The sequence below is a fragment of the Stylophora pistillata genome, chromosome 1 (genome assembly GCF_964205215.1).
Source record: "Stylophora pistillata chromosome 1, jaStyPist1.2, whole genome shotgun sequence".
Lineage (NCBI taxonomy): Eukaryota > Metazoa > Cnidaria > Anthozoa > Scleractinia > Pocilloporidae > Stylophora > Stylophora pistillata.
The window spans coordinates 7,402,302-7,530,445 of NC_142519.1; the positions used below are offsets into that span (position 1 = coordinate 7,402,302).

Below are 128,144 nucleotides of genomic sequence, written 5' to 3' on the forward strand. Positions count from 1 at the left end.
GTTTAGGATGGCTGATTATTATGATCGTCAATTACGTCGTACATGCATGAAGAGTATAAAGGCAAGGCGATAACAAAAATATAATTAAGTCTTAGATCGGTAGTTTTACAGGTGACTCAATCCTACTGCATGACTTGTGGTGGAAGAAGTTTGAAAATATTAACTGACAGTGCTTTGAATGGGAATTTATTATACGTTTTATTACCATAAGGCCTGCATTTAAATTTTGTGAGGTCGATAAATATTTTCGAAAAGAAAGTACGAACTGTTTCTTTGATTTCAAGAACTTGCCTTCCTCTGTGTGTAAGGGAACCAATTTTGGCTTCCTCTTTCCAGTTATCAAAGGGTATTTTGTGTGGCATTGATATGTGCCTTCAACTTCCATCTTCTCGTTTATAAACTTTATGCTTTGTATGCTATTGCATTCTGTAGCATCTGAAGTTACGATGGCCTTTAACCTTGGATTATTCTTAATCCATGTCATATTTGGCTTTGAATGAGCAGTGGCATTGCAGCTGAAAATTGCAGTGGCACCAGCTGAATGGCTTTTGTTTTTTGGGTCTTCCAGCTTTTCTGTAATTTGTATAAAAAAGTACAATAGTAATTTCAAGGGTTAGAGGAAATTGATATTATCTTAAGATGGGATTTTTAAAAACAAGGCAAGCGGAGCAAATGTAAAACTCTCTACTCGCGAAGACTTAGGGGCACAACCTAAGTAGTAGTCATAGTTCTTGTTTCCAAGGGACTACTTTAGCGATTAGCGCAAAGAATGAGCCAAACTAATTCGCCCTATTTGACAAAGCATGCCCTTGACCTTTAAAACAATTTTTTGTCGATCATCCAAATGAATGAAGTTAGGTCGTAAGCATAACCTAAACCGAGTCGCCATATTAGCTTATCATGTAAATCTGACCTAAATTCTTTGGAATTAGGAAGGCAACTCCTGATTCTTTTACACCAACGACGTTCTCTGCAATGCACTGATATCTTCCATTCTTCTGTGCTTTTGTTATTTCAAGGCTGCTATTGTTTATGTCGTCTTGAACAGCACGTGCTACATGTGTATGGTTGGATTGTATGTGATGCGACTTATTGTCCTTTATCCAGTGGATTGTTGGCAGTGGGAGACCCTTAGCAGCGCAGTGAAAAGTTGCAGTGGAATTGATCGTGACACTTTGGTTCATTGGAGCCTCCACGAATTCTGGTGCAGACCCTGAAAGGAAAGTGGGAACTGATATAAACACAGTCAACTCTCTCGTAAGCAGACGCCCTCGGGAAATGGATATTAGTTTCCATTCTTAGAACTGTCCGCCTCCGACGGCCTGCTTTCCCGCGGACAAATAGAGAATTGACAAAACCAATCCCCACTCTTCTGTTTCTCTGTCAAAAGGTATATTTTTCTTGATTTGCAAAGTCAAGATAAATTTTATCGCCACTGGTCAACTTTTATCCATGGGGTGTCGGCTTACTAGAGAGTGTAAACAAAAGAAAAACAAAATTTTCAATTTCAAGCGTCCGTGTCTGTCTGCGAGAAAGTGTTCGCTCACATGGATGTTTAAATACAGAGTATGACTGGAGGTCAACAATGTTCAAAACTAAAGTGAAACCACTAGGTACAACGTTAACCGAGTGGTTCACAGCAAAGTTTTCAACATTTCCGGCGTCGTTTCTTTGGTCAATAAGGTTATAAAAAATGGAAAAATCAGTGGTCAATTTGTTTTTTACAACCACATTTAAATTTTTGTGCCCTTGCTTCGGCGCCGATAAGTATGGGCTTATCCGCCTTTCGAAACCGGATTTCTATTTCTGAAGATGTTTCCCCTGGTTTTTCTTCCATCTCGACAGGTTCTTCTCCAAAAATTTCCCGTGCACAATTTCTCTTAAAATTTGGCAGCTTGTTACCGTTGATATCTCAGAAATTTGTAACTGTTTTAAAACAATTTTTTCTCCGACTGGTAAGGATTTCCGAGCATTGCTTTACATGTAATTTGCACTCGTGCTTTAACTTTGCGCTCTTGTTACATGAAAAATGCACTCGTTTTCATCCAATCACACGTAGGTAATTTGTTTATGTATACCATTATTTCATCAACAAAGCGCTTTATCTGTTCATTACTTTAGCTATAAAAAGGAAAAAAAATACCCACCTTTCCCAAACAAGAAACGTAGCATGTTTACCGTAATGCGTACGCGTAGGTATGATGAAAATACTTACCTATCGCAAATAATTGCCTTGTGCAGTGATTCTTATAAGGATTGCCCGCTTGGCAAGTGTAGATGCCAAATTCGTCAACTGTCAGATTTCTAGGTACCAATGGGCAGCTTAGTCTACGTTTATATTGATGTATACTTGAAGGCTGCTGACACTTTGCTCCGACTTCTCTATCCTGTGGGTCGTACCACTGAATATACTTCTCGGTTCCGCTGTACATGTCAGGGTTACAGAGGCACCAACGGCTAGACTGTAATTTTCCGAATTTGAAGTGATGTCGACAACGGGTCTTGCTGTGCAAGATATAAAATTAGTGGGTAAAACAAATTTAATAGATCTCTACCCCAACTGAGGAGGTCAAATTTTAAGCCAAAAATAAAGTTCAAAAGAATAGGCCATACTCTTCGTGCCAGAAAGTTTCACTACTTACTTTTTAAGTTGGAATTGCAAGCTTCGCTTCTGACAAAAGGAAGATTCCACAAATTCCCGGCAATAGTTAATAGTAATACCCACTTTGTTGCTTTTCCTAACCAAGAATCACCCACCATCATGAAATGTCAAGAAATGTGTGCTATGGTGTATCCGGAGCCTGCAAATGAAACCGTCCATTGGATAAAAGGTATTGACGGAAATCAACAAAGAGCAGGATTACTTTTAAAAGGGAAGGAAAAGTCATCTTAAGAAAATGCTTTTCTAAATACATTTCAAATTTCTTTTTTAGACGAGATCTTACATATAAATAAAGAGAATAACCGCTTTAGATTTTTCACTCGTTGAGACGAGGGCGAATCAGTAGGGGAAGAACCTGAAACTAGGAGCTACATTAAAAATATGACGAAACTCATCATTGTGCGGTTGCTATTGACAGCGATGAGTTGATGATCTATCTCAGACATGTATTAGTTTTTTTTTTTTTGTTTGTTTGTTTGTTTTTTTTTTTTGTTTGTTTGTTTTTTTTTTTTCTATAATATCCTCTGGTACCCCTTTGTATTTATTTGTTATTTGACTGCACCAGATACCAATAAAATCTAAACTTCCCTTGGTTTAACCAGTTGCATTATGGTAAACAAGTATATTCTTAAATGTAATTTGGTAATATCAACTAAGTTGAAATTGTAAATTGGCCACCGTGAAGAGTTGAAAAGCAGCGTTTCGAGCGTTAGCCTTTCGTCAGAGCAAATGGACGAATTGTGGGTTGTGTGTGGGTTTATATGCAGAAACTGAATCTACGCTATTGGTTGCGGCATGGCCGGACGAGAAAAACACGAATAAATTATTGGAATGAAAAGCGTTCGTTGATACCTGTGGGATTAAGAGTGCCGATTTGGAAGATGACCTTTTGTTCGAGAGTTTTGCGGCTTTCCGAGCTACCTAAATTTAAGGAAAGACCGCAGATTGCCATATGCTGCTTAGAATGATAAGGTAGATTAAAGTGTCTAGCGACTGGTTTTGAAGCGTTCTTGTCATATCTTTCTACGTCGCGAAGGTGTTCTTGGAATCGGTCACCTACTCGTCTTCCTGTTTCGCCAAGGAATGGCTTTTTGCAATAAGTGCAAGTTAGACAATGGTCATCCATTATGATATTCAACTCTGGCATCTACATCTTGATGGCAAAACTCCCATATTATGTCGTCTTAATATTCTAAGCAGTCAAGCTTAAGGCTTTATCTAGCTGATCTACGCCGGGATAGCTGAAGACTAATTTTGAATACAAATGTTATTCCCACCGTCATGTCAACGATCTGCCCAAACCCTCATTAATGTCCATCAAAGGCGCAATTTTGCGTACGCTTTGAAACTGGATAGATTTGAAGAACACTTGACATTTAGTGACACTGATGATGTTCTTGTCTTGTTCCAGTCGCTCTCGCACTTTTAGTGGGCGCAATAGTATCTGGAAAACTTTAACTAAATTCAAATGTATGTTTTGAAGTTGTGTCTCTTTGTTTATTTGCTGCAATGACGTGTGTGAATCTTGTCGTTCTTTCACAGAAAAATGTTAACTGTAGTTAAATGAGACACTTTTTCTTGCTCGAAACCAAGAGATTTAATGCGCTTTTCCGTTTTGAACTTAACGGTGGAAATGTTCAAATTCAAGGGACTTGCGAAAGTGTATTTGTAGTAGAATTCGTAAAGTTCAATTCAAAACGCCGAACTTCACGGTTTTACAACGAACAAATTGCATTAGAGAATTCAGATATGAAATGAATGAACGAATGTTACATCGATTGTTGTAAATTTTTATTGCATAAACCTCTCGTTTTGATTTGTAGAGTTACTTTTTGTGAAAAATTAACAAATTGCAAGCGGTTTTTAGGCTGCGTGACAATCCATCACAAAAAAAAAAAACATATTTAGTACCAGAAAAATCATTTCGAAATCATTTTGTTCGGAAAACTTAAGTGAATTGAGGGGAGGGGGAAAGAAAGAGTACATTTTGATCATTACAGTCGTGTGTGTTTGTTTGGTGGGGCAACTTGTCATTTAGACAGTTTTTGGGCTCTCAGATTTCATATTCAAAGACCTCTTTTTCTTTCTTTTTTTTTTTAACGTCCAGGAGAAAACAAAAACACCACATATTTAGTATCTTACTCGATATTTACAAAAAAGATGAATGCCTGCATGTCGCGGAACTGTTCGATTAAAAGTGCTATCTTATCCACCTGAATTTTATCGATTGAGGACGCACCTGATGTGAAGCGATGTTGATAACGATGCATTTTCGCCGTTCTTTTGTTCTCGCCATTTCATTTTTGCCATCTGAGGCATATGTTAAGCAGTAGTAAAGAAAAGGATATGATACAAGACATATTCAACCTGGGTTTAGGGGTGAAACAAGCCATGGCGTAAATAGACAGCTGAGGCACGACGAAAGACAAATCCAGAAATAGTGGTTAAAGCAGAACTGTTGCAATAGTGAAGAAAAATAATCTCCATATATAACGAACCAGGAGTGAGGTTGTGGCAAATACCAGAGTCGATAAGGCGACAGAGATTGGGGGTAGGGATATGGAATGCAGCAGCAGCGATAAGAAACATTTAGCTGCCTTGTTTGGAATGTAACAGTGAGCTAAGGAATTTTCATTAAAATTCGAAGTAGTGAGAAAAAATGCTTGTATGAGAAACAAGAGCAGTTTAGCGTGATTTGACGTTTGGTGTTACTGAGTCAGACGGTTAGTATGAGGAAATATGGTGTAGAAGCGCTGAAGCAGTACTCCTAAATAATAATGAAAATAAATTCGTGCTGACTTGATGATTGTAGTTACTCGAGAAGAAAAATGAAAAAGTTAAAACCTTCTTTGAAGACGACCTGCAGCAATGACGGCAAAAGGACAGATTGCCAGAGGGAAGCCTGTAGTTGAAGCCACTTTGATCGCGCTGATGATGAGGGAGACGCTTTTGACTACAACATTACTCCTTTTATATCAGGTCCCAAAAGTCCTCGTTCAAAAAAAAAAAAAAAAAAATTATCAGTCTTAGCAAGTCTATCCGTCCTCAGACAAGGATATCCAATTGTTGCCGCAATGTCGAGTTTTAAGTTAGCGGAAACTTATGCACGAACACCTCTACCTGTCTACAATTATCCTGTCTTTAAAATCTATACTTCTACATATGTACAAATAGGCTCGGTCCTTCAGATTATTTGTTATTACGAAAATACAGAAAATAAAGCTTATTGCCATTGTCATTTTGGCCCGAGCGGCTTTAGGAATGTTTTTGCAAGTAGAGATATGAGCGCACTTATCCAAGAAAAGGATATTGGTCAACCCCTCTTAACGACTAAGACGGCTTTGAGTATACTAGGACGATGAAAGACGGTTTCGCAAACTTGAAAACAACGGTTCAAGTAAAATTCCTGACAAAGCGCTTTCTAGAAATGAGGCCGAGTTTTATTTCTGTTCTTGAAAGGGATCGAAGATTGGATTTGAGAGGGAGACAGAATTGATTCAGCTTGGATTATTTCGTCTCAGACGTTGAAAAAAGGTCAGCCTAATTTCATCCGTCTCAAGTATATCCAATTTTTGCCAAAATCCGGAGATTTGCTCTTAATTTGATTTTCCACTCTCCATCTTTAAACTTTATTCGTCTATTTCAACTAGTTCATAGCCAAGTGCGTTTACAGTTCACTTTAATTGTTATTACAAACCATCAATCGGTAAGTTTCCAGTTAGAAATTTGCAGTACTGAGATATGAACACACCTCTGCTGTTGTCGCGTTAAAAGGAAAGGAACGTTTTCTCCATGTTTCTAGAATTAGAACATATGAAAGGATTCCATACATTTCGCTGTTCAGCTTTTCGCAAAAACTTCCTTAATATCCTCTTGCCTGTTGAAAAGTAAATGAATAAACACTTAATAAAGTATGAAGTTTTAACCACTTCATTAGCCTCTACTTTATCAGCTTTGCATGGTTTTAACCGAGCTTGCCCGAAGAAAAGAAATTTGGAAGATTCTCGAAAAAAAAGGATCGATTAATTGTGATTTCAAGGGTTTGCTTGCAATCGCTTTCTGCAATTGTAAACGAATTCGTTTTAAAATCGGTTTTAGTGTTGATAATGATATGAACCAGATACTGCTATTTTTATTCATTCGAGACTAAATCGGATTAGAGCTTTAATCAGATTATAATTGTAACGTTAGAATGTGCCAATCTTTATACCTTAAAGAATTCGGAAGTGCTAAGAAGACTTTATTTAAAACACGCTTGTCCCAGCAACAGAACTGATTTCCACAGAAACTAAATTTAAAATCTAGATTAGTATGTTTTAAAAAGTAGATGAAAATATTAAGATAAATGATACCGAGAATCTAAGAAAATAAGGTGTGACCTTTAATTTTCAAATTTGAATATGTAATGATAACTCTTCGCCGCAGAATCGAATGTCTTCAGGAAGTGAGTTCCATGGTGGGAGTATATGCTACCACCACTATAATAAAATCTGTTTTTTACGTGTTAGAACTTAGGTAAGAGAAACCTCAGTGAGGCAGGGGAGCCCTTGAGATTGCATAGAAGGGTGTCCCTTTTTTTATGAATAGGTCAGCGAGACAACTTGGGACCGAGCCGTTAAGCACATTGGACATTTCCTTAGCTTTGGAAAGGTTTGGAAAGGTTTCCCACGGCATCTGCTAGAGGAATAAACAAAATGTCGAAAATTTTTATCCCCACTCGCATTTTTAAAACTGTCTCCAACTAAGCCGCGACAGCTGAAAATAATTCCGTAAATGTTTTAACGTTTGTATAACGGTTCTGGAGTCACCACATTTCGACTGATATACTATACTGTTAATCTTCATAAAGTTCGTTAATCATCTTTCCCATCTTAATCAAGGAAACTTATCATTGTTTAGTAATAGCGGGGAAGATTTGGATAATCGAATTAACTAGATACTTAATTCCATTACAGTAAATCGCAAGTTCAAAAGCTGCACGTTCGAAAGTCATTTTGGCTGAGACTGTACTATTAAGAAATAAACTACTCTTGCTATCGGTTTACCGGCTGATGAACGCCGCGGGATGTTAGAGGAATACGAGAAAAATTTGTAAACCCCGAGGCGCAAAGAGAATGATAAATCCAATCTTATTTTGTGATAAAGTCAATGATTCTCATGAAAACCGTCAAAAATCAATTAGTAGAGACTTTAAGATTGAGGTTTTCGACTAAGAACGTCAAACCACAAAAGTCTAGGTTTGACGTTTTCAACGCACGTTTTCGACGGCAACAGGTAGGCTTTCAAGTTTGGAATTTTCCTCGGGGATTCTTTGCTTTTTATCTTTAATTATCTCCCGTAGTGATGCTATAAATATGTGAAGTAGTTATTTTGTCAGGATACAGAGAAGAAATTAAGTCGAAAGAGTGCATGTTGAGCGTTTTGTCGATACTGTACGTGTGTTTTAACCCTTTGATGGGCATTAAGTGTTTAGATATTTTTCTCTCTTCCGTTTAGACCCCAGCAGTATCATGGCTTTTATGTGGCCCAGCGTGAAGGATGATATCGCCCTCGCAACTGAGGTTACCAGAGAAGGCCTGCAAAGCCCAGCGAGTGGGACAAGATTGCAGAGTCGTTAAGTAAACTGTTCTCAGATGATGAGAAAAAAGGTGTTCCTAAAGGGAAGAGGGTGCCGCGAAAGGGTGGAGAGGATACTAACGCAAAGTACAAGGAAGAAGATGCCAAATCTCTAAAGAGGTAGGAACTAGGAACTATTTTTAATTCAAATTAGTCATTGAAAACACTGTTAAAATCTGATGCCTGTGGTGAGTGGATTTATGCCGTGGCTTGTGAAATGCAAAGTTGCAACCGTTGATTTATTAGAACAACTAGAATACCCTGTCGCTTGTCATTAGCAGGTCAGGCAGCGAGGAAGAGTACAGTGAATTAGAGCAGCTATGTGAAGATATAGAAATCTTTTGAGAATTTAACGAATCAATTTAAACCAATCTAAAACATCCCGATTTATGTAGCAATAGCGATTTCCGGCGCATCATATTCAAAAGGAAAAATACAAAAATTACGACTGGTTCGATTTCGCTTCTGAAACCGCTGATTTCTATCTTTGAATTTTTGACGACTGACATTGACTAGCCTCTAAATTGATTAGCTTTATGGCTCATTACTTTTATGAATTGGTGGCGAACGAATTTGGTGGATGAATTTGTTGGCATGCCATTTGCGAGAAATTAAAAATATCAGCACAATGTGGCAGACGTTAAGTTAGCCAAATCTACAGTTAGGCAAGGTTTTTCGTTGATTCATAGATCTGTGTGCCTGTAACATGTATAAATTTGTTTCGAGAATGAGAGGTTACAGTTTTTAGAAACTAATTTTAAACTTGAACAGCCGAAACCGCTGCGACATACGATATCAAGACCATTGACCGCGTTGCCATGGAAGCTACAAGCAGCTGCAAAATGAGTTGAGAAATGTTACTATCACCAGAGATAATTGTTCACCATATGATCCAACATAATGTATCCCCCCATTCCCCCCTTTGTAATGCTGGTAGCTAAGGAGTATCATGTAAAAAAAACTTCGATGAACAATACTGAATCGGGGAGGGTGGGTAGTATTCGGGTTTTTTGCTCAAAACCACTTCTTGACCATCTGATGAAGTAGGGAAATGCTATTTTTTTTTTCTCAAGGTGTCTCAACATTTTTGCTATTGTACTATTGGTTGTCTGGTTTCTGTTAGGGTAAAAAGAAATCCTCTTCCTTTACTTGTGAGATGAAAAGCGCTAGGAAAGATGTCTACAAACATGATTGATTTTGGAAATGGAGATGTCAGTAGGATACTTTTGTTGAAGCATGCAATTCTATTGAGCAACCTTCCAAATATCACCCAAGAAAGCATTTACATATCATATCAAACTCACGGGGTACAAATAGTCTCTTACTGAATTTCGTCACCACGCCCACTTCATCGGCCCACTCAAATCGAGTGCGATTTTTGGATGTTATATCATTTTGCCGACTCTCTGTATAAAAAGTTAACAATGTACCACCGAAATATTGTACTATGATATCATGGCTTTCCATTTTGTGTATTTTCGTACTACAAAGTAAAGTTTTTCCTTCGTCATTTTCACCTTTTCCCGAGCGGGTCTGTCAAAATTAAGAAGGCGTTCGTGGTCAAAACAAGACCGAGCAATACAGTGTAGACTTGACTACTTCTTTATTTCAAAACAGTTAAAAGATCGCGTAAAAGAGTGCAAAATAGTTCCAAACATTTATTCAGATCACTCCGCCGTCGATCTTTCCGTGTCTTTTAGTGAAAGTGAGCTCCCTCGAGGACCAGGGTTCTGGAAGTTTAACAACTCTTTGCTGTCAGATACTAATTACGTGGAACTGTTGACATTTAAAATTCCCATGTTTGCAAAAAAACATGAACAAGTCAACGACAAAGGGTTGTATTGGGAAATGATTAAAATGGAAATTCGTGCCTTTACAATAGCTTTTTCAAAGAAGAAAGCTAAACGAAAACGTGACGAAGAATCAATTCTTTTGTCGGAAATGATAAAATTGCAGACCAAACTCCGGACGTCATACAGTGATTCCCTTAAGGCCGAGCTGGAGAGAAGAAAATTCAAGGTTTCTAAAATTGCGGGTATCAAGACACGAGGAACAATCGTGCGCAGTAGAGCGCGTTGGTATGAGCATGGTGAGAGAAATAGTAAATATTTCTATAACTTAGTTAAAAGGAACCAAAAAAAGAAGCATATAACGTCCTTAGTTAACAACGTTGGTGACAAAATCACAAACCCGAAGGACATCCTGGAGGAAGAAGAACGTTTCTTTAAGGAGGTTTATTCATCAAGAAATATGGACCCCAACTGTCCAACTTTCAATGAGTTCTTTGAAACAGAAAATGCATTATCAGAAGAAATCGCGAAAACGTGCGAAGGTGTCATGTCTATCAAGGAGTGTGAAATTGCGTTAAAAACTATGGAAAACAACAAAACTCCCGGCACGGATGGGCTAACGCCTGAATTCTACCGCTACTTTTGGAACTTGCTCGGTTTATTTATGGTAAATAGCTTTAATTACGCTTTTCGAAACGGTACTCTCTCCATCTCTCAGCGCCAAGGAATTATTTCCTTAATTCCGAAGAAGAAAAAGAATACCGAATATTTAAAAAATTGGCGACCTGTATCTTTATTGAATGTAGACTATAAAATCGCAACGAAGACCATCGCTCTGCGTTTGGAGAAGATCTTGCCGAATTTAATTCATCCTTGCCAATCTGGGTACGTTAAAGGAAGGTTCATTGGGGAAAGTATCAGGTTAATAGCAGATACAATGCATTTCACAAAAGAGAAGAATATTCCAGGGGTAGCCGTATTTTTAGATTTCGAGAAAGCGTTTGATTCGATTGAGTGGAATTTTATTCATAAATGCCTCGAAACGTTTAATTTCGGTCTTGATCTCCGACAGTGGATAAAAGTGTTCTATACAGATATCTCTAGTTGTGTCTTGAATAACGGGTACGCTTCAAAACATTTTCATCTAGAACGCGGAGTGCGTCAAGGTTGCCCACTTTCCGGCACATTATTCATTATTGCTATTGAGCTACTCGCGCAAAGTATTAGATGCTCAAAAGAAATAAAAGGTATCACAATAGATGAACATAAAGAGGTCAAACTTTCGCAATATGCAGACGACACAACTGTACTTCTGTCTGATGTTCAATCAGTGTCAAAGTTATTTGATTTATTATCACTTTTCGAAAGGTGCTCTGGTCTAAAACTAAATCAAACAAAATCTGAAATGCTATGGCTTGGCTCTGTAAGCCACAGAAAAGATTCTATACTTGATCTTCAAATGAGCGGTGAGCCAGTTTACGCGCTTGGAGTGCATTTTACATATGACCTAGAAGTGTCTGAAAAGAAAAATTTTTTGGACAAATTAGATTCTTTAAAGAAAACATTGAACATGTGGTCCCAAAGAGACCTCTCCATCGTTGGTAGGATAAATATAATTAAAACATTGGCACTTTCAAAACTTGTCTTTATCTGCAGCGTCATGAGCACCCCTAAAGACTTCAGTAAAGAAGTAAACAGGATCGTGTTCGACTTTATTTGGAATCACAAACCCGCCAAAATAAAAAAGACTACCCTTTTCAAGCAAAAAACAGCTGGTGGCTTGGACATGAGGGATTTTTCTCTCTTTGATAAAGCACTAAAGTTAAACTGGGTAAAACGGTTATGCTCTAACTCGGATGCTCCATGGCAGTACATACCAAAATCCCTCCTAGCCGATGTTGGCGGTACAGAACTGTTTAAATGCAACTATGATTATAATCTCCTTGACCTAGACAACCATCTTCCTCCTTTCTACAGAGAAATCATTTTTTACTGGCAGGACATTGCAACGACCACACCTAAAAATAAAACTGAGGTTCTCTCACAGCCAATCTGGAATAATCGATTTTTAACTGTGAATAAGAAAACGGTATTCTTTCCTCATTGGCATCAAGCTGGAATAAAACAAATCTCGGACCTTTTTGACTCCTGTGAGGGTCAATTCCTTTCATTTAATTCTTTTCGCAATAAATTCAATGTAAAATGTAACTTTTTGCAATATTATAGCATCCTTTCTTCTATTCCACAAAATTGGAAAAAACTATTGCAAGAAAATTCCCAAGACCCAGTTACGCCTCCTACCTCAACCTGTTCACTCTCATGTAAAGCAATATACAGTATCCTGCTTAACCTCGAAGATCTACCGCCACCAACTTCTGAGAAAAAAACTTTTAATGTCTGGCATCAAGAAAAGTGACTTGAACAAAATCTACCTCCTACCATTCAAAGCCACGAGAGAAATTAAATTGACAATGTTTCAATACAAAATTATTCACCGAATTTTACCAACGAATAGCTTGTTACATAAAATGAAAAAAGTTGCATCGCCCTCCTGTCCCTTTTGTCCATCTGAGTACCAGACAGTCTGGCATTTGTTTATAAACTGTAAGCAAGCAAGTTCTTTTTGGAATAGATTCCAGGAGTGGTACTCAACCTCTAGTAATATGAAACTGTCACTGTCAGAACTGGAGATTATGTTCGAAATTATTCGCTATCACACCTACTGTTTAGCCCTCAACCATCTCATTATTCTAGGCAAATATTTTTTATATGTTAACGCTTTAAATACCATAAATTGCCGTTTCGATGATTTCGTCTCACTTGTGCGCGACAAAATTTATCTAGAAAAATATATTGCTGTCACTTGTAATAACGAGAAGGAGTTCAGGAACAAAGGGAAATTTTTTCTGTCGTTATAAAATTGTATTGTCTTTTTTTTTTTTTTTTTTTTTTTTTTTCAACTTTGTATTTTGACCTCTTCGCTATCTTTTTTATTTAACAGTTTATTAATTTCTGGAAAATCAATTCCCTTGTAGTTTAAATAGCAAACACAATTCTCAGTAGTTACTCGACAATTAACATGCAAACAATAATGTGGTAAATAGATCAACTGTAATTGAATTTCACTAGTGTAACTGTATTGTTATATATGTATTGTAAGTAGTGTAAGTTAATGTAGTTTAAACATGGTGTAAAAAGCAATTATAGTGTAAGTACATGTGTAAGTGTAATAAACAATAAAAAAAAAAAAAAAAAAAAAAAAAAAAAAAAAAAAAAGACCGAGCAAGGAGTCTTGGGCGATTTCTCTCTTACGCAAGCGCAAATTGAAAATGTACCGCCAAAATCAAAGAGAGGAACAAATTTCCTTGTTTTGATATGTAAATTGTAGAACAAGGAGCAGATTGAACCTCGTCAAATGGCTAGTCAAAACAGCCACACCTTCCTCCTTTTGCTCGTTTCCTGTTTTATAAGCGTGAAAGCAGTGGGATAAGAATTGGGTAGCTCGGAAAGCGCTTCACCATCGTTTACTTACGAGATAATCAAGTAAGATTTGTAAAGTTATTTTCCGAAAGAGTCGGAATAAATACATTTTTTTCAGGTTACATTTCTGCTTTTACCCTAAACGTCGTCCAATAAATTTTTGTTGCAGCCTACTAATCTATACAATTTCGAAGGAAAATATTCAGATGCTTCACCGTCCCCGAAGGGGGTTCTGTCCTGGTGTACCGGTTCACAAGGGCATTACCATTGTTCTTTCTTTATTTAGGAGTTATCGGTTAGCTATTGTGTATTGTTTGGTCTTTTGTATTGGCTCTTGTGAACCGGTACACGAGGACAGAACCCCGAAGGGTCTCCACTCATCGAAGCGTGTACTGTAGCCAACGTAGTGAATTTTCAGTCTCTTGTTGTGTTTGTCAACCTCCGTGACTTCAACATCATACAATTTTGTATCTTTTCTCTGTGAAATGACCTTTTTAACAGGGGTGTATGCTGAGTATTCGTTGCGGAATCGCTTTGGTTCTCTTATCTCTCTCTTTAGCTTGTCCGCCATTTTGAAAATTTGCTCAGGAGGGCATCTGGGTTAGCGGCCGCGCCAAGCTGGAACCGACAAAAACAAATGTCCATCGCAGTGGGGAAACAGTTTGATATGAAAATGGTGTTTTTCGCGTACGCAGAATCAAGGAGGTAAGAATACCTCTCACTTTATTTTATTACAGAGCTCAGCCTTGTGGCCGATAACGCGCTTTCTGATTGGCTAAGAGCGAGATCAGAGCAGGGCATTATACAATGGTAATGCCCACGGGCCGATTCTGACGAATTATGCAAGTGAGAGTACACAGACTAGTGCCGTTGCGATTCTTTTCGCATTTTGAAAATTCGAGCGTATAAAAACGACGAGGGCTGATTAACAGTCAGAGAGAGTAGAATCAATTCAATACATGCAACTAAAATTTGTTTAGGAGATTAGTAAAGGTACAGACTTAAACTGTCTATGAGATTGTGCTGGAAGGAACGAGGTAAACAAACAAGAATGAATTAAAATAAATAAATAATCAGTTTATTTAACCTTTAGGTAGTTTTAAACACTAAATTAGAAGGGAAACAATAAAATTCATTCAATTCTACACAGAACACAATACACTTGGCATAACAAGCAAAAACAATCAAGCCCTATTATAACTGTGAGTAACGAACTTACTAAGGCGGTCTGTTCTGACGAAGCGGAATTGAGAACAGGAAAAACCGGATTTCAACCCGTACCCATGAGCGACATTCGTAGGCTCTGGCAGCAGGTGTGCAAGGAAGCCAAACTCTTTGATATTAGATATAAAACGCCTGCAAGCCTCATCACGGCGCGCCAACAGAGTAGGCAAGCCGCAGCTCACGAGTGCAGACTCATAAGAGCAATCTGGAAATATGATTCTCAGTGCAAACATCTGAACGCTTTACACCAAGTGAACCAGACCGGCGGGTAACGAGACCCCCACCGGAGATGCAAATTCTAAAATGGGCCGTACCAGGCTACAATAAACCTGAATAAGATCTGCTGGTGAGAGGCCTGATTTCCTTAAGACTCGTAACGCATGGAGTTGCTTGCGTGCTTTCTTCACAATATAGTCGCAGTGAATAGGCCATGACAAATTATGTGAAAGATGGACAATTTAAGCTCACATCTCAGATGAAAAACCGTAAAAATTTCGAATTGAAAAGCTGTCATTTTACACGATAAAATCAGGATTGTTCATGTTAGCACGCACCTTTGTTATTTTTTTTCATGGTGCTGTATAAACAAAGGAAGTATTTTTGTCATTCGTACCATCGGTCATGACGCTAAGAGGCCTCCTTGTCATTTTATCCATTGGTTATTAACGCGTCATGTGCAGTGCCGTGTCTTCAGTAGTACAATTTTTACCGTGAGGGTTCCAAATATTCAGAAGAAACAAAAAATCCCAGAGGCTGAATAGAATTATGCTTTAACACAACTCACTGAGTAAAAAATTTGAAACATTTGGCCACAAGTCTGAAGCCGAAGTGGAACGCAACGCAAAAAATAGTCTGGTTAAAAGCTACTAAAGTACTAATAGAAAAAGACTGGTATACTTACCCAGCGACAGCTTTTGACAACTCAACCAAACGATTTCAAAAGGTAAGCTTAACTGCTATGATGATCAAAAGAAGAATCCTCTGCTAAAGCAAGTCTACACAAAGGCTATAAAGATGTGGTTGATGAAAGTGTAGTAAGATCGTCCGGGTGAGTGCGTATATAGTCCTGTTAAGACTGACAGTTTCTAACGAAACTGTGGTGCTGCGTCGGTGGGGGTAACAAGGTAATTTGAATTGGCACCGTAACGGCTGATTTAAGTCATCATCAGAGTCAAGATGTGGTTTAAGTGGAACTTGAGCGATGTCATATTTGGTAATTGCAGGCCGCTTGCAGATATCTGCATTGACACTTTAATGGACAATTTTCCTGTTGATTGATTTATTTGCCGGAAGAGTTAAAATATTAGCAGTATTTAAATGTACATGTATTATTTTCCTGGCAGGGAACCTCATTTGGAAACCAAGGGGCTAATGATTATGAGCTCCCCCACAACTAAGACTAGAAATACAGTTCTCATGCGTGAACTGTTATCAACGAAACGTAGTTAAGATTACAATTAAAAAAAAAAGCATAAAAAGAGAGGCAGGAAGGCACAAAAACATTCTGCAAAAATTCAGCAAACTATATATACTTGAATAAAATTTGGAAAGGAGCAATGCTTATAGAAGAGAAATAGTAGGGATGTTTTGTACATTGTGATAAGAGAATTATTTGAACTAATAGCGCTATCAATCTTTTTGTCTAAATACTTCAGAAGTGCACTTGGATAAAACGAGTTCGTTTTTTTTCCGTGTATAGTATGACGATGCAAAAGTGAAACTCTTGAGCATTTTTTTTTTTTTTATCACTGGCTTTGTTTATATTTAATGGAAATAATGGATTAAACCATAATAATGCCTACCTTGGAGAGGTGTGACAAGTAAAACCATTTGAAATATGAAATAAATAGGTGCTCGTATTCAAGTAATGAAGGCTATTTTTCTTCGATGTATTGCACTGCTGTAATTTACTAAATTACGCCTTGTTTCATATAGGTCGGGTTTTAAAAAATTATCCTTCTAGGAGAGCATCCGTTCTACGAACTTGTTTTATAATCTTTTAATTCATCCTTTCCTTCGCTCAGTCAATAAATCAATGTCTACGCTATTCTATTTTTTATCGTTCTATGACAGAATCATCTCTAGCGATTTTTTAAGGCTACTTCCCACCTTGAGGCCTCCAATGAAGCGATACGTACTGCATTGTCTGCTTTTGGCATCGTCAAGTCTGTCCGTCATCAGTCTTGGTCGGGTAGACCCTCGGTCTTTACTGGGTCTAGAATTATTCAGATGGTGGTTCAGAAAGTTATTCCACCCTTCATTGGTATTAGAGGTATACGTTGTAGGGTTTGGTACAGGGGGCAACCCCTGCAGTGCACTGTGTGCCGTAAAATAGGCCATAAGGCTGCGAGTTGCCCTTCCAAGGGCAAGTGTTTTAGGTGTTCACAGCAAGGTCATTTTGCTAGAGATTGTAAGGCCACCGTCACAGACGATGTCGAGCCATCCTCTATGCCTGAAGAGCCGCCCGCTGACAATGCTGATGAAGCCTGCTCGCTCTCAACTGAGGCGAGTGAAGATCGCTTCACCTCTTTAAACGAGGGTGAAGAACCACTAAATGATTGTGTTCCGGCAACACAGGGTTTTGCTAACCCTGTTTCCGATATGGATGTCGGAGAGACGAGCTCTGCTTCTCGGAAGCGTTCAGCCTCCCCAGCTCCCACTTCTGCTAATAACACTGTCAAGAGGACCCAACAGGCCCCACCCACTGATTCTGCTGCTGCAGCCAAGCCTATTGCTGTTACTCCTTCAGAACTTTCCGCTGCTTTCTTAAAGGACCCGTTGCTTCGCACTTCTCCATCTGAGGAACGCGTTTTTTTGGCCGAGATTGCGGTGTTACATCACCTGCCTGCTCCTGCTGGTAAAGATATTTCCGTTTGGTACTCTGATCCGAGATATGTTTTTGAACAGCGTGAAGTTTCTACTGCCTTTAGGCTTTACCGGTCACTTAAAAAATCTAAAGAACTAAAATAAAATATAAAATTAACTTAGGCTTAATAAGAAAAACTAAAAGAAAAATTAGTTAAGTTTTGAGTGGGTGTGTTTAATTTCTGGGTGTGTGTGTGTTAATTTTTAAGTGAGGTGGGGTTCGATTCCCCAGCGAGTTTGGCGTCTGGTGACCCTCGTTTTTGGTGGTCCCCTTCCCTAAGGCATTTCACGTAAGCCAATGGGTTGGGATTAGACATGTAGGTCGGCGGGATTGCACCTCCCTTCATCGGGGCCCGGCCGTCCACCTTAAACATAAAAAAAAAAAAAACTGCACTGTCCGCTTGCTCAGAGTGTTCTCTCCTGGGTCCAGTCTTTGTTGTTCGTTTTCTCCCCTATGAGTCCTGTCATTCTTTTACGTCATGTTCTTTTCGGGTTTAAGACGAGTGAATTGATTTCTGTCCCTTGGGGTTTCGTCTACCTTCTTAATGTTTCTAAGTACTGTATTTGGTTGTGTAGGAACGATTACCGGTTCCGTAATGTTCGTCCTGGTGCCGTTGCGGTGATTGCGTCCATTAAAGCCCGCTTGAAGTTTTATCTACCTCTAGCCTTCAGGCGGTGCAAATCTAGCAGACGTCGTCGCTTCTTCCACAGACAGTGGTGCGCTCGTGGCGTTATTGCTTCTGTCTCAGGCAACTCTCTGGTCTTCAATCTTTAGTTCTCCCCCTTCTCCCCCGTGTGTTCCTGTGTCCGTCATGTTGCTTTTTGTGCTGGGTCTCCTTCATTGGTGTACTGCACAGGGGTTTTGTTACGTTTCAGTCCTGTTGTGTCTGTCATGTAGCCACTTGTGCTGGGTTTCCTTCATTGGTGTACTGCACAGTGGTTCTGTTCTATTCATGTTTTGTCCATGTTTTTGTTTGCTTTTGTCCCTACTGTGGTAGGTAAGTGTGTCAGCGGGTATGCGTGAGTGTGGCATTTTGGTGCTTTGACTAACCATTATCACTAATCTGAGCATGGGAGTTTAATCTTTGAAAGTGTGTGATTAACCTGGGAGGTGGGGTTCGATCCCCCAGCGAGTTTGGCGTCCTGGTGGGCCCTCCGTTTATGGCGGTCCCAACTCTCAAGCCCTTGCACTCTGGCGGCGGGTTTGGATTAGACATTTAGGTCGGCAGGCATTGCACCGCCCTCACGGGAGCCTGGCCGTCCGCCTTAAACATAAAAAAAACTGCACTGATGAGGCCCAGGATTTACTCCTTCACCTCCACAGTATTCACTCTACTTTGGGATTCTGCGCTGGATCACTCTTGGGGCACGGACTCTTGTGAGTATTTGTCTTTTGGTCGATTTTAGTCCTCTTTCGCCTTTTTATCTTTCGGCGTTTTTCGGACTTCTTCGGCAACCCTGCCGATTTCCGGCTTCGAGCCGATTTCGGAGGGTTTTTTCGGTCCTTTCTTCGGCCTTTCTCGACCGTGGTTTCCGGGAGTTCGGCGTTTTCCGATTTTTCCGGTGTGTTTTCGGCGAAACAAAATTTTTCGGTCGCCCATCCAGTTTTGGGCTGTGTTGCGTGGGGCCGAACTCACGTTTCTTGTTGAGTTCTGGGCACTACAAAATCTTAATTATGGTTGGTTTCCAAAGAACCATTGACATACGTTGTAATTTGTTCCCTAATGGGACAACTTCCACACAAATAATTAGTTATATAGATGCCCACTTCCAAGAGCAAACTGGGCATGTTGCTAAAGTTGTGTCTATCCAGCAGTGTCCCGGTTTTATTGCCAGGGTGACTTTTGATGATGAAAAGGGTGCGTTAGCTATGTTCCACTATCAGGAATGTGGGTCGGTGGTTCTTAATGGGGTCGAATGTGAGGTCATTTCTCCCCCCCCACCACCCCCTCAAGTTAGTATGGTCGTCGTACACTGGTTTCCTTATGAGGGCCCAGTGGAATCAGTTAAGAACGCGCTTTCAAGCTATGGTGAGATCAAGTCTGTCCGCCATCAAATGTGGCCTGGCAAGCCGTCAGTCTCTACTGGCTGCCGTCTTGTCAAAATGGTTGTCAAAAAGGAAATCCCTCGTTTCATTTCCATCGGGGGTATTCGCTGCAAGGTGTGGTACCGTGACCAGCCTTTGCGATGCGATATATGTAGACAAGTTGGACACGCGGCAAAACAGTGCCCTGATAAGGGTAAGTGCCGCCGCTGCCACAAGGCGGGGCATTTTGCTAGGGATCGTACATCTGCATGGATCCTTCCCCAGGCCCCCCCGGTGGCCCCTGGGGCCCCGGTTGGTAGCGCTGGTGGGGAGGAAGAGGCTGGCGATGATGGGGGTGACATTGATGAGGGCGATGCTGCTGAGGCGGCTGGTGATATCGAGTGCGAAGACGCTGTCGATGGTGATAGTGAAGCCGAACCCTTGGTGGGTGAAGCGGCCTCCCAGGTGTCAGGCATGGTATTGGGCACCCCTGTTTTGGACTCCAGCGGCCAACTGGTACAGGCACAGATTCCTGTCGTCCCCCCGGCCAGTGGTGACCCTGTGGCCGATGGAATAGCGGCTAGTACCCAGGCCTCGGTGTCGGGTGCTCCTCTCTTTGAGGATGAGGCTTATGCTACCCAGGCAGTCCAAATGCTGTCTGTTGCAGCTAATAGTTTTGTTAGACAACTTGCTGATAGTGCCCCACAAGAGGTTGAGCTCGCTGAGTATCTAACCAATGCCAGCGCTAATACTGATCTTTCTCCTCGGACTGGGTCAGAGAGTAATGTCAGTAATTGTAAAGGAAATAGTGAGGCTCCGAATGAGGAGCAAACTAGAGGGGCAGACGCCTCGGGTAAGACCCCTTCTGGGTCAACTGAAAATAATGATAGAGAACTAGTGTCTAGTAATGAAGTAAATGGTGGTACTGACAGTGCCCCTAATTCAATTAGTGTAGTTAACGTTAATAACGGTAGCGCTACTGATAATTTATCTAGTAAAGGGGAAACTGCAAGTGTGGTCCCTGCTAAAGTAAATAGTAAAGAGGATAAGAATGCCAAAAAAGGCTCTACTAGTGGTAAAGGTACCAGTAAGAATAATGTTAGCTCTTTGGCCCTGGCCGACGAGCTTTCCGAAATGGATACAGCTCCGGCCATGGCTACTCGTAAGAGGCCTGCATCGGACGCTGGTTCTGAGTCAACCCCCCGAGACCCGGATCCAGAACCTCCGGCTACGTCGGCTTTGTCCCGGCGTAAGAAGCTTGCAAAACCATCTGCAGCAGCATTGGGTAAGGCTGGCAAGAGGTCCTCGGGCGGTAAGAAGAAGACCTAAGCATGATGGGTTCCCTTTTGTGCGCAGTGATGGCTCTTTCCATCCTTACCTTAAACTGTAATGGTCTGCGTGCCCAGTCTAAAAGGTTTGGCTTTCTGCAGTGGTTGCGTTCCCTCCCCGTGAAGGTTGATGTTGTCTGCCTGCAAGAAACTCATTGTGTCACTCTGGCTGAGTGTTCTTTGTGGTTTTCATCGTCCGGCTTTTCGTCTGTGTTGGCTTCTGGTTCTGTTCACTCGTGTGGTTGTGTTATTCTCTATCGTTCTTCTTTATCTCTTCTAAACTCCTGGTCTGCCGATGGTCGTTATCTGCAATGTGAATTCTCTCTCTTTGGCAAAGTCTTCCGTGTGGTCTGTGTCTATGCCCCTAACTACAACCCTGCGCGCAATATATTCCTTGATGCCCTCCATTCAAAAGTCGATCCATCTGTCCCTACTGTGCTTACTGGGGATTTCAACGCCGTCTTTGACCGAGCCCTTGACCGGCGTGGTTCTGAACCTGCAAGTTCATACAGAGACAGTTCCTCTTCGCTGGCCCAGCTTTTCGAGGCATGTTGTGTTATGGATGTGTGGCGTTACCTCCATCCCTCCTCCTCGGGTTTCACCTGGACCAGGTGGGATGGCAGTTTGGCGTCGCGCATTGATCTGTTTGGGGTGCCCTTTGCCTGGCTCCCATCGGTGTCCTCTTGCGCTATGTACTGCTGCCCCTTTTCGGACCACAGTGCAGTAGTGCTGTCTGTCTCTGTTCCCGACGTCGTCCCACCTGGGCCAGGCTACTGGAAACTGAACATATCCATGATAGATGACCCGGAATATTGCCAGCTCGTTAGGGAAGAGTGGATTTCGTAGCGTCGTACCCTTCCTGGCTTCCCCTCTCTCGCCAAATGGTGGGACCGCGGGAAAGGTCGGATAAAAGGCCTTACCATTAGGTACTGTCGCAAAAAGTCATCTCAAACAACTGCATCGAGGGCTGCCCTCGTTCGCTTGATCGATCATCTTCGGGCCAAGCTGGATGCTGGCATGACCTCCTGCGCGGGCCCTTACCGATCTGCGCTGGCGGATCTGGCAGCTATGGACACCTACGTTGCCAAGGGTGCTCAAGTGCGATCAAGAGTTAAGTGGGTTGAGGAGGATGAGTCCTCCTCGGCCTATTTCCTCCGCCTGGAAAAGAAGCGGTCTGCCGACCGCCGCATCTCTGCGCTGAGAGAGCCCGGTGGCTCTATTGTTTCTTCTTCTGTTGCTTTGTGTGCTACTCTCGGCTCTTTCTATTCCGACTTATATACGGCTTCTCATACTGACACTTTGATCCAATCTTCTCTTTTGGGTAATCTGTCTTCTGTCCTTCCGCGAGATCGGGCTGATAGTTGTGAGGGCATCCTCACCCCCCTCGAGGTCTATGAGGCTCTCAAGGGCATGAAGCGGAACAAGGCTCCTGGACTGGATGGCCTTCCAGCGGAGTTCTATCTTCGTTTCTGGGACGTAGTCGGTGCTGATCTCGTAGCTGTTCTTAACGACTGTTTTTCCTCCGGTTCTTTGTCTCTCTCTCAGCGTAGAGGTGTGATCTCGTTGTCTTTTAAAAAGGGGGATCGTCTTGATCCAAAGAATTGGCGTCCCATTTCGCTGTTGAATGTCGACTATAAACTGGCATCACGAACCATTACTGGCCGGCTCCTCCGTGTCATTCACCTGGTCGTGCACCGGGACCAGACGTGTGGAGTGCCGGGTCGGTTTATAGGGGAGAATGTCACCTTTCTCCGTGATGTTGTGAGTTATGCTGAGTCTACGGGCACCGCGGTTGCAATCTTATCCCTCGACCAAGACAAGGCCTTCGACCGGGTGGATTGGGGCTTTTTGCGATCTACCCTTGTCACCATGGGTTTCGGCATCCAATTCATTGCTTGGGTAGACTTGTTCTACAGGCAGGTCCAAAGTGCCATTAATGTAAATGGTCATCTGACACCGTTTTTCGGTCTCTCGCGAGGTGTCCGGCAGGGGTGTCCCCTGTCTCCTCTGCTGTACGTTTTGGTTTCGGAGGTCCTTTCCAGTAGTATTCGCTCTAACCCCCGTATCGTTGGCCTTTCCCTCCCGGGGTGTCCCCCACTATCCCCCATATCTCAGTATGCTGACGACACGTCGTTAATTTTAACATCCGACGATGGGATCAAAGCTGCTCTGGAAGTTTATCATCAGTATGAGCGGGCGTCCGGGTCAAAGATCAACTTCGGAAAGTCCAAGGGCCTTTGGTTGGGCGGCTGGCGGGGCCGTACGGACTCCCCCATCCCTTTCGATTGGACACCTTCGAAACTCAAGGTCCTTGGAGTGTTTATCGGTCCTGGTAACCTGGAAGAGGATAATTGGCGCCCGCGCATTTCTGCGGTGGACCATGTTCTCAAATCCTGGCGTTCACGTGTTCTGACCTTTCGCGGCAAGGCTCTCGTTATTAATGCTCTCGCCCTCTCCCGGGTCTGGTATGTGGCGTCACTCATCCACATGCCGGCTTGGGTGGAGACGGAGCTTACTCGACTTGTGTTTCATTCTTTTGGTCTGGCAAGCGGGAGCTCGTCGCCCGCGCTGCAGTAGTACAGCCAGCTCTTTTTGGTGGTTTTTCAGTGGTCAGTGTTCGCTTCAAGGTGTGGGCTCTTCTGGGTCAATGGGTGAGGAGGTTTGCCTCCTCTCCCTCCAGTTGGGTCTCACTGATGTCGTTTTGGTTTCAGTCTGTCCTTGGTGTCTCTCCTCTCGTTGCGTTTTCCCGCCCTTTTTCTGTTGACTCTAGAGCCTTGCCACCATTCTACCAGTCTCTGATCCTAGCGTGGCGGAAACTTGATGGGTCTTTTGCCACGTCCAGGGATTGCCTTGTTTATGCTTCTTCGTCTCCTTTGGTCTGTTCCCCTGTTGTCAGCATGTCTTCTAAGTCATGCTATTTGTATCTCCTTTCTGAGAACATGGTCCAGCCCCGTTGTGTGTACAAGTATGAACTTCAATTCCCTAATCTTGATTGGCCTGCCACGTGGCGTACCCTGTCTATGTTCGACCTGGATCGTCGTGTCACCGACCTTAACTGGAAGATTGCGCATGGCGTTCTGTACACCGCTCGGCGTCTCTCTCTTTTTGGTTTGTCGGTTTCTCCGTTCTGTTTTTGCGGTCCCCAGGTTGAGTCACTTGAGCATCTGTTTTACTATTGTCCGCTTGCTCAGAGTGTTCTCTCCTGGGTCCAGTCTTTGTTGTTCGTTTTCTCCCCTATGAGTCCTGTCATTCTTTTACGTCATGTTCTTTTCGGGTTTAAGACGAGTGAATTGATTTCTGTCCCTTGGGGTTTCGTCTACTTTCTTAATGTTTCTAAGTACTGTATTTGGTTGTGTAGGAACGATTAGCGGTTCCGTAATGTTCGTCCTGGTGCCGTTGCGGTGATTGCGTCCATTAAAGCCCGCTTGAAGTTTTATCTACCTCTAGCCTTCAGGCGGTGCAAATCTAGCAGACGTCGTCGCTTCTTCCACAGACAGTGGTGCGCTCGTGGCGTTATTGCTTCTGTCTCAGGCAACTCTCTGGTCTTCAATCTTTAGTTCTCCCCCTTCTCCCCCGTGTGTTCCTGTGTCCGTCATGTTGCCTTTTGTGCTGGGTCTCCTTCATTGGTGAACTGCACAGGGGTTTTGTTCCGTCTCAGTCCTGTTGTGTCTGTCATGTAGCCACTTGTGCTGGGTCTCCTTCATTGGTGTACTGCACAGTGGTTCTGTTCTATTCATGTTTTGTCCATGTTTTTGTTTGCTTTTGTCCCTACTGTTGTAGGTAAGTGTGTCAGCGGGTATGCGTGAGTGTGGTATTTTGGTGCTTTGACTAACCATTATCACTAATCTGAGCATGGGAGTTTAATCTTTGAAAGTGTGTGATTAACCTGGGAGGTGGGGTTCGATCCCCCAGCGAGTTTGGCGTCCTGGTGGGCCCTCCGTTTATGGCGGTCCCAACCCTCAAGCCCTTGCACTCTGGCGGCGGGTTTGGATTAGACATTTAGGTCGGCAGGCATTGCACCGCCCTAACGGGAGCCTGGCCGTCCGCCTTAAACATAAAAAAACTGCACTGATGAGGCCCAGAAGGCCGAAACAGTACTGTCTGCAGTTAGTAGGTACTATGATTATATATATAATGAGCTAGCCTCCCTGTTAGCTCAATTGGTAGAGCGCCGGACTGTTGTGCTGGAGGTCGTGAGTTCAAATCCGGCCGGACCAAGACTCAGGGTCTTTAAATAACTGAGAAGAAAGTGCTGCCTTTGTTATAATATCTGCAAATGGTTAGACTTTCTAGTCTTCTCGGATAGGGACGATAAATGGAGGTCCCGTCTCACAAGCCCTTGTATGTGAGACGGGACCACAATGTTTTCATTCTCTTTAGACGGGAAGTTTTTTTGTTCGGTGTAAAGCAACTATTTTCGTTTCAAAGCTGCCAAATCAGGAGTTCAAGGATCTTTAAGTGACTGAAACTTAGAGACGTCCACCGGAAGGCCTAGCGAAGGTAATGAACAATTTTTGCCAGATATACGGACTTCTTAAAAACTAACCTAATCGTTTCCTTTTTCTTTTTCTATTTTTAGAAATGGGCGAAAACGACTCCTAAGAATTTCTACCTGCTTAATGCATTTGTTCATTTACAAAAAAAGCTTAAACAAAGTGGATAATTGATTCTGTGTGAGCAAAAGTCTGTTTTTACTCGTGAACTGAGGAAAAGTCACTTTTGGGTCTAAAAAGCAAAGTCGGATGTAAACAGGAGAAATCTAACTTCCCTTCTTGAATCTTTTTTTTTAATTCAGTTAACAATTTTGTCTTCACTTCAAGATTCCACTTATCTAAATTTAAAGATATCTTTTGTTTACGAAGTTGTTTATGTGGTGTTCACCATTCTTAAATAACGTCCGATATTCATCTCCCTCAATCTGACTTGGTTTACTAATGATTCCCTAAGAAGAACAAAAAAAAAATAAACAAAAAAACAAGGTTGCGATCTAATACCTGGTAGGTAATAATAACAAAATGGGATAAAATGAAGTATTTTATTTGTGGATACGAAACTGATGATCGTCAGAATCAAAGACAAATGAATAAAGGCTGATAGTTTCTAAAGAAACTGTTTGGGGCTGCGTTGGGGGGGTACCGAAATAATTTCGATATATAAACAAAGTTTAAATGGTAAATTGGCCACCGTTACGATTATAAAAGCTGACGTTTCGAGCGTTAGCCCTTCGTCGGAGCGAATAGAGGAATTGTGGGTTGTGTGTGCTTTTAAAGGCAGAAAATGGAGCTACGTGATTGGTGGGAACATGGCAACGAGAAAAACGCGAACAAACTAGTGGAATGAAAAGCGTTCGTTGATACCTGTGGGATTTAGACTGTCGGTTTGAAAGATGAGCTTTTGTTCAAGAGTTTTACGGCTTTCCGTGCTACCTAAGTGTAAGGAAAGACCGCAGATTGCCATATGTTGCTTAGAATGATTAGGTAAATTAAAATGTCAGGCGACTGATTTCAAAGAATCAACAACAGTCTGATAACAACTTGATATTTCCGTGAATCCAAAGTTTACAAAAAAGAGAATAGTTAATAGTCGTGCTATATAGTAACATCTTTGCGATTTTCCTTGTCACATTTTTATAGTTTTAATGAAAAGTAATTACACTTTTAGTTGTTGAAGCTGGTTACTGTGTTAACAATTCCATCCCTCTCGGATAAAGTTTGTGAGTACAACCTACACAGTAATATCAATGTAAAACTTCATGCTTTGAGCAGTCTTCTCTGATTATCTTTCCCGTTTTATCTTTTCTTGTTTAAACGATTAAAAACTTAGCTTAATCACTTTACCGTCTATGCGACTGTACAATGTCACAGTCCATTTCCGAATAAAGGACTTCGTCTTAACGGTTTAGTACCAGTCAAATTTAAAGTACAGACACGTTTTTCGGCAATTTCTTATTTGATATGCTTTGATTTATTTTCTCTTTTAAGAAATTTCTCTTTTTTTTTTCTCATTTATCAAATCATTGACTTTTTTGTCTATTCAAAAATTTATCATCATTTTTTTTGTATCGAGGAAGCACGAATGGATTAAGCATTGAGTCGAATGTGTAAAAACCATCACTGATTAAATAGAATAATGAAAGAAAGTTTTCATCATCTCAGCTGAGAAGTAAGAGATGTCTCATTTCGAAACGGGTAGGAAATGAAGCAGCAAAAATAAATTTTCTCCACGAAAAAAGAAAACAAAGCAAAAAACTACAGACCTTTTCTTGTCTGTCTGCGTGGGAGGCGATAAGCTGTAAATCCTGTACTAAAAGAACGTAAAAGGTTTCCTTATCTTTAATCGTGGGAGGCGTGCTTATTCCTTCTGAAAGGACAGATTAGTGCGGTAATTACTTGAAGGGATTTCACTGACTGATTTAAAGAGTAATTCTGCTCTAAGAACTATCTTTATGTTTACCCAGCGAAACAAGAGACAAGCACAGACGGTGAGTAATAGAGTCTACTCATACCGACATCATGTTTACCAAATTGTTATCAGAGTAATTATGGAATCAAAACTTCTTCAGAGGTCGCATAATTAAGCGGTACCGACATCAGATTCGAAAATATTACGTTTTACCACAAAAATGTCCCAATTAATTTTTTAGTGTCTCTAGGGAACTTTTAGACTTCCAGGAAGGATGTTTTACCGTGAGCAGGAAGTTGTCGATATGTTGCTGTCTTTTTCTTTCGTATTTTGTATCTGCTTCACGTAGAGTTCATTGTTGTTTCAGAAATTCGAGTGGTAAAGCTTTGTTGTTTGCTGATTTTGTTCATAATTAGTAGAGGGAGCTACTAACTATGTTTTATTGCAGATCTTTGTGATGTCTTCATTATTACTAATGACCAATCGAAGTTAATAAATCCTTGGATCCTTTTCCTTAGCCAAGGAAGTTTGTTCTCCACGGTGTATAATGTAAGTGCTTCCAAGCGGGGTGATGAGTTTCCTTAGGGAACAAGACAGTGGCTATCGTTGGAAAAGTAATATCGTCTCGCAGTTTGTTGTCAGCAAAGGAACGAAAAATAATAGGTTCTGGGCCAGGCCTTGGGACGTGTCGATTTTGCTTATAAATAAGTTATTTATCGACAGACGTAGCCAGACCACTCCACACGTGTCAACACGTAAGAAAAACCTATGAAAAGTGCGTAGATAAAGCACAGGATATTACAATTACAAGCAAGCAAAGCAAATTTACACAGCCATGCATTAGTTTACTACATGATTACAAGTTAAAAAATACTTACAGTTGTCATACAAATTAAATACAATAAAATTACTGGTGAGTTAAAACAAGACATAATAATCAAATACAGGCAGAACAGACTGGAAAGTAGAGAGGAGAGAATTGTGATATACGGATGTGAGCGAACTACTACAGTTATAATTTTCCATAATCATTGGTATTGAATTTCAATATTAGTGAATGGGCGTCAACATAATAGTCCTCAATCCCAAGTACAGTCAAAAGCAACTTATGAATTTTCCTTTTAAATGCTCTTTTCGTGAGCTTACGCAAGTCAGGGTTTAGACAGTTCCATAACCTCGCACCAAACGCAGAGAAAGACTTCAATTTCACATGCAATCTAGATTTCTGTACATAAAAAATTCTCTTTGGAAGAAAAACGCGTGGTATATGTATGGACGTCAGATGAATTAATAAAAAGCTCGCGAATAATCCTAGGTGTAGAGCTAGTAGAAACGACATGCATTATGGCAGAAATGGTTTCAAAATAGAGCATATTAATGGGTAGGATATTCGAAGTTATAAAAAGAGGGATAGCATGAGATATTTTGCTTGAGAAGAAAATCAATCGGAGTGCACGCTTTTGTAAGGTGAGAATCTTTTTTTAATCACTCTCCAAGCAGCTATACCGTAGAGCGTGTAGGGAAAAGTCAGCGAACGGTAAATTTGAAGAAGGGTATTTAAAGGTACATGATGTCTAAGCCTAACGATTATACCGACTATTTTGCTAATCTTCGAAGCAATATAATCAATATGATGCCTCCAGGTTAAGTTCTTGTCAATTAGTATACCCTGAAAATACAATTTTCAGACTAATCTGTTTTTTCTTTGTAAGACCTTCACGAGATACAACCTTTCTAACAAAAATCAGCCATCTGCTGCGAGGCGAGCTAATTTACTTCCAAACGGCACTTTTTCTTTCCGCATATCACTTTTTGCTCACTGATAATGAAAAACATCCGTCCTCTTTTCGTGTGCCTAGGTTTTCTTTAAGGAAGATTGGCGAACAGTGATGATATCGGTTCTTTTAATATCAAACTGATTTGGTTTATTTTGTTTATTTAGCTTCGCCAACCGGCAGGGACACCGCAACAGCTTGCACCAATTACTGCGGGCCCAGTAATCTCACCCATCCCACCCCAGGGGAGGACATCCATCACACAATAATCTCGTGCGTAGGAAATTAACGTCTCCGACCCCCAACCCTGCAGGAGACGGGACCTTCATTTATTCGTCCCTATCCGAGAAGACTAGAATATCTAACCATTTCATGATGTTATAGAAAGGTAGCAAATTCTTCTCAATTATTTTAAGACCTTGAGTGTTGGTCCGGTCGGGGCTCGAACCCTCGACCTCCCGCATAACAGTCCAGTGCAATATCCATTGGGCTAACTGGGCGGCGGTATCATTTCGGTAATGATGAACTACCTGAAGGTGGTAAAGGAGGCTATCAACTCGACGTCTTAATTAAGAATGCTTTTTCGCTTCTGCATATTGAGTTTATAGTAATATTAGCTTATCTGCTAAATTTGAAGATTGGAGAACGTCCCGTTTCCGAAATACACGCGATAGAAGTTGTGTTGCTATGGACGAATTTCGCGGCAAAATAGTGATACGATCATGGTCTCGGAGCGTTTCTGGTCGGGAGGTATTTCCTTTAGTTAGACATTTCTGACACATCCATTTCATACGAAACCACTTGTTTATGAATTACAAGCGCTCTTTTACCTGGGAGAGCTCTGGCCACTTTGGACGCTGGTTTTCAAGAACACGGGTAAATATAGTTTTTATGTTTTTGATTGGAGTTTTGAAACCACAACGCCTTCCACCTCAAGCTGAAAACAACGCTAGTGTAGTCGACCTCTCCACCTCTGTTCCATTATTAATTCGCGAATTGTGCGTGCGCAACACTAGCTCTCTTGGATAGTGGGAAAATGCGGTCGCTCGATCGCTCGTTGGGCTGTAAACATTATGCAAATGAGGTATGCTCGCTCCTTATTTTTAAATTGCTGTCCATCCTTAACTAGGATAAGTTGACTTAAAGGGCTAAATTAAAAGATATAAGTTGAGAAGACTCAGCCATCCAACTAATGATCGGCAACACTCTTCAAATCATGACAGTTGACACGATCTTTGAAAAGTTGTTGCTCAATGGGAAAATGCTGTCACTTGTTAGCTCTTTGGGCTGAAAACATTTTGCAAATGAGGTAAGCTCGCTACTTACTTTTAAATTGCTAACCATTCTTAATATAACTAAAATGTGTTGTTAATGTTTCTTAAAACAACGTAAAAAGGTCTACATAAGAGGATATAAGCTTGAAGAAAACTCGACCATTCAACAACTTGGATTGGCATCACTCTCCAAACCATGACAAATGACACGATCTTAAAAAAAGTCGCTGTTCTTGCATAATTTCACCTTTTATTACAAAAGCCAAAACAGTGTTAAACGTGTCGGAGTGTAGTAGAGAACTACTCGCGACAACTAAGTTTCTTGTCATTTTTGTTACAGTTTTTCTTGCATTGTTTTCACCACGTTTTAATTAAGGCTAGTTTTGCGTTGCTTACATAAATCCTGTAAAACACGTTCTCAGTGGGAAATATTTGTGTAGTAATCAATTACTCACGACAATTATAAACTTATGCGTGTTTATCGCTTTTCTACTTCTGTTGTAGTTTATTCTTGCATTGTTTCAGCTCGCTTACCGTTTTTCTGTCCCTTTCGTCGGTGTTCAAATAACAAATTCATGTAAAACAAGCTCTTAGTGCGAAATAAATATTGTTGAGTTTAAAATAGCTGATCCATTGACTTACTGTAAATCATTATACCTCAGTATTGGTTGATTCAAGATTTGAGTAGGTACCAACAGAATACCCTCCTCGTGTGGACTGGCAAGCTATTACATTGAATAGTTGATGATTAAAGAAACAATTTAATTTATCATATATCTTCAGCCAACAGAGTCACAACGAAAGCTAAACTACTGCTCGTACTCTAAGTCATCTGTCAATTTACGAGTTTGCTCACAGAACACTTTGATTTTTCATTGGTGATCAGCTGACCCTAACAAATAAAGAACAATTGATTCCTTGACAGATGTCAGTCATTTCTGAGTCATGTTGTCGCTCTTGTAAGAGCTGACTAGCCCTTCCATGATCACCGAGTAACTCATCCACGAGGTAAGTTTCTTAGACCTATCTCACAGGTTTCCCCAATGATCCACAAGCTGTGTTATAAAACCACAATCTCATTTTTCATTTTATTTCACTTTCATTACCTCATTCACGGTGATTTAAGGCCTTTTTTCCGTTATTCTTGTTTCATGTCGAGGATTTAAAATTAATTCCCAGGTATTAGTTTATATGGGTTTATGTTGTTGCATGTATCCATTTGTTCTTCGATGACCTCGTCGAAAAATAAAATTGGTTAAAATAGCCAGAGTTTGTCAAACGGCAGAGAGAATTTATTTCCTTTGAAGTACTTATTTCTCTCGCTCCTATCTATGCGTGCAGCTTAACTGTTAATACATTACCTGTATGCATGAACTAGGATTGTAAGTTTGGTAGAGTGGAAAAACCAGCACTCCTGAAGAATCAAAGCAAGAGAGATCCAATCCAAAAGATTGAGCAATTCATCACCAGACTAATTGGTGAGTTATGAGATAAGAGAGTTCTCTGGGTAAACAGTGAAGACCTTAGTGGAAAAAATACCTATAGCCGCTAGACGTGACATAGTCGAAGGAAGTTTTTTTTTTTTTACCTTAGCTTTGTTGAAGATAAAAAAACGCGTCTATTAATGATCGGTCCTGTAACACGGCTAATTGCAAGCCTTTCATTCCATAACAGATTTCAATTACAGCGCTTTACGAAAAAAAAAAAAAAAAAAGGCTTTAAACGTTACCTAAAAATGTGTTCATGGTACGTGAAGTTGTATACATGTGTAATTGGATTAATTTTATATCTTGTGATTAAAAAGCCACTCTTGTCGACTTTACAATGAAAGTCACGCTCGTTAAAATATCCTACATTCTTCCCTATAAGAAGTTCTAAAATAACACGTCTCAAAATAAGAACCTGTTGACACTCGTTGAGTTGTTCTTCTCGTTTACCACTTTGCTCTGTCTCTTAAAACAAAGGTTATTGGATTGTTTCTTCGAAAAGGAGTTTAGTCCCTCTCGAGGACAAAGAGGTTGAAGATTTGTTTCTAGTTCTCATCAATCATTGCTAGAAATCTGTGGGTCTGTTGGTAATGATTCTGATCATCGCAATTTACAAAAGATAGAATTTTATCGAATTTTTTAGGCCCGGGTCAAACGCTGAATTTCACATGTGCCGAACTTAATGCGAGAGTTAAATGCATGTGAAGTGCGGCGTTTGAATCAATAAAATTCGACTGTTTTAAATTAAATGCGACTTTTGGCGTATCTGCGACTAGTCGAAGGTTCGACTTAGGTGCGACTTTTGATTCAAACGTCGCATTTTACATGTACCGAACTTAATACATGAATTATAGGAAATTATTATGATTCATTTATTACCCACAACTCGCCAGGAATTCTGTAAATGCCATGCGCGAAAAAGCCAAAACAGCACAAAAATATGGTGGGAGACGAAGGAATTCGTAGTTTGATTCTTGCATTGCAAAGACAAAATAGAAATCTTTGACGTACTGTAATACTTTTGTATGAGGTGTTCGGTTATTGAAAACGAAGAGGGCACTCCTGAGTGGAAAATAGGAAAATATGTGGCATATTGTGGGTCGTGTTTTACTGAAACGATGGAACGTGAATCAAGTCAAAGTATCATGACGAAAAGCCAAGATGACGAAGCAAAAACAAACAGCAAAACAAAAGCATCAGTAAAGCAATTAAACAAACGCTCAATAGACATCTTCCTCTAGCAAATAAGTAGTGAACAGAGTTAAATTCGACAGAGTTAAATTCGACAGAGTTAAATTCGACAGAGTTAAATTCGACGTTTAAACCAAATGCCGTATTTAACTATTTTAGTCGACTAAATTAGGAGTTAAGTTCGGCACATGTGAAATTCGACGTTTGAACTGGCCCTTACGGGCCCCGCATTCTGCCTCATAGAAAGTCCTAAGCTAGCACGTCTAATTGAACAATATGCTGTCATTAAGTTAATTGCATGACGAGCTTTGCCCACCAAAAAAATTTATGCAAATTAGGCTAAGCCGGATCTGAGTTCCGCCTGGCAATTATTAACTGTAAGAGAAGATCTCAGTTCGCGCCCACAGCACGTTCAAGGTGTTGCGGATGAAGTTTCTGTAATTACTTTTTGGCACTTTTCGGCGTCAAAATTGCATAGTTTGGGTAACCCAAAACCCTTAAGCTGACCTTTCTTGTCATAACACGAATGTTTTCCAGAAAGGGACACGCGGTAATGTCGGTGTCTCTCGTGTGCAGGCATTTTTCCAGGTAAAACCCTCGCGTGGAATCAACTCATGTTTAATTTAACGCTCCTTTTATGCGCACAATGTAAGCCAAAGCAATTTTATAGTTAAACGTAAAGATCAGAATATTTTCTTCTAAGGATGATAAATGATCGACGCTGAACTAAATTATACGCTGAAGAAAATGCAAAACAGCATAACATGTAAAAGAGGAAATTTGGAAAAATACGAAGTTACGGAAACCATGAAAATCTTCGATTTTTAAGAAAGGAAATTTTTATAATTCCAAGCTAAGCAAGCTTTTCTAGTGTTTCATTCTTTAAGGTTTTGTGTAGAGCGGGGCCTTTGTTTTATAAACCGTAAAACTTAGTGACAAGTCGAAAGGGCTCGCTCTTGGTTATGATACCAAAGAGTAGAGGGACACCACGGTGATCTTCCAGGTGTTTGATCATCGTCGCCGCTCGTGGTGTACTTCGCTACTTAGGTGAGCGAGATCGACGTTCTTCCTCTCTTTAATTCTGACAGCTGTGTGAAAGGCCTGATCCTTACAATGAAAATCGGTCGATTGTGCTTTTTCAGTGGCGGCTTTAACGCTCGTCCATATTCAGCGCTTATCCTAAACATGCATGGCATCTCTAGCTATCTACAAGACACGCTGCGATGTATTATTCGTCCATGTTCCGCACAACAACTGCGCTAGTGAGATAGAGAATCGAAAGATCACCTTGTTGCGCTCGAGGCAGAGTGCGCTAAGTTTGCCAAGTTCTACGATGGACTACAGATCGTACGGCCTCCCGCAAGAATAAGGACAAGGTCTTTCAGTTACAAGCAATGGATAAGTGGAATTGTAAAAAGTTTTAATTCGTCCGTGCATCGAAAGGCCGATGGTATGTAATTTTGCTCTTTTCCGTTCTTCACACACTCGAATAGCTGTTAAAATTAAATTTAATTGCGGGTTGTGCAGTCAAAATGTAACGTCGCCCAACATGGTTTTAGTTAAACCAGTGTCTTCTGAGGCGCTTCCACCAAAATAATTTAGAAGGGAACAACAGCGCTAACCGATTTAATATCTTCTCAAGAACATGTCAAAGTCTATTAAAACGCAGAAATTAAAAATAGTAAGAATTGGTGGTTCACGTTAAAAATCATTAAAGAACAGTTCTCAGTTTGGCTCGATAGTGCTGTCACTTTGCACTAGTTGTTCATAGTGACTTACTCATTACTTTCAGTATTTGTTCGAGCTTTTCTTCGACGAAATAGGGGACATACAAGAAATCGCAATTCACCGCTAAAACAAAAACAATAAGCTCTTCTCCCAATTGGACACCAGATATGACTGCGTAGTAAGATATGACTGCGTTGTAAGATATGACTGCGTTGTACGCGAAGTTGCAGTGTGAGAAAAATGAGTGAGGAAAATAATTCTAAGTGCTGTACAGCGCGGTTTTTAACATAGATTACCTAGCTAAATGACCTGCTTGTCTTAGATATTTATGATAATATAGGAAGGTCCCCAAGGAATACTAATAACCCGGCGTGTAATTTTGTGATTGACAAAACCTGATAACTCAGGTTTATGTTTGAAAGGGCAAATCATTTAGTACATTTCACTCCAGAAGTAAATAATCTCTTAACTTTCGTAATTATTATTTTGGTTTCAGGCAAATGGTGTCGAGTTGAAAGATACTAAGTTCCTGAAACATACATCCAAGCTTTGTTAGCAGGTATGCCGAATGCTTTTATAAACGTGCGAGGGTTAAATACATTTGCGGCCCCCTGTATGGAGAGAAAAATCCAAAGTTTTTTATTACAGGGATGGTAGAGTGAATGATGTTATTTCTGGCCTGAGTCATCAAAGTTCTGTACCATTAGAGTTAAGAAAAGCTATCGGGGGAATATAGAGGTTGCTGCAAGTAGTAGCTGTTAAACTCTCAACAAGCTTTACAGGCGGCCAATTAAAGAGCATGGGGCAAGAAATCAAGCACGATTCTCACCCAGTAAACTAAAATGGTTGTTGGCAATTGAGATGGACGAGCAACCAGGGAATTTGAAGTAATCTGGTGGCCTGATCTTTTCTCAGGCACTAAAAATGGGAAACTAAAAATGCGATTTTATGTTCCTAAAGTGATACTTTGATTTCAATGATGTGTAGTACACAGTCTAGTTGACTTGTTCGTCATGTTTCCATAAATTTAGTAGCTGTTTCTTGGCAGTTTTTGTAAGTTTGTAAAATGTGTTTTGCATTTAGAGGAACAAACTTGTCTGTAGAAGGCTAAGATTAAACCCTGAATACAGCAAAATGACCCTGTAATATTAATGCAATTCATGTCTAGCTGGGCGCACAATACTCTGATGCCCTTCATTCTGTTGTAACCAAATTCAGAGGAAAAAAAAAACACCTGGAGAAACTCTTAGAGGGATAATATCTGTGGACTTTCACCACTTCTATGGTCATCAGGAATGACAGAATAAAGCAGTAACTGTTAACAAAGTCTTAATTCACTTAACTGAAAGAATAATGAGTTGGAGGGAACTATAGATCATTTTTTTCCAAGCATCTCTAATAATTCATGATGGAAATAATAATAACATTGATAACAATAATAATGATAATGATAATAATAACAGTGATAACAATAATAATGATAATAATAATAATAATAATAATGATAAAAATATTTACAATAGTTAGAGAAATAATGTTCATTATCCTGATGGTTATAATTCCTATGATTACTTCCATTAATCTAATCATTATTATTATCATTCATATTACTATTACGATTATTTCAATGTTTATCTATGAACAAAATAGTGTTATTGTTAGTCTAGCTGAATGAGTATCCAAGTGATTGAAACTGGGGCAAAAACAAATTAAGAAAAGACAGAAAAACCCCAAAAACTGTTCAGGACTGCAATTCTTGAGTTGGCTCATTGTGAAAGGTTTTGGGACTTCATTAAGCTAGTGCTGTCTGTAGTGGGCCCTGTGTCAAAGAGAGAAGAGTAGCAGCTGAATTAATAATAATAATACTAAGGACAATGATAGCATTGATTGACCAAAGTCACCCTATGACTAATAACAGATGATACGTGACAAACAGCATAAGCAACACACTTTTCAAAACAAAAAGAGCAAGCTAAAACTGCCATCAGATAAAAATAACTGTCCATAAAAGACTGACAGCATAGAGCTGAAAAAAAAAATAGGGACTGGTTCTGCCATCAGATAACAACAGTCCATAGACTGACCACCCAAGAGAAACAGAACAGATTGGTGGTTCTGCCATCAGATAACAACAGCCCATAATGGACTGACTACCCAGGAGAAACAGATCCACCTGTTAGTTCTGCCATCAGATAACAACAGTCCATGGACTAACTACCCAAGAGAAACAGAACTAGGCAGGTGGTTTTGAATCAGAAAACAACTATTTAAGACCTCTGTACAATGTGTCTTAGAAAATCTTCTGCATTCTAACAATCTATTAAAGAGACAAACTATCAGAAACACTTGAATTTCTATTTGGGGGGAGGGGGGAGGAATTAAATGAAAATCTACTTGCCTCTGCATGCCATCCTCACTGAACAGCCTAATTCAATTTGAAAATGATGATCACAATCATAAAGATAATGATAATGATAACAATAACAAATCATTATTATTATCATTTATATTACTATTATGATTATTTCAATGTTTATCTATGAACAAAATGGTGTTATTGTTAGTCTAGCTGAATGAGTATCCAAGTAATTGAAACTGAGACAAAATAATCTCAAGAAAAGCCGGGAAAACCCCAAAAACTGTTCAGGACTGCAATTCTTGAGTTGGCTCATTGTGAAAGGTTTTGGGACTTCATTAAGCTAGTGCTGTCTGTAGTGGGCCCTGTGGCAAAGAGAGAAGAGTAGCAGCTGAATTAACAATTATAATAATAATGAAGACAATGATAGCATTGATTGACGAAAGTGCCTCCGACTAATAACAGATGATACGTGACAAACAGCATAAGCAACACATTTTTCAAAACAAAAAGAGCAAGCTAAAACTTCCATCAGATAAAAATAACTGTCCATAAAAGACTGACAGCATAGAGCTGAAAAAAAATAGGGACTGGTTCTGCCATCAGATAACAACAGTCCATAGACTGACTACCCAAGAGAAACAGAACAGATTGGTGGTTCTGCCATCAGATAACAACAACCCATAATGGACTGACTACCCAAGAGAAACAGATCCACCTGTTAGTTCTGCCATCAGATAACAACAGTCCATGGACTAACTACCCAAGAGAAACAGAACTAGGCAGGTGGTTTTGAATCAGAAAACAACTACTTAAGACAAGCCCTCTGAACAATGTGTCTTAGAAAATCTTCTGCATTCTAACAATCTATTGAAGAGAAAAACTATCAGAAACACTTGAATTTCTACTTGGGAGGAGGGGGGTAAATAAATGAAAATCTACTTGCCTCAGCATGCCATCCTCATTGAGCAGCCTATTTCATTTTGAAAATGATTCAATCACAATCATAAAGATAATGATAACAATAACAAAATCATTAATAATAATGATAAGTATAATAATCATAACAATAACTACAATGACAAAGTCCGTGTTAGTCTGGCCTCTACCTTGCAGAAAATACAGCCCACCAACTGAAGCTGAATTCTTTAAAGGCATTGTATTGCAATTGGTCATTAAGGCACTCAAGCCACCTCACCACGACAAGGGACGAACATTGAGGTGGAAAAAAGGGTCTGTAAAATTGACTCCATGCTGATTCGAGATGAGAAATCTGTGTTCGAAGCTTCTTCAGTTCCACTCCAAGGGAATTTACTCTAGCTGATCTTTCGGTAAGTTAGGAAGCGAGCTCTTCGGAGTCGTGACTGAGTTTGGCGCCAAAAGAGAAATTTTTCGCGCCTTCGGGCTCAAAGTCTAGCGTGGGGGAGTTCACCAGATTTACGATAGTCATAAATCCCGCAGATTTAATAAGTTCGTCGGGGATTGTTTATTACGAAGAAGATAGACCAGCTATTAGACCGAACGTGAACACAACGTGAACGAGGTCGGGAATCCTGGCTAACCCCACTACTTCGAACGATGAGTTGGCCGGCTGAAGTTCCCGTGTCGCTACACTTTGGATTTCGTCGGGAAATATCTTAAATACATCGCATATGAAATATTTACGCAAATGAACGTCACATACCTCTTTCAAAAGTAGATACCAATGCTTGCAAGGGTCAAGTGTGGCACTTGTAATCCTGCAAAGACTCTGCGTGGTTAAGTTAGCCGGTGGAAACCCGCACGTCGAAAATCCGACTGCCTCTATGACTTCATTTCGAATGGTTTCGAAATCGAAAACATGATGCTTTTCGACATTTCGACATGAAAAATCTCGTCGAGGTTTAATATTATAATATTGGTAAGAATTTAACCAGGATACGAGGCCAAGTCGTGCGACCGCCACAGGTTTTGTACCAAAACAATAACATCGTGTACTACGATCGCAAAGCGTGAACACTGATCGATCCACCAAGTGACGCAATACTGGAAATTCGATACGGTTGTTATTCAGGTCGTACGGCACATGAAAATTGCGATATCTTTTGTTACTGTTTTATGGCAAACCAAGCGAAAGAATCATACCTAAATAATCGAAAGAGAGGCTTTTCGAATACGGCGCCTCGCCGGTATTGCCTCTTCTGTGAAAAGGAAGGATCTTTGAAAGACTACGTGATTAAAAATGTCGTTATAAGGAAACAGGCAGAAACAGAGAAAACGCAGTATTTTATGACCATTACGCGCACAACAAACTTCATTTCATTTCATGATTTTGATTTTCATCGCCAACAGATGACCCCGCGTTAACTCGCACGCAATCGCGTATCTCTCGTGGATTCGTGGACGCTAATCTTTTTAATTACATTGTGGTGTAATTAATGTGATGACATCCACCCAACGCCTTCTTCCCCAAACCTCGGCATCAGTTTACGATGCCTGCTGAGAATTTTTTTCTTGAGCAAAGCTCGTCATGTTTTCTGTATTTGCCAATCTTCGCTGCCTCGCTAACAAATGTTGATCAGGATTATTCTTCAATGAACGAGTTTAATCCAACCCAGAGGGCAAAAGAGGGTAAACGTTAGTTTCTGACGCATATCGTTTAGTTTTATCCATCTATTGAGGATTCTGTCTCGCAGTTTCAAATATATTCTTACCATATCCCACGTCCCTTGCATGTGATACTGACTTACTTCTGAAATTTGAAAGACAAGGGTGAGACATTGTTATTGATTACCAATCCATACGATATATTATGTCCTCATCGCCTCGTACTGAAAAGCATACTTGCAGTTTTATCAGGTGAGGGCAGATCATAATGACTTGTTGAATGGCTAAAGTGAATAAGTCAAAGACATCGCTGTTGAGGTTTCAAAGACGAGCGATTTTGATGCCTCGTAAACAATCCTGCCAATGAAATTTAAGATTTCTACGACTTACCAACTCATGCTTAAATTAGTAATAATTTTGTAATGGGAAACGGCTTCCTTCTAAAACTTGGACAAATAAAATCGCAGACTTGACGTTTTGATAAGATTGTCACAAAAAAACACCCATTAGATGTCCTGTATGTGACTTAAGTCATAGAAGACCTTTAGGTGTCCGCAATGACACAAAATTGAACGGATTGTATGAAGCTCGCCATCTTGAGACGATTAATCGAAGAACAGCGGCACTTCGTTTTCACCAGTATCCTGATTCTTAATTCACATGCACGAATCCCATTTAGTTATATATGGAAAAGAACGCAAAAGTGCTGTCCTACACTTATTTCTAGAACTTATCATTGTCTTAAATTTTCGTCTCTACTTATTGACTGAGAGGGAGGGAAAAATATTCGAAATTTACCGTCCGGCCTAAACTAACTTGGTTAGAAGTATTTAATCTTATTATCAAACTACACTCCGTAGAGTACGAATAACGCCATAGACGAGTACAAACATCACGCGGTATTTGTACTCCAAAGAACCGGTTAGAGAGGTTTTCTCGCATCGAGCAAGCGAATAATCGAATTGAAGTTACAAAAAAAAAAATGGCGGACAATTTGAATCATATTTCTGGCGACGAAGAGTCGGAATGGTTGGAAAATATAGATCCAAGTTTATTACATTAGTCGAACGAAGAAAAAAAGGTAAACGACCAGGAAGTTTCTTCATTAGACGACCAGGAAATTTCTTCATTTATTGAAGAAAATAGAAACAGCAACACGATAACGCGCCAATTCCGTCAGGCACTCCTTTTAAACAAACATCCGCGAAATTCGATCGGACTGAAATAACAATTTGGCATGTTGGATAATAAATAACTTATTAGACGTTTTGTTGTGTGGCATCGCTGAGTATTTTTACTCGTTATTTGTATTTTGACTCACTCTTTCCTTCTCTTTTTTGGTTATTTTAGCTCCCATCCCACAGGGTGGTAGTGCTTTTTCCTGCCCTGCTCATGCAATTATGTACGACCCTCATATGGGTACATTTCCTCTCCACCAACTGATTATCTCAGCAACACGTTTAGTTGATAAGGAGGAAACTCCTCGTTTTGCTTCACCACCAACGATATCGAGAAAATTCTTTAAAAAAAATTACATGAAGTAAGTCTGTGTGTGATGTCCGAACTCACTAAATCTGACTCTGAGCGTAAGTTTAATACTATATTTTTTAACAAGAAGTGGAACATAATCTAAATTTAGATGTATTTGACACAATTCTTCGCATTTTTTCACTTACGTCTCTGATATACAAAAATCGCGATTACTGATGCTCAAGCCTTGATGCACGCCCGTGCAGGAAGAACTGATCTTTTTTATACCTTTTTTTTCAGGTTTTTAATTTACGTTTGACGAAGTGTCATCAAGTGCCAAAAGGAATGTCCTTATGGAAACCAACAGAATAAAGGGAATAAAAGTAAATTAACAGTGAACTTTATAATCACGAAAAATTCAAGTTCTATGTTTGTCGTTATATATAATATAGAACACGCATGGAAACCGGGTAGTTATCAAATAATTTAATCTAGAAAGGTAAATAATTCTTACAGATGATAGAGCATTATCTCAGATATACAGAAGAAACTTTGATTACACTGGTACAAGTAGTAATGAAACATCAGCGTTGCTGGCAGGTAAGCCGGTTACTCCTAGTCTAGGAGCAGAGTCCATCTCAACTTATGTGCTGGTGCACCTGAGGCCCCGTCCACACAAAGACGATTGTAAACGCAAACCCTAGTAAACGCAAACTTTTTTATGCGTTTAGGCCTTCCGTCCACACGAAGACGATGAAAACGCTCACCGTAAACGCATAAATTCGAAAACACTCTCCAAAGTGGATAAATTTGAAAACGCCGTTTATGCGTCTTCGTGTGGACGGTCGTAACGTATATTTTCGAAAACGCTGTGAAAACGCTGACGTCAGATGTCAGCGCCAGTCTCTTTTATCGAGTGCGTTTCCAACATGGCGTACACACGAGTGTTGAGCTGTGTCGTGCATGCGTTTATTTCAAGCATAATTGCGAGCATTCAATATTGAATCATGCAATAATCGATATACAGGAAAACTACAAAAGAAGAAGACTAAACCTCTCAAGATTGTTATCCACAACTACAAGCAATTTTACTCGAGTAAAACGACTTAGATGCAGACGTAAGAGCAAAGAGAGAAGATTCTGGACCAGACCAGGTCGACATTTTTCTTCTCTCTCGATCACAACATACGCAAGTGGTGACTTTACAACACGGGCGCTAACACTTGATAACAAGGCGCTGAACCAAAGATGCGCGTTCGATGTATGACATCGTTTAATGCGTTTACGAGCGTATTGAAAATGTAAGGCAGTATTGTAAAAAGTGACGCAAAGCAGTATTCCCACATTTTATCTTCTTTTTTTTTTTATCGTTGTTTTTGCGCTAAGGAACTTTGCTGATTTTTAACACCGGAAATTCATAGTTTACTCGCAAGTTGGTCATGTTTCCAAAATATTTGCTGGAATTGGTTTAAATGTTCTTAAAGTAATAAGATTGAAGTATAGTTCGCTCTGTCAACAAAGTTGAAATGGTAAATTGGCCACCGTCATGATTACAAAAGCTGACATTTCGAGCGTTAGCCCTTCGTCGGAGCGAATAGAGGAATTGTGGGTTGTGTGTGCTTTTAAAGGCAGGAAATGGAGCTACGTTATTGGTGGGAGCATGGCAACGAGAAAAACATGAATAAATTAGTGGAATGAAAAGCGTTCGTTGATCCCTGTGGGATTTAGACTGCCGGTTTGAAAGATGAGCTTTTGTTCAAGATTTTTACGGCTTTGCGTGCCACCTAAGTGCAAGGAAAGACGGCAGATTGCCATATGTTGCTTAGAATGGTTAGGTAAATTAAAATGTCTAGCGACTGGTTTCGATGTGTCCTTGTCATTTCTTTCCACGTCTCGAAGGTGTTCTAGGAATCGGTCACCTAGTCTTCTGCCTGTTTCGCCGATGTATATCTTTTTGCAATAAGTGCAAGTTATGCAATAGATTACATTGGCGGAGGTGCACGTGAAGTGATCGTTGATCTTAATGGATCGTTTAGGTCCCGATATTTTATCAGTGTTGTGAATGAAATGACACGTTTTGCATCGTGCACGAGCGCATTTAAAAGTGCCTGGTTGGTCAATAGTCTGAAAAGAACTTCTGACCAAAAAATTTCCTATGTTTTTGTCGCGTTTGAATGAAATGAGCGGAGGCTGCGAAAATATAGTGCTTGTCTCTGGATCGTTTTGAAGTAATTTAAAGTTTTTAAGAATGATGGATTTAACTGAGTGGTTGTGAGGGTGAAACGTAAGAGTGAATGGAATGCGGTCGGAATCTTCCTTATGCGACGTTTGAAGTGCTGAATGTCGATCAATAAGTTGAGCGCGGTGGTAACCCGCTTGAACGACGGAAACAGGGTAACCACGTTTATCGAAGAACTGGCACATTGACTCTGATTTATGGTGGAAATCAGAGTCATCACTACATAAACGAGGAAGTCTTAGAAACTGAGAAAAAGGAATGGAATTCTTAACGTGAGATGGATGCGACAACGAATATAACAAGTAATTATGCGAGTCTGTAGGTTTGTAATACACACTAGTGCATAAACCGTTACCTTCAATTGAAACTTTGACGTCTAAAAAGTATAAAGAATTGTCAGAAATTTCCCAAGTATATTTCAGAGCCGGGTGAAAAGAATTGACTGCGGTTATGACTTGAGTGAGCTCCTCTCTGGTAGAGGAGGTAGCGCCGATACAATCGTCGATGTAGCGACCATAGAGTTCAGGTTTGGACCCGTTGTATTGGCTGAAAAATTGATGTTCGACAAAACCTACAAAAAGATTGGCATAGCTAGGTCCCATTTTAGTGCCCATGGCTACACTATTGGTTTGCTTGAAGAAGGTGTTTCCGAATGAAAAACAATTGAGTGTGAGCACTAGTTCGGCTAAGCGTGGTAGTGTTTCAAATTTAGGTTCCTTAACAGTACGTTGATCAAAAAAATGTTTAAGGACCAGAAGGCCTTCGCCAGTAGGAATTACAGTGTAAAGAGACGTAATATCCATGGTGAAAAGAAGTTTGTTTTGGCCAAGGAAATTAAAGTCTCGAAAAATTTGAAGAGCGTGTTGGCTGTCTTAAATATATGATGGCAAAGTTTTGACGATGGGAGCCATAATTTTGTCTAGATAGCTGGAGATAAGTTCGGTAGGACAACTGCAAGCCGAGACAATGGGCCGACCCGGGTTGTTAGGTTTGTGAATTTTAGGTAAAAAGTAAATACGAGAAGTTCTAGGAGTGGTTATGATGAGATTTTTTGCTGTGGCCGGAAATTCTTGTTTAGTTATGAGTTGGTTGATCGTATTCTTGACGGAGTTTTGATTGCTGGCAGTGAGGTCTTTGTCGATCTTTTGATTAAAAGAGGTGTCAGAAAGTTGCCGCAAAGCTTCTTTTTGGTAGAGGTCGGTGTGCCAAACAACGATTGAGGCGCCCTTACCGGCCGCTTTGATAACTATGTCTTTGCGTTTTCTAAGACTTTTTAGAGCCGACCACTCTTCAGAATAGAGATTAGAAAATTTGGTAATACGTTTAAAATTGAGTTTGTTGATATCGTGGCGGCATTTTTTGATAAAAAAGTCTAATGATGCGAATTATGCTTTTTAATTAGCCAAGGGAGTCCATGTGTCTGAGTGCAAATACCCCTGAAAGAGTGATGACATTTTTTAAATGTAATTTTGTTTTTTCCTTTATTTAAAAGTTGGAAGGTCATGATTCCTCCTCACGCAAGGATTCTTCTATCATTTTGTTTCTTGCCGGGGGCTTACGAAAATATTTGACATTTAATCAAACCTCGATGTAAAATGGAACAGTTTCCGCTAATCATTCCCTTTTGTATTTCCCTTTGAAGTTTGGTGTTGGCACATCTCTCCGCACGCACCTTACATTTGCAATTACTAATTTACCAAATGTCCAATTTTTCGTATTTAGGTAATTTGAGTTAATTTTAAATTCCCCCTCCAAAATATTGATGTTGAACTCATAAGTTCATATTTTTATCTCGATTACAAAAGTCTTAAGTTTGCTAAGTGGAAAAAAAAGGAAAACCTTAAACTCTTTTTAAAGGAGATCTGTTCTGCATTAAGCCACGCGATGAAACTGGTAGAGTTTTTAGAGTAAAAAAGGATCAAATAGATGTTGTCTTGTATGTATAGTATGTGCTTACCAACGGTAAGTTACGCTTCCTCAGCTAGCTTGTGTGTTTACGCTTACTAAAACCATGTAAAGACAAAAACAAGACTACATAAAGAACCAAAGTTTCAGTTTCAGCTCTTTTATAGGTAAATTCAAACCCATCCATCATAAATGAGTTAAATATGAAATTATCACGAAAATTCTAATAGATTTTGTCGTGCATACGCTGAAGTGGGGATTTCATCGCCTACTATGTTATCCCGATAAGAAAAATTGCGTCACGTTTCTTCTCCCTAAAAAGTCGAAAGGTCACTTTCCTTCGCACGCAGTTCCTTTTATTCATGTTCACTTGTCATTTCTTGATTCATTTTGTTTTGTTTTGTTTTGTTTTTTTTGGTTTTTTTTTTGGTTTTTTTTTTATTTCCTATCGAAGGAAATCTGCAAGGGATGTGATAAAGTGAAATCCCCTTCGAACGGAGAGGTTATTTGCAGGTTTAAAACGAGTTTTCTCTCTTTTTCTCCCTCTAAAAATCTGCGATTGGTTTCCTTGCCATGCAAACCTCCTTTAATGTTTATTTTCTCGTTTGTTTTGTTTCGTTACGGATTTTTTTGGTTCTATTTTTACTTATTTCCTTTCAACAGACATCTGTGAGGGATATAAAATACCTATCGAACAAAAAGGTGAGCGAAAGTGTAATTCGTCTCTTTTCTTTTCAGCATATCCACTCCCCCTTTACTCCTACGTCTCTTTGAAGTTGGAAGGTCACCCGTATCTGTGCACGCAATGCTCCTTTAATAATGTGATTTCTCATAACCGGATATCCGAGAGGGATGTAGCTTTCTTATGAGACATGAAGTTGTATCCCTATTTTGCCTCTAAGTCAGATTGTCAAGTAACTTTCCGCTCGTAAGGAACCTTAAAAGTTTTCAAATGCTAATATTTAATCGTTTGCTACATTAATATTCCGGTATAATTATGGTGGCATTATCATTGGAGAGAACTAGTATATCGTAATTAGATTAGCAGATCGAACACTTGCATACACTTCAGAGTGTATGTGGTGATACAGGTAACGCATTAAGTCTAGTCAGTAGTGTTAACGAGTGAATTAAGGGTTGAGGTCACTCTTGGCGTGGGAGGAGTGGTGGGGGATAGAGCGCTGCTGATTGCATCGATGAAAATCTGTCTACTTCAGCTTAGAACTTTTAGCCGCAACTTACAATTCCCGGCGAAGACATTTCCCGGATTAGCTTTTTAACATTCCTCGCATCCTTAAACGGGCTTCGCTGAAGCAAAATCAGGCAAAAAAAAAAAAAGCGTATCTATAACATGCAGTTTAACTACAATAAAATGTTCAAACCGTTGTAGAAAACATTATTTTCAAGGTCAATTTCGCACGTGAGGACTTAGCGGCCCCGGTCGCTTCTCCCCCTTTTGTCGCAAATACTTCGAGATTCACTTAAGTTGTTTGAATTGAGTTTCACTTTTTATACGCCAATTTTCATCTTAGAACTTCTTTTTAGAGTTTATGTCAAGCGTTGTTGAAAGAAAAACTAAATAGGTGAAATGGAGTTGAGTCTTTGAGGGACATGCCACCTCGAATTTGGGTTTTACCTGTTGAAAATGAAAAATAAACAAACAAACAAACAGAACGAACAAATATCTAACATTATAACTTCTGTTTTGATTGTCTGATAACCAGTGCCTGCGCAGAAACGCTGGAAGTGCCTTTTCTAAGGTAAGACGACGACCGTGACCAAATTTTATAAGTGGGCTTGTTACCGAAAATCTATACCTTTTATCTCCCCTTGACTCTTTTCAGAGCTCAATAATATTTTTTCTCCTTGCGTGGTTCATGACCTTAGACGAATGTTATTGAAGACGCTCATTCCGACCAATACTGCTTCTTTCGTTGCCTCAACCAGCTTTTGGATGATAACTTTTATATGACTTCCTCCTTAAGCCTACTCAAAGCCTATATTCCATTTTGACCCCATCAGTTAAAGAAGATAGAATTAAATGCAAACGAGATTTGACACGGGCGGTGATTGAGTAAAGGCATAGATTTTCGATGATTTTAAGGGAGCTATGTCACGCTATGAGTTTGCGCACTGATTTCGTCCAGTTTGACACTGATATTTGTCAAATCACTGTTGATCTCCGAAGCAATCTACTGTTGCCGGTCCAGTTAATAGCGATTCACTGTGCGGATAATTCTTGCTCCGATCGTTTCCTGAGAGCTTCTCAAACACGATCTGATAACAAACATGAAAGCTGGCACCAATATGACAGCTTTATTCCTAATAATCATAAATACCCAAATAAAACGTCAGTGATGAGAGAGATGAAGCAATAAAAAAAATTATGTGAGGAATACGATGTACATCAAACAAAGAGGGGAGGGAGGAAATGTAATACATTTGATACAACTGCTGGCAACAGGCCATTTCCTGATTACGTGTCTGTTTCCTAGGTACCTGGTACAGGGTGTGCTTATAGGCTGGAATGCGCTCTGCTCGTATAGAGTTTGAGTTCCTTCGATCTAACTGAAGGCGTGCTTGTGAACTCGCTGATCTTTCAGACAATTTCAATAACGCATTTGGAGGGCTGCTTCCCTTGCAAGTAAGAACCCCATTCCTCGCTGAAATATTTAATTTTTATTACTGTCTGATTTTTTCATCCGTTAATTTTTTAAATTTTTCCAGTCTGAAACTATATTGCAACCGATCATTGCAGCTTTTACTGAGTTGGATCAAACTTCACATCTCAGAATGTCTTCTGTTTTCCTAATTTCCGCTTTGCTGCTAGTGGCGCTTTTTGTTATGACGAACCGTTTTGCTTCGAAGCATGCAGCCCTGATACCTCGCCATAACGACACAGGAGGCTCCCTGAAAGAGACGCAAGAACAACTTGAACAGCTTCAATTGGAAATCAAAATTTCAAAGCAAAACAAGAGCGTAGGAATATGTAAGTAAGATTATTTCTCTCGTGTGTAGTCGGGTGATTCAAGTTTTACACGTTTTTTCGCAGTTTTGTGTAAGATGTTATAAAAAAATTTGAGTATTACTTTTAATACACTTTTTCGGAATGAAGTTAGGATGTCCTATTAGACAGATTTCAGAAATTGTATTAGCAGCACTGTATCCCCCACCAAGATAGAATTACTCCTGACTTTGACTTTCCCACACACAAAAAACAAAATTCACCTGTCTAAGCTACTGACTAGATTTAATGCGTTGCCAGCCTTTGATAGTAATGCATCTGCGGACCTGTGTCACCTCATACACTCCAAAGATGCAGCTGTCTTGATACCACAATTACCATATGCTAGTTCTCTTTGGTGATAATGTCATATTTTCTCGTACCAACCTATTAACTTAACAATGATTCAATCAGTATTTGAAAAGAAAAATAAGGTTACTTAGGCTGGCGTGAAGAAAATTGTGTGAACTTCAAACTAGAAAGCGAAATGGAGGTAGAGTATCGTGGCTTTATAGGAATATCTCATCCTTTGCGGATATGCGACAATGAAGAATCATATTATTGAGGGAGCCTTGCGTGCAGAAATATAGGTGACCTTACAACTTCAAAAATATATGAAAGTAAAGTGGAAATGGATACTGAAAGAAAAGAGACGACTAAACGTTCACATAATCGCTATTTTCCTAAGATAGATTTCATGACAGATATCGATTGATAAGAAATTAAAAAACTAAACAAAACAAAAAAACTTCATCCCGTGTTCAAGAGTCGCAAAATCTGTGAAGATCTCAGAGTACGTGAGCCTAAACCTCCAATAGTTAGCCAACAATGCGTTGTATATAATTATAAATGTGATCTGTGTGATGCAGAGTACGTCGGGTACACCAGCCGGCATTTACATCAACGTATTAATGAGCACCGTAATTCGGCCATCGGCAAACATCTAAAGAACGACCACGGCCTACAAACCATCGGCGACCTGACCAAGCATTTCAACGTACTTAAAAAGTGCACCGGGAAACTGGACTGTTTAGTTCATGAAATGCTTTTCATAAAGAAGATGAAGCCCTCTTTGAACAAACAATCGGATTCCATACGCGCGAAACTATTTATTTAATAGTTTACATTTATGAACTTAACACGCGCAATTATTTATTTAAATATTTTAAATATTTTAAACTTTTTACGTTTGCCACCTTCGTACAGTATAAATCAACTATTCATTTTTATTCTCTTCTCACTTGAGAATGATGACATGGAGTCATCGAAACGTTGTGTGTTTTTCTCGCTAGTGTTTATTCTTAAATGTCTAACAAAATCTAATGTCATTCGAAAACAAAAAAAGACAACAAAAAACAAAACAAAAGAAAAACAAGAAAAAAAATACTAAAGAAGCTTTGCGTGCGAAAGAATTTGAGTTTCCAGCTTTTTGTGGGAAGATAAAAGAAAATGCCCTTTCATTTAACCTCTATGTTCGATAGGAATCATTCATCACTCGCAAATGTTTGTTGATAAGATATAAAAAAACGGCGAAAAACAAAGCAAAAAACCAGAAAATAAAGAAGCTTCGCGTGCAAAGGAAACTGATCCATCAACTTTAAAGGGAGTAGAAACGTGAAGCTCATGTTTTTTTCGGAAAAATCAAGCAGGCGATGAAATCCACACCTTGGGATATACACGACATAATTAACTCAGAATGTCGTATTTTTTGGATCTGAGACGTTATGGAATCGATTGAACTAATATATACAAAAACTTAAGCAATCCTACAAATTATTATATTTTTTTTTTGGCTTTACGTGGTTTCGGTAAGCATAAATGCACAAGCTTGCTGAGGGGGTGTTTATTATATTTGTTACATCACCACTTTTAACAGGTCACCGCGTTTTCTCCTAGGAACCCTTGTAGTAATCGTACGACACAACGCTAAACAGGAATCGCCTCTTTTAATCAATCCACTCATTTTTTTACACTAATCATACCAAAGACATGTGTAAACGAGAAAACAAACCTGAGCTGTTGAGTTCAATATCAATTGCTTACGCCTAATAGATTATCCCAATAGTTGGTATCTTTCGATACCCATTGTGAGGTTTGTTGATTGAGGTGCTGGTTCATTGGAATGCCCAGATTTCAACGGCGACCGAAGAGAAATTTGAAATGTTGTTATCTATCCAAGATAGGGTATAAAAGTGTGTAAAATTTTTCCGTTTGTACAACTCCGTTGACAGAATTTAGATATTTCTCTTTCGTTAGCTAAGGACTGTGCTGACGTGTACAAGTCGGGTGGACGAATCAGCAATGTCTATACAATCGAGCCTCGTGATGGTTTAGGCGCCTTTGACGTATTTTGCGACCAGACCACTGCTGGTGGAGGATGGATAGTGTTTCAGAAGAGACTTAAAGGATCCATGAACTTCAATCGTACCTGGGAAGAGTACAAACATGGCTTCGGAAATTTCTTCACTCAGGAATTTTGGCTCGGACTGGAAAAGATCCACCGCTTGACAGGAAATGAAACGGCAAATAGACTTCGCATAGAACTGGGAGTAACTAATGAAGAGCCACTTTACGCTGAGTATGGTTGGTTTGGAATTGGAAACGAGAGCACTACCTACCGGCTGAAACTCAGCAATCGTTGGGGTAAGTCAATTTGCTTCGTTTAGCCTATCCTCCTCCACTTCCTCATCAATTATGGTTATTATTTGATCATCGTCCACATTTATCATGGCATTTCAAACGCTTCGTTCCCATGTAGCTAAATTAATATATCCCAATCAACGTCACTAAATAACAGTTTAGTGGCAAGTATGTACATGCTTTTGTCGAACTGATGAATTAAACAAATTATTAGTCTCATTGTAATCCATTTACTACTCGATGCCGAAGCATATGATCTACAATTTGAATAGTGAAGTTAAAAGAGTAAGTGGAACTCGTATTTCTCTTCATGCCTTTAGTTTTCTTCAGAAAACTTCCTTTTCTTTAACATGCAAAATATCTCCCAGTATTGTCATCATACTTACTAACCACAAACATAGAACTTAAAGCTTCATTAAATATGTCCAGTTTGTAAAGTTGATTCTTTTATTTATTTGTTTATTTTTTTTTCGATTTTTCGACAGATGGGACTGTCAAGAATGATTCGTTTGGTTTCCATAACAACTTCTCTTTTGCCACTTGGGATAGAGACCTTCCTTACGGCGAGTGCAACAAGGAACGTGGAGGAGGATGGTGGTACAGTAAAAATTGTGTGGTCTCGTCAAACCTCAACGGTCTTTACCCAAGCAGTGGAACTCCTCTCGGCAACATCCACTGGGATCATTTAGGAAGTACTCCTGAGGCAAGTGCTCCTGAAAACACTGAAATGAAAATCAGACCAGTGGACTTTAAATAGGTGTTCTCTTACCAATAATTCAGTAAAATATTACCTGATTTGAACTCCCATTTACAAAAAAAAACAAGTCCTAATAGAATGATACGTTGCATCGGGAAGAGGATTGCATTAGAATCGGCTGAGCTATGATTTGCTTTCTACATCAGTCGCACTGAATATGTAACTATATAATTGCCACAAAAAAATAAATAAATAAAAAGAGATTTTCATCAGGAATCGTTCCCTCAAGATTTCTCAAAGGGGAGAAGGGTGGCTGTCAGTGAGAAAAGATTGTAGTGACAACTTACGTGCAGTCTACCAGTGTTCTTCCATCTGCAATGGAGGGGGGGGGGAGGGTCGCATGCAGACGGCTCACGTACACGGGTTCGCACACAATGTAGCTACTCATAAAAAAAAAAAAAAAATAAAAAAAAAAAAAAAAAAAAAATTAATAGCTTTATCCTGCATAGATTGTAATCGCACGTTTGCAAAAACTTGACTTCGAAGAGCACCGGAAAAAGAAAATGGCTTGAGTATCATGAGCATTCCAGACACCCTTAACAAATGCCCTTTTCAAGGAGACGTAAAGCAAATATCAGTTTTTAGTGATATTTGATTTCAAAGCTTCATGTTCGAGAAGATTTCGTATCCATGATTTACTTGCACTAGAAAGTTCTTGACAGATTTCATTTAACAATTCTGCCTTCTGCCCAAAACTGAATGAACGTTCTTGCTTAAAAAGGGACAGGGGAAATGAATTATTTCCAAATAAAGTATTTCCTGCGACTAAAATAGCTTAATTGTCATCTATGGCTGAAGTCGTTGTTTATCATTTTCGACTCTTTTTGCCCGACTAGCTTCTAGATCCCTCGTCCTTAGGAGGGAGCATGGGTCCTGAAGCTTTATATAATATTATTTGTATTGGCTTTATAGAAATTGAGATTCTTCAAAAATATCATTGGTTTGGTTCTTCAGACGACGATTTAAATGCTGCAAGGAGGGAAGAGAGGGTCCAGGTCAGAAGCAGAGACACATCAATCTCTATTATTATTTTATCGGTTTTAACCGACGACGAATCTTCCACGAAATTATTCCTAAAGAGACTTTGCTCCGTATAATTTCGAGTGCTACTTTCTGTGTACCATAAATTGCGCTTGGAATGTGGAAATTGAGTTAAACTATAGCTACTGGTTTCCTATCCAAATCTAATATTCTCGGTGCCTGTTGCCTTCTTTGGGTATATAGGTCAAGGTTAGCCATAATGATTTCAGAAGTTGTTGTTTTTGTTGTTGTTGTTTTTTTTTTTGTAATAGCGTTAGGTAATTAAGTGACAAATAAACGGCAAAAGTTTGAATTATAAGCATATGTGAGCGTAAGAGCCAACTGACCTCGAAGGATCAAAATTCTTCGTTGAAACCCCAAAAACTTTCTCGTGCACGTGAATATCATTTTGGTTTATGTTTTTCTCTTAAAAAGCACTTTGGTGAAGGCTTAAAGAAAGGGCGGTAGAGGAAACCATAAGAAAGTCAACGATGACTGACAGAAGTTATTTTTGGAGAATCAAGCCCTGATGCCGTTCGAGGACAGAAACTTTAAGGTAAAAGCCTGACATGCGGCCCAGAGGGTTCTTCAATCTTATCACTCGTGTGCGGATTAAAAGAGACAATCGGATATATATCAATAACTAAAGAATTTCAAAAACATATCTCAAAAGTTTAAAACGTTAAAGAAAACAGTTTCAGGAATGGACATCAAGATGTGACAATCAAACACGGGAAATTTATTTTTAGAGAGAAACACTGAGACAGCCTCAACTATCATAAGCCATACGATGCCATTACATTAAATGTCGGTCAATGCCCTTTCGTTTTTAAGCATCGGACTCGAAAACTATGGAACCGGATAAATCACATGACTACTAGCATCGACATCAAAGGATAAATTATGGAGTTTTGCTTGTATTTTTTCAAATAGTTTTCGAGCCTGAGGCGATTAATTGTTTTAGTATAATTACTCAGGTGATTATAGAAATGAGCAAATGTATAATAAATTTTATTTGTCATTGTCACGCGTCAGTGAACAACTTATAGGCCCTGTTTACAAGCAAGGAGGGTAACCCTTGTGCTAGGGTTACCCTAGCAGGCGGGTCAAAGATAGCCCGGGTTTACAGGCAAAATTTCACAGGTAGGGTTATCCTACCACCCGGGACAACTTACCTATGCTTGGAAACCGCACGCATTGTTATCAATGTTCAAAGGGTCTGGAAACAAGTAAAAAGTTGTCCCGGGTAGGCGAGTTATCCCCACCAGAACGTTTACAAGGCAGCTAGGATTACCCTAGCGCTCAGCTAGGGTTACCCTAGTGGTAGGGTAACCCTAGCTGCCTTGTAAACACGTCGATGAAAAGAAGAAGAAATGTGGGAGCGTTAGGGTAATCCTCCTGCCAGAGTCACCCTAACACTAGGGTTACCCTACCTGCTTGTAAACAGGGCCTGTTTACATGAGTGAGGGTGCCCCTACATAGTAGGGTTACCCTAGCTAGTAGGGTGACCCTTCTCTATTGTAATTATACTGCGTGTTTACATGTGAGGTAGGATGACCCTAGAGGTAGGGTTACCCTACCTGAAAGGTAGGGTGACCCTACTGTGTAGGGACGAGTTTTGCCGCCATTAGCCCATGTAAACGCAAAACCTAGGGTTATCCCTAGGGGTAGAACTATGTCCAGTCACACCGCTGACACACAGCGCAGGCATCTCAGCGAAACAAAATGGCGGACAGTGGAACAGCATCCACAGCTAGTGTTAGCTACAAACCAGGTGAATATTTTCGCCGTTACCAGCTTACAAAACACGTTCCTGACTCGGAAGATAATGGAGAAGATGTTGATAGTCTTTTGGGAACCGAGAATTCTGCGGAGAACGTCGAAAATGTCCAGCAACTATCCAAAAAGAATCGAATTAACCGCCAAAACTTTATCTCCCGCCGTCATTTTGGTTGTTTTCCTTGCTGGGTGACCTGGCTATAGTGTCAGCCCTCGCCCCTAGGGTTTCAAATTACCATGTAAACGCTCGGTATCTTCAACCCTACCAAGTAGGGTAACCCTATCCCCTAGGGGCACCCTCTTCCCATGTAAACAGGGCCTTAGTGAGAGCCGCTCGCACGGACAACGGGTCATCCTCGGTGTAAAAACTGACGAGGTTTTCTTTCTTTCATGAGGTATTGTTTTGTTGTCTTTGTTTTACGTCACTTGTGAGCTTCGCGGGTTTTTATACCGAGGATGAGCTCTGAAAACAGACTATTTCTCTTGTAAAAAGCCCCGTCTTTCCTCCCGACTGACACGTAAAATTTTGACAAACGTTTATTCGTCTCGTTGACCTCCATTGCCTCAAAGTCAGTGGTAAATTCGGGTTCTGTCCTCGTGTACCGGTTCACAAGAGCCAATACAAAAGACCAAACAATACACAATAGCTAACCGATGACTCCTAAACAAAGAAAGAACAATGGTAATTCCCTTGTGAACCGTACATCAGGACAGAACCTAAATTCGGTTTGTTGTTAAAACCATTCTGTTAAGTAAATAAAGTTTGCGAAAATTTAATGTAGTTGTTTTGATTTATTCCTGCATGTCGACATAATCAAAATTTTCACGGGAATTTAAATGGTTTTTTTAACGTTTAGCACAATTTTCACACCTTACCTTTGAAGAGTGTCATTCCAAACTTTGTGGCGTGTTTGGTATTCCTGGGAATAGCATTTTCTTTCATTAAATTAATTTATTTCCTTTCCAATTTAGGAGAGGGACATAGCGTTTTGCGGTGTTGCGGTGTTTAACCCCCCTTTTTTTAAATGCAATTTGCGGTGACAACTCGCATTGCGATGTTGCGGTGTTCTAAAACCTTACTGAGTACGATGTTTACAATTTCAAGCTAACGGTGTTGGGTGAAATAAATCATTTTCAGTGTTGCACTTTATCCTTTAAACTTATATAAAACTAGATTTTGACTATCGTTGTTACCGGCGACCTTTCGCACGATAAGTAGTTCTAATTCGATACCGACAAATATTCACTAAGACACTGCTAGCAGAATTACAACTTCTCTTAATATCCTCAGCAGGTTACAGAAAGAAGCGTAAAACTAGAAAGTAATACATGAAAAAGAAACTGATGAGAAAATGGAACCGTTTTTGCGAATCGGCTTGTTTCGAAATCTTACCAAGGCACGATAAACAGAACGAAAATAAGATATTACCTTTGTCCAGCAACATCTCTTGAACAAAAGCTCATCTTTCAAACCGGCAGACTAAATCCAACAGGGATCAACGAACGCTTTTCATTCCACTAATTTCTTCGTGTTTTTCTCGTTGCCATGTTCCCACCAATAACGTAACTCCCTTTTCTGCCTTTAAAAACACACACAACCCACAATTCCACTATTCGCTCCGACAAAGGGCTAACGCTCGAAACGTCAGCTTGTGTAATCGTTACGGTGGCCAAATTACCATTTCAACTTTGTTGATAGATCCAAACAAAAGTAGTATTCCGACTGCTGGTGGATTCCCTTTTTTAATATCATATTTTAGCCGCAGAGAATTAATAAAACAGATAAAACCACTACTCTCATTTTGCAATTCGAGTTGGGTTTATTTAGTTTACTCACCAAATAGGACACAAGTAAGCTGGGTCCGGCTGCAGGACGAAGGAATCAGGATGGTAACCGACTTGAGCCATGCTTACTTTCTGTTAAAAAAAAAAAAAAAAAAAAAAAAATACTGCCCGATAGACCAACAAATAGAGGTAAAAGGAAGGAATAGAATATCCTGAATATCGACTGATTTTCCGCGTGGTTCTGCCTTCCGCTTTGTCCCCAGTCTCTCGCTATCACTGGGAGATATTTAGTTATTAATTAAGGAAAACCTTTACCTTCCCATCACTCCCCGCTCGCGCTCTACTCCTTTAAAGCTAAATTAAAGTATCCCTCTCTCGCGCTTTCCGCTTGTCTCGCTTGCTCTAAGTTTCCCAATTCCCACCCAGCCTTGGGAAAGTCTGAGGAGGAGGCAGGCTTAATTTTGCCGCTCCAATCGCAGTTTGTTTATGTTGTTCATCTCCCGTTGTGCTCTAGGTGGTGATGGATTGTCACCAGATCTGCAACTGGGCGTAGGTGATTATTGGTCAGGGTGTACCTACCCCTCCCTCGTTTACAAATATTACAATAAGGCGATATAGGGCCGATAGCGTTCCATGTTACTGATAATCCCACTAGAGAAAATTCTTTCTTCTCGTGACTCCGTTCGTAAGACCAGGGAGTCGCATTTGATAGATAAGGCTTTCTATGACTCTTGAATCTCGTGGCCTACACCGCCGTGAGGAATTAATATAATCCATAGCCTTTAGAATTTTTCCTTTTCTACTTTTTATGTTCTACTTCATTTCCGCCTCCCTTTTTTTAACAATTTCTATTGCTACATTCTCCATCTATATAATATTGTGATCCCTATATAGTTCAGTAACATCTGTAAACCTGATCGAAGCTAGAAGGCTGGTATGGCCAGCCCGGCGAGATATTGTTATACACATTGTTCTCAATTAGCTTTGCTCAAGCAGTAGTCTTTTGACTTCTCGTTCGAGGTTCATTTAATTTTTTGGCTCATTAGATCTCCTTTCTAGAGAGATCGGCAATGTTCACAACCAACAGGATCTTCGTCCACCGTTTTTGCAGTTAATTTAATCTGTTTCAAAGAAGAGGAAAGGCGAAGATAAGAGGGGGATATAGGTGCGATAACTTTCCATGTTATCTAAAAAAGGTTACAAAAAAGACTTAACTGTGAGTAGGGATATCGTGCGAAAATGGCGTTTATAGAAGACATTTTTTTCTTGTGGTGGTAACCAATAAAAAAAATCCTGGCTACGCCCTTAATTTGTTTTATGGCAATAAAACAACAAAAAATTAGTCTTTATTAACACTATCTTTAGAGAAACGTTATCGAAAACTCCTCTCAAAGCCTTTCTTAGTAAAGTACCAGCTGTGAGAGTAAGGGAACAAGCCAAGGGAGTCCTTATATGTATCATGGGCAGGGTACTGTATGAACCCCTGTTATAAGCCGCATATGTTTTGGTGATGGAGGTATAGGGGGCCGCGTACACATTCACGGACAAGAAATGGGAATCGAAACTTTCGAGTTTTAACATGGGAAATAACCAGTAAAAAATAACTAATTAAATAACGTTGGCTGCATTTTCTTAGTCCCTAAAGAGGAATGAATCCGCAAAATTTAAGCCTATTTTTTGGGACAAAAAAGAATGCATGTGAATAGGTTTTACTCCCGTCCAAGAATCTCTTGATCATACTATATAGACTATTTCTTTTTTTCATTTGTTTTTTTTTTTAATAGAGATATTAAAAAACCTAATTTTTTCAATAATAACTTATGGCACGAAATGTAAAAAGAGGCCAGTAGAGGGTAGATTTTCTTGCAACATGCATCTACCGGCACAGAACTAATTGTTTTTTCCTAGCTAGTCTATTATACCTGTTGTTTTTAAGATCGGGCTACTGAAAAATGTTAGTTTCTCACACTGGTTGATACTTTAATGCCCCCTTTTAACGGTAAAAGTTAAATCTCATTTCAAAAAGAAATTCTTGAATATACAAGCTTCCATTTGATAGAACGTGTCTTGGAAGTTAACAAGAGTGAAGCTTTCCATGTAAGTCTGAAAAATATTTAATGTTAGCATGGCCGATTGCAAAGGTATTTCTCCAACTTTTCAATGCAACGCAACTGGCCTCTCAAAACTACTCCAATCCAACGTGTATTACTTACTTTGAGTATGAATAATGTCCTAAAGCTTGAAAATGGAATGAAATAGTACTTAGCAGCCTGGCAAGTGCTTCACTGACGTCACCTTTGTTTTCTTTTTCTTAATTCAGGTGCTTTTCAGGACGGCGTTCGCATTGCTGTCTCTACCAAGACTAGACTTTGTGCTTCATAGACACCAAGGGCAAATCTATACATAACGACGGTTCCTCTTTGTCCGAAATTTCCTTAAACAGTCATACTGTTCTAGTTATAGAGATGCAGGACGAATCAGAACCATAACCAGATTTATCGGTTTTCTTCGTGGAGTCTTCTCTGAACCAGTTTCCGTTCTCGTAATAATAGTGAAAGATTTATAAATCATACTTTTCAAAACATTGTCATATTTTCATTTGTACGACCTGCCATAGCAAAATCTGGTGCAAATGATTGTTAAAAGCTAGTTTTTTCTTTTTATTTTTTAAACTAGGCTGTGGCCCCGGTTGTCCTGTGTCCTTGGCTATGATCTATTTTAAAAATTCATGTGTAGTTGATGCATTTATTCTCTTTAAGAGGGTCTGAATGGGAGTACCTCGATAACACTAAACACTTCATGTGTGGTTTTGTAACATGTAACAGTTACATTTTCGAAGGCTACCGACGATTCACGGAGACTCTAGAAGATTTCCGAAGATTAAAACAAAGAGGTCCGACCATTGCCGAAGATCTAAAGCTCCAAAAACTTGACAGTATTTTCTTCGGCAACAGTAAGCATTAAAAAAGTTGGCCAATTTAACAACAACCACAAAATATTATGCCAAATAACACCAACAGTAAACCCCGTTCAGACATTCTTTATAGCATATTGTATTTTAGCACCAGTATCCTGGGAATGGGGTGGGCCTGGCTGTACTTTCGCTCCCCCGCTCCCAGGAAATTTTCTACATGATAAACCATATATGTGAATGTGGAAGTGAACATGTCAATCTTTTTTTTCCTTGGATGTATGTATTTCTAAATATAAAAGAACGTTTTTGGAGCATTCATTCACATTCACTGAAGGGAACGTTTTATCCCACTAAACCGATACTACAATATACTGGACATCGGCTAAAAAATACAAGGATGGTAAAGGGCGTAGGAAGCGTGTGTATCAGGGGCGGGGAGGGGATCATTTGCGTTCTACAGTATTTTTTTTTTTTTTCTAACTGAGCATTCTACCTTATCAATAAAGATTTAGAAATGCAAAGACTAGCAAAAACTAACGATAAAAACCGACGTTTCGGTGTCATCATGACGCCACTGTCAAGGAGAAATAAAAAATGAAGTTTGTGGCAAGGTGTAACACTAAATTAGCATAAATATGTTACGAGCTAATTAAACAAATACTTTTGCGCGAATTGAATCGCTTTGCACGTTCAGAGTGGGTTTTAAGTCTCTGCATGAGGAAGATAATCGGTGTGCACGATCGAGCATAGTTTTCAGCAAGCTCCGTTTGTAGCGATTGTCTACATGGCTTTGGTAGTGTAATAGTAGGCCCGTGTTTGTTGGTTTCACATATACCTTGGTTTCAATCCGAGGTGCATGGTTGAGTAGTTCGGTGCCAAGGAAAGGAAGCTTGCTGTTCTTCTCCACCTCCATGGTGAATTTGACCGAAGTGTGGGCGCTGTTGAGGGTATGCAAGAAGGTAGTTGCTGTTGCTAGATCAGGCATTACCGTGAGTGTATCATCAACATATCGACGATAATAGGATGGAAGTTTTCTTTGTCGCTCAAGGGTATCTTCGATGAATGACATGAAGACGTTTGCTAATAAGGGCCCGAGAGGGGACCCCATAGCAACGCCATCTGTCTGTTCGTATAGAGCCCATTTCTCCTGGGCCCATTTCTCTGATGAGTGTGATCGCCTAAAGAAAGTTTTCGCACGGCTTAAATACCCGGAGCGCCTGGTAAATTCTACCATTAACACCTTCTTACAATCAAGAATTCTTGGTACGCAGCCCACACAGACGCCCAAAGAACCAATATCCATTGTTCGTGTGGTCATACCTTTCAAAGATCAAGAATCAGCAAATTATGTTAAGAAAGAGCTCAAGAATCTTAGCATGAAGGTGCAGACAACTGTCCAGCCAGTATTTGTTAGCCGCAAAGTTGGCCAAGATCTTAAAGTACGAGAGATCAAGCCACAGATTGTCAACCAACAACGCGTCGTTTATCAATTTCAATGTGACCTGTGTGATGCGGGTTATGTGGGCTATACACGCGGACACTTACACACACGCGTGGATGGACATAAACGAAAGGCATCTTCAATATATAAACACTACCACGAACGGCACAGCGAAGTCCCGAAAGACCTACTGAAACGTTTTAGCATTCTGAAAAAGTGTAGTAACAAGTTCGATTGTTTGGTGAACGAAATGCTTTTCATCAGAGACTTAAAACCCACTCTGAACGTGCAAAGCGATTCAATTCGCGCAAAAGTATTTGTTTAATTAACTCGTAACATATTTATGCTAATTTAGTGTTACACCTTGCCACAAACTTAATTTTTTATTTCTCCTTGACAATGGCGTCATGATGACACCGAAACGTCGGTTTTTATCATTCTACCTTAAAAACAAAAAAAAAAAGGAAAACAAAAATAAGAAATGATGACAATTAATCTATGGTCTTTTGTAAACAAGGAAAAACAAAAAGAAACAAGGTGACCTTCACACTGAGCCGTGGAATGTGGCATGTCTTTCAAAACCAATGTTTGTGCGAAAGAATCATTGTGAATATCTCTAGAATATCGTGCAAATAATTTTAGTCTACGAATTGGCTATCCGAGTTTCACGCGCACTCGCGTTTTGCTTCCTCTGCTATCTCCGAGGGTAAATGAAGACCACTGGGACAGGAAGACGATTGAGAGACATGGGAACGAATTAGTCAGATATTAATATTTAAAGTTTGATGTAGAGGGCTCGGGTTTAAGGGATAATATTGGGCTATCTGTTATGGCACGAGTTTATGCCATTATACGGCAGCTCAGTCAGCCTGATACTTACGTTTTCTTTTGCAAGTTCTCTTTTTGTTAAATTTGTTACGTTAGAGTTTAAAAGCTTTTCACATCGAATATCTCCTGTTAGTGGCGTAAGAATCATTTTGTAACCCTATATTTTGGCTAACTTCATTTATTTATCTTTTTTTTATCTATTTCTATTTTTCGTGAAAATTTTTGCCAAGTATATAAGTTTGCGATAACGCAAACATTTTAAAATAGTTTGCACTTGTAGTTAATAGTTAAGATTTTGCTTAGCTCCAGCTGTTTTCTTCTTTTTCTCTTCCGTGAACAAAAACATTTCTACGGTATAAGAAAATATATAACGATCATATTGCAGAAATAAATTAGCTGTTGGTGTCATTTAAGTGTAACTGTATGTGTGTGAGGGTGGCTGGGGCGGGAGGGGGGGGGGGAAGAGCGGCATGACCTTTTGAGTTTGGATATATAACTGTGTGTTGGAAAGTTTCTCTTCGCAGTTGATTCCTCTTGGACGAATTCTTCGAGAATAGTTAAATCCGTTGATAACTTCCCGGCACGGTCAAGCTCATCTTGAATTATACTCTTTTGTTTGATATCGCTTGTTTTTTGGTTTGGTTTTTCCTACGTACATTACCAGAGGTTGAGATAATTTTCAATGTTGCAAGATGGGGGAGAGCTTTCATTAAGAACAAACAAATCGTTAAAATTGGATATTTATAGGCAAGATTTAAATTTCCAATAAAAGCTGCAAAAAATAGCCTCCCCCCCATCAACAGGAGCGATCATAGAGGATTTAAGGTAATTATAAAATTTATAACTTTATTTTATGTATTATAATGCATGGTAACTGAGTCCAAGAGAAAAACGTGAATACCCTCAACATCTCAGAAATATTACTGATTTGCACTTAGTGTTTAATAGTTTTGGCGCCAAAGCGTCGTCCCAGGGAGTCCGGGGACCAACCCCTCTTTTTATTTGAAGACGCGACTAATCCAATATTTAAAATAACGATTAGCCAGAGATAACGTAGAGATCTATAAGATGTATGGAATGACCTGCGAATTGTAAGTTACATTTCATTGAACTCTCAAATGTTATTCCATATTTAAAAAAATCTGTATTTGTTTATTAGTTTGACTTGCTTCCTCTGGCAACTAGTACGAAAATAAAAGGGTCACCATACATCTGTAACCTTCAAAGCTACAGTAACGCTTCAAAACGAAAGCGCGAATCAATTACATACCAGTAAGAAGGATTCTTTTCGTGCATAGCTTTGCCCAAGTAATAAATGATATAAACATGTGCTCGTATTAGCAAAGATGTTAAGTTGAATAAACTATTGGGCTGTGTGGTAAATGTTTCGCGTACTACAAGTTATCAGGTTCTCATTCTTACATTGCACCAAAGGAAGACAAAAAAAAAAAGAAAAGAATAAAAAGCGAGATCTATTAACATAGATTAGTGTCTTTTTCTTTATAATTTGTAACAAAAAGCAAAAAGCAAAACCAACAACTGTTAATGGAAGAACCGGCACTTGCGTTGTATTTTGTGTTTGTAATAAAAGCAAATTTTCGTCCAAAAATTATGCACGCAAATGAACAATGAAAGATATTATAATAAATTTTTGCTCGAATGATAACTATATCTTAAAAACGGTATCCAGGAAAGACTTTACTTCATATTGTACGTATTAGGAATTTGAGGTTACGTAATCTATAAAGAAACTTATGAAACATTATAAATGGTAATCTATTAAGAATTTGAAGTTAACTTATTCAATATTGTGAGCATTTTTGATTGACCAGTTACGTCGTAAAAGTTGCGACGTAAAACTTATTTGACAAGGTTTTGATTGACAAGTTATAAAGGTGACAATTTTACGTCGTACAAGATACGAAGTAAAACTTATTTGATAAATTACGACGTAACGTGTAGTCAAAATTGAATTTTACGCCATAACGCGAAGCTCCTCGTTTGAAGACGTTGAAAGTTCACTGAACGATAATCGAATTCTCGCCGTAAAATAGACGTCGGTGTATTTGAGGGCGTAACGAGGTGAATACAAGGTTTTACGTCGTAAAATTTAGGACGTGATATCTGAAAGATGAACTTGATCCCTTGAACGTAACTTTCGTTGGCTTCATTACCTCTTCTGCTTAATCCTTTACAGCCTAACATCAGTATCCATACTCCTTATACTCTTCTCTATACATCTTCCATGGCACTGAAAAGGAATATTCTTTTAGGAAGCAAAGCTTCTGAGGTTGGTGGTCAATTCCTTTATTTTCATGATGTTAATGAGTGATTCAAGAGTATGATTGTGAGGAGAAATTACATGCTGATCACACTCAGAGGTTGGTTCGTGCTCATGTTCGAATGTGCAAATTTGGGCGCTAACGTCAGCTTGAGAGAATATCAGTAACAACCCGATTCGAAGTAGAAATCACCATATTTAAGTTAGCTGAATCTCTCAAATTCTTGAATGATTGCATTTTTTGCATTTTGCATATTTCTGTCTTTCACAGGCTGGAAAAAGGATATTCCATCACCCTCCTCAAGAGTCCTTTGTGAATGTGACTTATTTAGACAACGAGGCTTACGGGCATCATGAGTAAGGAAAGGGAAAGGAAATAACTGTGAATGACATCGGGGAACTGCGACATTTGAAGCTTGATATGAACATGAGTGACTCACTCAGCTACGCTTGTGTGCTCTTTTTAATAATACCAGATTTGACGTCATCTGTAGTCTATTATTGAAGAGACGCACCGCAACATAAATTCTATTTGTTGATTAAATTACACTCTTTTGTTGTCGCCTTATCATATCTAAAAGTTTCAGAATAACCCCTTTTCCTAGAATTTCTCACTTGCTGAGAATTCCCGCAGACGCTGGCTCAGTAATCTTGGACTGTATAAAGCAAAGAAAAACAACAACAACAACAACAACAACAAAACAAAAAAAAAAAAAAAAAAAAAAAAAAAAAAGAGAGAGACTCTTTTTGAGTGAGGTCTATTCTACGCTGAGCCAAGCGGTGAAAGTGTCGTTTCTTCTGCAACCTAGTATGTTTACGTTTACTAAAACCACGGAAAGACAAAAACGAGACTAAAGTAAGAACCAAAGCCGAGTTTAAGGACACTTTAAGTGCTTGTATCAAATTCAGTCCATAATGAGTCAGATATGAAAATATCCCGAAATTTGTGATTCATTTTGTCGTGCATATCCTTAAGTGAGGATTTCATCGCCTGCTGTATTATTCCGATTAAAAAAAAAATTCCGTCACGTTTCTTTTCCCTAAAAAGTCGGAAGGTCACTTTCCTTCGCACGCAAAGTTCCTTTAATATATGTTCACTTGAGATGTCTTGGTTCGTTTTCTTTTGTTTTTATTTCCTTTCGTGGGAAATATGTGAAGGATGTAATAAGGTTATATCTCTTTCGGACGTAAAGGTTATGTGAAGGTTTAAAACGTTTTCTCTCTTTTCCTCCCCCTAAATATCGGCCGGTTGGTTTCCTTCGCATGCAAACATCCTGTAACATTTGTTTGCTTGTTTGTTTTGTTTCGTTATGGTTCTTTTTGTTATTGATTTCTTCTTTTTACTCATTTCCGATCAACAGACATCTGTGAAGGATGTAAAAAAACACATATCGAATGAAAGAAGTTAGCGAAAGTTTAATTTGTCTCTTTTCTTTTAGTATCCACTTCCGCTTTACTTCTACGTCTCTTTGCAGTTGGAAGGTCACCCATATCTGTGCACTCAATGCCCCTTCAATAATGTGATTTTTCATCACCAGATATCCGAGAGAGATTTAACTTTCTTATGAACGTTAACCATGACATTATATCCCATTTTACCTTCAAGTTTGACTGTCCCGTAATTTTCGGCACATAAGTTACGCTAAAATTTTTCAAATGCTAATCGAATCGTTCTCTACATTAATATTCCGGTATAATTAAGGTGTTCTTATCCCTGGAGAGAACAAGTATATCGTAACTGGAGTAACAGATCGAACACTTGCATGCACTTTAGAGTGTAAGTGGTGATACAGGTACTATAAACAACTGAGTGGGAACGCATGACGTCTAATCAGTAGCGTCTACGGGGGAATTAAAGGTTGAGGGGATGTCACTCTTGGCGGGGGAGGGGAGGGGGGCTAGAGCGCTGCTGATGGCATCGACGAGAATCTATTTCCTTTAGCTTAGAGCTTTCATTCGCGACTTACAATTCCCGTTAAAGACATCTCCGGGATTAGTTTTTTTAAGATTCCTTGCAGGAGGATAGCGGTACAAAGAAAATTTTGCCGTAAGGTCAACGGTCTTTGCCCAAGCCCTGTCTCTAATCAATGTTTTCGCCAACCCAGTGCTGTTTCCCTGGTCTTAAATCCTAATTCCTAACATCAGACAATAATGATAACTGCGATGTTTTATAAATAGGTAGTTAAATCCTTGCGCTAGTTTTAGCGATGATGATTTGATCGCTGACATCTGTTTCCGTCTAGTGGACACCAACCTCCGAATACACTGATGGTCAGAAAATTTGTATTAGTTCCAAGTCTCTCAGTAGCTGGCGGTTACGAGTGTCCTTTGAAGGATTGAGGAAAAGCCTTAGAGGCAGGGAACAGAGAAACTGAAGAGATATTTTATCTCTGAAAAAGTAATCTCATTTGCTGAAGTTTCGGCAGTGACACTTTTCTATCTCCGCTCTTCTATACGGCTAACGTTAGTAAACTTATTTTCCGCGTTAGGATTTCAAGTGATTTGAGACTAATCGCGTCTCTTCATGCTATAGGCTAGTAATTATTTAGTCTGTTCGTTTTATGTTCTCTTAACGAAGATGGAAATCTCTCCGTAATTTAGCCCTTTGCAATATGTTTATCCATATTCCCCATGCTATTCTCTCTAGAATTTCTATAGTGTTAACATTGGGGACTTTTGTTTGCCTATGGAGGGTTTTTCTTGAGAGCGATCGTTTCCTTCATTCTCATGGCCTTGAATTTTTATTATGATGATTATTTTTTTTAAAAACAATAAAATTTAGAAATTCGCGTGCCCTCATTAGTCGAGAACTAAGGTCAATACGGTTACCGAAGATAATACTAAATTACGTAACATATAACGCAAGTCAAATCAAAGCAAAGCAAAATAAAGCATAGCAAGGCAAGGCAAGGTAAGGTAAGGCAAAGCAAGGTAAAGCTAAGGAAGGCAAAGGAACTGTTAGTAAGATAAAACTGGACAAGATTAAGGGCCACTTGACGATGTCCGGTTGTACATATATATGTACAATATATATGTTGATGCCAAATCTCCTCTTTCTTTCCCAAATAGTATGTGTCACAGTGTTCATAATTTTACTTGTTGACTTAGCCGGATCTTAATTTGCTTATAAAGCTACTCAAATAATACTTGTTCAAGACTAAATTTATCTGTCATATCCTTTTTCTGCCAAACAGGTGAGTTACCATACCTCAACATGACATCACAATTTGTTCGATTAAATCGACTTACCAGGGAATACCAGATGCCTTGCCCGGACGAATGTTCGGAAGAACTGTAAGCTTCAAAAGAATTGAAAAGTGCCTGCTCCGATTATTGATATGTAGAAGGTTTAAAAATATTCTTATTCCGCGATTAACAAACAACAACGTATTTTTCAACGTTCGAAACGAGTCTTGCGATATCTTGTACCCCCCTTTCTTTTTTAAAGGGAACATCGAGGAAACGACCGACACTGAAATCAACGATATGCATTAAGTCAATCGTAGTGATTTGAAAATTTGTGGCATGACAAGGTCGATGCTACATTTAACAAATCAATTTTATTTTTTGTTATCTTTTTGCAAGCGTCTCAACTTCATTCCTTTGTGCCCATTTTCCATGCTAATACAGCCAGTTAAGATACTGAAAATATCCGTTGCAAATATTTTTACCAGTGCTCTTTCGGAGTTCAGATATGAGCTCATGAGCTCTTGTTAGAAAGAAAACTGGATGATGAGACCAACCTTTTCTGATAGCACAGCAGCTGAATAATTTTCTGCGAGAAGTCAAGGTAATTAATAGTCTCCCTCGCAGCCGTTTTTTTTTTTAGATGACACGCAACGCACCCCCAAAAGAACGGCTGCTGACAACCGAACTACATTCCTTTCTCCGAATTGGCCAATCACAGCTCGGGTTCCACTTTCAGGAACCTTTTCGCGCCAGACTCACCTTTTGAGACTCGTCCAATCAGATATCGTTTTCTACCGCGATCCTCGTGTGGAAAACACAAGACAAATGGCGGTGCTTGAAGGAGCTTTTCGCAAAGCGTCGCCAAAGTTCAAAATTTTCGAACTTAAAGCTCACCAGAAGCTTGCAATTAAAAACGTTTTGGTCGAGAAAGAAGATCTTTTTGTTAAGTTGCCTACAGGATCCGGGAAATCGTTAATATATCAAGCACTCCCGCTCGTGTTTGACCATGTTACCGATGAAAGTGGTCATATTATTGTTATTGTTGTTGCGTTGTGCCAACGTGCGGAAACACTCGATAATTCTGGCCGATTTCCTGTACCGGTGATAAGAAGCCACGAATATAACTAATCGGGTTCGCTCCAGCTAGCAGCGGACTGGCAAATGAAGAAGTACAAGTAGTGTAGGAGACGTTTGCCGACCTAAATTGCAGTGTTCTCGAAGCTTCGCCCGGTTTGTTGACGGCAAGCACGCGCTTTTTTCCTCCTGATCTCCATCTGTAGGTCGAAGCAAGCGTTTAGACCTTGGCCTAGATTGAAAGGCGTCTCGTATTTCCTTTTGATTATTGATGTAATTTACTGTTTCTTATATATTCTGACTTTTATAATCTGTAGTAACCTCTTGAAATAGTGCGAATAAAGAGTTTCAGTTCAGTTTTTTAGCTTCTTCTACTTTCTCAGTTGCTCGCTGAAACTTTAACAACCGCTCAAACAATCTAGCGTTCGTGTCGTTGGCGTAGCAGTTGACGTCTATGTTAAGCGTAGATTCTATAATTTCAACGAAATTGTGAGAAGTTTTCCCAAAAATATATACTCTATCTTTACCAGGGCACAACGATGAACATGTGAAACATTTCGAGCTCTCATCGACAAATTTCTTCAGTGTTTCTCCTAACATCCACATTTTCTCGTGAAACCTTACGTCATTCAGATTTTCTGGTATGTGATTGGTCTGTTCAATAGACCGCAACCAAACCGCAAGGACAATGAGAAAGGAATGTAGTTCGGTTGTCAGCAGCCGTTCTTTTGGGGGAGCGTTGCGTGACATCCAAAAGAAACGGCTGCGAGGGAGACTAGGTAATTAATAGTTGTATTTACAAGGTATCCACATCTTGCCTTCGTTTCACCTCTCTTGATGCTTATCCTCGACCTTCCTGCAGCTTTTCATCTGTGATTATATCTATTGCAAATCCGTCCCTCTGTCAGCTTGTTAGGGTCTGCTCGACCCTATCTTCAAATGTAGCCATCCAAATGCAGCCATCTATCCATTCATTCATCCGTCCATCCATCTACTCGTCCTTTCGTTCCTTCCCTTGCTCGGCCCCATATCGTTGTTTACTTTGGTTCAATTCATCTAAATCCATTAGTCCTTCCACTAATTTATCTCAGAGGACATACATTCAAATCAAAGAAGACAGCGACCAAGACGTTTGATGACGCTGAAGCAAACACGTGCTCCTCATTTTATTTGATTAGTACGTGTAAAAGAAAGAAAACAGCGAGATCTCAAATGGGTCGGTGTAGAAGGCTTCATCATCACGCTTGAGAAATTGTTTGTTACCTAGGTGCTTACTAAGCCCCAAAATTTAGATTTAGTTGTTTCTTTTGTCGAAATAGTTCCGAGTGTTGTCTTCACCGTAGCCAATGCGGATCACAGAAAGTGATAAATCGCACATCCAGCATTAATTTCAGATCTGAATTGAGAAAGAAAAATACCATCGAGTAAGTAAACTAGCTCAGCCCTGATTGGATTTGCTTGTAGAAATCTAAACAGTTATCTGTGTTAACCTGGAACCTGCCCCCCCCCCCCCCCCCCTTATTAGCGCTGCAAGACGAGCATCTCTCCGTGCAAGCAGATGTCTCAGGCCTCCACGATGAGCCGGCCAGATTTTGCCGAGCGATCAGGCACTCATTATATGCGTATGCGCAATATAATTCGGAGACTCCATACCGGTTCACCATGTATTTTTAAAAAATTTCCTGCGAGCAAGGGAATGCCTGTGCCGCAGAGCTGTTTATCAGTAAGAGCATGCCTACAGTATACTATCTACGTATGATGGACGATCCTCGCAGTAGATAGGCAATAGCGGAAATCAGACCTGAAAAAAAATCAGGCCTGTACGGATTAGTTAGTATACTATCTGTAGTACACTAACTAATCCGTTTGCAGCCGCATAATTTGCATTGCCAGTTGATTATCATGATGGTCCATTTATACCTTTTGATAACCGTGGTCAGTTGGAATTTCTAAGAGGAAAGCTCTGCCACAGTTTAAAAGTTTACTTGACGATTTTTACGGAGTATCTAAATGAAACAAGTATAAGGCATTTCATTGATTTCATAGAGAGATAAATAATATATATCAATAAATTAGAACTAACTAATTCATAAATTGACAGGTATCAGTTTAATAAGTTGAAATTCAAATCACAAAACTGAAGAGAAAGCTTTACAAGTCTTACAAGTGATTTTATTTTTCCTTGTCAGGTCATTTTTACGTATGTAATAAGCATTTCTTTTGGTAAAGCTGGTTCTATATTTACTACGGTATGTTTTTAAAGCGGTGTTGGAATAGGGTCAAAATACCGTTTGAAAGGGGCTTAAGAGCTATGTTTGACAAAAACTACATATTAGGTCATGCCGGAGACAAATTCGCGGCAAAAGTCTTTGCACGTTCCGCCCCTTTTTTAATCATTTTCTCTTATCTTCATTTATCTTCCCCCTTCCGCCAAAATGCTTGAAGAAACCGGCAAAAGGCACCTGTATAGAGCACTACTTTAGTGGTGACTATAGCGAAAGAGAAGTGCAAGTATACGGAATCGGGACGCTTTTGCGTAGAAAACCGAAGAGAATTATCCCTGTTAAAAGAAAGAGTGCGAAGGGCCACAAGTGGCCCTTGTGAGGGCCACAAGTTTATTAGCTATGCTATTATGTGTTACCCTCGTAAAATAAAGTCTTTATTATTATTATTAAGGTTTTTTGTAAAACGAGGCAAACTTTATCTAGTCCAATTTCTTTACCATGACCCCACTTTCTAAACTTTTATTTTACCTTTTACTAGCAAAAACGATATAAAATGAGGAAATAAAGACAATCGCACGACAATCTAAGCCTTTGACGAAGGGAAAACGTTTGAGGTGTCAGCTTTAGAATCCTCCACCGACGCAGCACCACAGCTTCTTTAGAAGGTCTTAAAACTTTTAGACTGGTCGTCATATCCTTCTAACCAATGGAAAAATTGTCGACAACTTATGGCAATAATAGATCGAGACTGTAAATTCAAGGGAATCATTTTCTTAAGTTGGACAAACGATAAGAAGTGATAAGGCTCTTCTTGGGGCTTACATACTTTCACATTTACATCGGCACGAGCACTTTATTTCAAAAATTGACGAAGGTGAAGAATCTGGCAGCTTGCTACATAAATAATTGTTAGAAACCAGACAAAATTATGTAGGATGAGGAATAGCCAACTCGGCTATTAGCTAAAGCTGATTCCGGCTTAAACGAGTCAGTTTTTGTTGAATTCATCTAAGAAACTGTTTTAGGATGATTTTATTATATCTAATTTTACTTCATTTCCTAATAAAACATATGTTCGACCTTTCGAGAGATGAACCAAGGAGTTTAGTCGAGCACATGAAGTAGAGGCTTCCTTCATTTGTTGAACAAGAAAATCTTGACAGAGTTTTCAAAGGGTTTCACTTGTTTGGGGTGGTGTATCATATATATCCCGATCCTCTACGTTTGAACAGACGTGGATGTCTGCTGTTTCAGATCACATTTCCGTGAAATATTCCTGCAATCTTTGACATCATCAATCCTACCCACTTTATCTGGCACGCCTCTTCTCATATCAAACTTCAAGCTTGTGTGCTATTATTATTATTATTATTATTATTATTATTATTATAGACCACTTTCATAAATAGCTGCTGGATTAATATTCTTTTGTTTAAATTTAAATTAGCCTTTCTGGCCTCGTTCTCCACTACAAAATTCAAATGAATACATTATCTCAAGCGAGGCCAGAAAGGCTATTTTAAATTTAAACAAAAGAATATCAATCCGGCAGGCATTTACGAAAGTGGTCAATAGTCTTTGGCAAAAATTTAGAATTTCGTGCGATAGCTGATTGGTTGGTTCGGCAGTTGTAACGAAGGCTATTTTTAGTTTTGATTACGTGACGTTGAATACCATGAGAATGAGAGCTGCTTGGAGGCTCCGCTAAATGAGACTTTTCCCCGACGCGGCGCTGTTGAATCGATTTTTATCAGCGTCCGCTTCATTACAGCAGTGATTAGCAAGCCATTTTTCGGTATATGGATAGAAATAAACTAGTGTTTGGCTTTTATGGTATATTCTAAAACATTTATTTACCATAGTGTGGGCGAACTGTGTTGGACAATTACCGCGCCTGTGCCTCTAAGCTCAGTAAAAATCCATCACTTTTCACCTCTACTTCAATGAATAATCATTTAAAATCTAGAGAGCTTAGGGACAACAAGTCCCTAATTAGCTGTGGTCATTATGGATTGTGTATAGCTCGTTCCATCAAGGTTCCATTTCAGACATTTTTCTCCATCGTGCACAGCAGGAGCTTTTCTTCAACCCTTTCCATGTTATTGGCTTCGAGCGATGGGTTCTTTTCAGCATCCCGCGCAATTAAGACTGTTGGGTATTTGCCATTGCGCATATGAACACTCACGATGTTTTGCTGTCTCTCCAGCTGATGTTTATTAAATGAGAAAGAAAAATTACCAATGAGGAACTTTAGAGGCGTGTTGATGTGCTGTTTCTTTATTACCTTGTTTTGTATCTTTTCAAATCCTTTTTCCGGCCTAAGTTAACAGATAGATTAGTAATTGTACTTTAACAGTGCAGTCCCTGTTAACGAATGAACACACGGCTAAGCGCGTTCCAGTACGTAGTTTTTAAAGTGACCGTCAGACGAACAAGTAGGTGAAAAAAATGATTTTCTGAGATTTTATACGTATACTTATGAAAAGGAAATATATCCAGTAAAAGTAGTGTTTCCAACTCCAGTCAAAGAACTGCATAGTCATCAGAGGTACCTTAAACAAACTTGAGATATTTGAGCTCCAGCCCCGCACACCTAAGCATATTCAAACGTGTCAGTTTCGTTGCAAACTGAACGAAGCTTATATCTGCATTTTCTTTTTTTTATTTCAATTGTCCGTGCCATTGTATTCTTATTTAGAAATCCATACAGTTTGATTCCAAAAGCCTTCGTTTCCATGTGTCCACACAAAAATTGAAGCGTTTTAAAAACGATGCGTTTATCAATACCACTATTAAGACCAGTTTTCATTCGCGTTTACAAGCAATTTTTTAGAGTGGAAGACACGGAAAACTGAATAAAAAAGAATGCTTTATGATACGAAAACGCATTACAGTAGTGTGGACGCACCTTAGAGAATCAAAGTGAAGAAAATGCAGTGAGAGCCTTGACGCGAAGTTTCTCATCTAGATGTTTGGATGTTATTTTTGTTTTATTTTTGTTTCTTAAATGAAGAAGAAAAATTACGGCAAAAGTGAACGGAGAATCGAAAAAACAAACATTACCTTTTTGCCAACTTTATATCGCTTGTACCACAAAAGCCCCAAAACACCATTGATAAGCAAGGTTGCCATCACACAAGCTGCAGCGATTACTATTGCAATCTGAGTAGTTGGGCTTTCTTGCAATCTTGTTTCTGTAATTTCTGTGAGATAAGACGAAAATCAAACTACAACTTAAGACCTTTGATGGCCAAATTGGACGACCGCGATGTGCGAGTCCAATTTGTCAATCACGATCATGATTATTTATAGCATTGGATGACATGAATTCCTGTTACCAATTAATTACAAGCAATACAGTTTCCGAGAAAAGCAAAAAGTATTCATAAAAAGCGCTTCTGATTCCAACTGTTAAACAACTAACCATTACAATATTCGACAAACGCACACTTGAGACAGCTTCTATAATTTTTCTGAAATCCTCAACTTTGGGAAGTTTGCCATTGTTAATGACACTGTAATCAATTCTGTAATTGGTAGATTTATTTGAATATGCTAATGTGATTGGTTGATATAACCGTTCGATTACAAGTGCCCGATTACGACCAACTTTCCGCTTACAACACTGTAGAATTAAAAAAAAAGAGAAAAAAAAAACAGGGGGGGAGGGGCAGATTATCAATCAATCACATTCGAAGATGGTTACATTAATTATTACTCATTGGGAGAGTTTAGGATGGCTGATTATTATGATCGTCAATTACGTCGTTCATGCATGAAGAGTATAAAGGCAAGGCGATCACAAAAATATAATTAAGTCTTAGATCGGTAGTTTTACAGGTGACTCAATCCTACTGCATGACTTGTGGCGGAAGAAGTTTGAAAATATTAACTGACAGTGCTTTGAATGGGAATTTATTATACGTTTTATTACCATACGGCCTGCATTTAAATTTTGTGAGGTCGATAAATATTTTCGAAAAGAAAGTACGAACTGTTTCTTTGATTTCAAGAACTTGCCTTCCTCTGTGTGTAAGGGAGCCAATTTTGGCTTCCTCTTTCCAGTTATCAAAGGGTATTTTGTGTGGCATTGATATGTGCCTTCAACTTCCATCTTCTCGTTTATAAACTTTATGCTTTGTATGCTATTGCATTCTGTAGCATCTGAAGTTACGATGGCCTTTAACCTTGGGTTATTCTTGATCCATGTCATATTTGGCTTTGAATGAGCAGTGGCATTGCAGCTGAAAATTGCAGTGGCACCAGCTGAATGGCTTTTGTTTTTTGGGTCTTCCAGCTTTTCTGTAATTTTTATTAAAAAGTACAATAGTAATTTCAAGGGTTAGAGGAAATTGATATTATGTTAAGATGAGATTTGTAAAAGCAAGGCAGGCGGAGCAAATGTAAAACTCTCTACTCACGAAGACTTAGGGGCACAACCTAACTAGTAATCATAGTTCTTGTTTCCAAGGGACTACTTTAGCGATTAGCGCAAAGAATGAGCCAAACTAATTCGCCCTATTTGACAAAGTATGCCCTTGACCTTTAAAACAATTTTTTGTCGATCATCCAAATGAATGAAGTTAGGTCCTAAGCATAACCTAAACCGAGTCGCCATATTAGCTTATCATGTAAATCTGACCTAAATTCTTTGGAATTAGGAAGGCAACTCCTGATTCTTTTACACCAACGACGTTCTCTGCAATGCACTGATATCTTCCATTCTTCTGTGCTTTTGTTATTTCAAGGCTGCTATTGTTTATATCGTCTTGAACAGCACGTGCTACATGTGTATGGTTGGATTGTATGTGATGCGACTTATTGTCCTTTATCCAGTGGATTGTTGGCAGTGGGAGACCCTTAGCAGCGCAGTGAAAAGTTGCAGTGGAATTGATCGTGACACTTTGGTTCATTGGAGCCTCTACGAATTCTGGTGCAGAGCCTGAAAGGAAAGTGGGAACGGATATAAACACAGTCAACTCTCTCGTTAGCAGACGCCCTCGGGAAATGGACATTAGTTTCCATTCTTAGAACTGTCCGCCTCCGACAGCCTGCTTTCCCGCGGACAAATAAAGAATTGACAAAACCGATCCCCACTCTTCTGTTTCTCTGTCAAAAGGTATATTTCTCTTGATTTGCAAAGTCAAGATAAATTTTATCGCCACTGGTCAACTTTTATCCATGGGGTGTCGGCTTACTAGAGAGTGTAAACAAAAGAAAAAGAAAATTTTGAATTTCAAGCGTCCGTGTCTGTCTGCGAGAAAGTGTTCGCTCACATGGATGTTTAAATACAGAGTATGACTGGAGGTCAACAATGTTCAAAACTAAAGTGAAACCACTAGGTACAACGTTAACCGAGTGGTTCACTGTCAAGTTTTCAACATTTCCGGCGTCGTTTCTTTGGTCAATAAGGTTATAAAAAATGGAAAAATCAGTGGTCAATTTGTTTTTACAACCACATTTAAATTTTTGTGCCCTTGCTTCGGCGCCGATAAGTATGGGCTTATCCGTCTTTCAAAACCGGATTTCTATTTCTGAAGATGTTTCCCCTGGTTTTTCTTCCATCTCGACAAGTTCTTCTCCAAAAATTTCCCAAGCACAATTTTTCTTAAAATTTGGCAGCTTGTTACCGTTCATATCTCAGAAATTTGTAACTGTTTTAAAACAATTTTTTCTCCGACTGGTAAGGATTTCCGAGCATTGCTTTACATGTAATTTGCACTCGTGCTTTAACTTTGCACTCTTGTTACATGAAAAATGCACTCGTTTTCATCCAATCACACGTAGGTAATTTGTTTATTTATATAATTATTTCATCAACAAAGCGCTTTATCTGTTCATTACTTTAGTTAAAAAAAGGAAAAAAAAATACCCACCTGAACCCAAACAAGAAACGTAGCATGTTTACCGTAATGCGTACGCGTAGGTATGATGAAAATACTTACCCATCGCAAATAATTGCCTTGTGCAGTGATTCTTATAAGGATTGCCGGCTTGGCAAGTGTAGATTCCAAATTCGTCAACTGTCAAATTTCTAAGTACCAATGGGCAGCTTAGTGTACGTTTATATTGATGTATACTTGAAGGCTGCTGACACTTTGCTCCGACTTCTCTATCCTGTGGGTCGTACCACTGAATATACTTCACCCATCTATCCAGATATCCTGCATCTATTGTTCTCGGTTCCGCTGTACATGTCAGGGTTACGGAGGCACCAACGGCTAGACTGTAATTTTCCGAATTTGAAGTGATGTCGACAACGGGTCTTACTGTGCAAGATATAAAATTAGTGTGTAAAACAAATTTAATAGATCTCTACCCCAACTGAGGTCAAATTTTAAGCCAAAAATAAAGTTCAAAAGAATAGGCCATACTCTTCGTGCCAGAAAGTTTCACTACTTACTTTTTAAGTTGGAATTGCAAGCTTCGCTTCTGACAAAAGGAAGATTCCACAAATTCCCGGCAATAGTTAATAGTAATACCCACTTTGTTGCTTTTCCTAACCAAGAATCACCCACCATCATGAAATGTCAAGAAATGTGTGCTATGGTGTATCCGGGAGCCTGCAAATGAAACCGTCCATTGGATAAAAGGTATTGACGGAAATCAACAAGGAGCAGGATTACTTTTAAAAGGGAAGGAAAAGTCATCTTAAGAAAATGCTTTTCTGAATACATTTCAAATTTCTTTTTTAGACGAGATCTTACATAGAAATAAAGAGAATAACCGCTTTAGATTTTTCACTCGTTGAGATGAGGGCGAATCAGTAGGGGAAGAACCTGAAACTAGGAGCTACGTTAAAAATATGACGAAACTCATCATTGTGCGGTTGCTATTGACAGCGATGAGTTGATGATCTATCTCAGACATGTATTAGTTTTTGTTTTTTTTTTGTTTTTTGTTTTGTTCTATAATATCCTCTGGTACCCCTTTGTATTTATTTGTTACTTGACTGCACCAGATACCAATAAAATCTAAACTTCCCTTGGTTTAACCAGTTGCATTATGGTAAACAAGTATATTCTTAAATGTAATTTGGTAATATCAACTAAGTTGAAATTGTAAATTGGCCACCGTGAAGAGTTGAAAAGCTAGCGTTTCGAGCGTTAGCCTTTCGTCAGAGCAAATGGACGAATTGTGGGTTGTGTGTGATATATATGCAGAAAGTGAATCTACGCTATTGGTTGCGGCATGGCCGGACGAGAAAAACACGAATAAATTATTGGAATGAAAAGCGTTCGTTGATACCTGTGGGATTAAGAGTGCCGATTTGGAAGATGAACTTTTGTTCGAGAGTTTTGCGGCTTTCCGAGCTACCTAAATGTAAGGAAAGACCGCAGATTGCCATATGCTGCTTAGAATGATAAGGTAGATTAAAGTGTCTAACGACTGGTTTTGAAGCGTCCTTGTCATATCTTTCTACGTCGCGAAGGTGTTCTTGGAATCGGTCACCTACTCCTCTTCCTGTTTCGCCAAGGAATAGCTTTTTGCAATAAGTGCAAGTTAGACAATGGTCATCCATTATGATATTCAACTCTGGCATCTACATCTTGATGGCAAAACTCCCATATTATGTCGTCTTAATATTCTAAGCAGTCAAGCTTAGGGCTTTATCTAGCTGATCTACGCCGGGATAGCTGAAGACTAATTTTGAATACAAATGTTATTCCCACGGTCATGTCAACGATCTGCCCAAACCCTTATTAATGTCCATCAAAGGCGCAATTTTGCGTACGCTTTGAAACTGGATAGATTTGAAGAAAACTTGACATTTAATGACACTGATTATTTTCTTGTCTTCTTCCAGTCGCTCTCGCACTTTTAGTGGGCGCAATAGTATCTGGAAAACTTTAATTAAATTCAAATGTATGTTTTGAAGTTGTGTCTCTTTGTTTATTTGCTGCAATGACGTGTGTGAATCTTGTCGCTCTTTCACAGAAAAATGTTAACTGAACTGTAGTTAAATGAGACGCTTTTTCTTGCTCGAAACCAAGAGATTTAATGCGTTTTTTCGTTTTGAACTTAACGATGGAAATGTTCAAATTCAAGGGACCTGCGAAAGTGTATTTGTAGTAGAATTCGTAAAGTTCAACTCAAAACGCCGAACTGCACGGTTTTACAACGAACAAATTGCTTTAGAGAATTCAGATATGAAATGAATGAACGAATGTTACATCGATTGTTGTAAATTTTTATTGCATAAACCTCTCGTTTTGATTTGTAGAGTTACTTTTGTGAAAAATTAACAAATTGCAAGCGGTTTTTAGGCTGCGTGACAATCCATCACAAAAAAAACATATTTAGTACCAGAAAAATCATTTCGAAATCATTTTGTTCGGAAAACTAAAGTGATTTGAGGGGAGGGGGAAAGAAAGAGTACATTTTGATCATTACAGTCGTGTGTGTTTGTTTGGTGGGGCAACTTGTCATTTAGACAGTTTTTGGGCTCTCAGATTTCATATTCAAAGACCTCTTTTTCTTTCTTTTTCTTTTAACGTCCAGGAGAATACAAAAACACCACATATTTAGTATCTTACTCGATATTTACAAAAAAGATGAATGCCTGCATGTCACGGAACTGTTCGATTAAAAGTGCTATCTTATCCACCTGAATTTTATCGATTGAAGACGCACCTGATGTGAAGCGATGTTGATAACGATGCATTTTCGCCGTTCTTTTGTTCTCGCCATTTCATTTTTGCCATCTGAGGCATATGTTAAGCAGTAGTAAAGAAAAGGATATGATACAAGACATATTCAACCTGGGTTTAAGGGTGAAACAAGCCATGGCGTAAATAGACAGCTGAGGTACGACGAAAGACAAATCCAGAAATAGTGGTTAAAGCAGAACTGTTGCAATAGTGAAGAAAAATAATCTCCATATATAACGAACCAGGAGTGAGGTTGTGGCAAATACCAGAGTCGATAAGGCGACAGAGATTGGGGGTAAGGATATGGAATGCAGCAGCAGCGATAAGAAACATTTAGCTGCCTTGTTTGGAATGTAACAGTGAGCTAAGGAATTTTCATTAAAATTCGAAGTAGTGAGAAAAAATGCTTGTATGAAAAACAAGAGCAGTTTAGCGTGATTTGACGTTTGGTGTTACTGAGTCAGACGGTTAGTATGAGGAAATATGGTGTAGAAGCGCTGAAGCAGTACTCCTAAATAATAATGAAAATAAATTCGTGCTGACTTGATGATTGTAGTTACTCGAGAAGAAAAATGAAAAAGTTAAAACCTTCTTTGAAGACGACCTGCAGCAATGACGGCAAAAGGACAGATTGCCAGAGGGAAGCCTGTAGTTGAAGCCACTTTGATCGCGCTGATGATGAGGGAGACGCTTTTGACTACAACATTACTCCTTTTATATCAGGTCCCAAAAGTCCTCGTTCAAAAAAAAAAAAAAAAAAAAAAAAATTATCAGTCTTATCAAGTCTATCCGTCCTCAGACAAGGATATCCAATTGTTGCCGCAATGTCGAGTTTTAAGTTAGCGGAAACTTATGCACGAACACCTCTACCTGTCTACAGTTATCCTGTCTTTAAAATCTATACGTCTACATATGTACAAATAGGCTCGGTCCTTCAGATTATTTGTTATTACGAAAATACAGAAAATAAAGCTTATTTCCATTGTCATTTTGGCCCGAGCGGCTTTAGGAATGTTTTTGCAAGTAGAGATATGAGCGCACTTATCCAAGAAAAGGATATTGGTCAACCCCTCTTAACGACTAAGACGGCTTTGAGTATACGAGGACGATGAAAGACGGTTTCGCAAACTTGAAAACAACGGTTCAAGTAAAATTCCTGACAAAGCGCTTTCTAGAAATGAGGCCGAGTTTTATTTCTGTTCTTGAAAGGGATCGAAGATTGGATTTGAGAGGGAGACAGAATTGATTCAGTTTGGATTATTTCTTTTCAGACGTTGAAAAAAGGTCAGCCTAATTTCATCCGTCTCAAGTATATCCAATTTTTGCCAAAATCCGGAGATTTGCTCTTAATTTGATTTTGCACTCTCCATCTTTAAACTTTATTCGTCTATTTCAACTAGTTCATAGCCAAGTGCGTTTACAGTTCACTTTAATTGTTATTACAAACCATCAATCGGTAAGTTTCCAGTTAAAAATTTGCAGTACTGAGATATGAACACACCTCTGCTGTTGTCGCGTTAAAAGGAAAGGAACGTTTTCTCCATGTTTCTAGAATTAGAACATATGAAAGGATTCCATACATTTCGCTGTTCAGCTTTTCGCAAAAACTTCCTTAATATCCTCTTGCCTGTTGAAAAGTAAATGAATAAACACTTAATAAAGTATGAAGTTTAAACCACTTCATTAGCCTCTACTTTATCAGCTTTGCAGGGTTTTAACCGAGCTTGCCCGAAGAAAAGAAATTTGGAAGATTCTCAAAAAAAAAGGATCGATTAATTGTGATTTCAAGGGTTTGCTTGCAATCGCTTTCTGCAATTGTAAACGAATTCGTTTTAAAATCGGTTTAAGTGTTGATAATGATATGAACCAGATACTGCTATTTTTATTCATTCGAGACTAAATCGGATTAGAGCTTTAATCAGATTATAATTGTAACGTTAGAATGTGCAAATCTTTATACCTTAAAGAATTCAGAAGTGCTAAGAAGACTTTATTTAAAACACGCTTGTCCCAGCAACAGAACTGATTTCCACAGAAACTAAATTTAAAATCTAGATTAGTATGTTTTAAAAAGTAGATGAAAATATTAAGATAAATGATACCGAGAATCTAAGAAAATAAGGTGTGACCTTTAATTTTCAAATTTGAATATGTAATGATAACTCTTCGCCGCAGAATCGAATGTCTTCAGGAAGTGAGTTCCATGGTGGGAGTATATGCTACCACCACTATAATAAAATCTGTTTTTTACGTGTTAGAACTTAGGTAAGAGAAACCTCAGTGAGGCAGGGGAGCCCTTGAGATTGCATAGAAGGGTGTCGCTTTTTTTATGAATAGGTCAGCGAGACAACTTGGGGCCGAGCCGTTAAGCACATTGGACATTTCCTTAGCTTTGGAAAGGTTTGGAAAGGTTTCCCACGGCATCTGCTAGAGGAATAAACAAAATGTCGAAAATTTTTATCCCCACTCGCATTTTTAAAACTGTCTCCAACTAAATAATTAAACTGTCTCCAACTAAAATAATTCAGTAAATGTTTTAACGTTTGTATAACGGTTCTGGAGTCACCACATTTCGACTGATATACTATACTGTTAATCTTCATAAAGTTCATTAATCATCTTTCCCATCTTAATCAAGGAAACTTATCATTGTTTAGTAATAGCGGGGAAGATTTGGATAATCGAATTAACTAGATACTTAATTCCATTAGAGTAAATCGCAAGTTCAAAAGCTGCACGTTCGATAGTCATTTTGGCTGAGACTGTACTATTAAGAAATAAACTACTCTTGCTATCGGTTTACCGGCTGATGAACCCCGCGGGATGTTAGAGAAATACGAGAAAAATTTGTAAACCCCGAGGCGCAAAGAGAATGATAAATCCAATCTTATTTTGTGATAAAGTCAATGATTCTCATGAAAACCGTCAAAAATCAATTAGTAGAGACTTTAAGATTGAGGTTTTCGACTAAGAACGTCAAACCACAAAAGTCTAGGTTTGACGTTTTCAACGCACGTTTTCGACGGCAACAGGTAGGCTTTCACGTTTGGCATTTTCCTCGGGGATTCTTTGCTTTTTATCTTTAATTATCTCCCGTAGTGATGCTATAAATATGTGAAGTAGTTATTTTGTCAGGATACAGAGAAGAAATTAAGTCGAAAGAGTGCATGTTGAGCGTTTTGTCCTCTCTCTGAAAACAATCGTTTTCAGAGGCAGCAAATCCAATATGGCGGTGATAAATACTGTACGTGTGTTTTAACCCTTTGATGGGCATTAAGTGTTTAGATATTTTTCTCTCTTCCGTTTAGACCCCAGCAGTATCATGGCTTTTATGTGGCCCAGCGTGAAGGATGATATCGCCCTCGCAACTGAAATTACCAGAGAAGGCCTGCAAAGCCCAGCGAGTGGGACAAGATTGCAGAGTCGTTAAGTAAACTGTTCTCAGATGATGAGAAAAAAGGTGTTCCTAAAGGGAAGAGGGTGCCGCGAAAGGATGGATTTACTAAGGATTTACTAACGCAAAGTACAAGGAAGAAGATGCCAAATCTCTAAAGAGGTAGGAACTAGGAACTATTTTTAATTCAAATTAGTCATTGAAAACACTGTTAAAATCTGATGCCTGTGGTGAGTGGATTTATGCCGTGGCTTGTGAAATGCAAAGTTGCAACCGTTGATTTATTAGAACAACTAGAATACCCTGTCGCTTGTCATTAGCAGGTCAGGCAGCGAGGAAGAGTACAGTGAATTAGAGCAGCTATGTGAAGATATAGATATCTTTTGAGAATTTAACGAATCAATTTAAACCAATCTAAAACATCCCGATTTATGTAGCAATAGCGATTTCCGGCGCATCATATTCAAAAGGAAAAATACCAAAAATACGACTGGTTCGATTTCGCTTCTGAAACCGCTGATTTCTATCTTTGAATTTTTGACGACTGACATTGACTAGCCTCTAAATTGATTAGCTTTATGGCTCATTACTTTTATGAATTGGTGGTGAACGAGTTTGGTGGATGAATTTGTTGGCATGCCATTTGCGAGAAATTAAAAATATCAGCACAATGTGGCAAACGTTAAGTTAGCCAAATCTACAGTTAGGCAAGGTTTTTCGTTGATTCATAGATCTGTGTGCCTGTAACATGTATAAATTTGTTTCGAGAATGAGAGGTTACAGTTTTTAGAAACTAATTTTAAACTTGAACAGCCGAAACCGCTGCGACATACGATATCAAGACCATTGACCGCGTTGCCATGGAAGCTACAAGCAGCTGCAAAATGAGTTAAGAAATGTTACTATCACCAGAGATAATTGTTCACCATATGATCCAACATAATGTATCCCCCCATTCCCCCCTTTGTAATGCTGGTAGCTAAGGAGTATCATGTAAAAAAACTTCGATGAACAATACTGAATCGGGGAGGGGGGGTAGTATTCGGGTTTTTTGCTCAAAACCACTTCTTGACCATCTGATGAAGTAGGGAAATGCTATTTTTTTTTTCTCAAGGTGTCTCAACATTTTTGCTATTGTACTATTGGTTGTCTGGTTTCTGTTAGGGTAAAAAGAAATCCTCTTCCTTTACTTGTGACATGAAAATCGCTAGGAAAGATGTCTACAAACATGATTGATTTTGGAAATGGAGATGTCAGTAGGATACTTTTGTTGAAGCATGCAATTCTATTGAGCAACCTTCCAAATATCACCCAAGAAAGCATTTACATATCATATCAAACTCACGGGGTACAAATAGTCTCTTACTGAATTTCGTGACCACGCCCACTTCATCGGCCCACTCAAATCTAGTGCGATTTTTGGATGTTATATCATTTTGCCGACTCTCTGTATAAAAAGTTAACAATGTACCACCGAAATATTGTACTATAATATCATGGCTTTCCATTTTGTGTATTTTCGCACTACAAATTAAAGTTTTTCCTTCGTCATTTTCACCTTTTCCCGAGCGGGTCTGTCAAAATTAAGAAGGCGTTCGTGGTCAAAACAAGACCGAGCAATACAGTGTAGACTTGACTACTTCTTTATTTCAAAACAGTTAAAAGATCGCGTAAAAGAGTGCAAAATAGTTCCAAACATTTATTCAGATCACTCCGCCGTCGATCTTTCCGTGTCTTTTAGTGAAAGTGAGCTCCCTCGAGGACCAGGGTTCTGGAAGTTTAACAACTCTTTGCTGTCAGATACTAATTACGTGGAACTGTTGACATTTAAAATTCCCATGTTTGCAAAAAAGCATGAACAAGTCAACGACAAAGGGTTGTATTGGGAAATGATTAAAATGGAAATTCGTGCCTTTACAATAGCTTTTTCAAAGAAGAAAGCTAAACGAAAACGTGACGAAGAATCAATTCTTTTGTCGGAAATGATAAAATTGCAGACCAAACTCCGGACGTCATACAGTGATTCCCTTAAGGCCGAGCTGGAGAGAATAAAATTCAAGGTTTCTAAAATTGCGGGTATCAAGACACGAGGAACAATCGTGCGCAGTAGAGCGCGTTGGTATGAGCATGGTGAGAGAAATAGTAAATATTTCTATAACTTAGTTAAAAGGAACCAAAAAAAGAAGCATATAACGTCCTTAGTTAACAACGTTGGTGACAAAATCACAAACCCGAAGGACATCCTGGAGGAAGAAGAACGTTTCTTTAAGGAGGTTTATTCATCAAGAAATATGGACCCCAACTGTCCAACTTTCATTGAGTTCTTTGAAACAGAAAATGCATTATCAGAAGAAATCGCGAAAACGTGCGAAGGTGTCATGTCTATCAAGGAGTGTGAAATTGCGTTAAAAACTATGGAAAACAACAAAACTCCCGGCACGGATGGGCTAACGCCTGAATTCTACCGCTACTTTTGGAACTTGCTCGGTTTATTTATGGTAAATAGCTTTAATTACGCTTTTCGAAACGGTACTCTCTCCATCTCTCAGCGCCAAGGAATTATTACCTTAATTCCGAAGAAGAAAAAGAATACCGAATATTTAAAAAATTGGCGACCTGTATCTTTATTGAATGTAGACTATAAAATCGCAACGAAGACCATCGCTCTGCGTTTGGAGAAGATCTTGCCGAATTTAATTCATCCTTGCCAATCTGGGTACGTTAAAGGAAGGTTCATTGGGGAAAGTATCAGGTTAATAGCAGATACAATGCATTTCACAAAAGAGAAGAATATTCCAGGGGTAGCCGTATTTTTAGATTTCGAGAAAGCGTTTGATTCGATTGAGTGGAATTTTATTGATAAATGCCTCGAAACGTTTAATTTCGGTCTTGATCTCCGACAGTGGATAAAAGTGTTCTATACAGATATCTCTAGTTGTGTCTTGAATAACGGGTACGCTTCAAAACATTTTCATCTAGAACGCGGAGTGCGTCAAGGTTGCCCACTTTCCGGCACATTATTCATTATTGCTATTGAGCTACTCGCGCAAAGTATTAGATGCTCAAAAGAAATAAAAGGTATCACAATAGATGAACATAAAGAGGTCAAACTTTCGCAATATGCAGACGACACAACTGTACTTCTGTCTTCAATCAGTACTTCTGTACTTCAATCAGTGTCAAAGTTATTTGATTTATTATCACTTTTCGAAAGGTGCTCTGGTCTAAAACTAAATCAAACAAAATCTGAAATGCTATGGCTTGGCTCTGTAAGCCACAGAAAAGATTCTATAATTGATCTTCAAATGAGCGGTGAGCCAGTTTACGCGCTTGGAGTGCATTTTACATATGACCTAGAAGTGTCTGAAAAGAAAAATTTTTTGGACAAATTAGATTCTTTAAAGAAAACATTGAACATGTGGTCCCAAAGAGACCTCTCCATCGTTGGTAGGATAAATATAATTAAAACATTGGCACTTTCAAAACTTGTCTTTATCTGCAGCGTCATGAGCACCCCTAAAGACTTCAGTAAAGAAATAAATAGGATCGTGTTCGACTTTATTTGGAATCACAAACCCGCCAAAATAAAAAAGACTACCCTTTTCAAGCAAAAAACAGCTGGTGGCTTGGACATGAGGGATTTTTCTCTCTTTGATAAAGCACTAAAGTTAAACTGGGTAAAACGGTTATGCTCTAACTCGGATGCTCCATGGCAGTACATACCAAAATCCCTCCTAGCCGATGTTGGCGGTACAGAACTGTTTAAATGCAACTATGATTATAATCTCCTTGACCTAGACAATCATCTTCCTCCTTTCTACAGAGAAATCATTTTTTACTGGCAGGACATTGCAACGACCACACCTAAAAATAAAACTGAGGTTCTCTCACAGCCAATCTGGAATAATCGATTTTTAACTGTGAATAAGAAAACGGTATTCTTTCCTCATTGGCATCAAGCTGGAATAAAACAAACCTCGGACCTTTTTGACTCCTGTGAGGGTCAATTCCTTTCATTTAATTCTTTTCGCAATAAATTCAATGTAAAATGTAACTTTTTGCAATATTATAGCATCCTTTCTTCTATTCCACAAAATTGGAAAAAACTATTGCAAGAAAATTCCCAAGACCCAGTTACGCCTCCTACCTCAACCTGTTCACTCTCATGTAAAGCAATATACAGTATCCTGCTTAACCTCTACCGCCACCAACTTCTGAGAAAAAAACTTTTAATGTCTGGCATCGAGAAAAGTGACTTGAACAAAATCTACCTCCTACCATTCAAAGCCACGAGAGAAATTAAATTGACAATGTTTCAATACAAAATTATTCACCGAATTTTACCAACGAATAGCTTGTTACATAAAATGAAAAAAGTTGCATCGCCCTCCTGTCCCTTTTGTCCATCTGAGCACCAGACAGTCTGGCATTTGTTTATAAACTGTAAGCAAGCAAGTTCTTTTTGGAATAGATTCCAGGAGTGGTACTCAACCTCAAGTAATATGAAACTGTCACTGTCAGAACTGGAGATTATGTTCGGAATTATTCGCTGTCACACCTACTGTTTAGCCCTCAACCATCTCATTATTCTAGGCAAATATTTTTTATACGTCAAGGCTTTAAATACCATAAATTGCCGTTTCGATGATTTCGTCTCACTTGTGCGCGACAAAATTTATCTAGAAAAATATATTGCTGTCACTTGTAATAACGAGAAGGAGTTCAGGAACAAATGGAAATTTTTTCTGTCGTTATAAAATTGTATTGTCTTTTCTTTTTTTTTTTTTTTCTTTTTTTTCAGCTTTGTATTTTGACCTCTTCGCTATCTTTTTTATTTAACAGTTTATTAATTTCTGGAAAATCAATTCCCTTGTAGTTTAAATAGCAAACACAATTCTCAGTAGTTACTCGACAATTAACATGCAAACAATAATGTGGTAAATAGATCAACTGTAATTAAATTTGACTAGTGTAACTGTATTGTTATATATGTATTGTAAGTAGTGTAAGTTAATGTAGTTTAAACATGGTATAAAAAGTAATTATAGTGTAAGTACATGTGTAAGTGTAATAAACAATAAAAAAAAAAAAAAAAAAAAAAAAAAAAAACGAGCAAGGAGTCTTGGGCGATTTCTCTCTTACGCAAGCGCAAATTGACAATGTACCGCCAAAATCAAAGAGAGGAACAAATTTCCTTGTTTTGATATGTAAATTGTAGAACAAGGAGCAGATTGAACCTCGTCAAATGGCTAGTCAAAACAGCCACACCTTCCTCCTTTTGCTCGTTTCCTGTTTTATAAGCGTGAAAGCAGTGGGATAAGAATCGGGTAGCTCGGAAAGCGCTTCACCATCGTTTACTAACGAGATAATCAAGTAAGATTTGTAAAGTTATTTTCCGAAAGAGTCGGAATAAATACATTTTTTTCAGGTTACATTTCTGCTTTTACCCTAAACGTCGTCCGATAAATTTTTGTTGCAGCCTACTAATCTATACAATTTCGAAGGAAAATATTCAGATGCTTCACCGTCCCCGAAGGGGGTTCTGTCCTGGTGTACCGGTTCACAAGGGCATTACCATTGTTCTTTCTTTATTTAGGAGTTATCGGTTAGCTATTGTGTATTGTTTGGTCTTTTGTATTGGCTCTTGTGAACCGGTACACGAGGACAGAACCCCGAAGGGTCTCCACTCATCGAAGCGTGTACTGTAGCCAGCGTAGTGAATTTTCAGTCTCTTGTTGTGTTTGTCAACCTCCGTGACTTCAACATCATACAATTTTGTATCTTTTCTCTGTGAAATGACCTTTTTAACAGGGGTGTATGCTGAGTATTCGTTGCGGAATCGCTTTGGTTCTCTTATCTCTCTCTTTAGCTTGTCCGCCATTTTGAAAATTTGCTCAGGAGGGCATCTGGGTTAGCGGCCGCGCCAAGCTGGAACCGACAAAAACAAATGTCCATCGCAGTGGGGAAACAGTTTGATATGAAAATGGTGTTTTTCGCGTACGCAGAATCAAGGAGGTAAGAATACCTCTCACTTTATTTTATTACAGAGCTCAGCCTTGTGGCCGATAACGCGCTTTCTGATTGGCTAAGAGCGAGATCAGAGCAGGGCATTATACAATGGTAATGCCCACGGGCCGATTCTGACGAATTATGCAAGTGAGAGTACACAGACTAGTGCCGTTGCGATTCTTTTCGCATTTTGAAAATTCGAGCGTATAAAAACGACGAGGGCTGATTAACAGTCAGAGAGAGTAGAATCAATTCAATACATGCAACTAAAATTTGTTTAGGAGATTAGTAAAGGTACAGACTTAAACTGTCTATGAGATTGTGCTGGAAGGAACGAGGTAAACAAACAAGAATGAATTAAAATAAATAAATAATCAGTTTATTTAACCTTTAGGTAGTTTTAAACACTAAATTAGAAGGGAGACAATAAAATTCATTCAATTCTACACAGAACACAATACACTTGGCATAACAAGCAAAAACAATCAAGCCCTATTATAACTGTGAGTAACGAACTTACTAAGGCGGTCTGTTCTGACGAAGCGGAATTGAGAACAGGAAAAACCGGATTTCAACCCGTACCCATGAGCGACATTCGTAGGCTCTGGCAGCAGGTGTGCAAGGAAGCCAAACTCTTTGATATTAGATATAAAACGCCTGCAAGCCTCATCACGGCGCGCCAACAGAGTAGGCAAGCCGCAGCTCACGAGTGCAGACTCATAAGAGCAATCTGGAAATATGATTCTCAGTGCAAACATCTGAACGCTTTACACCAAGTGAACCAGACCGGCGGATAACGAGGCCCCCACCGGAGATGCAAATTCTAAAATGGGCCGTACCAGGCTACAATAAACCTGAATAAGATCTGCTGGTGGGAGGCCTGATTTCCTTAAGACTCGTAACGCATGGAGTTGCTTGCGTGCTTTCTTCACAATATAGTCGCAGTGAATAGGCCATGACAAATTATGTGAAAGATGGACAATTTAAGCTCACATCTCAGATGAAAAACCGTAAAAATTTCGAATTGAAAAGCTGTCATTTTACACGATAAAATCAGGATTGTTCATGTTAGCACGCACCTTTGTTATTTTTTTTCATGGTGCTGTATAAACAAAGGAAATATTTTTGTCATTCGTACCATCGGTCATGACGCTAAGAAGCCTCCCTGTCATTTTATCCATTGGTTATTAACGCGTCATGTGCAGTGCCGTGTCTTCAGTAGTACAAGTTTTACCGTGAGGGTTCCAAATATTCAGAAGAAACAAAAAATCCCAGAGGCTGAATAGAATTATGCTTTAACACAACTCACTGAGTAAAAACATTGAAACATTTGGCCACAAGTCTGAAGCCGAAGTGGAACGCAACGCAAAAAATAGTCTGGTTAAAAGCTACTAAAGTACTAATGGAAAAAGACTGGTATACTTACCCAGCGACAGCTTTTGACAACTCAACCAAACGATTTCAAAAGGTAAGCTTAACTGCTATGATGATCAAAAGAAGAATCCTCTGCTAAAGCAAGTCTACACAAAGGCTATAAAGATGTGGTTGATGAAAGTGTAGTAAGATCGTCCGGGTGAGTGCGTATATAGTCCTGTGAAGACTGACAGTTTCTAACGAAACTGTGGTGCTGCGTCGGTGGGGGTAACAAGGTAATTTGAATTGGCACCGTAACGGCTGATTTAAGTCATCATCAGAGTCAAGATGTGGTTTAAGTGGAACTTGAGCGATGTGATATTTGGTAATTGCAGGCCGCTTGCAGATATCTGCATTGACACTTTAATGGACACTTTTCCTGTTGATTGATTTATTTGCCGGAAGAGTTAAAATATTAGCAGTATTTAAATGTACATGTATTATTTTCCTGGCAGGGAACCTCATTTGGAAACCAAGGGGCTAATGATTATGAGCTCCCCCACAACTAAGACTAGAAATACAGTTCTCATGCGTGAACTGTTATCAACGAAACGTAGTTAAGATTACAATTAAAAAAAAAAAAAGCATAAAAAGAGAGGCAGGAAGGCACAAAAACATTCTGCAAAAATTCAGCAAACTATATATACTTGAATAAAATTTGGAAAGGAGCAATGCTTATAGAAGAGAAATAGTAGGGATGTTTTGTACATTGTGATAAGAGAATTATTTGAACTAATAGCGCTATCAATCTTTTTGTCTAAATACTTCAGAAGTGCACTTGGATAAAACGAGTTCGTTTTTTTTCCGTGTATAGTATGACGATGCAAAAGTGAAACTCTTGAGCATTTTTTTTTTTTTTTTATCACTGGCTTTGTTTATATTTAATGGAAATAATGGATTAAACCATAATAATGCCTACCTTGGGGAGGTGTGACAAGTAAAACCATTTGAAATATGAAATAAGTAGGTGCTCGTATTCAAGTAATGAAGGCTATTTTTCTTCGATGTATTGCACTGCTGTAATTTACTAAATTACGCCTTGTTTCATATAGGTCGGGTTTTAAAAAATTATCCTTCTAGGAAAGCATCCGTTCTACGAACTTGTTTTATAATCTTTTAATTCATCCTTTCCTTCGCTCAGTCAATAAATCAATGTCTACGCTATTCTATTTTTTATCGTTCTATGACAGAATCATCTCTAGCGATTTTTTAAGGTTACTTCCCACCTTCACAGGCCGAAAAAATCGCTTTCTCTTTAATTGGACTAGACTGAAGTTAAAAATTTTACCTAACGTTCATAAGGGAAAAAAAAAAATCTCAAAAAGCGTCTGACTTAAATGGGAAAACGTATTTTTAAATAAAAGTTAATAGACCAGGAAGGCGTCATAATCTCGTAAATGGACGAACCCCCTGGGAGAATAATTGCGGCATTTTCATGTTATCTGCATATTATGTTTTCATCGCGCACTTGACAAAATTCACACCTAGAAGGTCTCTGCTAGTGGAACGTCTTTTCTCACGGATAACAAAAAAAATAAAAACTAGAGAGGAATCTTTGGGCAAAGAAAAAAACAAGCCCAAAGTAGAGGGAAATGGCATTATTTTGTCAGGAAGAAAAGAAATGAAAAACAGTCCTGGCACTCCTCTCCACTCTGGCATCCAAACCGCGAACAGAGAAGTCGTCATCAAATCTACATTTGTCGTACATAAGGTTAAAAATGAATCGGCCTTGATACAACATAGGCAATCGCCTCGAATCATAGTAATATCGAAGCGCCTCTGGCCAAATAAAGAACTCTCCAGGGGATCAATAGGAAGGTTGTTACGTCTGCCCTACTGCCAAACAACACCTTCCGGGGAGTCGTGCGTGTAATTGGACCGGACGCTCTTCGATATTTGAATCCCGTAGTAAGAGGGGGGGGGGGGGGGGGGTGGGCTTTGGAATTTTCGGTTTTGCGGTTTTCACTGTTTTTCGGATCGGTTTTTCGGTTTTTGTGCCAAAAAGGTTCGGATTTTTCGGTTTTGGTGTTCAGAGCGGTTTGCGGATTTTACGTGTTTTTGCATTCGATTTTCGGTTTTCACGAAAACTCTGATGCGGTTTTCAGTTTTTCCTTTTTAACCCCATTTAAAGGTGAAAATGTGGCGGTTTTGTCAGATTTGCATGCGGTTTTCGGTTTTGCTGCCTTTTTTCGTCGGTTTTTCGGTTTTGGAGGTTTTTTTCTCCGGTTTTGCGGTTTCCCAGAGGCCCTAATACGCCCCTCAGTAAAGGCAAACGGATTACGCTAAGTATTGCCGTTAATGACCGGAAGACCCCAAAATCACACACAACACGCTTGAGCCGCCTTTGATCAAACCAATGTATTTCAATTAAAAAAAGAAAAAAATATATATATATATATATTAAATATATGAAAAATAAATCAAGTATGAGATATTCTGCATATGAGACACCGAAAAGAAAATTTCCTTCTCAAGAAAACTGAAGGACAAAGAGAGGACTAATATCGATTTTATTCGCTTGACAGAAATTTGTTATGCAATATAAGAAAATGATGGATGGTCTGAATAGGAGGGTCGAAATATCGGTTAGAGTTTTATTACTTTGTCCGTAGCTGACAAAAGTTTTCGATCAGTTTGTCGGTTGTTGGTAAATCTTAATTCACGACTTAAAACGCAAGTTCATTAAGTTCGATGACATGAGTCCTATAATTAACTAAGCCTGAAATTTAAAGCAGTTACCTCCTAAGCTAGAGTGCTCTTTTATCTAACTACAAATATCAATAATACGTATGATGCACGATCCTTCGCAGTAGATAGCGCTATTTATGCAATAGCGAAAATCAGACCTGAAAAAAATCAGGCCTGTACGGGATTCGAACCACTGACCTCTCCGATACTAGTGCAGCGCTCTACCAATTGAGCTAACAAACCAACTGGGAGCAGGCCGTTAAGTTGATTCGTAATAAACCCGTGAAAGTCATAAATCAGATACAATGAATATATGAAGTTCATATATTTTGAACTGCGGTATTACAGGCCTGCGGTATTATCCCGTACAGGCCTGATTTTTTTCAGGTCTGATTTTCGCCTTTGCATAAATAGCGCTATCTACTGCGAAGGATCGTGCATCATACGTATTTAATACCGCAGTTCAAAATATATGAACTTCATATATTCATTGTACCCAAATATCAATAATGTCGGACCATCTCCATCTTACGTTAGTTTTTCATTGTCGCTATTTGGTAATCTTTTTTTTCCTTTTGTCGGTTGCCAGTTATAGTTATCGCCCTTTGTCGTTAGTCGATTAAAACCACACAGACCCACATGATAGACTCCGTGTACGGTGATAAAATCAGCGATGATAGGTATGCGGTCATTAACTAAGTGTAAGGTCAAGGACTGGATATTGACTGAGTTCTTTTAAAGATCAAAGCTAATTTCCAGCTATCATGCCGAACAAGTTTGGTTAATAAATGATGAATTTCAGGAGAATATTTCAAGGATAACTTGTTTATTTTCGAACGCTAATAGCGATGGTGCGTGTTCGTTTCATCTAACAAATTGAAAAACTAAGTGCTACGATATGTTTTATACATTTCTACAAAAGTGAGATAAAACGTATGACAAAACCATTTCTATGCTTTCATATCATCATCACCTCATATTCATCGCGCAGAATACTATTTTCAATGAGCGTAATATCAATTTACATGTCTAGAACTTATCAGCTGTGATTGGTAAGTAAATTTAGCTTTGAGTCGCATAAGCAGATTTCAGCTGCTGTCAATCAAACGGTTTGTTGCGTGATGTCAGTCCCAATGTGCGATAGAGTTAACGATAGCGCACTAATTAAAGGCCGGCCGCACTGTTCACAAAGCGCTTGCAAATTCGTGTGCAACGAATTTTTTTTTTTTTTTTTACCCAAGACATGACTAAACAAACTCCTGTTGGTCAAAACTTCATCGGAATTGTTGAAATAATTTCATGTCGACCAGGCGGTTTAGAACCTGTCATCTGGCGGCCCCCTTTTCGAGTTTGAAATGCGGCGGCAGCGGACTTGAAATAGCGGTGCTCAGTCAGCGATTTACCCGAGACTAAGTGAATTGTTTTACGTTAACTTACTTGTTCATAAGAGATATAAGAGATTTGAAAGCGCGAAAAAATCGCTTAATCATTCAGGGTCATTCTGAGCAGTACGTTGCATATGTCACTTGTATTTACTTGAAACGCGCACTGAATTTACTTGAAACCGCTGATTTCTTTTCTTTTTACTTTTTTTTTTGATGACTTAATAGCTATTAGAAGTTATAGTTCAGCCCTAAATTTTCTCCGATTCTTAGTTTTTTGACATAATATTTCGACATCTTTTTAAAATTTAGACTGGTAGCTTTGCTTGTATATATAAGTTTTAGGTTTCTGTACACTTCGCGTGTTTGGTAACAAATAATTAAAGGTCAACTAACCGACATGGAGTAGTTTTCTCCTTGCCAAAAAAAAAAAAAAAACACTATGAGCCTCCCCCGGCTGCGTATCGACCCTCCCCAATTTGTAAAATATTTACTAATGACCCTCCCCTCCGAAGCCCCGGCCTACCCCCCCCCTCCAATAAAACACGTACTTTCCCAAAGTATGGCTACTGGATTCCAATGTACGGCTGCGAATTATTGACATTTGTGACAGGCTGTACGCACGAATAAATATTTGATTGATCTGCATTTAGTGGGTTTTGACTGTTTTTCAACTGGCGCGCGGAAGAAAATGTAGCGGTGAACCGAATAAAGACAATAGAGTGTTTCTGTCTCGGAACTATCGGTCTGATAGTTTCTCGACAGAAACACTCTATTGCTTAATAAGTCTTTCTTGTTCCGAAAAGAAAAGAAGAATTAAGGGCTACAAAAACATCAAGAGAAAAACAAACAAATAAGCGACCACCTAAAACAGCTTCGCGCCTGAGGGAACAATTAGATAATTATTCACATTTGGATCCGTTTTGATATATCAAAACATATGAAAAGGACCGTCGATAATTGATTCCTTCGAATTAACATGTTGAAGCGTACGAGACATCAGCCAGGCTTTTACAAAACGTTGCTGAATAATATTTGCGATCGCGCCTGTAATTCAAAATACCGTCCGGAGGTAAAGCCAACTGCAATGGGCGTTTACGAAGTACAGCGAATTGTTGCAAAATGAGTTAAAGGAAGAAAAACAGAATACTTCATCTACTGGCAGAATTACCCCCCTTGTGAAAATACGTGGGAACCAGCGGAACACTTGCCGGAAGATCTGTCATCACCACCCTAGTGAACAGCCCTGTCGATGAATGTAGAGAGAGAGAGATTGTCTCTACTATTCAAGAAGGGTTTAAAACTGTCCCCGGTTTCCAATGAAACTGTCACCGTGCGGCACGATGTATATACTGCGAGCGATCTTTCCTGAGTTTCCGTCAGATCTCCGGGGGAGTCTATACCTCGCTAGTGGAGACGAGCTGATAGCAGGAGGCCTTGGTTCTTCTTTGAAAAAAAAAGGTCTGACTATAACAGGGGGTGTCTGTCAGGTCGACGCTCCTGTCCACCTGAAGCTGTTTCTTCGAAAGTCGCTTGCCTTCCTTGACGAGCACAGCCACAAAACGGCTTCCCGTCAAGTGGAAAGAGTTCAAGTAAAGTTCGCGAAGAGTTAGTTCGCCGGAAATTTGCAGTGAGCAGAAAGCTGTGTTATACAACGGCTTTTTTATAAGCCATCAATCATGATAAAAGCTCGTGGCCAACTTCACTCTTGTTAAGTAAAGTTAACCGTCTTTATGATTTTATTTCGAAAACCAAAACAAAACAAATGAGGACCATAAAAGAACAACTAGGATAATTTTATTGGGAAAAAAATTAACAACTTATGTTTGTAACACAATATTTAGGGACGGATTTCTTCCCTGTCTCTGCGGCCCTACAAAAAAAAAAAAAAACAAACAAAACAAACAAAACAAACAAAAACGAACAATTTAAGGTTTTGGAGTGCTACAAGTTAAAGGCAAATTTGGCTGCTTTGCGCTTTCCTAGCAGATTATAACACAAGACCGCTCCAATTACTATTATTACTCTAGAGTGTCATGTGACACAAATATTGTGAGACAAATCTTCTCCAAAACTAACTCTAGCTCCTTTCAATGCTTTAAAAATTTTGCGATACCAGGAACCATGTGAAATATTATAATAGGCTAAAAAACCAGATTGACTTACTCGAAATGTTTCTGAGGCTCAGTTGGTACGTGATATTCTTGTCCCCCGTGCATACTTAGCGTAGATAAGCTCGAGAGGGGAGCTTATTTTTACTTTCAATTGCAAAAAAAATGTGCAAGAGAAAAAATAACTTACTTTTAAACTTACTCTGTGTGCCTGTTCCAAAAAATAGTTTTCAAAGTGGTAGGGATACTGTTTTTATTGATTTTTTAATATTTTTCTTTAGTAATTCCTGACAGTCACGAATAAAACCGTGGGATAAAAACAATAAAATTACAAGAATAAGAAAGATGGTAGATTTTGAGTTCCCTAAATCAAAGAAATAGAGGAAGATGTCTTTCGTCTTGTCACGAGCCTGGGACAAAGTCCCAATTGTTCTTAAACAAATTAGAGCTAGGAACAAGCGTAATATATTCCAGATCAGGCAGCTGTTGAGTTGATAAAGAGGAATTTCTTTCTTTTTCTTTTTTACGCATTGGCCACGACACAAGACACGAAACATTCTAAGATTTTGACGCTTTCAAAATGAAGGCTAACTATTCTAAGACCAATGCAAAGGTTAAATTTATGAGTTTTTATGCTTAACAATTAAATCTTTTTGCCGTTTTACGGCTAACAGTTTAACCCCATGTAAAAGTAAGTGCGAAAGTGTGAAATAAGACTGTAACCGTGAACATGGCTATATAAAAGCCAGGAGGTCTAGACTGCTAAATGTTACAACTTCCGAAAGTAGCTGCGAAATATTTTAGGGTTTGATTAACGTCTCAGTGATTAGTTCCTTTAAATTAAAAAAAAAAAATTAGTCAGCGTTTCAGTTCAGGATAAGACCCCATGTAATCAAGATCGTTTCTAAGCTAGAAGACAAGTTAGACCGTAATCCTCGATAAAGTAGTCAAGACCCGCGAGCGTTGGTAAGCAAGAATTTAATTTGTGATTATTTTAACTCGTAGTTGTGATTCAAAGCAAAACCTATCGCTGGTTTTTTACTATTCTTGGTTCTTTTAACTGCCACTTGCTCGTTGCCCAAATCGATATTAATCTTGAAGAGGTAATTTTTTCACGTAGCGATTTCAGTTAACCGCTTCGATATAAGAACAAAGGCTGATAATTTCGAAAGAAACTGTTTGGGGCTGCGTCGGTGGGAGTAACGAAATAATTTGGATATATCAACAAAGTTCAAATGATAAATTGGCCAACGTAATGATTACAAAAGCTGACGTTTCGAGCGTTAGCCCTTCGTCGGAGCGAAATATTTACATAAGAATCGATATAAGAACGCCTCAAAGAATAGGAAAGGAATAAAGAAAGAAAAGATCCTATATTAGTTTGGTGTTTATCGCATGCGTGTGTATCAACCCGAGAATCGAGTGCAAATTCTAACTTGAAAGGGAACATTTACACTCGTTCCGTCCAGTTGTATGAGTAACGTAAATTACGAAACTTAGCGAGCAAACATTTCCTAGAATTAACTTACTTCAGCAAAATTTAAAAGATGTTGGAGTTAGGCTTAGAAACCAATGATTGACTTATCTTAGTTAGTTGACTTCAGTAGTGAATGGCTGTCCATTGCCACCAGAAATAACTACTTTGCCATTGTTCTTAATCTTCAAAGAGGCTGCTGGTGAGCTTGGGCTTTAGCTCTTTTAAGAAGGAGAAATGTCGTCCCTGTTTATGTAGTTTACTTATGTTCGTCTGCGTTCGTTCCTGCAACTCAGCCGCCTTTAACAGCTCACTGTCGTGGCCTGTAGCGAAGTAACATGAGGAAATTTAAAAAGAATAAAGCGAAGCAAAATTCAAGGTTAAAACAGATAACTTACTAGCAAAAAGGAATAAGAAACTTCAAATTACCTTTCACCGGAAAGCAAGCCGAAGAAGATTTTGGTATTCTTCGACAGACCAACAAGCCACATGTACCAGACACCGCGGAAATACGTTTTCGTGACGTCACAGTAACTGGTCAGTGGTCATCAACTTTAGGCTGCCAAGCGGTTCAATATGTTCCATATGAAGACATCGGCTTTTTGCGTGGTTTTAAGTTGGAAAATATGCATGATACTTCTCCTTGTTTGTTATATTTGATCCTTTGAATTAGTTTTTAATACTAAAACCACGTCTTAACAACTAGCGGTATAGGGGAGTAATTTTGTGTGCTATTTGCTGACTTAGGCTGGCCGTCCAGTTACGAAGCGCGATCTTGGTTCTTCAGTCGCCCTCGCCTTCACAAATGCCAATAACAGCGATAGTTATCCAGACAAAGCAAGAGATTAGTTCTGTAAGATACTTTACCAGCGAGTCTGAAGACTGGTTGGATTTTTAAGTGTTGTTAGCATGAAGCGATACAGATAATTATTGTGTTTTGAAAATATTCATACACTCACCGCCGACGTGCGGTGCCTTCTCATTTTGGTAATTATTCACTCTGATGAGAATTTTACCTTTATAGACTGATTTTTTCGCCATTCCACCCTTCTGATTTTCTGTGCCTTTAAGAACGGGTGTCCGTAATCAAAATATGAAAACATTTGTTCATTTCATATACTTGCAGTTTTATCATCAAGTTATCTCGTGAACAGGCACAACCAAACGTACTAAAGACGTGTAATAGAGATCTACTATCAACTGCTGTCAATAAAGGCTTAATTCAAGATAAATTATAAATGAACCGATCATGTTGGACGGTCTCAAATATTGCATATTCTCCGCGCCCTCAATGAATCGCTTATATAATAATCTTTGTCGAGCCTTTGCGCAGCAAACAATTCACAATTTCTTCGATTTCCACTTCCTTTGTAAACATCACTAAACAAGCGTTATTCTGTTGCAACAAAAGCTACTTCAATTTCCCAAACAGCTCTAATTGTTTACACGAAAGCATTTTCAATGAAACTCACTTTATTATTATTATTGTTATATTTTTATAACTCAGTCATTTGAAACTTTTACAGGCACATGTATGTTTACCTGAAGTATATTCCACTATCTTGCATGTGCATTGCATTAATTTATGCAAACAATCAACCACTCTTCTTCCATTCATTTTTTTAAGACTAGCTTAGCTTTGCTTTACATACACATCACATGCGCTGCCGCTGTAAGGATAATTATGATCCCCATCAGTAATATTACATCATATCCCTACAGAACATTGTTATGAAACATTCCCATTTGACTTGTAGCCATTTTCTTTCAAGGTGGCAAAATATATGTATATTGCTGAAATTAGTAAGAATTTCTTATTGACTAAAACTAGTGTAGTCATACCAGTGCTCCCCTCCCCAGTAATAAGTTGGGAAAAGGACATTTGTATGGTGCTTGTTTACGTTTGGGAATATCCCATCCCTGATGTTTATTTGACTGGATGGGCACAGCAGTACACAGGCTAATTACAAGCTTTTGGTTACTCCTCATGACTTAGTGTTAACTGGGAATTGACAGCTGGCTTAATCTAATCAATTTTCTCCTGAACATTTTTAATAAACAACTTTGACTTCAGGAATACTTCTGATAATTTCCCTCTGACATTTCTAATTTGGAAGATTAATCATCATAATCTTTATGTTCTTTCCACCTCCATAAACACCCAACATAAGTTCTTTGTTTATAATTCAGGCAGCTTCTGAATATAAGAAATCAAGTTTAGAAGGTAGTTGATTCATTCAAGGCTGTTGCAATAAGAGAAAAGACAATACAGTGCTTTATTCACATAAATTGATTAAATTATATTATTATAATTATTTTACCTTACAGTACTTTTGTTTTTTAAACATTTTTTTTTAAATTTGTTTTCTAGTAGTACCAAGATGGTGATGTTACTTTGTGAATCAGGGAGCTATATAAACCAGAAGTATTCTATTAGCTTACTACATTTTATGTTGCAGATGGCAGTAAGTTAGTAAAGAAAGAATAGAAAAAGCAAAAATAAATAAAATAAAATGATTAGTGAGGGAAGAGCAGCATAAAAAAAGACATACTACAAATTGTTCATAATTGTGATGGGGAAAAAATACTTGTTGGGAAAGTAAAATTATTGCTCAGAAAAAAAATTACAGCTTAGAAAAAAAAATTACAAACTAAGGTGGAAAGTGAAAACTTAATTTACTACCATTACAATGGACATTTTGTACTCAAACATACCTCGGTTTATTTTTCCTCTGGTTGAGCCAATTTTTGTATTTTGGGGGGCTTCAGTCCTAAACATGTTACAGTCATAGGTTTTTGGCTTAGTATGATACGTACAATAACGAGTGGGGATAGGGTGTCCATGCAACACGGGCATGTTTTGTCTTCTCGGCGAATCTGACCGGAATGCCGTTGACTTACCGATTTATACGGTTCAAGCCACTGCTTTATAAACCTGATGGTGCAGCGTCCTCGGATCACCGCTTCAGTCATTCAAAAACCGTCTCCTTTTTAGCCTTAGTGCTTACGCTCTTCTATAAACAAAACTTACGTGCCACGGAGCCGCCAGCGAAAAACAACAATTTCATATCGTGTGCAACTTCAGTTCGGCTATGGCAAATTATATAATTGAACTTGAGAACTATCCAAAAGGTGAACGGAGATTCAAAGCTAAGTTTACAGTATTCTTTCTAAGTTTTGCCTTTTTACGCTGTCGATTTGACTCACGGCGAAAACATTGTAAAAGTTAACGGCATTTTATGGTTTCGTCGAGGTGTCCGCTGACCAATAAAATACTGTATCGTGCCTTAAAAAACGTATTTCCGCGGTGTCCATGTACCATGAACATTAACAACCATTGCTTGTTTCTCCTGGAAGACCTTTTTACATTATGATCGGAATTCCTTCACTAGCACGAGAAATGAAACGCTGAACCAGAAAACGTTTTCAAAGACTAACGTGTCAAGTCTCGGAGAAAAAAAAAAACAAAAAAACAAAAAAAAAAAAAAAACAGAACAAACAAACAAAGAAAAAAACAAAAAGCATACGAACTTTCTTCTGATGTCAGATTTATCGTACTTCGACTTTGCTATGGGGACTATAGGAAACAATGAGATTGAAACACTTGGTAAAGTAAAGCTTACAAACAAATAAAAAAATTCCCCCTTGGTCTCTGCGTTTTATAAATATTAATTTTTGCCTGGTTAAAATATGTTTTTTTACTCTTTTCTTCTGCTGGAATGAAAATATTTTAATGAGATATTTGTTTGCTGACATCTAGAACAGTTGGAATACTTCTTAACAAAAGTAAAGAATGGGTGAAATTGACCCAAGGTATTAAATTCCCACGCACTTTTTCCATTCTTCCTGTTTTCTCATGGCGTCATCTAATAGGATTCGGTTAGATTAGATGACATAAAAAAACTTTTAACCCCTCCAATTCTCTAATGAATACACCGAATGCAAATATGGCGTCCAATTTGAGTTGCCATTGTTCTGGACTGACTGGCCTCTCACACATGTAATAATCCTTTTGTATTTTCACGTGAAGACGAGGCTAGTCAGTCCAGGACAATGGCAATTCAAATTGGACGCCATATTTGCATTCGTTGTATTACCTGCAATTGCAAAGTGCTACAGAATAAGGTCGTACGCAGCTATTCCCAGAAACATTCCCGGCCATTGTAAAAACGTAATGAGCTAGATCAATCAAATATTTATAATCTCTGAGGTCTACTGATCCTTGAAAGATTTAGTGGAGCATATTTGTCTCCTTCCTGTTGCCCCTTAATGGAATCCACTAGACCAATTGGTTGGAGGTAGAAAAAAAATTCAAAAAGCGAAGAAACTAACTTTTAAAAATATCGGCAGGACAAGTTTCACAAATTGTGAAAACTGTGGAAGATTTCGCTGAAGCAAGTTGGAGAAGATTAAAATTAAAGTCAAATACCCCCTCCTAATTTTCAGCAGTTTCTAGTAATTAACTGTTAATTATTTGATAAATTTTAACCAATGTTCCTGTGCATTGTATCATAAAAGCCGTTGAAAATTATGATTAGCCTACAAATAGCTGAATAACAAAGCATACTCTTTTCTCGGACGGGAATGCCAAAATGAATAATTCTCTTCATCAATATAAAGGCTCAAAAGTCGGCATGATAGTAAATAAGACCTTCTTCTTATTATTATTATTATTTTTATTTTACTTCAATGTAGACGGAGATCCAAATAAATTGAGAAGTTACCTTTAATTTTCGCTTCTTCAAATATTAGTCCAGAAAGGAATAGATATTCATTTATCACTTATTGTGTAATAATATATTTTGTGTCAAAGAATAAAACATTCTGAATGTCATGTTAACGGAGGAAATCCTCGACTCCCACCTTTTGCACCTGTTTTCCTTTCGTTTCCAAAGTGAGGGGCGTCAGTAATGTAGTGTGTAGTGTATAACCGCTAAAAAAAACCCGCTCGTCCTGTTTCATGCGACATCCGCGAAGTTAAGCTCACTTCACACGTTAACAACGCCCATGCGTTTTATCGTTATATATTAAAAGTTTCCTCTCTACGTTTTATTTCGGAACTATCTTCCTTTTTCCGATTGACATTGTTTATCGACCATTTTGCTGTCATAATATGCAAGATATGTCATTTCGTTGGGAATAAAATTTTAGTCCACTCGTCATCCATCTCACCCATTTTTCTTTTGAGGGAAAATAATTCGAGAGTCGGTCTCTGTGACTCTTTTCCAGGGTCCGCCTATACTGGCAGCAACTTAGAGAACGTATGGCTTCTACGAGAAATTCCCCTTCCGTTGCAAGTATTGTAGCCAGGACAAGCAGCGCAAACGTCAACTAAAGCGCGAAAGATCAGCTGGAAAACAAGGATCCGTTTCTCCGTAGCAACTTGCGCAATAGTTATTTTATTACTTTTTAGAGTGAGAATGGTTTGTGATTGACATACTAATCAATCAGTGAAGTTTTGGACTAAGGATTTTAGTTTAATGCGACCGCTGTCAAAGTTTAGAAAGTGAGAAATTTTTTTACAAATTTTTGGATTGCCAAAAGTTGGAAAATATTTGAATTCGCTTCGAAACAGAAGATTTAGCCCTTCTTTGAATGAAACCTTAGTATCGAATTATCCTTTCGTTATTTTTTCCTCGCTTTTTCACCGATAGTTTGGAGCAGCTGGCAAACTTTGGGTTACCCAGAAAAAAATTTACATATTAACTTCGGATTTCGATCGACAACCGTGTTAGAGTTGAGCCACAAAAGAAATTCGACAATTTTTCTTGTGACTTCTAAATTTGATTCGCGTCTTTCCTTTCCTTCTTTGTGGAAATGATCTTTAGCTTTCTTTAATTTTTTTTTCCGAAAACACAGCATTAATAAATAGTTATTAAGCATTACGTTTGTTTTTCTCCTTTCCAAAAAACTCAGATGTATTTAAAGGTTCGTCAACGAATACTAAATATGTCATTCGAATTCGGGCCCCGCACATTAAGGTAAATGAGGAAAACATCACGATCCTCCCTTTTGAAGTCTGGCTAATCCTGCTCATTATCATAAACGAAAATATCGATTCTCCGGCAGGATCTCAGTGATTACGACAAATTAAATACGTGGACCAACATCCTCATCTATTTCACATCCACGGACATTTTGCTTGCCTCCGTCAACTTTGAAATTGTCGGCTTCCGACTCAGGTTCAGGCTCGGAAACAGCTGGTGTTCTTGACTCATCCTCAATTCGGGCCCTGACGTGTTTTCCTTTCTTGAATCGCATGTTGATTTTTTCTGAGTTGGAAGTTCACACCTCCCTATTTTGAAAACAGCTTGCATTTTTTAATTGAACTTCACTAAGGGTACACTGTGGAAGTTATGTGGGAAACCGCCATAAGTCGTCCGCTGACTAACACAAGATAATTTCATGTAAGATTCCGGTAGCCTTACACTGAGAACTTCTCATATCATCATGCGTTCACGCCAAAACTTTACAGAACTTTTTTTTTTTTTCTTTTTTTTTTGCCTTGGTCCAGGGAAATTTTTTTAATAAAATAAAAAGGAAAAATAGAGTTGGTCGCATTTTCCATGCGGTGCCTCTAAAGATTATATGAAATTAAACAATTGTTAAAAAGTAATGAAGCATCACATTTTTGTGTTCATAAAATTTGTTCAGTAACAAGAAACATCAAATTTTTGTGTTCATAAAATTTGTTCAGTAACAAGAAGCATAAAAAATTCGTGTTCATATTTTCTTAAAGTTGAAAATAACCAACCGTAACGAACGCTGGAAGTCTTCCTTTTTTCTCTGTGAAAAAGGAAATTTAAGGCGTGGGATGTTTTTCTTCCCTTCCACGTGCACTAACCTTCCGCATGGCAATAGAAAGAGATACTTGAAGTTCTGATTATTTGAATAAAATTGTCCAGGACGTAATACGAAAATAGCTGCTTAGCACTGACAGATAAATATTCTCTTCCTCAGAAATGGTTAACATCGGGGAGTATAAATTCAGTTGGCTGCAGCAGTTCTTCCATCATAACTTTCTCACTACTTTCAGAAGTTCAATTTAAGGTAGTTTCAACACTCGAACAATGCCCAGTGTAATACCGAGCTCTCTCAGGATTTTTCTGCTGGTGGTGTTGGTTACTAGGAGTCAAACCTTGGGCGGCCCAATCAGATCGTTTGCAGGTAAATACGTTGCTATTTCTTTTTCCTTGTATAAAAGTTATATTTCTCTTTTGCCAGTACGAACGTGAAATGTACTTTGTTTGTAAAAATTTAGATCTGGTCTTCGTTCTACTGATACTTGCCTTTGACTAAGTCGATTTCTTTTTTTTTTTAACCAATCACATCTTTTTCTTTCAACAGCTAATTGTGCTGAGCTGTACAAGGCTGGCAAAACCTCCAGCGGTGTCTATACGATTGATCCTGATGGTTTAGGTGACTTTGATGTGTACTGTAATCAGAGCACTACTGGAGGAGGATGGACGGTGATCCAGAGGAGACTGGACGGCTCTGTTGATTTTAATCGTAGCTGGTGCGACTACAAGCATGGCTTCGGCAACGTGAGTGGTGAATATTGGTTGGGACTGGACAAGATAAATCGCCTCACTTGGCGAACAAAGAACAAGCTCCGAGTAGATCTGGAATTTAGAGTCAAGCAGGAAGTTCATCATCCCTACGCTGAGTACGACTTGTTCGTAGTTGAATCGGAATTGAAAAATTATTCCTTGACTATTGGAGAAATGTCAGGTTAGTTATATGTTACGTCATAATTATTATGATTAACATAAATTGAAATGACAAATCGATTCATCGGCTAGATGTTTTACATCGAAAGTTACCCTTACCGAATTTTTATCCGTTGTGCAAACGCCGTAAAAGTAAGGCAATATTTTCAGTTAATTTGGTAAGACATGATTATTACGATTTATGGATTAATGTCTAAAGCATCAAATCGACGATTCAGATAAACTTTTAGGCGGGGAAAGATCAATTGGTTGTAAGCGATGTGACAGTCAAATTGATGATTTAGGTGAAGTCGATAAGGTGTTGGTAAGTTCTATTCAACAGAAGCAGGCACTAGAATAAGGCAGTTTTGTGATCCAAAGCTTTAATTGCTCATACGTAGTATATTGGAAAGTAAAGCCCTTAATCGATGCGCAATTCGCAACTTGCCTCTAGATGATTTGGTTATATCAACTAAGTTGAATTGTAAATTGGCACCGTAACGAGTTAAAAAGCTGACATTTCGAGCGTCAGCCCTTCGTTCTGAAATTACCTTGTTATCCCCGCCGACGCAGCACCACAGTTGTCTTTAAATGGACAACCAATACATTGATTGGATGTCCCTTGATCAGAGGTCTTCCTGAAGCGCTGGTGTGCCGTGTTAAGAATTTTTTTTTTCCTATAGGAAAAGCGCTATATGAATTACCATTATCATATTATCATAAAAAATTACCTTAATCATATATTTTTCTTTCCTTTTCTCAAAAGGAGATGCCAAAAATTCTTTAGATACCAATCGCCACGCTGAATTTTCAACCATAGATAAAGGCGACACAAAATGCACTAATAGATTTGGTGCTTGGTGGTATCCTAAAAATTCAACTCTCTGTGGTAACTCAAACCTCAACGGTAATTATCACCAAGAGAATGGTATAAGATGGGATCTATGGGCTAACGAACCTAATATACTCACCACCAAAGCTGAAATGAAGATCAAGCCGGAATGTCCCGGATAATGATTGATGTAAAATGTATGGGATCGTGTTGAAAAGTCTACAACAAAATAAATTTGCAGTGTACTTGTTGATTCTTGTGTAACTAGTTGAGTGTGGGAAGGTTGTCGAATAAAAGTGGCAATGTATAAAAGTTTTGAAGAAGAAATTTTCCTTCAATAGAAACTAGTAGTTCGTGCCATTGACGGGGTTTACAAAGCAATAGCAATAAAGCTCATGAAATAAATACAAAGTTGAAGAAAATAAACATTTATGCAGGGACATGCGGTAGATAGTGGAGCTGTTACTCGCAAAAACCCGCCAAAAATGTTTTCCTCGCACCAGAGTAACACGATCGGTTAGTCATGAGGGCCGTACATATATCTTATTAACCAAGCGCGAGGAGCGTACTGGGATAATATCGGCCCGAGGTCTTGACAGTACGGACCGAGCGCAACGAGGTCCGTACAAAAAAGACCGAGGGCCGATATTCTTCCAGTACGGTCCCGAGCAAGCTTGGTTAATAAGAGATTTATTATACGACTGAGTTCAAAGAGACACAAGTGCAGTATCATTAGAGACCATTCGGGACAGTGCCCGGTCCAATACTGAGAGAATATTGACCGGCAATAGAGTATTTTGATTTAGTTATTGGCCCTCTGACTGCCTGAGTCGTGTAATAATGGGGATTATTGGCTTGAGGTCGAAGCAGTACTGACTGACCAAGCGCAGCGAGTTCCGGACAAAAACGACAACCGAAATCGTATGGCAGTTAAAACTTTCATCAGTTAAGTTGAATTGAAAATTTTATTAACTTAAAAGGATTTACAAATCATAAAAAAAGGAAAACTTGACCGAGTTTCTTTAGCTAACAAGCATAGCAACACCCATCAGAGCAAATTTTACAGGCATTGAGGAATATATTTAGATTTTAAGGAAAGCGACAAAACTTTTGAGTCTGTAAAACAGCTAAGGGTTTTTTGTCTAGATTGAACTGTCATAAGTTTCCTTATATGCAGAATCAGAAGGTTTGGGAAATCAGTATTCTATATGCACCTTTGAATCACATAACAAAACGAAGAACTCTCCTTGATAATATGGCTCGTACATTCCACAAAACGAAATATTATATCATTGTACGACTGTGTGTAAGATTCTACTGACCCTAAGTGCTGTCGCTTGATAATTTTAAGAACTATTATAGTGTAGCAAGCTGAACGCAACACATTGAAGTTAGTTTCAGATACTAGAACGAATTTTGCTATGTTGTGAACTAAATGATTACCTGAGCTCTGAACACATTCTCAAGTACTCTTTGGCTCTACCCGCTCACTTCAAATCTGCCACTGATTTCATCGTCTGTGATGTTGATAAATGTCCTCTGAAATTGATGAATCAAAGAGAAGAAGAAATGTCAGGTTAGATGTACACAATATACGATAATCGTAATGACAGCAGATATTAAAGGTCTAAGTATCAAGGCGACAGAAGGTAAGAAGGTGTCAAAAAATGAGGGACAGCTAACCAAGCAAGAAGTGAACACCGTTTGAACCAAAATAATCTCATCAATATTTTATTTCAGTACTACTTATATTTTGTTTCATCTTCCTTTCGAAAGCAATTTTGATATAAATGTAATTTGCTTCGTCATTCGAACAATGAGAGTGTTTCAATTTTTGTCGCCGCAAGGTTAACCTCACATGACTCTTCTCAACTCATTGAAAGTCACTTTTCTCAATACTCAGAGATATAATTTTATAACCTTTTCGAGTCTGATTATTTTACTGTTTAACAGATAAAACCTGGAAAGAATGGAAGAAAGAGCTAAGGAATTGCCTAAATTCAATTGCACTCGCCTTATTTCTTGTAAACAGGATCTCATCAGTGTATACCTGCAAATACATTCCGGTATTCTTTATTTCTTGGACCTACTTATTCATTTAACTTATTCAATCTTAACACAGCGAAATTGCAGAGCTTCGAACAGTGACATGTCAACTAGGTAGAGTTTCAAATCTGAAGGGGGGAAAACCCTTCTGTTATTCCACTCCCGGGACGAATGCTTCAAATTACTGATTTAAATGATTTGGAAATTGTTCTCTGATAGAACAAAACAAAAAACAAAAAAAAAACTGATTGAATGAATAAATGTAAACATATCAACAAACACTCCTAATCGAGATGCTTAAATGTAAATTTCTTCCGAGCATTATTAGACGACATTCAAAGCTTCTAAGAGAGTAATATTTATGTGATATCTACGGTGGCCCATAGGGGACATGACACATTTTTTTTATCGCGCGATAAATGATACATTATCGCGCGATAAATGATAGATTATCGCGCGATAAATGATAGATTATCGCGCGATAAATGGAAATTATCGCGCGATAAATGAAAAATTATCGCGCGATAATTTTTATTATTATCGCGCGATAATTTTTATTATTATCGCGCGATAAATGAAAAATTATCGCGCGATAATTTTTATTATTATCGCGCGATAATTTTTATTATTATCGCGCGATAATTTTCATTATCGCACGATAATATTTATTACTATCGCGCGATAATATTTATTATTATCGCGCGATAATTTATCATTTATAAACTTGTCAGGTCACGTAATCGGCTGTCATGCATGTTGTTTCCGTGGACGACAATGACTGCCACAGTTGAGGAGCTATGTTTTGAGGTCGATAGTTCGTTTTATTCATGTAAAAAGATCATTTAGCAGTACGTTGCAATACTACGACACACAGCTCTTTGAATCAGTATAGTAAACCTTGATTTTGCGAAGTCCGAGCGCGTGGAAATTTTTTATTATTTATTTATATTTTGTGATGACTTTTTGATAATTGCATGACTTACACAGTCACGGTTGTTACACTAAAACCTTGAAATAAACTTTCATCAGTTTGCTCATCTTCCAGTCTATACTATATGCCCTCTAAATTTCATTGTTACTGCTCAAATATTCTGGAAGTTACGGAGGTGAAAGGGGCGGAATTCGCTTTACTCCGCGGTCTGAAAAGATTAAAAAAAAGCTCGGGCCGAATAAGGTCAAATTACTTCGTGCACACGAGTAGTTACACAATGCTCATAGGCTTTTAAAGTATCCTCTATTTCGCACAGAAATGTAAACACAGTAACTTTGACACATATGTCACCAGAACTGTCGGTCCTCTTTTGCCAGAAAGGCCTCGCACACAAAGAAAGGGTGGTATTAGGGACACATGAGCCTAGCTTTTCGGGTGTAATTAATTCCCCTTCAAAAAAACATCATACAAGAACTGAACCAACTGTTGTCGATGAGATAAACGAGATCCACGAAAAGGTTACGGGCTTCTAGAGCAGTTGAAGGCACTTGCAACTGTTGCTCTTACATAATTATATCAATCAGTTCTCTGCATTCCTCCAAACAATTTGTGGGGCTTGTTCAGTCGCAGCATTCACCATCAATCACATCAGTGTCATCTAGGTCAACTTCTTTCCGGTAATCCGTTGCATTTGTCCATGCAGGAACAGTATTGGTTATCGCCAAATGTACCAGCGATTAAGAATTGACTACAGTCTTGTTGTCCAGAAGGAGACGGTACGAGTCATAATTAAAGAATTGGATCCTGCTGGCGTACAGTCACGATCATAATGTGTTTTTTTGTTTGGAGGAATAGAGAGAATTGATTGATTTAATATTTGATAGGATATTTGAGCAATGGCAATGAAATTTAGAGGGCATATATTAGAAATTTAGAAATTTAGAGGGCATATATTAGAAATTTAGAGGCATAACCGCCTCCCGGTTAGCTCAATGGATAGAGCGCTGGACTGTTGTGCGGGAGGTCGAGGGTTCGAGCCCCGGCCGGACCAACACTCAGGGTCTTAAAATAATTGAGAAGAATTTGCTGCCTTTCTATAATATCAAGAAATGGTTAGATATTCTAGTCTTCTCGGATAGGGACGAATAAATGGAGGTCCCGTCTCCTGCAGGGTTGGGGTAGGAGACGTTAATTTCCCACACACGAGATTACTGTGTGATGGATGTCCTCCCCTGGGGTGGGATGGGTGGGAGGGTGGACTAGCACGAATGGTTCCTATGTTCCTTTCTAGTCCTTCCCCACTGCAAAACTTAATGCAGTGAAAATGGACTAAATTAAATTAAATTATGCATATAGTATAGACTGAAAGATGAGAAAACTGGTGAAAGTTTATTTCAAGGTTTTAGTGTAACACAACCGTGGCAGTGTAAGTCATGCAATCATCAAAAAGTTATCACAAAATATAAATAAATAATACAAAATTTCCACGGGCTCGGATTTTGCAAAATCAAGGTTTGCTATACTGATTCAAAGAGCTATGTGTCGTAGTATTGCCACGTACTGCTAAATGATCTTTTTACATGAATAAAACGAACTATTGACCTCAAAACATAGCTCCTCAACTGTGGCAGTCATTGTCGTCCACGGAAACAACATGCATGAAAGCCGATTACGTGACCTGACAAGTTTCCATTTATCACGTGATAAATGATAAATTATCGCGCGATAATAAATATTATCGCGCGATAATAATAAATATTATCGCGCGATACTAATAAAAATTATCGCGCGATAATTTCCATTTATCGCGCGATAATTTCCATTTATAGCGCGATAATTTCCATTTATCGCGCGATAATCTATCATTTATCGTGCGATAAAAAAAAAATGTGTCATGTCCCCTATGGGCCACCGTAGATATCCACGCGGCTGCGTACATGCGTGACCATTTTAAATTTCGCGAACAATTTTTGTCATAAAATCCATCGTCTACCGCGTAACGTCTACCGTCTACCGTTTATCGTTTATCGTCTATCGTCTGCTATCTGCCGTCTGCCGTCTATCGTCTCGGTTTTTGTATTTCATGTCCTGAAAGTATTACCTCTTCATTTCTTCTTCCACGTCGATAAAAAATGCCATAGTGCATCCGCACATGAATTCAATACTATTTATTGGCTTAGCCATTATGGTATATGAGCCAATATACCATAATCTAATATCTGTACATTGTAAAATGCGGTTTCTTCTTACAAAATAAAGTCGAGAAGATTTGTCCAATATCTAGGGAGCGTTCTTTTCTTTTTTTTTTAATAAAACAGTTACTCCACTCGCGCTTGTTGGATATGAGATGATTATAGCCAACCCGACGCTACGTTCCTCGTTGGCTATCTATCATCTCATATCCAACGCACGCTCGTGGAATAATTGTTAAATACTCAGTTCTGCTACATAACTTCCCCTCCAGGAAAATGAATGCCAAGTTACAACATAGTATCACTATGCAGCCTCACCTAGATGTTTAATGAACAGGAAAGCAGATTTTGAAGCTATTTACCCAGCGCTGCTCTTTGTAACACAATAATATTTGCCTCTGCTCCCTCTACTAACTATGGTATTCCGCAGAATCAAAGAGGCTATTCACATAAGACTTAATCCTAACGACATCAACGGGGACAGAGCAATAGGGGTGGCAAATGGTAAATGCGAGACTTTGCGAGATGGCAAGACTAGCGTTTTTCGTTCGAGCCCGAGACATTTTTACTTTTTAGAATGCGAGACCGAGACTTCAAAGTGTTTTGAGTGCGAGCGCGAGACGTTCAGACTCTTAAATTTCGAGCCCCAGATTTGGTTGAGAGCTATGAGAGTGAGCTAACATGAGCTTGTACAAAAGTCTCACAATGGATCATTTTGTTGTAAACCCTTGTACGAAACATCAGATCTGAAAATCTGTCAACAGTCAATAAATTCTATTTTTTTTCCTGGCTATGACCTAATTTCCGGTCAAGAGGTTGCGCCTGGTGGTTTCCCTTTGAGTTGTTTTGACTGACGCGCTGTCACTTACAATTCCAGCTGTCAGGAAGTCGTTAAAAAAGAACGCGCGCCCATGTTTGAACTCAGTTGAGGTGGAAGCGTTCAACAATGGAGGAAACCGAAATGGGAATAAGGTCTTCTTCTTCTTATCCGAAGCGAAAGCACGAATCACGTAAGTACTCTATAAATGTTGGTATTTATGAATGTGCCGACAATTCGCTGTTTGTCTACCAGTAAAACTTCAATCCCGGCCTCGCGAAAACAACGACGCCACACTTGGCCAGTCAAGTCCCGCGATCCTATTACTGTAAGCTACTATGGCTAGCTATGAAAGATCTAGGCCGCAAGTCGCACTGATGGTGGTTTTATATGGGATTGTTTGGATTGGCTTTATAGAGAAATATAATTGGTTTGGTTCTTGAGACGACGATTTTCACGCTGCATGGAAGAAAAAGGGGGTCGAGGTCAGAAGCAGATACAAATCAATCTCTATTATTATTCTATGATGAACTCTTCTATTATTCTACGATTAATTCTTCACCGAAATCGATCCTGAAGAGAAATTACCTCATATAATTTTGAGTGCTACTCTCTGAGTGCGATAAATTGCATTTGGAATTTGGAAATTATGTCAAAATCTAGCTACTGGTTTCCTGTCCTGATCTAATCTTCTCGGTGCCTGTTGCCTTCCTTGGGTATTGATTGGTCAAGGTTGGCCATAATGATTTAATTTTTTTTTTTTTCAGTAGTTTAGTGTGATTAAATGGCGAATAGACGGCAAAAACTTAAATTTGGCAAATTTCAACTTCTTCTTGTTTACGTTTAGCCACTTGGATGAAGTGAAATCATTTACATTTTATGGAAACAAGGTCTTTGAGTGTTATTGATCAATGTCTAATGAGTTGATGATGTAACTTGGCACCCATAAAAGATATCTAGACTGAGATCTTGCTTTCCTACAGAGGGGAGATCCACTCCACCAATGAAAAACAAATTATAACCCTTGAAAGGTCACCTTTAGAATCTCTTCAGAATGGCAAATTTACACTCTGAACTCCATTAACATAAACCATCCAGAACAAAATTCACAACACAGCTCCTTTATAAAACTATATTTGATTTTAAGAATCTGACAGCTAGACAAGAGAGTCGAAATCAGAAAGAGGCTAGATGATTTTGGCTTGAACTAAATTAACCTGAACACATTTCAAAATTGCTATTTACTTAAAATTAAAACAAACAAACAAACAAATTAAGACTACTGGTGTTCGTAATGCTGCTTTCTTTATCAGGAATATGATGATACTAATAACAACTTATGAAGGTGTAGTCTGATCGTCCGGGTGAGTGTAGTCCTGAGAAGGACTGTTGTCGGTGGCAGTGACTGACGTTTCAACAACCTGTTCGGGAGTCATCAAGAAGTTCTACTGACAACAATCATTCACTTGACTCTGATGATGACTTCCGCACAGGTTGTCGAAACGTCAGTCACTGCCACCGACAACAGTCCTTCTCAGGACTACACTCACCCGGACGATCAGACTACACCTTCACATGTTACCTCCGGGTTCAAACCATTTACTGCAATAACAACTTACATAAAACTTTACGTCGCGTCATTAGCTTACACAAGGCAACATGGGGTGCACACCGAAATCGAACCTCATAAACCCTAAAATAGCCGCAGGAAGTTTCTATGCAGAGGACGGTCAAAGCATTTCTCAAGACCAAATGACCGTCTCGCAAACTGGTACTCTATTGTGAACATGGGAGAGTGACCTCGCCTTGACTCTAACGCTTTTCTGACTTAAGCTCCTAACCATTAATAATCATTTGTGCGCTCGTCCAGGTTCCTCAGAATAAACTAATCGTTCTTAATATCACTATGGAAAACCAACCAGGTTGTTCAAAAGCGAAACGGAACTAAAACAAACCTGTTTAATCCAGCACGCTAAACAGTGAACTCACGGCAAACAACAACGACCACCAAACTGATTTCCACTCGATAAACTCAAAAAATGTTCAACTCCTCTCCATGAAACATGCACGCCCAAAAAAAAAAAAAAAGGTCCGCGTTATTTGCTTACGATATTTCAACCTACGTAATCCTATAACACGCACACGCGAGTCTTCTTAACACAGGTAATACGAGATAATGTAATTTCAACTAAATTGGATAATTTCCCATGGGCTTTTGGCACCAATAACTTTTACAGTTAGGTAGGGAGGATGGTTGTTACTAAACCTTACCCACACCCACTTTAACACTTTAGTAAAAGTTTAAAGAAAGGCCATAGTAGAAGCCATATCAAAGTCGGTGTTGACCGACAGAAGCTATTTTTGGGGAATCAAGCTCTGATGTTGTTTAAAGACAGAAATTTCGAGGTAAAACCTTGTCATGCAGCTCAGAGGGTTCTTCAATCTTATCACTCGCGTGAGGATTAAAAGAGACAATCGGATATAGATACATATCTAAAGAGTTCGAAAACCTCATCTTAAAATTTTTCAACGAGATTTATTTAAGGAAAACAGTTTAAGGAATGGACATCACGATGTGACGATCAAACTCAGCAAATTTATTTTGAGAGAGAAACACTGAGAAAGCCTCAACTATAATTAACAACTGGTTCATGCTTTAGCGTGCACTATCGAGTTATGGAGCACGCGGGAAGTTTGGAGAGCACGAAAGAAGCGTAACAGTTGCCCGAGGCAATAGCCGAGGGCAACTTTAGCTTCTTGAGTGCTCTCCAAACTTCCCACGCGCTCCATAACTCGATAGTGCACAGCTAAAGCATGAACCAATTGTTTTAGAACATAGCTGGACAACAATATCAGTTGAAGCGAATCATGACGGCGCTGATGCCGAGTCTCCTTTTCCTTTGTTTTTTCTCTTTGTTTGCCTTATTTAAGAACTCTAGCCCAAGGGAAAGGGTCGAAACATTGTTTTCGTTTTCGGTCTAGTAGGCCGAGTTTCTGTTTGTATCCATTATTATCGCGAACTGTATTATTTTTCCCCGCGCTAACAATGGCCGCTCGCGCAAAAAAAAAAAATTCTGGCGAAGTTGGATTTGCTGACGCTATCAGCGTGCACTATCGTGATTTTGAGCACGCTTCGTATAATGAATTTGATTGCGCGACTCTGCTAGCTATGTTCTAATAAGCCATAAAATTCCATTACATTATATGTCGGTTCGACATTGCCATTTGTTTTTAAGCCTCCCACTCATAAACTTTAGACCCGGATAAATCATATGTTTGTTAGCGTCGACAACAAGGAATAAATTACGGAGTTCGTCTGTTTTTTTTTTTCTTTTTTTCAACTTGTGTTCGTCATTAGAATGGAATATGGTTTTTCCCTGAAACACTATCTTTAAACTATTACAAATCTATCTCTTTTAATGCTCTACATTTAACTGCAGCATATTGCAATATCTCATGCCTAACAGAGTTAATGTTAACAAAGCGAACGATACTTCAATCTTAATACTTTAAGAACATTTAAACCAATTTTGTAGCAAATATTTAGAAAACATGGCCAACATGTGAGAATACTATGCATTTCCGCTATTAAATCAGAAAAGTTCCTTGGCGCAAAAACAAGATAAAAAAAAGGGAAAATATGGAAATACTACTTTACGTCATTTTTTTTTTTTTACAATACTGCCTTACATTGTCAATAATACAATACTCTGCATTCGCGAAGAAAACACAGTGCATCCGCTACAACCGCAGACAATAGACCCTATCATGATCACACGTCAATGCCTCTGGTGCGCCAGCACATAATTTGGGACGTACACTGCTTGTAAACTGGTTCACCAGCTCACTTGATGTTTCATTACTGCTTGTACCAGTGTAATAAAAGTTTCTTCTGTGTATCTGAGATAATGCTCCATCGTCTGTAAGAATTATTTCCCTTGCTAGATTAAATCATTTGATGACTACCTGATATCCATGTTGTGTTCTATTTTTTATATTTTTCAAACAACTACAAACATAGAACTTAAAGCATTATTGAATTTTTTCTAATTTCCAAAGTTGATTTTTTTCTTTTTTTACTATTGTTTATTTTTTAACAGATGGCATTGTCAGGTCTGCTTTCATTGGTTTGCATAAGAACTTCCCTTTCGGCACTTGGCAAGTGCAACGAGAAATGTGAATGAGGGTGGTGATACAAAGAAAATATTCCCGTACTGTCAAAGGTCGTTATCCAAGCCCTCTCTCTAATCTGTGTTTTCGCCAATCCTGCGCTACTTTCCTGCTCTTAACCCCGATTCTCAAAGTCAGGCAATGATGATAATTGTGATGTCTTGGAAATAGGTTGTTAAATTCTTGCGCTAGTTTTGGCGATGATCATCATCGTTGACATCTCTGTCATCGAATTGGACACCAACGTCCGAATACACCGAAGGTTAAAAGATATTTCATTAATTTCAGCTCTCTCGGTAGCTGGCGGTTCTGTGTGATCTTTGAAGGGTTGAGGCAAAGCCTTGGAGCACAGGCGTCCCAAGCTCACATCTCGAGGAAAAGCGAAGGATTATTTCATGAAAGCGTCACGCGTTGTGTTACGCGGTGTTAAGTTATGCGAGCAACAGTTGCGAGTATAATGCATTTTAAGGAATAGTATGGGGAACGAAATGTGGTCCATTTAAAACACTAAATATTACGAAATATGAACATTCGACCTAAGTTTATTGCATCTTGGAGAGTGTCTCAATTCCAAAATTCTCCGCGAAGTACGCGCAACGGTTGGTCGCGTAACTTAACACCGCGTCACAAAACGCGTGACGCTTTCATGAAATAATCCTTCGCTTTTCGAGACGTGAGCTTGGGACGCCTGTGGGGTATCTTTGACTCACAGACTGGACACGGCCGCGCAAGAGGCTTGGGTATAAGGTTAATTTTATTTCTACCGAGAGTGGTACGGTCAATTTATGTACAATACTTACCCCATCCCCGCAGTGACACCTCGTTTTAATCCATTGTCCTGATCCTGATCTAACAATCAGACAGCGAGGTGACACTGACACAGTTAAACAACGGACTACATTTGAATATTCCACGAGGTTTGCCGTGAGCACTTGAGCCAACGGTTGCTCGCGTCACTTAACACCACGTCACACAAGGCTTGACGCTTTCATGAAATAATCCTTTCCCTTTCCTCGAGACGTGAGCTTGGGACGCTTGTGCTTAGAGGCAAGAACAGACAAATTGAAGAAATATCTTATCTCTTTGCAAAACTTACTTCATTTGATGAAGTTTTGGCAATTACAATTTTCTCCCATCTCCGCTGACGTAAGTAAACTTAGTGTCCGAGTTATAATCGCGTCTCTTTATTCTCTAGGTGAATAATTATTTTGTTTGTTTGTTTCATGTACTCTTTTATTAAAATGAAGACGTTAAAGTTCTTAAGGAAATATTTGCACGATTTAACCCTTTGCACCATAACATGTTTATCAGTATACTCTTCTCTATCGATTTTCTATAATGTTGGCTTTGAGAATTGTTGTTCACTCATCGAGAGTTTTTCAAGAGAGCGATCGTTTACTTCATTCTCATGAACTCGAAGTTTTATTTATTTTTTTTTTTAACAATAACTGTAGAAATTCTCGTGCTCTCGTTAGTCGAGAATTAAGGTCGATACGGCGATAAAAGTTAATGACTTAACATATAACGCAACCTTTTGCAATACTAGCCATGTTGCAGAAAAAACAATTCATTTCTAATGACAGTTGAAAACTTCTGAAATAGGGACAGTGACGAATATCCTAGTTTTCGATCGGCATACTTAGAGAAGCTTTTGAAGAGCTTGTCGGGGTGGAATAAAAAGCGGAGCTCGAGGAAAATCTTCATCAATAGAAAGCCGGTTCTCGAGTTGCATCGCTGAAAAAAAGATGTCCCGTAGAAATATTTACAGAAGCAGAGGGCATAAAAATTAAAACTCAGCTGGTGACAAAATTTCAGGATAACAAAGTCTATTTTCGTCCATTATTTCGTGGCATTTCATTGAAGAAGTCAGCACATGACACAATTAAAGCAACAAGAATAGCCCAAACAACAACTCAGCGAATAAAGCAAAACATGACACCGGCGCGGGATTTTCCGAGAACTTTAGCGCACAAAAGCTTGCATTGAAGACTTAATCATATTGCAAACAACAAATCGACCACAATTTTCTGTTGCCTATAAATTCATTGATCAAAGAAATGACGTCAAAGAGGTTTAAAACTTTGCACTGCAACCACAAGGCTCTCCCTAGCTAGCGTCATTGGGTATTGTTGACGTCATTTCTATTATCAATAAGGTTACAAACAACGGAAAATTGTGATCGATTTGTTAATGTCGTAAATCCCTTTACTGTGCTTTTAACGCATTAACCATTTACTTAAGTAAAAAATAATAATAATAATAATAAATACACTGCAAATAAACTTAATTGGAAACTTTTCAAAACAGTTTCATACCTTTCAAATAGATTATTTTATGGACAATCCGGCTCGATCTTCATTTCAGCTTTGGTGGTGCGTGCGTCAGGGGTTTTACTCCAGCTATCCCATCTCATACCATTATTTTGCTGGTAATTAACGTTGGGATTCGAGTGACCACAGTCATCTGAATCTTTAGGAAACTACCAGGCTCCAAATGTTTTAGAACAGTTTGTGTTCCCTCTATCTATGGTTGAAAACTGGGCCTCGTTATTACCATCAAAAGAATCTTTGGCATCTCCTTCAGGGGTAACCATATCGGTTCTCCCCCACCCTAGCATCAGCACTGCACTGATGAGGTCCGGAAGGCCGAAACGGTACGGCACTGCACTGACTCGACTTTTGCTTGTTGGTAAGTATTCGCTCCTTTCCCTAGTGGTTGGGAGTTTGTTTTGGTTTGTTTTTGAGGTTTCTGAGGATTTTTGTTGGATAAGTGAGTACCTGCCGGGAGGGAAAACTTGCAACTTTCTTCCTCCTTGGCAGTGTTTTTTCTTTGGTTCTGTTTGGTCGCCCATCCCTTTTTTGGGATTTCTCGGTCGATCCGAACTTGCTTTTCTTTTTGCTTTTTCTCTGTTTCGGTCACCCATCCCTTTGGGTTGGGTCCGAACTTCAGCATGGTCGTGTCCTTTAATAGGACTATCGACGTCGATTGTCAGGGGCTCCCTGAGGAGGTACTTTTTTCGCAAGCGGTTGGTCTGTTGCTGGGTTTTTTCGACCGAGAGTCTGATCATCGGGTGGCTGCGGTGCAGGCATGCCCTGGCCGTGTTGCCAGAGTCACTTTTGCAGAGAACGGGGATGTTGCTAAGTTATTTTTTGAGGAGTTAGGTGTCATCAAGTTGGGTGATGTAGAGTGTAGGGTGGTCAAGCCCCCTCCTCCTCCACCCCAGCTTACTACTGTTGTAGTTTCTTGGTTCCCCTTTGAGGGATCAAACGACGCCATCAGCACAGCTTTGTCTGCATATGGTACGGTCAAATCTGTTCGCAATCAGGTTTGGCCCGGAAGGCCTTCAGTGTCCACCGGGTCACGCATCGTCCAAATGGTCATTAGGAATGTCATTCCACCGTTTATCCCTATCCGCGGTGTTCGTTGTAAAACTTGGTATAGGGGGCAACCCCTCCAGTGTGGGACTTGCCGGAAAGTTGGCCACAAGTCAGCTGATTGTCCTCTCAAAGGAAAATGCTTCCGGTGTCATCAAGATGGGCACTTGGCTCGGAATTGTAAGGTGACCGTGGCTGCTCCAGCTGAGGCTGACGCCCCGGTTACAGAGAACGGTGTGGCTGTTCCTCCGGTGAAGAGCACTCCCGCCGAAGAAGAGACCCCCGACACTGCTATTGAAGACTCTGAAGATGAAGTTGGTTCACCTCCAGACTCTGATGCAAGCGAAGACCGGTTCGCCTCTTGTGAAACGACTGGAAATGAGAATATTATATCAGCAACCGAGGGTTTTGCTAACCCTGCTGACTCTGACATGGCTGGTGAAAGTGGTCCCTGGACCACTGTTTCCCGGAAACGCCCCGCTTCCTCTGTTCCCGTTTCAGTTAAGAGGACTCAACAGGCCCCATCTAAAAGTCCTGTGGTTTCACCCATGAGTGATATCCGCAATGGCCCTGATGTTTTCCTTGAAGTTCCGGAATTGGCAGCCTGTTCTGCAGACCACCGTGCAATCCTGTGGGAGATTGCGGTTGATTATCGTAAACCGCCTGATCAGCGAAAACGTTTTTGCCGTTGGACTTCAGATCCCCGCTTTATTGGTTTGAAAGATGAGGACTTTAAGACTGCTATAAAATTTTTCAACAAAAAGTTCCCAAAGTAATTAATTAGGGTCATAAAAAGAAAAACAAAAGAAAATAATTAGTTAAGTAATGAGCGGGTGTGTTTAATTTTTGGGTGTGAGTGTGTTAATTTTTAAGTGAGGTGGGGTTCGATTCCCCAGCGAGTTTGGCGTCTGGTGGCCCTCGTTTCTGGTGGTCCCCTTCCCTAAGGCATTGCACGTAAGCCAATGGGTTGGGATTAGACATGTAGGTCGGCGGGATTGCACCTCCCTTCATCGGGGCCCGGCCGTCCACCTTAAACATAAAAAAAACTGCACTGATGAGGCCCAGAAGGCCGAAACGGTACTGTCTGCAGTTAGATATAGCTCTTTGGCATACAAAGCTCTGCTTCCATGTCCAAATTGAGCACTGTGGGTGAGTCATTGCCGCTAGCATTGCGCATAGCTCACTAGGCTTTCCTAGTTTGAGCACTCTGGCATGGCTTAGACGATACCACAAGTGTGGGATCGTTCGGGGTAACCATATCGGTTCTCCCCCTCCTTAGCATCAGCACTGCACTGACTCGACTTTTGCTTGTTGGTAAGTGTTCGCTCCTTTCCCTAGTGGTTGGGAGTTTGGTTTGTGGTGTGCTTGGTTTTGGTGAGGTCTAGTATCAGTTAAGTGAGTACCTGCCGGGAGGGAAAACTTGTGATCTTTTCCTCTCGGTCAGGTTTTTTCCTTTTTCGCTTTTGGTTTGGTCACCCATCCCTTTGCTTGTTCATTGGGTTGGGGCCGAACTTCGGGATGATTGTTTCCTTTAGTAGGACAATCGATGTGGACTGCAAGGGGCTCCCCGAGGGGATGCTTTTTCCTGAGGCAGTAAAGTTACTCCTCGAGTATTTTGATCGTGAGTCTGATCATGTTGTGGAGGCAGTGCAGGCGTGCCCTGGTCGCGTTGCCAGGGTTACTTTTGCAGCTGATGTGGCCAAGCTTTTTTTTGAAGAATTGGGCGTGGTTAAGTTAGGCGAGGTGGAGTGTAGGGTGGTTACACCTCCTCCTCCCCCACCTCAACTTACCACTGTGGTTTTGTCTTGGTTCCCTTTTGAGGGCTCCAATGAAGCGATACGTACTGCGTTGTCTGCTTTTGGCATCGTCAAGTCTGTCCGTCATCAGTCTTGGTCGGGTAGACCCTCGGTCTTTACTGGGTCTAGAATTATTCAGATGGTGGTTCAGAAAGTTATTCCACCCTTCATTGGTATTAGAGGTATACGTTGTAGGGTTTGGTACAGGGGGCAACCCCTGCAGTGCACTGTGTGCCGTAAAATAGGCCATAAGGCTGCGAGTTGCCCTTCCAAGGGCAAGTGTTTTAGGTGTTCACAGCAAGGTCATTTTGCTAGAGATTGTAAGGCCACCGTCACAGACGATGTCGAGCCATCCTCTATGCCTGAAGAGCCGCCCGCTGACAGTGCTGATGAAGCCTGCTCGCTCTCAACTGAGGCGAGTGAAGATCGCTTCACCTCTTTAAACGAGGGTGAAGAACCACTAAATGATTGTGTACCGGCAACACAGGGTTTTGCTAACCCTGTTTCCGATATGGATGTCGGAGAGACGAGCTCTGCTTCTCGGAAGCGTTCAGCCTCCCCAGCTCCCACTTCTGCTAATAACACTGTCAAGAAGACCCAACAGGCCCCACCCACTGATTCTGCTGCTGCAGCCAAGCCTATTGCTGTTACTCCTTCAGAACTTTCCGCTGCTTTCTTAAAGGACCCGCTGCTTCGCACTTCTCCATCTGAGGAACGCGTTTTTTTGGCCGAGATTGCGGTGTTACATCACCTGCCTGCTCCTGCTGGTAAAGATATTTCCGTTTGGTACTCTGATCCGAGATATGTTTTTGAACAGCGTGAAGTTTCTACTGCCTTTAGGCTTTACCGGTCACTTAAAAAATCTAAAGAACCAAAATAAAATATAAAATTAACTTAGGCTTAATAAGAAAAACTAAAAGAAAAATTAGTTAAGTTTTGAGCGGGTGTGTTTAATTTCTGGGTGTGTGTGTGTTAATTTTTAAGTGAGGTGGGGTTCGATTCCCCAGCGAGTTTGGCGTCTGGTGACCCTCGCTTTTGGTGGTCCCCTTCCCTAAGGCATTGCACGTAAGCCAATGGGTTGGGATTAGACATGTAGGTCGGCGGGATTGCACCTCCCTTCATCGGGGCCCGGCCGTCCACCTTAAACATAAAAAAAACTGCACTGATGAGGCCCAGGATTTACTCCTTCAACTCCACAGTATTCACTCTGCTTTGGGATTCTGCGCAGGATCACTCTTGGGGCACGGACTCTTGTGAGTATTTGTCTTTTGGTCGATTTTAGTCCTCTTTCGCCTTTTTATCTTTCGGCGTTTTTCGGACTTCTTCGGCAACCCTGCCGATTTCCGGCTTCGTGCCGATTTCGGAGGGTTTTTTTCGGTCCTTTCTTCGGCCTTTTTCGACCGTGGTTTCCGGGTGTTCGGCGTTTTCCGATTTTTCCCTACTGTGCTTACTGGGGATTTCAACGCCGTCTTTGACCGAGCCCTTGACCGGCGTGGTTCTGAACCTGCAAGTTCATACAGAGACAGTTCCTCTTCGCTGGCCCAGCTTTTCGAGGCATGTTGTGTTATGGATGTGTGGCGTTACCTCCATCCCTCCTCCTCGGCTTTCACCTGGACCAGGTGGGATGGCAGTTTGGCGTCGCGCATTGATCTGTTTGGGGTGCCCTTTGCCTGGCTCCCATCGGTGTCCTCTTGCGCTATGTACTGCTGCCCCTTTTCGGACCACAGTGCAGTAGTGCTGTCTGTCTCTGTTCCCGACGTCGTCCCACCTGGGCCAGGCTACTGGAAACTGAACATATCCATGTTAGATGACCCGGAATATTGCCAGCTCGTTAGGGAAGAGTGGATTTCGTGGCGTCGTACCCTTCCTGGCTTCCCCTCTCTCGCCAAATGGTGGGACCGCGGGAAAGGACGGATAAAAGGCCTTACCATCAGGTACTGTCGCAAAAAGTCATCTCAAACAACTGCATCGAGGGCTGCCCTCGTTCGCTTGATCGATCATCTTCGGGCCAAGCTGGATGCTGGCATGACCTCCTGCGCGGGCCCTTACCGATCTGCGCTGGCGGATCTGGCAGCAATGGACACCTACGTTGCCAAGGGTGCTCAAGTGCGATCAAGAGTTAAGTAGGTTGAGGAGGGTGAGTCCTCCTCGGCCTATTTCTTCCGCCTGGAAAAGAAGCGGTCTGCCGACCGCCGCATCTCTGCGCTGAGAGAGCCCGGTGGCTCTATTGTTTCTTCTTCTGTTGCTTTGTGTGCCACTCTTGGCTCTTTCTATTCCGACTTATATACGGCTTCTCCTACTGACGCTTTGATCCAATCTTCTCTTTTGGGTAATCTGTCTTCTGTCCTTCCGCGAGATCGGGCTGATAGTTGTGAGGGCCTCCTCACCCCCCTCGAGGTCTATGAGGCTCTCAAGGGCATGAAGCGGAACAAGGCTCCTGGACTGGATGGCCTTCCAGCGGAGTTCTATCTTCGTTTCTGGGACGTAGTCGGTGCTGATCTCGTAGCTGTTCTTAACGACTGTTTTTCCTCCGGTTCTTTTTCTCTCTCTCAGCGTAGAGGTGTGATCTCGTTATCTTTTAAAAAGGGGGATCGTCTTGATCCAAAGAATTGGCGTCCCATTTCGCTGTTGAATGTCGACTATAAACTGGCATCACGAACCATTGCTGGCCGGCTCCTCCGTGTCATTCACCTGGTCGTGCACCGGGACCAGACGTGTGGAGTGCCGGGTCGGTTCATAGGGGAGAATGTCACCTTTCTCCGTGATGTTGTGAGTTATGCGGAGTCTACGGGCACCGCGGTTGCAATCTTATCTCTCGACCAAGAAAAGGCCTTCGACCGGGTGGATTGGGGCTTTCTGCGATCTACCCTTGTCACCATGGGTTTCGGTCCCCAATTCATTGCTTGGGTAGACTTGTTCTACAGGCAGGTCCAAAGTGCCATTAATGTAAATGGTCATCTGACACCGTTTTTCGGTCTCTCGCGAGGTGTCCGGCAGGGGTGTCCCCTGTCTCCTCTGTTGTACGTTTTGGTTTCGGAGGTCCTTGCCTGTAGTATTCGCTCCAACCCCCGTATCGTTGGCCTTTCCCTCCCGGGGTGTCCCCCACTATCCCCCATATCTCAGTATGCTGACGACACGTCGTTAATTTTAACATCCGACGATGGGATCAAAGCTGCTCTGGAAGTTTATCATCAGTATGAGCGGGCGTCCGGGTCAAAGATCAATTTCGGAAAGTCCAAGGGCCTTTGGTTGGGCGGCTGGCGGGGCCGTACGGACTCCCCCGTCCCTTTCGATTGGACACCTTCGAAACTCAAGGTCCTTGGAGTGTTTATCGGTCCTGGTAACCTGGAAGAGGATAATTGGCGCCCGCGCATTACTGCGGTGGACCATGTTCTCCAAACCTGGCGTTCACGTGTTCTGACCTTTCGCGGCAAGGCTCTCGTTATTAATGCTCTCGCCCTCTCCCGGGTCTGGTATGTGGCGTCACTCATCCACATGCCGGCTTGGGTGGAGACGGAGCTTACTCGACTTGTGTTTTCATTCTTTTGGTCTGGCAAGCGGGAGCTCGTCGCCCGCGCTGCAGTAGTGCAGCCAGCTCTTTTTGGTGGTTTTTCAGTGGTCAGTGTTCGCTTCAAGGTGTGGGCTCTTCTGGGTCAATGGGTGAGGAGGTTTGCCTCCTCTCCCTCCAGTTGGGTCTCACTGATGTCGTTTTGGTTTCAGTCTGTCCTTGGTGTCTCTCCTCTCGTTGCGTTTTCTCGCCCTTTTTCTGTTGACTCTAGAGCCTTGCCACCATTCTACCAGTCTCTGATCGTAGCGTGGCGGAAACTTGATGGGTCTTTTGCCACGTCCAGGGATTGCCTTGTTTATGCTTCTTCGTCTCCTTTGGTCTGTTCCCCTGTTGTCAGCATGTCTTCTAAGTCATGCTATTTGTATCTCCTTTCTGAGAACATGGTCCAGCCCCGTTGTGTGTACAAGTATGAACTTCAATTCCCTAATCTTGATTGGCCTGCCACGTGGCGTACCCTGTCTATGTTCGACCTGGATCGTCGTGTCACCGACCTTAACTGGAAGATTGCGCATGGCGTTCTGTACACCGCTCGGCGCCTCTCTCTTTTTGGTTTGTCGGTTTCTCCGTTCTGTTTTTGCGGTCCCCAGGTTGAGTCACTTGAGCATCTGTTTTACTATTGTCCGCTTGCTCAGAGTGTTCTCTCCTGGGTCCATTCTTTGTTGTTCGTTTTCTCCCCTATGAGTCCTGTCATTTTTTTACGTCATGTTCTTTTCGGGTTTAAGACGAGTGAATTGATTTCTGCCCCTTGGGGTTTCGTCTACCTTCTTAATGTTTCTAAGTACTGTATTTGGTTGTGTAGGAACGATTACCGGTTCCGTAATGTTCGTCCTGGTGCCGTTGCGGTGATTGCGTCCATTAAAGCCCGCTTGAAGTTTTATCTACCTCTAGCCTTCAGGCGGTGCAAATCTAGCAGACGTCGTCGCTTCTTCCACAGACAGTGGTGCGCTCGTGGCGTTATTGCTTCTGTCTCAGGCAACTCTCTGGTCTTCAATCTTTAGTTCTCCCCCTTCTCCCCCGTGTGTTCCTGTGTCCGTCATGTTGCCTTTTGTGCTGGGTCTCCTTCATTGGTGTACTGCACAGTGGTTCTGTTCTATTCATGTTTTGTCCATGTTTTTGTTTGCTTTTGTCCCTACTGTTGTAGGTAAGTGTGTCAGCGGGTATGCGTGAGTGTGGTATTTTGGTGCTTTGACTAACCATTATCACTAATCTGAGCATGGGAGTTTAATCTTTGAAAGTGTGTGATTAACCTGGGAGGTGGGGTTCGATCCCCCAGCGAGTTTGGCGTCCTGGTGGGCCCTCCGTTTATGGCGGTCCCAACCCTCAAGCCCTTGCACTCTGGCGGCGGGTTTGGATTAGACATTTAGGTCGGCAGGCATTGCACTGCCCTAACGGGAGCCTGGCCGTCCGCCTTAAACATAAAAAAACTGCACTGATGAGGCCCAGAAGGCCGAAACAGTACTGTCTGCAGTTAGTAGGTACTATGATTATATATATAATGAGCTAGCCTCCCTGTTAGCTCAATTGGTAGAGCGCCGGACTGTTGTGCTGGAGGTCGTGAGTTCAAATCCGGCGGGACCAAGACTCAGGGTCTTTAAATAACTGAGAAGAAAGTGCTGCCTTTGTAATAATATCTGCAAATGGTTAGACTTTCTAGTCTTCTCGGATAGGGACGATAAATGGAGGTCCCGTCTCACAAGCCCTTGTATCTGAGACGGGACCACAATGTTTTCATTCTCTTTAGACGGGAAGTTTTTTTGTTCGGTGTAAAGCAACTATTTTCGTTTCAAAGCTGCCAAATCAGGAGTTCAAGGATCTTTAAGTGACTGAAACTTAGAGACGTCCACCGGAAGGCCTAGCGAAGGTAATGAACAATTTTTGCCAGATATACGGACTTCTTAAAAACTAACCTAATCGTTTCCTTTTTCTTTTTCTATTTTTAGAAATGGGCGAAAACGACTCCTAAGAATTTCTACCTGCTTAATGCATTTGTTCATTTACAAAAAAAGCTTAAACAAAGTGGATAATTGATTCTGTGTGAGCAAAAGTCTGTTTTTACTCGTGAACTGAGGAAAAGTCACTTTTGGGTCTAAAAAGCAAAGTCGGATGTAAACAGGAGAAATCTAACTTCCCTTCTTGAATCTTTTTTTTTAATTCAGTTAACAATTTTGTCTTCACTTCAAGATTCCACTTATCTAAATTTAAAGATATCTTTTGTTTACGAAGTTGTTTATGTGGTGTTCACCATTCTTAAATAACGTCCGATATTCATCTCCCTCAATCTGACTTGGTTTACTAATGATTCCCTAAGAAGAACAAAAAAAAATAAACAAAAAAACAAGGTTGCGATCTAATACCTGGTAGGTAATAATAACAAAATGGGATAAAATGAAGTATTTTATTTGTGGATACGAAACTGATGATCGTCAGAATCAAAGACAAATGAATAAAGGCTGATAGTTTCTAAAGAAACTGTTTGGGGCTGCGTTGGGGGGGTACCGAAATAATCTCGATATATAAACAAAGTTTAAATGGTAAATTGGCCACCGTTACGATTATAAAAGCTGACGTTTCGAGCGTTAGCCCTTCGTCGGAGCGAATAGAGGAATTGTGGGTTGTGTGTGCTTTTAAAGGCAGAAAATGGAGCTACGTGATTGGTGGGAACATGGCAACGAGAAAAACGCGAACAAACTAGTGGAATGAAAAGCGTTCGTTGATACCTGTGGGATTTAGACTGTCGGTTTGAAAGATGAGCTTTTGTTCAAGAGTTTTACGGCTTTCCGTGCTACCTAAGTGTAAGGAAAGACCGCAGATTGCCATATGTTGCTTAGAATGATTAGGTAAATTAAAATGTCAGGCGACTGATTTCAAAGAATCAACAACAGTCTGATAACAACTTGATATTTCCGTGAATCCAAAGTTTACAAAAAAGAGAATAGTTAATAGTCGTGCTATATAGTAACATCTTTGCGATTTTCCTTGTCACATTTTTATAGTTTTAATGAAAAGTAATTACACTTTTAGTTGTTGAAGCTGGTTACTGTGTTAACAATTCCATCCCTCTCGGATAAAGTTTGTGAGTACAACCTACACAGTAATATCAATGTAAAACTTCATGCTTTGAGCAGTCTTCTCTGATTATCTTTCCCGTTTTATCTTTTCTTGTTTAAACGATTAAAAACTTAGCTTAATCACTTTACCGTCTATGCGACTGTACAATGTCACAGTCCATTTCCGAATAAAGGACTT

The 128,144-nt window shown here is 39.5% G+C and overlaps 5 protein-coding genes and 1 long non-coding RNA gene across 12 annotated transcripts in view; 3 read left to right on the plus strand and 3 right to left on the minus strand.

Annotated features, from left to right (window-relative positions):
• LOC148741068 (leucine-rich repeats and immunoglobulin-like domains protein 2) overlaps positions 1-5,974 on the minus strand; it is a 6,047-nt gene extending 73 nt beyond the window's left edge. Inside the window, exons 1-5 of one of the 2 annotated variants that reach the window (XM_088733371.1) lie at positions 5,507-5,974; positions 2,643-2,801; positions 2,216-2,501; positions 914-1,213; positions 1-573 (exon numbers count right to left, since the gene is read on the minus strand). The exon at positions 1-573 is cut by the window's left edge and continues 73 nt beyond it. In XM_088733371.1, coding sequence (XP_088589497.1) covers positions 92-573; positions 914-1,213; positions 2,216-2,432 — 999 coding nt within the window. In that variant the 5' untranslated portion in view covers positions 2,433-2,501; positions 2,643-2,801; positions 5,507-5,974 and the 3' untranslated portion in view covers positions 1-91. Of the gene's footprint in view, positions 574-913; positions 1,214-2,215; positions 2,802-5,506 lie in introns of both variants that reach the window. The other variant, XM_088733364.1, reaches the window with a different exon arrangement.
• A 1,717-nt stretch (positions 5,975-7,691) lies between these two features.
• LOC148741069 (uncharacterized) lies at positions 7,692-15,140 on the plus strand. The gene is made up of 4 exons (XM_088733383.1): positions 7,692-7,936; positions 8,159-8,398; positions 14,108-14,253; positions 14,699-15,140. Exons 3-4 carry the CDS (start codon positions 14,186-14,188, stop codon positions 15,042-15,044), a joined length of 414 nt encoding a protein of 137 aa, XP_088589509.1. The 5' UTR covers positions 7,692-7,936; positions 8,159-8,398; positions 14,108-14,185; the 3' UTR covers positions 15,045-15,140.
• Positions 15,141-35,859: 20,719 nt separating this feature from the next.
• Positions 35,860-39,721, minus strand: LOC148741070 (uncharacterized). Its single transcript, XR_015992790.1, has 2 exons — positions 38,889-39,721; positions 35,860-38,177 (listed from the first exon to the last, which is right to left on the minus strand). It is a non-coding gene; the product is annotated as an uncharacterized LOC148741070 (long non-coding RNA).
• Positions 39,722-45,446: 5,725 nt separating this feature from the next.
• LOC148741071 (angiopoietin-related protein 7-like) lies at positions 45,447-52,021 on the plus strand. The gene is made up of 4 exons (XM_088762836.1): positions 45,447-45,461; positions 46,068-46,106; positions 50,640-51,051; positions 51,534-52,021. Exons 1-4 carry the CDS (start codon positions 45,447-45,449, stop codon positions 51,803-51,805), a joined length of 738 nt encoding a protein of 245 aa, XP_088618962.1. The 3' UTR covers positions 51,806-52,021.
• Positions 52,022-71,174: 19,153 nt separating this feature from the next.
• On the minus strand, positions 71,175-90,102 carry LOC148741072 (leucine-rich repeats and immunoglobulin-like domains protein 3). 2 transcript variants are annotated; one of them, XM_088733484.1, is made up of 7 exons: positions 89,822-90,102; positions 76,745-76,904; positions 76,287-76,610; positions 74,984-75,283; positions 74,362-74,643; positions 73,405-73,544; positions 71,175-72,547 (listed from the first exon to the last, which is right to left on the minus strand). In XM_088733484.1, the coding sequence occupies exons 2-7, from the start codon at positions 76,863-76,865 to the stop codon at positions 72,386-72,388; spliced, it is 1,329 nt and encodes a 442-aa protein (XP_088589610.1). In that variant the 5' UTR covers positions 76,866-76,904; positions 89,822-90,102; the 3' UTR covers positions 71,175-72,385. The 2 variants fall into 2 exon arrangements, with proteins under 2 accessions (XP_088589610.1, XP_088589605.1); XM_088733479.1 differs by lacking the exon at positions 89,822-90,102 and adding an exon at positions 79,581-79,878.
• Positions 81,785-106,302, plus strand: LOC148741073 (angiopoietin-related protein 7-like). 5 transcript variants are annotated; one of them, XM_088733492.1, is made up of 6 exons: positions 81,785-82,024; positions 82,301-82,548; positions 88,256-88,401; positions 104,424-104,630; positions 104,811-105,194; positions 105,939-106,302. In XM_088733492.1, the coding sequence occupies exons 4-6, from the start codon at positions 104,534-104,536 to the stop codon at positions 106,184-106,186; spliced, it is 729 nt and encodes a 242-aa protein (XP_088589618.1). In that variant the 5' UTR covers positions 81,785-82,024; positions 82,301-82,548; positions 88,256-88,401; positions 104,424-104,533; the 3' UTR covers positions 106,187-106,302. The 5 variants fall into 5 exon arrangements, with proteins under 5 accessions (XP_088589618.1, XP_088589636.1, XP_088589620.1 ...); XM_088733510.1 differs by lacking the exon at positions 88,256-88,401; XM_088733494.1 differs by lacking the exon at positions 81,785-82,024 and having other exon boundaries at positions 82,106-82,548.
• The last annotated feature ends 21,842 nt before the right edge of the window (positions 106,303-128,144 follow it).

What these genes read in the sequence shown, in the direction of transcription:
- LOC148741071 (XM_088762836.1), top strand. An exon ending in AATACCTATCGAACAAAAAG is followed by an intron (nt 46,107 to 50,639) that starts GTGAGCGAAAGT and finishes CTCCGTTGACAG; the next exon opens with AATTTAGATATTTCTCTTTC. An exon ending in GAAACTCAGCAATCGTTGGG is followed by an intron (nt 51,052 to 51,533) that starts GTAAGTCAATTT and finishes ATTTTTCGACAG; the next exon opens with ATGGGACTGTCAAGAATGAT.
- LOC148741069 (XM_088733383.1), top strand. Translation starts at nt 14,186, where the DNA reads ATGTCCATCGCAGTGGGGAAACAGTTTGATATGAAAATGGTGTTTTTC. An exon ending in GCGTACGCAGAATCAAGGAG is followed by an intron (nt 14,254 to 14,698) that starts GTAAGAATACCT and finishes AATTCTACACAG; the next exon opens with AACACAATACACTTGGCATA.
- LOC148741073 (XM_088733492.1), top strand. Translation starts at nt 104,534, where the DNA reads ATGCCCAGTGTAATACCGAGCTCTCTCAGGATTTTTCTGCTGGTGGTG. An exon ending in CCCAATCAGATCGTTTGCAG is followed by an intron (nt 104,631 to 104,810) that starts GTAAATACGTTG and finishes TTCTTTCAACAG; the next exon opens with CTAATTGTGCTGAGCTGTAC. An exon ending in GACTATTGGAGAAATGTCAG is followed by an intron (nt 105,195 to 105,938) that starts GTTAGTTATATG and finishes TTTTCTCAAAAG; the next exon opens with GAGATGCCAAAAATTCTTTA.
- LOC148741072 (XM_088733484.1), bottom strand. Translation starts at nt 76,865, where the DNA reads ATGATGGTGGGTGATTCTTGGTTAGGAAAAGCAACAAAGTGGGTATTA. An exon ending in TCCCTTACACACAGAGGAAG is followed by an intron (nt 73,545 to 74,361) that starts GCAAGTTCTTGA and finishes CTTATCTCACAG; the next exon opens with AAATTACAGAAACAAGATTG. An exon ending in GATATAAAGTTGGCAAAAAG is followed by an intron (nt 72,548 to 73,404) that starts GTAATGTTTGTT and finishes AATAAACATCAG; the next exon opens with CTGGAGAGACAGCAAAACAT.